A 132398-nucleotide genomic window follows, 5' to 3' on the forward strand; every position below is an offset into this window, starting at 1 on the left:
GATGACGGATTCCGACGCGACTTCCGACGTTGCGCCCTTCCCCTTCCGCCTCCCCTTCGCCTTCTTCACTCCCTCCGGGCGCTCGTGCGGACCATCCCCACTCAAGTCGATGTGGGCCGCGCTCCCCTCGCTCTCCGAAACGCTAAGTCGCGAGCGCACCGATTTCCCGTGCAGCGCGTCGTGCATTCCCGTCCGGAATTTGGGGAGATCCTTCAGCTTATCGTAGATGTTCCAATACTTGAAGCCCTTCGTCGACAAGTACTGGCTACTATACATCCGGATGGCCTCATCTCGGACCATGTGCTCGTTCTGGCCACTCGTCATGTGAGTCATCAAGTTAGAATAAATACCGTTGAAGTGCCCGCAGTCCCTCATGAGGCGCTCCCAATGCCGACGGATCGCCTCGCTGCCATGGTCCTTCATTGAGGCAGTCTTGTGGCTCCTGTACTTCGCGGCAATCCGCTCCCAGAATATGATCTCAGTCTGGTAGTTGCTGCGCTCCGCGTCCTGTGACGTGTCCGCCCAGCAGTCGGCTATCAGCTCGGACTCTTGCAGAGTGTAAGTAGTCCTTACCCGCTTCGGCCTCTCATCGGAACCCGTATCAGTCGCAGCCGACGACGCCGGCGCCTTCCCCCTCCCGCTCCTAGAAGGCGGCTCGGTGGGCGTTTCTTCCACCTCGAAGTCCTCCGCGCTCAGTGTCGCGGCCTGAGATTCTTGGTCGCCTGGGGTTGATCCGGGGGTGTCGAACTGGGGCCGATACACATCGTCGGCTGGAAAGGGCATTCTGCCGGCAGAGTTGAAGTACGGAGAAAGTCTCCGCGCCGGAGGAGTCTGCAAAGGAGACGGACCCCCGTATGGAAGTTGGCCGGGAGGAGAACCCATCGCCAACAACGACTGCATCCACTGCTCGTTTGCTTCATCCGTGTTGGGAATTTGTGAACTCGACTCTTTCCCCTTACCCTTATCCTTACCCGATCGGGAACTTTTCTTCCAAAAGCTCATAATTTTGATGAAAATTGAAGATTGGGAGAAGAGATTGAAAATGGAGAGAATGAAGATTGTGGGTGATGAATGGAGGAAGTGGAGGAAATATTTATAGGGGTGGAATGTAAAATAGCCGTTGGGTTCAAAAAAAAAAAAAAAAAATTTTAATTATCGCCGATTATCGCCGAGCGTCGCCACAGTGGCCGGCGATCGCTCGGCGATAATCCGGCGTTAGAACGCCACTCGGCGAAGCAACGGCAACATTATCGCCGAATTATCGCCGACTTCGCCACAATGGCCGGCGATAATTCGGCGATAACCGGCGATTTATCGCCGAGAATTCGCCACCTCCATTGGGAATGCTCTTAGGATTAAAGAAATCGACGGGCGTTCGTGGCGGAGGTGTACCTCGTGCTGAATTGGTTGTACTAGGCGGCTGCGTTGGGATAGGGTGGGGCACGGTGAATTCGCGTGGCGCCATGGATGGGGCGTGTGGCCAGCGAATGGATAGCACGCTCCCGTTGCTTTCAACTTCATCGAATCTGGACCCGCACCATTTCATATTCATTATTTCTTCCAGATTTTATTTGGGATCAAGACTAAAACTTTATGCTCTCGGCCGTCGCATGTTGCTGCTGCTGCTGCTGCTGCATTGAATCTTCGTGAATTTGGTGAATTTACAAGAAATTAGAGTAGTGAATGCAGGTGGAGGGAAAGGGAACGGTTGGTGCCACGTGGTGGATGGATTGAGGCTTCAAAATTGAGGAATAGTTTTGGCATTGAATAATTTTAAAATTTGAATATTAGTATTATTTCTAGAGAAAATAAATAATTCAGATTAATATCCATCCACAAAAATGTTGTTAATTAGTCTCGGTTTATTTTGTTACAAATTTTCTTCTAAATAAGATGTAACACTTGTTTATTAATGGAGTAATACTTTAGCCACTTGTTTGTTTCTAAAATTATCCATCCAATAAAATTCATATTTCATTTTTAAAACAAATGATGAGTATGCATATAGAACTCAATTTATTTATATTTCGTCCGTCCAAACTAAGTTTAATCGTAGGATGTCTCGACTAAGTTGAATCATTTTTCTTTTTTTATAAAAAATAAGATATATAATTACTCTTACTTATTTCATCACTTACTTTACTCCCTTTTATCTTTTCTTCTTTATTCATCTCATACTTTTTAATACAATTTCAATTTCCATGTCCAGACATTTTAAAATATTAATTGTAATAGAGATAAAAGCACTCCTATTAAAAAACTGAGATTTATATTTTATTAACTTTTTAACTCATCATTATTTTAAAATTTTTAATCGCAGTGTTAAAAAAATTGACCTTCTAGTTGTAAATAGAAAGAGTATTTTATACAATACTAATAATTATTTTATAATAATTCGACCCATCAATTAAAAATTCCAAACACTTGCCCATGTGAGTTGGGGTAGTTAAGAATATCTTTTGCATAATTAATTATGAAACAAAAGGTAGTAATTGGTTAAAGTTGTATAGGCAAAATTAATGGCCGCATGTGACGTGGGTTTTTGGCAAACTTAAATTGAGTAGAAAAAGACTGAATATATAATTTCACAATATAGTATGCCAATTTTACCCCTCCCTGCACTCAAAAATTTATTCAGATGACTATATACAATTTCAACTATTTTCAAGATTAATTTTGCAGGTTGGTTTCTGATGATAAAAAATATACAGTGTAACATATCATGAGATCAAGCACCAAAAATATTTAAGCAGAACCGAGCAAGTTCACTGTTCCTCAGCATCGATGCTTTAACGCGCTACTAGAAAGCTAAACGACCAAATGATCGCAACAAGTTAGCTACCGAAGAGCTACAAAGAACAAACGGAATGAGAAATGCTGGAGAGATAGCCAAACTAGTAGTAGTGAGTTTTTATTCCTCTTTTATGTGTATGTGTGGGGACTGTGCTGATAGAGTGTAAATTACTCGTGTGGCGCTCCAGTTAGCGTTGCATCTTCTTCTTCATCAAATTCCTGTTCCACACCTTTGACCTCAGGGACGTAATGCATTAGCATGTTCTCAATCCCAGATTTCAGAGTGACAGATGAGCTAGGGCATCCGCTGCAGGCTCCTTGCATTCGCAGCTTAACTACTCCGGTGTCCAGATCAAACCCTACATACTCAATGTCACCACCGTCGTCTTGCACTGCTGGCCGGATTCGAGTTTCTAAGAGCTCTTTGATCATGGCAACAGTTTCTGAATCATCTTCCTTGATGGCTGTGTCCATGGAGGCAGCAACAGCTGAATCTAATATCAACGGCTGTCCAGAAGAATAGAAATCCATGATTGCTGCAAAGACTTGAGGTTTGAGCAAATCCCATGAGATTTCATCTGACTTTGTTACGGTCACAAAATCTGATCCAAAGAAGACCCTGGTCACTCCTGCACAGTCAAGTATAAGTTATGAACTTATGATCGATTCCAATGAATCATTAACCTAAAAATTATACTCCATATCTGAAGATGAGATGCCCGAAACTCTAATATAGAAAATGACATGATGGTAGCTCGGATACATGATATCACAGACAACACACAAGATATTCTCATGATATTTAGAAGAGCCAAGCTTAATATATATCATGCACATGCTCTTACAACCATGAACCAACACAGAATTAAATATTTTCATTATAAGGTTCTTCAAACCACCTAATTTCTAGTGACTGCAATTTCAGTCTCATCTTAAACTTTTTCTAGACAATTCTCCAATGCAAAATCAACTGCAAGGTTCTGTTTTTGATCCCATAACTAAGAGGGTGCTTGCTGTATCTCCCACTGGAAACAATTTACATAATGCTCATGGAACTTACATAACTATACCAAATAAGAGCAATCTCCTTGAGTAGTCCCCATATGGAAAATCCAACACGAGAGTCAATCGCTTAATGCACTTATAGGAATGTTCTTAATAATTCATTCATTGTCCTTCTATGCCAAAACGGAATAATCATAAGCCAAACTGAAATGATATGGCAGAATCTGACTACAAGGCACAAGCAAAATGCAGAAACTGTGCCTTATATATGCGATTTGTATAACTCCAAGTTAGAAATAAATTTTAGCTTGTCCTATTCTCTAGATTCGACTACAAGCCTAGTCATTGGACGACACAGCACATATCAAAATCTTCAGTGTATCATGTGTTTGCAACTAATAAATTCTAATAAACACATAACTAACAGAAACTTGTGTACGTAAACCCTTTTTTCGAGAGTAGGAAGATAATGCCTACCATCAATTCCATAAAGACTCTTTGCCAGTGGCGAACTCATAGCAGAGCGTGCATTAGGAAAGTCGGCACTCCCTGTCTCCATAACTTGCTTCCCGGGATAGAACATCAGCGAGGCAGGATTAGGAGTTGACTGTGTCTGGATAAACATGCTCCTCCTCTGCTCTGTCATATCCCAAGTTTAGAACTGTTAGCTAAAACATTACCCTGCAGAAATCTATTTCTACATCAAGTAGTATTCATATGAAAAACCAACCACTTGTGCTCTCAAACAGTAGAAGGCCAACAAATAGTGCATACAAACCAATCTCAATATTCACACAAATTCAATTAAAGGAACAACAAATTTACCAAAACCAACTGTTATCAGCGCTAACAAACACAAATATCTATTCAAACCCTCAAACAATAGGGATTTTCGGAAGCCTTATTTTCACTAATTAATAAACATGAAATTAACCTAATCCGCCTACCAATTTATCAAAATCCTGCCTTCAGACACATAAAGATAAGTATTTAACAGGTGAACAGACCTTGGAACTGATTCCGCTGGGAGGAGCGTAATGAAGACTTCAGCACGTTCAAATCCGACAAATAAATCGAAGGAGACGAGGCAGACGAGAAGATGTTCCGGCGGAATGCGCCGGCCCCACAAGCCCCATTTCGAGGATTTAAGGGTTTCGATAGTATTCCGCCATTGCTACTGCTGAGAAGAATTGCTCGATTTATCAGTCTTCCCCAAATTTTCATTGTTGATCAAACGATTTCTGCTCCCTCTCTCCTCAGAATTTCCGAGTTGTGTCGGCGGAGGATGAGTTGATTCCCAGTTTTCCGGCGGCGGTGTTTGGCGCTCGGGCCGCTGTGTCGCTAATTCTTTTTGGGGGAAAATTCTTATGCTATATCAATTAATAGTAACTAATTAAATGTAAATATAAAAATACAAACAAAAATTAAAATAGCAGGAGTAGCTTTGAAGGACGTGATCAATTACTAACTTTTCCTAAATTGCTAATTATAACTAATTGGAGATAATATGATGTTTAAAGATCTAGTAGTCTATAGTTTGACATGTGTAAATTAATTTTTTAATATTTAAATATAAAAGGTATTAAATATATCAATACGGTGTTTTAAATACGTCAATACAATTTCGAATTGACATTTTATACATATTATGTTTACGTATATTGATAATTACATTGACATTAAACTACTTCATAAAAATCTAAAAATTGACATCGAAACCTATTCAAGTGAGATCTCGTTAGATTTCTTATAAAATTGTCTTTAATTTGATATACGTTGTGCGCAAAAATAATTTAAATTGTGATAATTATATATATTTAAAGTCAATTAGTCTCCGAATATCAATATAGTGTTATAACTAATTTGTTGTTAATCGACTTTAATACTCTTATTGATATTTTTTTTTACAATATATTGATATTCGGAGTTGAATGATTATAGCCTTTGATTTGAAGATCTAATGCATATCATTATCATTGTTTAGCAATTCAAAGAATAATTAGCAATATAACACACTCTTATCGTTATCGTGAAAGTCTATATATATATTCCCGAAGAAAGGCATCACGTGGCTTGCATGTGACAACCTCTATCTACTCTGTCGTCGACAAACCCTAATCAAAACTTCACCTTTTTAACCCAAAAATCAGCGCGCGGTTTATCGATGAAATTCCACGGCTCTTTCGAATCGGACGCTCATCATCCCTCGAATTCGAGCTGGATTTGATGATTTTCTGTTCAATAACCAAGCACTGAAGACTAATCAGACACGATTATTCGAAGAATCCATGGAAGGTTCCGGAGCGGCATCGTTGGCCTCTGTGGAGGACGGCCCGGAGTCGTGGGAGGTTGCTGACGTGGAGGAGAGCATGCGCCGCCTCATGCACTCCCCCAAAAAGGAGTCTTCTAGTATCAACTCCAACAAGCAGGAGGAGAGAGTTGAAGAATCCGGACCGGATTTGGGTGTTTCGGAGGATTTGATAAATACAGTAGATCAGTTTTTGCGGGAAGCTATACAAAATCCTCGTGAGCGGCTCTCCGGTGAGTTTTTATGTCCGACTGCTAATTAAAGAGCTGTGCATGTTATCAATCATGAAATTCTCAATTTGACCTCTGTAGTCATGACTGGAAAACCAAGCTGAAACGTGGAATTGATAAAAATAGATTAAGAAGCTTATCTGGAATTCAAACTTGATTTGTAAAAAATCAATCTATTGGTTTGATCAATGTTTACTATTGGTTCATAAAATAATTAACCGCCTCTAACACAAATTTTGAATTTTGATGGTTTTCAATCAAGCTAGAAAGTTTGTGCTGAACTACTGATTAATCTTTGAGCATATGTACACACAAAGATACTGTTATAGTAGCTGACTAGCGAGGCTATGCATTTAGGAAGGGCTTTATTTAGGAAAACCGAGCTTAAATACTTGAATTGTCTTCCGTTCAGGCCTGGATTGATAAAAAATAGATTAAGAAGCTTATCTAAAATTCAAGCTTGATCTGTAAAAAAACAATCTATTGTTTTGATCAATGTTTATTATTGGTTCCTAAAATAATTGACAATCTTTAACACAATTTTGAATTTTGATGGTTTTCAATCCAGCTAGAAAGTTTGTACCTGATGATTGTTATGTCACGGTCATCAACAGTATATTAGTACCTTGCTCGTCATCTTTTGTCTTGAATCTATGAAAAATCATGAGATGACATGTTTCTGCAGTGTTGAGAATGGAGCAGGATGTGGAGAAGTTCATTCGGGACCCTACAAGGGAGCAGATGGAATTCCAACAGTTGCCCACTTCTTATTTACGCTTGGCTGCTCACCGTGTTGCACAGCACTACTCACTGCAGTCCATGGTTTTGTTGGATAATAACCTTATAGATGGTTCTGGCTCCAAAATCATTGTTCGCAAGACTTCCAATATTCGACTTCCTTTGGTTCGTCTTGCTGACATCCCTGTAAATCTACCTAATGAAGACTCTGGTGCGGTTAAGGTTGCAATCAAGCAGCGGCCACAAAAAGGGCATCTAAATAACAGCAATTCGAATGCACATTCTGAAAAATCAAACAGTGCAAAAAGTGTTGAAGAAAGAAAGGAGGAATACAATAGGGCTAGGGCTCGGATATTTAGTTCGAACAGCTCTATGCGGAGTTATGCTGCAAAACAGGGAAGTGATGGCAGGATTCATGATAATTTCCAGCATGGTTCCTTAGGACTAACCAAGGCAGAAGAGAGAGGTGGTGGATCCGATGGGGTTATTGCCAGAAGCTTGTCCGAGTCTTCGACATCTAGCAGTAGGTTACCTAAGAGTAGGACAGAGAGAGAACCAATTGGAAGACCAAAGACAAATAGTCGGGTGGCGATCTTTAGGGACCGCGAAGTTGAACGGAAAGATCCTGACTATGACAGGAACTATGACAGGTATTCTGAATCGCCCGTTTCAAAAAATCATTCAGGCTTTTACCATCTCTTCATTTCCACATGATTTCCTTGTATATTATCTTAGTTGGGGAATGCATATTGTTAGTTTGTGTGGTGATATCTTACAATGTAGTATGTTGTCCTTGTGGAAATAGAAATATGTTCATGATCTTTAGAATAGTTTCAAAAGATTGCACATCATCTTGTTCATCAGTTGACAGGGATATATCATTTTTGTTTCCAGATACCTGCAGAGGTTTGATCCTGGCTTTGGATTTAGTGGAGGTCCGTACCCCATTCAGCCTATGTATGCTCCTGCAGTGAATTACAACACTGAATTCCCACAGCTTGGATCGGGTCACCGACCCCCAATTTCTTCAGAGCACCAACCCATGCCTCTTCCTCAACACATACCAGGGACGTGGATTGCTCCATCTCCTCCGGCTGGCATTGGATATGGTCATGTAGAAATGCCTTCTTTTAACTCTGGTCATGTAAATGCACAACCAAACTCTGGTCTTTATTTACATTCTCCTCAATACCCTTGTCAACGACCTGTGATGCCATATCTCCATCCTCTTGATCCAGTTCACCAGCCTTTTTCACAGGTATGATATGTGAAGTGCATCTTTTCAGTTCATGATGTGCTTTAAAGGCCACATGTTCACATCTCTTTAGTTTTGCACCTTTTACATCCTATGGATGGCTATGGTGAGGAATTCATTTTTGTTTTCATGGCTGGTTGCTCAATAACTTCAAGAATGACAAATTGTTCTAACAAGAGTAATGAGTTCCAACAAAGAAGATGTTACTCCTGAGTTGTAGGAGACTTTAGGAATATTTGTGTTTTCTTATATGGCTTTTCGTGACCATAAATTTTATCCCGTTCAACTTACTCGTCTATCAGCAGGGGCGGACACGCGTGAGAAGAGGCTTAAGCCCAATAGAATAAATTTTTTTTTTGTTTTTAGTGCATTTACTGTTTGTCAAATTAAAATATTCAGAATTGCATAGGTTTAGGAGAATTAGCTAGTAGGAGTACTATAATTTAGTAAAACTACGAATTCTTCTTTAATTAAAAATTTCCTACACTAGAACTAAGCAAATACTCAAAATTAGTTATTCAGTTGGCGGACTTTGCTTGGTAATTTTAGTTTTTTTCTTGTCTATTTTTTACTTTATTCATATTTACTTTATTAGGTGAAATTATAATACGAAAGTTTAATTTACAGGATTTTTTTATTTATTGAAAATTATTGATTTTTGTTTGAGTTGTTTAGATTGAAAGTTTTTCAGGTAATTGATACCTAACAAATTCAGAGTGTTTAGTTGTTGTAATTTAATAGAGGAAATATTTTTTTTAGTCCGCGTACTTTGTCAAACTATCATTTTGTATCCGTAAACTTTGAAAATATCTTTTGAGGCGTGTCAACTTTGACTTAATATCATTTAAGCTACTTTCACTATTATGAATTTTTTTGGGACAAAAATACCCTTAAAATCATGAAGGACAAAGCGACTATCGTTTACAATATATCCCCTACTAAACAAATTTTCTGCGTCCGCCCCTGTCTATCAGCTAGTTACATGTATGAAAACCATCCTTTCTACAAAATTATAGGTAGCTGGTTAGAGGAGTTGGCCTAAAAGAGTTTGTAACTTTCTGTCTTTGCTTTTTAGCATTTACACTAGTCGCAGCTCATGATAGCTTTGTCCTTAGGCATTAGATCTCCTTCTGTTGCTCAGTTTTCTAACTGTGCTTAGAAGTGCATATGTTGTTCGCCCTACGTGTTATTACTTGAATGCCTAATTGCCTATGGTGCCCTAGGTGTCTATTGCAACGATGGAGCAGAAATGCATTTCTTTATTGATCTGGGACTTTATGAGAGGGTACAATTGTACTTCCCTGGGCCTGGGCTTCATTACCTTGTAACTAATTAGATATATACCATAGTCACGCATGCTAAATTGGTACTACTATCTTCATTGATCTGGGGCATTATTATATACCGTGGTACTTGTGTATTTGTGCATTCATTAATATAATTGTTTCTAGGGATTAGTCTCATTTAATGAGTTGATTTAAAGGCCTGTCTGTCTACCTTGTTCAGTTTAATGGAAAAAGACATTTCTAGTTTATGTTCCTAAATTCAATTGATCTCTCTTTTCAGTCCCATCAGCAACAGCCTGATGCAAGTTTCGGATTAGCCCGGCCCCGGTGAGGGGCTTGGGCCATGCCTGCACCCTCTCAGGCTCGAGTTGGGCATGGTTGACCTGTTGCTGCTAGGGCAGCAAATTTGGCCCAACCGAGTAGGGTGCAGGCATAAGAAACTGAGATATGCTGGATGGTGCTCAATCATGTGCCCCTTCAGCTAGTCTCAGTTTATATGGCTTTCGTCGTGTAGACGGAGCATGTGAACAGTGGCAGTGTAAAAGATTGCATGAGTTCCCTAGACCTCTGCATTACCACTGCATGTGATGATGATGATGAAAATCCACCCATGAACTGCAACATATCAGAGCTTTGACATCAGTGTTCTGTGTTCGTCATGAGGTATATCGATTGCTTTGCTTTCATCTCTTCTTTCTTAAGAGAATAAAAACGAATTTTAATCTTATTACGATTCACTTTGTTGTCACAGCACCGGTACACATATGGCTGACTGCAACTCAGGACGAAGAATGTATCGAGTGAGGATATTCCCGTCTGTTAGAGCGATGTTTGTCTCGCTGAAAATATTTTGGTTAGACTTGTGGTCATGACTTTGCTTACTGATACTAGCAATTATAACGTCCTATTTTATGTTGCACTAGGATTATAATGTCCTATTTTGTGCTTAAGAGTTTTATTAATTAATGATCATTTGTTAACTAACTGCGTTAGCTGGAGGATTGCAAGAGAAGATGTCTCATTGCCACTTATACTCGCACATTGTCATATTTGTCTCATTGCCACTCACGCCCACCCATTGACAAATTATCTCATTACCACATTATACTCCCATATTGACATAATTATCTCATTGCCATTTACACTTACACATGACATAATTATCTCATTGCCACTTAATACTCACACATATTGACGTATTTGTCTCATTGCCACTCACACTCACTCATTGCATACCATGCCATTATTTAGCAATTACAGAACCTTTACAGCTGGTCTTAACCCAACTATTGTTGCCTTTTCTGCTCTTCTCTTGGTATAAATACAAGATCAATTGTCTTAACAAACAACACAACACAACACCTGAGTTGGTTGCACTTGAAGCACAGGTGAGGCATGGAGAAGGTGAAGTCGGAGCTTGACATGGAGAAGCAGAAGTCGGAGCTCGACATGGAGAAGCAGAACGCGGAGCTCTACTTGGAGAACTTTAAGCTGATGCGTGAGAACGAAAAGATGCGCAAGATGGCCGAGAGAATCAGCCAGGAGAATCAGGCCTGGTTGCAAATAAAGCAGAAGCTTCAAGAAATAGATGCCATGCAGCGCAACACCAGCTCTACTTCAGCAACACCTCACAAGAAGTAGAAACATGTTTCTAGACATTCAAAGTCCTTATCAGTGTTCTGCCATTGAAGCACAACTCTCTCTCTCTCAAAGCTGCTAATGTTTTTCTAGTTTATTCTGCTTATTGTTGTTCCCCATCTACATCTTGTAATATCCATTTCTATTATTTCACAAAAAACAGAATAAATTTACATATGAAAAACATCCCAATGCTGTGTGAGTCAAGTATAAGGAACAAACAGAAAACAGCAATCTCATGTATAAGTTCAAGAAGCTATACATCATCACATTTATAACAATTGGTTTCTCCTCCTCTTCTACCTCATGTCATATACCCATTGCTTATTTTTGCGTGTTCTTGGGATACTAATCGTTTTAACACTAATTTTATCATGTCATTCCCACGCCATTTAAAATGAATATACTATATTATTTTAACGAATTTTAAAGTTGAAGATGAATACCTAAATTGACCTATAAGGGAGTGTTATATTGCTAACTCAATACCTAATTGCTAACTACAACTAAATAATAGCCATTAGATATTCAAATTAAGAGCCTAGATCATCAATCATGAAATGTCAATACGATCAATACAAAACGTCAATAAAGTCATATGATTAATTCCATAAAATATCAATAAGGGTATTAATGTCAATTAACTACATGTTTAGTTATAACTAACTTTTAAAAGAAATCCCAAAACGTTAAATTCATATAACATATATCAAATTAAAGATAATTTTATAAGGATTCCAACGATATCATACATGCATATGTTCCGACGTCAAAATTTGAAAAAAAAATCGAAATTTTTTCAATTTTTTTGTAAAGCAGAAATGTCAACATACTATATAAAATATGTCAATATAATACATGTAGAATGTCAATATAAGCAATGGGTTAACATTCTTAAAGCATTGTGTTGACATTCTCAAAGTATTGTGTTGATATTTCCGAAACACTATATTGACATTTTCATCTAAAACCCTAATTTGGCATTTTTTTTTATCTTTTTTTATTTTATTAATAAAAATGAAAATTACACGCGGCAAATTGTAGACCACACGTTTTCTAAAATCCTATGGCCTTAAATTAGTTGTAGTTAGCAATTAAGTGATGAGTTAGCTATTGATCAGTTCCCTTGACCTATAATTATATTTTTCAACTGCCAAAGTATTGTACTCTGTTTTATCATAAAAGCTTGAGTTACTATATTCCTATTTTCTTTACATGATTTTATATTCCACATTAGTTTGCTTATGCTAATATTTTTAAATTGATATGCAAATTGCAATAACCGTAGATGAATAATAAAATTTGAATTTCAATGATGTCAAGTTCAGATTTACAAGTTCAAAAATTATAAGCTTCACATATGTGGGAGTACCTTGTGTGACACAAATTCCTATTCATGAAATAAATATTTTATGAATTTATTGAATTGAATCTTACAGTTGTACCATTCCTATAGAAAAGTGGTACATTTCCCACCGAGTAGAATCCATTCATATTCCCGAAGAAAGGCATCATGTGGCTTGCACGTGCCGACCTCTCTCTCCTCTATCGTCTCCCTCTCTCTCTACAAACCCTAATCAAAACTTCACCTTTTCCCCAAATCAGCGCGCGGTTTAGATGAAATTCGACGTCTCTTTCGAATCGGACACTCATATTCTCTCGAATTCGAGCTGGATTTGACGATTTTCTGCTCAATAACCAAGCACTGAAGACTAATCGGCTACGATTATTCGAAGAAACCATGGAAGGCTCCGGAGCGTCATCGATGGGCTCTGTGGAGGACGGCCCGGAGTCGTGGGAGGTTGCTGACGTGGAGGAGAGCATGCGCCGCCTCATGCACTCCTCCAGAAAGGAGTCTTCTAGTATCAACTCCAACAAGCAGGAGGAGAGAGTTGAGGAATCCGGACCGGCTTTGGGTGTTTCGGAGGATTTGATCAACACAGTAGATCAGTTTCTGCGGGAAGCTATACAAAATCCTCGTGAGCGGCTCTCTGGTGAGTTTTTCATCTCCGACTGCTAATTGAAGAGCTGTGCATGTTTTGAATCATGAAATTCTCAATTTTACCTCTGTATTCGTGACTGGAAAACCGAGCTTAAATACTTGAATTGTCTTCCCTTCAGGCCTGGATTGATGAAAATAGATTAAGAAGCTTATCTAGAATTCAAACTCGATCTGGTAAAAACAATCTATTGGTTTGATCAATGTTTATTATTGGCTCCTACAATAATTGAATTTTGATGGTTTTCAATCTAGCTAGAAAGTTTGTACCTGATGATTGTTATGTCATGGTCATCAACAGTATATTAGTACCTTGCTTGTCATGTTTTTCCTTGAATCTATTAAAAATCATGAGATGACATGTTTCTGCAGTGTTGAGAATGGAGCAGGATGTGGAGAAGTTCATTCGGGACCCTACAAGGGAGCAGATGGAATTCCAACAGTTGCCCACTTCTTATTTACGCTTGGCTGCTCACCGTGTTGCACAGCACTACTCACTGCAGTCCATGGTTTTGTTGGATAATAACCTTATAGATGGTTCTGGCTCCAAAATCATTGTTCGCAAGACTTCTAATATTCGACTTCCTTTGGTTCGTCTTGCTGACATCCCTGTAAATCTACCTAATGAAGACTCTGGTGCGGTTAAGGTTGCAATCAAGCAGCGGCCACAAAAAGGGCATCTAAATAACAGCAATTCGAATGCACATTCTGAAAAGTCAAACAGTGCAAAAAGTGTTGAAGAAAGAAAGGAGGAATACAATAGGGCTAGGGCTCGGATATTTAGTTCGAACAGCTCTATGCGGAGTTATGCTGCAAAACAGGGAAGTGATGGCAGGATTCATGATAATTTCCAGCATGGTTCCTTAGGACTAACCAAGGCAGAAGAGAGAGGTGGTGGATCCGATGGGGTTATTGCCAGAAGCTTGTCCGAGTCTTCGACATCTAGCAGTAGGTTACCTAAGAGTAGGACAGAGAGAGAACCAATTGGAAGACCAAAGACAAATAGTCGGGTGGCGATCTTTAGGGACCGCGAAGTTGAACGGAAAGATCCTGACTATGACAGGAACTATGACAGGTATATTTAATCTTCCGTTTCCAATACTTTTTACCTCTTTCCTATAGTCCTTTTTAGCTTTTACCATTTCAGATCTCTTTCTATCAAGATATGATTTCCTTGTATTTTATCTTTTTTGTGGAATGCATGTTACTATTACCTTTTCTGGTGATATCCTAGTACAATGCAGTGTCCTTGTGGAAATAGTAGTATGTTAATGACCTTTAGAACAGCTTCAAAAGATGCACATTATCTTTTTAATCAGTTCACATTAGTATATCATTTTTCTTTCCAGATACTTGCAGAGGTTTGATCCTGGCTTTGGATTTAGTGGAAGTCCGTACCCCATTCAGCCTATGTATGCACCTGCAGTGAATTACAACACTGAATTCCCACAGCTTGGATCTGGTCACCGACCCCCAATTTCTTCAGAGCACCAACCCATGCATCTTCCTCAACACATACCAGGGACGTGGATTGCTCCATCCCCTCCAGCTGGCATTGGATATGGTCATGCAGAAATGCCTCCTTTTAACTCTGGTCATGTAAATGCCCCACCAAACTCTGGTCTTTATTTACATTCTCCTCAATACGCTTGTCAACGACCTGGAATGCCATATCTCCATCCTCTTGATCCAGTTCACCAGCCTTTTTCACAGGTATGATATGTAAAATGCATCACTTCAGTTATCATGATGTGCTTAAAGGTCACACATCACAGGACTTGGAATCATTAATAATATTTGAGGCGAAACTGTTCCTAAGTGTATTTTCATGATATAAGTATCTGTTATTTCTGGTTTTAGCATATAATGGAGCTGCTGGTGTATTATGCATCACTTCCATGTGCAGTTTATGGATTAATACTGTCCTTTCATAATAAGTTGACAATATTACTCTAGATAAAAGTAGCACTGGGAATCAATAGACATTTGCTTATTGTTATGAATCATGTAGAAGTTTGTTTCCTTACATGTCTGAGACTCTGAAATGTTTTTTTTTTTTTCTTTCTGTAATAACCCATTCTTGTTTAAATAATAAAACTTTGATGTTGAAAGTTGCAAGATTGCTGTAAGTTTCCTGTAACTGATGAAGCAATTGACTGCATATAGTATCACCCTGTGGTTGGTTAGGGTAAGGAGTTCTTTGTTTTCATTGCTGGTTGCTCTATAACTTCAAGAATGACAAATTTTGCTAACATGAGTGACTAATAGGATATATATTGTAGTGACACATGCTAACTACTATCCTCCAATCCCAGGTGCATTATCACATACAGTGTTACTGATGTGTTTGTGCATTCTTTTTTATAATTGTTTTGAGGGACTAGTTTCATTTATTGAGTTTATTTAAGGGCCTGTCTACCTTGTTTAGTTTAATGGACATAGACATTTCTCGACAATCATTTATGATCCTAAGTTCAACCCATATCTCTTTTCAGTCTCATCAGCAACAACCTGATGCAAGTTTCGGATTAGCCCGGCCCCGGTGAGGGGCTTGGGCCATGCCTGCACCCTCTCAGGATCGAGTTGGGCATGGTTGACCTGTTGCTGCTAGGGCAGCAAATTTGGCCCAACCGAGTGGGGTGCAGGCATAAGAAACTGAGATATGCTGATGGTGCTCAAGCATGTGCTCTTTGCTTGTGCCCATTCAGCTACTCTCAGTTTATATGGCTTTCGTCGCGTAGACGGAGCATGTGAACAACAGTGGCAGTGCAAAAGATTGTATGAGGTCCCTAGACCTCTGCTTTGTTACTGCTTGTAATGATGATGATGATGAAAATCCACCCATGAACTGCAACATATCAGTGTTCTGCATTCGTCATGGGGTATATTACTAGCTTTCATCTCTTCTTTGTTGAAAAAATAAAATTGGATTTTTATCTTATTCCGATTTGCTTTGTTGTCACAGCACCGGTACATATATGGCTGACTGCGACGCAGGATGAAGAATGCATCGAGTGAGGATATTGCCGTCTGTTAGTCGGCTGAATATAATTTGTTTAGACTTGTGGTTGTTATGCTCGAGTTTGATTGAACATCTTAAATTCTATGATAGCAATTGTAATGTCCCATTTTACGCCTTCTGTTTGTTGGCATCGTTACTATTCTAACTGTGAATGGATTATCCTTTTAATCTAATTTTTACTTATACAATTAATTGAGATAGCATTTTAATTTCCTTAATAAGGTACGCCAAGTATAATAAAGAAAACTTCAATTATTCATATAATATCTGTTCGTGTCATACCTTTAAGATTAATTAAATTGTTTTAATTGTGAAAACTCCACAAGTTTGGTTGAATTGCTATCTCAGTATCTAATCTGGTATAATACGGTCCAACCATAATGGAAATATATTTCAATTCTATTTCAATTCACATCTATAGCCTTTTACACATTTCAAAATTTTTAGATGATAACCATACTAAAATTTACTACGAGATTAACTAGGACTATACATTCGTTTTCCTTTTCTTCTGCTTTCCTTCGTTCTGCATGTTCTTGAGATACTCACGCAGGTTCTCTGTGATCCCACCAAGTCCAATGGAAGTGAAGAAGTTGATAGCAAACCTAGTGTTCTTCGGATTGTCCTTGGGAAAAATAGACTCAAACGAGTCTTGACTAAGGCGTTGATTAAGCAACCAAATGCCCAGGTGGCCGGACAGCTCATGGAAGAAAATCTTGAGGAAGATCCGAGACGAAGAAGTTGTTTCCTCTTCTGTTAACTGAATGCAGTCCAAGATGCGCCAATGCAACGCGTCCGTGGCCAGCAAATGAGCGAATAGTTTTGCAACATTTCTCAGTTTAACAGTCTCCACCTCCTGATGAATCATGGAGTACTGGTCGGCAAAACATTTTTCGAAGCTCTCCTGGTGGATTCTGTTCATCAGACACAACTGCTGCCCGAGGAGTCCGTAGTAGCGGCTGTAAGTTGTCTCCTCACCGCAACACTCCAAAAGCATGACGCATAGCTCCTTCTCCATACCAGATATGTCGATCTTCAACAACTTATGTCCAGCTTCTTCAAAATCAAGACTTGACTTGATTGTCAAATAGATGGTTCTCCGGAGGTTAACCAAGTCCGTCCCGGTCTCGTCTTTTATCTGCTCCTCGTCCTCTTCCTCATTGCTATCCACTGAATCTGCAATTTGATCTTCATCATCTTCATCTTCAGGTAATATTTGCTTCTTTAGGTCCTCATACATCTTCTCATTCTCCACGAACTGGGGATCTGGCTGGAACACATCTAAACCACTTTCACCATCTATCTCATCCAAGAGAGAAACTTGATGAGTGAATTGGTCATCCTGCTCCACCAGGTCCAGTTCCGGACGCATAATCTGAAACTTTGCTGCCTTCCGCAACGCAAAGAGGCCTTCAATCAAGAACTGGACATGCTTATCTATATCTCCTTCGTAAAGAATCCCTCGCAACCTCTCAAGCACACCTGATAAGATCGAAGAAACAGTGTTTCAGAGAGATATATCCTGCAAATCAACAACTAAAATCTAGTTTTTTTGCCTAAACAATAACAAACCAGACTCTTAAGTCTTACCATTCATTCCTTTGGGGCAAAGGTCCTGCAGCAAGGATCCACATTCTGCAACAAAGCCAACAGCTACTTCAACACTATCATCGGTCGGCTTCTCCAGCAGCAACGTCAGCAGCTCAAGGCCGATAAGCTCATCAACTATCCGCTGATTCAACAGGTGAGCTATGAATTTCACCGCCGCAACTAGTTGTGTCTGCCACAAGATTTTAACGAATTGGGGAAAATATTAGGGTACGATCACCACAAGATTTTCACCATAACCCACAATTAAGCACAGATTTCACCATAACCCACAATTAAGCACAGATTTTCAAGGTTTTACCAAAATTAGGGAAAAAATTAGGGTTTTACCGCCAAAAGATTTTCAGCCTTATACGCAATTAAACACAGATATCACCATAACACACAATTAAGCAGAGATTTTCAAGGTTTTAACGAAATTAGGGTTTGACAGCCGACAAGATTTTCACCATAATGCACAATTAAGCACAGATTTCACCATAATACACAATTAATCAGAGATTTTCAAAATTTTAACGAAATTAGGGGGGGAAATTAGGATTCGACAGCCAAAAGACTTTCATCATAATGCACAATTAAGCACAGATTTCACCATAACACACAATTAAGCACAGATATTCAGCATAACACACAATCATATTCAAAGGAATTTAAGATACAAACCTTGTCGTTGCGTTTATACGCCCTCTGCAGTTGCAGTACGATCCTCCGCAGCAAAAGATAGCCTACTTGAGGGAACTTGGCGTTGACGACAGAAACCAAAGCTGCGAAAACGTCGGTGAATCCCGGCGACGCGAGTTGGGACTTGAGGCATGTTCGACAGAATAAACCCCGGCCTCGAATCAGATTTTCAGCAAACAGCTCCGGAACGATGTTCCTGATGTTCGCGGCGGTCACTTTGTTCACCAATCCATTGATGCTCTTCCTCAGAGCGTTCCATGATGCTCTTTGATATTCAAGGCTGTTATTCGAGATTTCCATTGAATTATTCATCAATGTCGATCCTAATTTCTGTGCACTGCTTATATAGATTTCTAAAGAAGATCGATATATATATAAGGATTAAAGATAAACACTCTTGATCGTTATTTCCTTAATTAATCACGATATTTCCATATCAAATATATCCGTTTGATATTATTTCCATAAAAACAATATTAACAAAAATATCTAATTAGATATTGTGTTTCTGTTTCGCAACAAATATTATTTAAATTAATTTTTTATAACGTTTCTTTACTTCTCAATTAATTAGTAGTAATTGACTACGGTTTGAAAATTTTCATGTATAAGTGTGGCAATCAAGCAATATAATTATTGAATATTTGAATACTTCATAGGATTTTATTTCCAATAGTAAAATTTAAAAACTTTTTTGCATTAAAGTGTAAAAAGGCCATATTATCTTTTTTTTTTTTGTAATATTCTTTGCTTAAGAGTTAACACAAAGTATAGTCTTACCAAACGAATTTCTCTCGTCACTTTCAAATATTGGCTTTTCACATTTCAACTTCCACTTTTCAAATACTCCTATCAACTTCACACACACACACAATGCATTAGCAGAAGCAATCTCTACAGAAAACTATCATAGAGGTGACAATTTTTTGTTGAATTCATACTGTTTGATCACTTTCACTTTAACATTATTCCAATTTTGGTTTGTTGATATATCTATATGTGTTGATTTTGTGGGATTGTTAGGAAATTTCTAATGATGTTGGTGTGTACATGAATGATCCACTGTTTCTTTGGAATTTGTAAGCTGTTTTATTGTTAGCAATACATAGTAAAAATGAAAAATTATCTGAATTCTGCTGCATTTTAAGCACTATGAATTTGGGTGCATGGTGAAACTAGGTTTTCAATTCCACATATTCCAATTTTTATTTTGTTTTGTGGATACTGGATACTAACACACAATGATGTCATACATTCACATAAATTGTGTTTAATTCATGACAATAGAGTGATCAATGCCTCTGGTTTTGTGAGAATTAGATCTGATCATAGAAATTGAGTGCCATGAATGTATGGTTGGAAATGAATTCTCAAATGATGTGTTTTTCCCCTATTCACAGCAATGTCTTGGAAAATTGGAGTGGTGTTGTTGTTTGGGTTCGTGGCATGGGCTTACCGGCCCTTGCGCCCACCACCACCACGCCTTTGTGGCACGAAGGGCGGGCCACCCCTCGTAGGACCTAGAATCAAACTAAGGGATGGAAGGAACTTATCATACAAAGAGCATGGAGTCCCTAAAGAGGCAGCCAAATACAAGGTCATCTTGGTCCACGGCTTCAGCTCTAGCAAACACGAAGCCTCCATCACTGTCACGGTACCAACGTTATCCCCTTTTGCCATGGAGGGAATAGGAACATCACAAATGATTATCTGTTTTTGCTTCCAACAGGATTTGGTGGAGAAACTGGGCATATACTTCGTCTCCTTTGATAGGCCGGGTTATGGAGAGAGCGATCCCGACCAAAAGAGGACCATAAAGAGCCTAGCATTAGACATAGAAGAGCTCGGACATCAGTTAGAACTCGGTGCAAAGTTTTATATCATTGGAATTTCCATGGGAGGACAGGCTGTCTGGGGATGCCTCAAATACATTCCTCACAGGTAATAATGCTTTGCCTTGATCACATATTTTGCTCTATAATTTGGCCTCATATCACACTATTTTTCTCTATAACTTTGCCTCAGATCACATATTTTGCTCTATAATTTTGCCTCAGATCAGATATTTTGCTCAATAATTTTGCCTCAGATCACATATTTTGCTCAATAGTTTTGCCTCAGATCACATGTTATGCTTAAAATTTTTGCCTAAGATCACATATTTTGCTTAATAGTTTTGCCTCAGATCACATATTTTGCTCATTATTGATATGTTTAGGTGTTTCTCTTTGATAAATTCTGTATAACTTTATAAACTGTGACAGGGTAAAAGGGGCTGCATTGTTAGCTCCAGTTGTGAACTACTGGTGGCCTAGTTTTCCCCCCGCTTTAGCCACAGAGGCATACAATCTCCAGCCTGTGCAGGACCAGTGGGCGTTGCGTGTTGCACGCCACGTCCCCTGGCTCGTCTACTGGTGGAACACTCAGAAATGGTTCCCGGGCTCCAGCGTTGCTGCTGGTACACAAAACTTCACAGCGCCCGACCTCCAAATCATCGCCAAAATGGCTGCCTCAGGAGTGTCTCACAAGGTACACTTTCCCTCACAGGGCAATGCCATTAGCATCTTCGCTTTCTTGCTGACATGATTGCTCGATCGTTGATGTGACCAGGCGTACGCGACGCAGCAGGGCGTGCACGAGTCCTACCACCGCGACATGATGGTGGGATTCGGGCACAGGGATCTTGATCCAATGCAGCTTGAGAATCCCTTCCCAAATGGAGAGGGCTCTGTTCATCTGTGGCATGGCACTGATGACGGGGTCGTGCCCGTGTCGCTTCAACGCTGCATTGCCAAGCAGTTGCCATGGGTGCAATACCATGAGCTGCCAAATGCTGGACATCTCTTCTCATGTGGTGAAACTGATGTCAAAGATGCTATATTGAGCAAGCTTTTGATGGCTGATAAAATGGTTCACTGATTTGTTTTTTTTGCCCATTTTTATGCATAGAGTGTGATTGTTACTAAATTTTATTTCAATTCTGGATGTATGTGAAGAACCTTTACAAGAACAAGTCTGAGCATCAAGAGTGTGCAAACATTTTTTTCATTGCATTTGATTGATGATTGCTGGCTTTGAGGGTCTTTCTTGATGAATAATGGTATTTCCAAAATTTAATTTTTATAAAATTTTCTTTTACTACGTTAATTATTTGTAGTGTAAATCTTATTATGCTGTGGCCTGTGATCATCATGGAGGGTTATGAGTTGTGACTTTTATTGTGAATTGTCAAGATTTAGTTATGACTTATTTATTGTAATTATGGATGACAAAGATACTACTCCTAGTAGCTCTATTTAACACGTGTTAAACTCACAAGCCACAACCTAAAAAAATTTAACAAATGTTTGAAATATCTATTTTTATGAATTAATTATCTGCCATAAAGTATACTAAAATTTTGATTTTCTTACCAAACATAAACTTTTACTACTTTTTTTAGAATTAGATAGAAGTTTAAATTTTATTGTCCTATATCAATTTTTAGGAGTATGATTTGAAAGCTCTCAATAATATCTTTCTAATTGTACATATATACATCCTACTATAAAAATGAAAACATAGAGTTTCGTAATAATGACTTTCAAATTATTTTAGATCATCTTTTTTCACTAAAATCCAAAATTATGAATACTACTGTGTTAGAAAGCTATCATATCAAACTCGGGATAACCAAGTTACTGGTTATATTAATAATAAAATTAGTTAAAACATAGTAAAAAATAAGAATAATTTATATACTTAGTACCAATTAAACTTAATTTTATCAAATAGCAATATAAATGTTAAATAAAACTAAAGAAACAATAGGAGTAATATTTTTAATAATATATTAAAATTATAAATTATTAAAATAATTCTAAAATATTCTCACCGCAATTAATTGCAACGTGATGGCTACAATGTAGAATAGATTATTTTAAAACTTTATACAAAAGGCTGAGAAAAGGCAAAACTACTACTACCACATTTTCATTATTTTGTTGATCTATCCCACCTACCAAATTTTAGGTGCGAAACTATATTCGATAAAATAGATTTTTCTCCATTCGCTTTTAATGACACTAATATATATTGTACGGATGCTATAGATATGAGGAATCTTAGACATGTTTGTTAATGCATTATTGATCCTTACATTTAAATATTCAATTAAACACAAAATAACGAAGTATTACTCCTATTTAATTTCTTTATCTTATCATTATAAATTTATAATTATCCTTATAATTCTTCATTTTATGATTCCACTCATTTTTTCACATGTAATAATATTATTATGAGTTACTGGTCTTATAATATAAAAGAAATAATAAATGATACTACGAATTATGGAAAAAAAATAGAAAATTCCAATTTATATGATTATAAAATAGATTAAGTCAAAAGTGTTAGTTGCTTCTGATATCACTATCGATGCAGTAGGCGTATCCACTTTGAAAAATATTTAACTTCAACCACCATTTCATAAACAAAACCGATTTTTTTTCCCTCTTTGTTTACTTTGCTCTTTGGTTATTGAAACTGGTGGATTAACTCATTAGCTGAAGCAATCCAAAGAGCAGACTGTCTCTCAAAGGTTGAAGCTTTGGTACTTCATTTCTGTTTGAGCTCATAATTCGATTTCAGATTCTTGTTATATGTGTGTTTTTGTTTGTTTTTTAATATGTGGGATTGTTGGAGAAGTTGTATTTGTTTCCATTTTCAGATTCATATTCATAACCATATTCATTTTATCCTGTTTCTTGAAAATTTTAGATGTGCTTTTGCTGTGAATTTGGATTCTTGTAGTAGATTATTTTGAATCTGGGATTGTATCTTATATTTTCAGTTGATTACAATGTAATAATCTGATGAAGCTACAACCGATTTCAAGAAAAATACATGAAGCTTTTGTTTTTATATTTTGTGACTGTTGGATTAAAAGACTGTGCTAACCAATTCTCTCTTTGTATTTTTATAAACCAATCCCTTGATTTTAATTTAGAGATTAAACTCTCACAAGGACTCATGTATAATACTAGTATTCTCTATGTCAGCTATGTTTTGGAAAGCTATAGCAGTGTTGTTGATCGCGTTACTAGCGTGGTCATACCAAGCCTTGTGTCCTCCAACCCCTCGGCTCTGTGGTTCCACCGGTGGCCCATCAGTCGAAGGGCCTAGAATCAAACTTAGGGATGGAAGGCACTTGGCCTACTTGGAGCATGGAGTCTCCAAAGAGACAGCTAATTATAAGATCATTCTGGTTCATGGATTTGGCTCTAATAAAAACGAGGCGCACTTTGCTAGATCGGTATGGTTCTGAGTTATAGAGCCCTTTTCTCTTTAGCTATCTCTGTTCTTGGTGAAGGTGACTTGTAAGTACTTTTCAGGCATTGGTTGAGAAACTGGGGATACACTTGGTTTCGTTTGATAGACCGGGTTATGGAGAGAGTGATCCCGACCCAAAAAGAACGGTGGAGAGCATTGCGTTGGACATAGAAGAGCTCGGAGATAAACTAGCACTCGGCCCCAAGTTTTACATTATTGGAACTTCCATGGGAGGGCAAGTGGTTTGGGGTTGCCTCAAGTACATTCCTCATAGGTAAAAAAATGATCTTTGATACTGTATGATCAACTGTTTGTGTTTGGTTATGTGAAATTGGTATATGATTGCAGGCTAGCAGGAGTGGCGATGATAGCACCCGTTATCAATTATTGGTGGCCGGGTTTTCCTGCGAAGCTAGCAACAGAAGCATACTATGAGCAGTTCCCACAAGACCAGTGGGCATTACGGGTGGCACACTACGCTCCTTCACTCGTTTATTGGTGGAACACTCAGAAATGGTTTCCTCCCTCCAGTGTTGCTGCTGGAAGACCTAATTTCACTGCACCGGATCTCCAAGTTCTAGCAAAGTTATCGGCTTCAATGGTTAACCGGGTACTTGTTTTCATCTCATTTTTAGAATGGCATGAAACTGAGGAAACTGCTTTTACTTCAAATAGCTTCTTATCTTGCTTGTCGACAGGATTATTCAACGCAACAGGGGCTGTTCGAGTCACTTCACCGTGATATGATGATTGGGTTTGGGAGTTGGGATTTTGATCCTATGGATCTTGATAATCCTTTCGTCGACAGAGAAGGGTCTGTGCACTTGTGGCAGGGAGATAATGATGGCTTGGTTCCCGTCACTCTGCAAAGCTACATTGCAAAGAAGCTCCGGTGGATACAATACCATGAAATGCCAAATGCTGGGCATCTGTTTCCACATGGTGACATCACCGCGACAGACGCTATCTTGAATGCCCTCCTGGTAGGCGACAAGTGATTTTAGAAATGTTCGATACCTGCACCGTGTTGTTATTCTTGTGTCTGTTGAGACTTCATGTTACATGAATTTAATCCCAACTATTGATAGAATGTAGCTTAGAATGAGTTTTGGAGTAAGGAGATTATGTACGAGGATTTTATATGGGAGTTATATGTTCAAGTATCATTTGTGTCTGAAGCAATAGTGTTTGCATTATAATGAGATGGAAAACAAACATATGGCAAACTGAATTTATTTGTCTATATTTCTGAAGAGATGTTTACACAATAATTTGGTAAAAAAGCAAGATAAAATGGCTTAACAAGAAAAACTCATTACTACAATTAATGTAAAGGTTCACAGCTTGAATTTTCTCAGTACGAACTCGACTTTTGAAACGTGGCGATTCACTTGGGCAGCCCAGTTTCAGGGTTAATAAGAGACTGGCTTTCGTCGGCCAGCACAACGGGTCCTCTCCCGGGTTTTGTGCAGATAAAGTAGCTAACATCTCCCCTACATCTCTGGGTTGACGCATTCTCAGGAGGCGGAGCCAAAGCTTCAATATCCTTCAAGTCCTCAATGCCAGCATCTTTAAGTATCGTCTTATCACCAATGACATAGCTGTGGAAATGGGGGTCGCATACAGAACCACATGAGTTATCGTGTGTCAAGATTATACATGCAAGAAACACCTATAATTTGGGAACTCGGAACTACCTGTTCAAGTCAGCATCTGATTGAGGAGGGAACTGAAAGAGCAGCCTCTGAAGCAAAAGGGCTGCAGTCTTCCTGTCTTTTGAGATTAGAACTGCATTTGGCCCAGCATCAAAGGTATAAGCCACCTGTAAATCATCTTTCTATTAGTAACCTTCTGGTTCTAGCTAAAGTCTATCTTAAAATAACTGGAACGTGTAGAGTGACAAGAGATTAATAGGAAGTGGGCATTCAAACAATCCATTTGTGGATAGGGAGTTGCGTTTCGACTATCTTGATTTCTTATCAGCTTGTGAAGATGAACGAAAAGGCTCACATCCAAAGAAAGTGGTAAAAATTGTCTGAATTGTTCCGACATGCAAGTTGAAAAAACTTCCCCTATTCATTCTAGATGTAAAGAGAAAGAGATTAACCTGAGGTGTTCCTTCATGACGATTCCATTTCTCAACACCGCTGATAATCCTGAAATATTAATGCCTCGATGAGCTTCAAAGTGATGATTTACAAAAAAAAATGCTCAATTATTTGAAAAGATAATATGGTGTTGATTAGAACTGAAGAAGGGTGCTTGCCTGTGGGATGTGTCATTCATGTAGAATATGGGGGGCAGGGTGTCCAGGCAAACTGCATGGAACTGATTACTGTCCGCACAAGCCAGACGAGCAAAAGAAGGAAAATCACGCTTAGCTATAGCTGCTTCCATTTCTTTTATACGCTTCGGTACTACTTCCTGTGAAATTTCAGCAAGACATTGGATTCTTCGTCAGTCTAAACACTGATGCCATAGTATCCAACATAAAGACAGAGACAGCAAAGAGACTCGAGAGGGATTTCAAAAATCAAGTGGGGCGTGAAATATTGACAAAGTTCATACAGTATTAGGGAATGTCACTGGCATACCTTTGCTCTATGTTTTATAAGCTCACTGGTTTCAACTGTGTCACGCATTCCAGATGTACTACTAGTTTCCTTCTGTTTTGAGCTTACCTGAAATTCAAACAAACACCACTTAAAAACAAGTAATATGCTATAATAACACAATTACACAATAAGCTAGCAAATAAATGTGATGTTAAGAGAAATACGGATACACACCACTGCAATGATAATAACGAGGTCATCCCAGTGCTTTTCATCGGCAAGTTGCACAGCAATACTGTCACTGCCATTATCCTCCTGCAGTCATCCAGGGAAATAATTAGAAAAGTAACAATAATCAAAGAACAAAAAGTATATAAAATAATCTATTTATGAAAATTACTTTTCCCATGATCCACTTGACAAATCCACCATACAAGCTGCGGCAAGCACTTCCTGACCCTTGCCTGATATGTATACAGAAAAAGACAGTAATTAAATTTGTGGTACTAAACTCTATAGGTTCTGGTCAGACGATAGTGAGGACATATCTGAGATCAATGAACTCGGGAAATCTATATTTACCTTGCAATAGCAGACAATTGGCTGTGATCTTCTTTCACATTCATGAGCTTTGCCAAGGAAAAAACTGAATAAAAATGATCACATTAGTTAAAATGAATGTAGAACTGAAATATTTCAGCCACTTTACTATACTAAACGACATTTGAATTTTGGGTGAACAACCAAACACAACCCTTCATAGTTTTTTTTTTTTTTGAGGGAACAGCAATTCATATTCAGGCAATCAGAAAGTTCATTTACACAACTCTAAGAATAGAAATGCTTCATTGTTTGAAGGAGTGCAAGATAATCATGTGATGTGGAACAGAAAAAAAAGGCAGGATCTTATAATTTTTCAAGCAAGTGATTGAGTGAATATCAAATTACCCAGGCATGCCAAACCAGCAGCTGATGATGCTAAACCAGCAGCAGTAGGGAAATTGTTATAAGAAACAATGTGCACACGCAGCTTCTCCCAGTCCTTTTTTGTGATCTTGATGCCCCTCTTCTCATCCTCATAATCAGTAGCACGTGAGCGAATTTCTCTCAACACGTTTTGGAATCTGCCTCCAGAAAGAGATACCTCCTATTCAAGCAAGAAACACATAAGATATATTGCACTGTTAAGAAATCCTAGTTAGCACAGGGCTAATCGAACGGATACAGCACTCCCAAATAGTCTATCAAGCTACAGCAACGGTGGACACTAGCCAAGCCTGGTTATTTTTCCTCAATATCTCCTGTGATTCTACTTATAACTCTACATTCCTTAGCAAACTCAACTCACTAATTGAACAAGCCCATCTTCAAATTCACATTCATTACGAAGACCAAAACAACCAAACCTTTAATCATATTCATAAATCTCTTCAAACCTTTAACTTAAAGTGGAAGAAATTTTTACTGCAGAAATCATCAGTTCAAGCCTGAATTAACACACACACACACACACATTTGTATACAAAATACAATTAGGTCAAACGGCATCAACTCAAGCAAAATCAAAGAAGCGAGCAAGAAAAAAAAAATCATAAAACTCGATGTAATTGTACCTTTCCGTTGAGCCAGATACGATCGTGAGTGAAGGCGGGGCTGACAGCGACAGAGGTGGTGGTGCAGAGGTGGCCGGGGTCGAGAGTCACACTGATGCTGTCGTTGATCGGAAGAATGAGCTCCTCGTCCCTCTTCCCCCAGTACTTAATCACCGCTATGTTCGTCGGCGTCTGCGCCGTCACACTCACAACCCATTTCTCCGCCGCCATGAAATTGTCTCGATTTCTGCCTTGGCTGTGGCTGGTGTGGATCGGATCTGACAGGTTGAGGCGAAGTAGTTACGCAAATGTGAGTGGATTGAGTTGGTTTATAGGTATAGGTTCATGCGCAGTGTGTGTGGAAGGGGTAGATTGGTCAGCTTAGAGGGACGCCATTGTTGAATTGAATGAGCTTAAAAAACAGTTAGGCTTCGTTACAAACTAGGCACACCACCAATGTGTAATTTAGTCAATTAAGTCATGTTAGTATCCCAAGTTTAGAAATTTACAAAAAATATAGTAATAGTAGTAGTAGTATATTAATATGCATAAAAATCATAGATTTAGCTTAGCCATACACAATTTTTCTCATATTTAAATCAAAAGAACAATTAAGAAAAATACTACTGTATTAAAATTATAGTAATATAATTTGCTATAGATAGAAGTTGTGAAATTAACAAGAGTTTAACAAAATTTTGGGATTTCTATAGCATGCTATCCTAACTTAAAATCTGTACTGACTTAGTAAAGTGCTACTTAATTGACTATTAAGTGGTGGAGTGGTAGGTGGAGTGGGAAGGCTGCTGAAATTTGTCAATAAATATCATACTATAGTATTAAAAATTGTGCTCCACTAAGGTCAAGTGTGAATAAATTAAAAAAGAGTCTAAATTAGACAGCCAAGCTTTGAATATAAAAAGTGCTGGTGTGCCCAAAAATATTTATTATTAGTACTCTTGTAATTGTATCCTAAATGAAAATAGGTTTATTTTGAGTGTAGCCTTCTTAATTTATTATTGGTACAATTGACAAAAGAATTTCTTATAGACTAGTAGTGTGACTTGAGCAATCTTATATTAGTACAAGGCTACTACCAATACAATTTGAATGATATTATTAATCACCAACTCTCTGTAAGCTGTTGTATTTAGAATTTTGAGATTTACAAATTTAAAAGTAAAGGCCAAAAACAGCCAAATAAGTCAGCACCAATTGATTGACCTGTTTAGTCAAACTACGAAAATAATTCAGTTTTATCTCCAATAACTAAGTAAGATATAGAAACATGTGATAATTTATCCATCTTAAGATATTTTATTAGCGAATCAAACACACAGTTATTCAGAGATCAATATCATTAAAATGGTAAATTTTCATGACATTAAAATGTAGTACACAAACTACAATAACTCAAAAATTTACTACTATCATCCATCAAAATTTGGTGTTGAACATTAATCAGAGCAAGCTCTTGAACTCCACCAGTTAACCATCAAGTCTCAATAATCTAGTCAGAATCTGGATCGCCATCCACGATGTCTGGAAATACATCTTCATCGTCTGATTCGAACATCACCTCATTACTTCTGTCGATATTAGATAATCTAGCAGATATTCTTTCAAGTATAGTCTCTGAAACAGAAACCGCACCACTCTCAGCTGTGACGCTGTTCTCTACTGGTGCAGCTTTCCCATTTGCAGGCTCCAGCTCAACGCTTTCCAACACGCCTCCACTTTGGTCAATTGCACTTTTGAAGCGTTTCGCTTCAATGCCATTGTTGTCAGGACCATTTTCTGAGGTTGTAACCTCATTTTTCTTGAGGACATCAACACCAGAAGTGACTTCGTCAGCAGGCTCCATGGGCTGTTGCCTCTCTGTGACTTGAATCTCCATTTCATCGTCTTTTCCACGCCAATTTTCAATGAGATCGTCTTCTTCTGATTCAGGCTCATCATGTTGATAATTAGGAATTTGTCTGTCTCCACTAGGGTATATAGGATCGCGCAAGTGGCCAAGAGCTTTATACCCATCGCCATCGGAATTGAAATTCAACAAAGGCAGGCTCCTCGGGTGTATGAGCACTTCTAAAGCCAGCAGTGCATGCCCACAATACTCAGCAAGCTTTGTGTCTGTTGCTTGCGTGCCTACAGAATAACAAGCATAAGCAACAGAGAGAAGCAGCAGAAAGAGCAACTCGTGTATATCTTCGTTATTGTGCAGCAGACGAATCTATGCATACTCTTAGGCAATTGTGCATTTGTAAGATTCAAGAAAGGAAGACCAATAGAGCATAATATATTACCTTTACGGAAAAGCTGTAGACCAAGCGCCAGATGAGATGGGCGTACTCTGCCAGGTGAAAGAAGAGATGCCAGAAGTGCACGTAATGCAGCTACTTGGAAGTCCGCCCACGTAGGCGTAGCATCACCTGATAGAAGAATCTTCCTTTCCTCCTTGGACCCACCTCTACAAGCATATGTGGCCACAGTTATAAGTAATTTATCAACGTCTCCTCGCCAGCTTTCAGATCTAACTGAACCACCCTGTTAACAATTATAGATTTGTTCAACTCAATGAATATAATATTACAAGCACTCGACCGTTGTCAAACTTAACGAGACAAAAACAGCTATTACTAAAGGGTTGGGTATGAGATAGCTTTTACTTGAACTAAACCGAAAACTATATTTCAGGTATTAATATGGACATCATGGTGGGCCACACACTTAAACATGAACTGTGGTAATTTTTAGAAAGAATGAATCTCAATGTTGAAACGCCCAAGAAAAAATATTGAAGTCTGGCACTTTGGATTTACCATCCATTAGAATGTAATGGAACATTTGAAAGGTGAAGGTGGTAGTCAATGTTATATCATCTATTTCTGAGGATACAATATGGAATGAAACATTTCAAAGAAAAACTTGAATCTTAACTCATGATTATCGTCAGAAGAACGTACCACAGTGAGGAGTGCTTCTAGTGCCTCCAACGCTGCAATCTTCACGGATATAGGAGTTGAATTAATTGACACTTCCCCTTCCAGATCACCATGAGTAGGCTGCTCTTGCAATGAAACTTTCCCACGCTTCCTTTTCTTATAGTGGAAGTCATTGGACAATTCTGCCTGGACCTTTGTGTTTGTACCTGAGCTTTTGACGTCCTTCTCAATCCCAAGGAAATCTAAGTCAACGAATACATTGCTGACAATATTCTGGCTAACATGAATTGCAAGCCCTGCCCAAAGAGCAAAAACAAAGGCTATGACTAAACGAAGACTTCATTGCATCTTCTCAACATAACACACGCACCGCTGTAAATGTCATGGTTACAGGAGTCTACCCATCAGCATTTAATTATTAAAATTGAAAACATGTTATCATACCAACGCCCATTGATATTAGGAGGACTTTCAGAATTGAGTATGCTTTTATCTTCAGCCCAGGGATTTTACATCTGCTCAAGTATTCTTTCAGCAACTCAAAAATTTCCGCAACATAAGGTAAGACTTGGCTGCGTGAAAGAAATTACAAAGTCTGAACATCAACAGAGCTTGAAGAACTTTTGTTAAAAAATTAAAGCTGAAGCACTTCGAAGAATTTTAACAGATACTCCGTAGTATTTACGTTCTAGAAGACATGGCAGCAATAGAAACAAGACAATGATCTGTGTAGGAACTACTTATTTGTGGCCTCAGTTATCCTACAATCTTCCATCTGTACTTTTATAATTTTAACTTCAAATCAGGAAGCTCATAAATGCTTGAGATTGTTACAAAAGTCGGTACAGTTTAGGGAACTCAATTGAAATATCTACAATATTCTCCTACGCTCATCTTTTGGGTAGAATGTAGCTTGGGACCATAATTCTCTTTTCAGTTATAATAGTTTCTTGGTGATTTACTTCTTTTTTCACCTTTACCTACATGGTGCAAAGTTGTCTCTTCTATTAACACTTATTGATACAGTACTGTGATATGAAATGGTATGCACTTAGACCTAAACCTGTAGCCAAAGATATAAACATGCTACCCTTCGAAGCACCACATCATATCAACATCATCAGTACAGTAATTCTTGTTTGGTATCAGTTGCTCTTTGACAATATATGATATACCTGCCCAGCCCCTTGACAATAGCTGTGAGGATTTCCAGACTTTGGAATTGCATATTTGGGATTTCCGAACAAACAAATTCTTGTTTCAGGGTGGTCATAAAAGAATACGAAGATAAAGGCAAGGAACCATCGACCAATAGCACCCTCCCAGCAAGGGCTATCAAACCACAAATAGGAACATGAACCTGATATTTCACACGTGTTATTCTTTATTCTGATTGACAGAAAATCAAACCGCAAAACATGAATTCATGCTTTCATTCGAAAGCAGATGCAAAATAAGAGAATACCATAACAGGGTAAGGAGTTGTTAGCATGTCAGAACAGCACTGCAGAAGAGAAGAAATTCTAGATGCCAACAGTCGCTCGGGGCTCCTGGTTGAAATATCTGAGCTTTGATCAGACACTTCTGAGCCTCCTAGTGGAGGTGGAGGTTCTTTGCCAGCTGGAAGCAAAGCCCTCATTGCTTTTGCATTTCTGGTCTCTGTAATAAAACGACTTAGACATGTAATTACTACTAATATCAGCAACTGCTAATGGAAACTTCTCTTAGTACCTTCTTCTAGACCCTGGAATGCATCATTCAACTGGCTGTTTACATAAAGTAAAATCTTATTCATCATCAGGGACCAGCTATCCTCATCTCCTCTGGATTTTGGAAGCAGTGATAACCCATGGCCTAGGTTCTGTAAGTGCCAGTAGTTTGGTAAGATTAATTTTAACTTAGTGACAAATCGAATAATTCACAAACTCTCACCTTTAAAACACTTGGAGAGCATTTTCCAGATATGAGCTTTGAAACAATAGCAGCTTCAACCTAAAATAATAAATTCATTTATCAAGAGGTCAAATCTCTTCAAATATCCCGTATGTTTGTAGATTATAAAGGGTAACCACTTACACTGTCATAATGTCGGTGAACTGCTGACGGAAAGAAATCAATCAAGGTACGTAAAAGACACATAGCTTCTTCCTGCAGTTAATTCATCCCAGAAAAAAAAAAAGATTAAACTTGCACAGCAGAAACTATCACTGTTCAATTAGTGTTATCAGAGTCAACATCTTCATAGACTTGATGGGCCATAAAATAATTTTTTCAAACATAGATGAAGTAAAACAAAAGGAAAAAAGGCAAGCTCAGTAGAAATTCATTATCCTTTGCTTATTTTTACTCTTTCCAATCTTAGATATCTTCCAAAACATGTCTGCAATCTGCATAAAGTTAAATAAAATGGAAGGATATTTTTAACTAATTAATTATAAATCTATAAATAAAGATCTGAACTGACATTCCACTGATAGGTGCAATACATCTGCATTCTAATTTCTAAATGCACTTGAATGAGTTTGCACTACAGATCCTTTTTGAACCAAACCGCAGATACCTCAGTTCAAGTGCATGTCTGTCATAAACATATACTAGTATTTTGATCACAAATCTTTCACTTACATCACACCATTGAAAACAATTCTAACTAACCTTCACATACATACTACATGTGCCGCCCATTTATCACAACTTTATCCAATACAAAAACAAAATCACACACCAAAACACATTAAAAAACAGTGCACGAGAATACTGTTATATACCAACCAATACAACAGATGAGCTCTCCTCATTTAACAGCTTCAGTGACTGTTGAGTAACTTTTGTTGCCAGCGAAGTTGCATCCTTTTTCACATTTGAAAAATCATCCAGCCTAATTCACAACACAAAATTAGAAAACTAAACAATTCAAGATAGTGTAATAAGTTCACTACAGCTAACTCTTACTCCCTTGTCCCAAAGAATATGCACTTTGGGTTCGGCACGGGTTTTAATGTAAAATTAGTAAAATAAGATAGAGGTAGAGAGAAAAAAGTAATTAAAGTATTGTTAGTGGAGAATGGGTCCCACCTCAATAGAGGGAAAAGAATTTCCAAAATTGGAAAATGCATATTCTTGTGGGATGGACTAAAAAGGAAAGAGTGCATATTCTTGTGAGACGGAGGGAGTATATGACATGAAGAAGCAGATAACACCTTAGTCCCTAACATAATTTTATGTAGGGCTCACTAGACTATATCTATCTCAGATTCTTTAATAGGTTGATACAAATGTCAACTACACTACACACTTTACAAGACCCAAGCTTTTGTATTAGGTTGAAGATTTCCATTGCCTATTATACTTGAGAAGAGTAACTAATATGTGCACAGATATCTTTGTATAGCAACACGAGCGATGAATTGCAATTAAATGTACATGTAATATTGAAGAATCTCTAATTTTAAATTGTTTCTAATACATAGAATCTAAAGAATTTCCATTAGTCCACTATGGCACATTTCATACAAAACAATAAAAAAAGTGATTGACTCTTGTATCATTTAACTAAATAGAAACAACATGGATAATGAACATAAATACAAAGACCAGTTCAAAACATACCTTGTAAACATATCTGATAGAGAGGCACAAGAAGATGCCTTCACAAAATGAGAAACTTCTGAAGGCTGGTAAGAAGATAAAAGAAACAATGTAAACAAAACAAATATATATTCAAGGTAGATGTCACAATTTACTTTTTAGTTTGACCCACCCACAAAAGATGTCCATTTCCTTTTTCAGAAAAAAGTTCACTCTCACATTAACATATAAAAATATATTTTCTCCCTCCACTTAACACACATAATAACATCTCCTCAAATCCCGTGCCATCACCCAAGTGTGACATATACCTTGGGACGGAGGGAGTATATTACATTTCTGAAATTCTTTTTATTTCAATCTCCCCAACAAGTTCTTTCTGCTCATTAATTTTAGTGCAAAGAGATTTCACCTCTAAAATGACATGAATACACTACATCTGCAAAGTAGTTTACACTCAATTCTAAAGAATATGAACCAACAAATTACTTATGGTTGCACGATTACATTCTTAGCTATTAAACAGCAAAACATACCTGTATATGCGCGAGAAGCTTGTTCAACCAAACATCATATGAAGTTAAAAAGCGCTCTGAACTGCACTGCTGACAGGTCAATCCAAGTAAACATATTCCAGCCCAGCACTTATCTGGCTAAAGAACATCCATGAACACCAAAAAAAAACATATAAGTACATGTCACCATAATTATTAACTTCATCAAATATCAATTACTCATAAAATACCCAGTGACCATAAACATGTCGAAAGGCACCAAAGAGTAAAATAAAACTGAATGAAAAAATATTTACAAAATAAACCTACATTACACCGGCAATTAAATACACATTGATGCCCAAAAACAAAATCTATTGAGCCAGGATAAAAACACCACAAGAAAAGTTCACTTTATTAAATTATACATTTGTGAGTAATTTAGGCACATATCTCATCCATTCCACATTTCAGTCAAACTACTAGAAACAGTAAAAATCTGAATTGGTACTATTTGCTTGTCTGATTGAGCAAACACAGCACATAAACCACAAGTACTACAACAAAACCTATACAACGAACTGACGAAGACCCAATGCAGACTAGCTACGAAAACAATGAAACAATTAAATGCAAATTAAATTTCTTATTACCAAATTGCTAGACGCCAAGGCGAGCAATCGATTGACCCATGAATCGACGGCCGATTTCCAGGCGTCCACCAAATCCTGTTGAGTCTCAGGGGGTGTCCGCTCCGATAACAATTTATGGGTTTTGACGGCGGATACAACGTAGGAGAGCTCCGAGGGGTTAGTGAAGGGGTGCTTCTCATCGGGAACGTACTCCCTCAGCAGCGAACGGAGCAACTTCGGTTTCATCGCGACATCGTACATGGCCTCCGGCGCCGACATCCTCCGCCGTTCTATTGGAGAAGGGTTTAGGGTTTTAGCAGAATACAGAGCTGAATTCACTTGTAAAATTTACGAGTTTTTTTTTGGGATATTAGAAATCGCGCCAATACAAACCATTTTAGTAATGCATTTTGCATATCGTAATAAAAAAAATAAAAACTTTAGGGCTTTGTTTTATTCTTTTACTCTTTGGTCTGTGTGTACATTTTAGCAGTATTCCATTAAGGCCCAACAATAATGAATGCGTAAGCCCACAACATACCGCTCCTCCTATTCACAAAAAATAATCTCATTTATTAAGGCGTGGATTTTAATGATAAATTTAGTAAAATAAGAAAGAATGAAAAAAAAATAAATAAAACCCAAAAAGTAAGAGAAATATAGAGAAAAAATAGATGAAGTATGAGAGACTTTCTATTTATAGAAATGAGATTATTTTTTGTAAACATCCCAAAATGATAAAATGGACTATTTTTTTATAGACGGAGTGAATTTTTAAATTAAAGTATAATTTTTCATTTTTCATACCTAACTAGCAAGTAGAATAAATTGGCACACTCAACTTTACGAATATACTACTCCCTTCGTCTGCGAATAGAACTCTTGTTTTTTCATTTTATCCGTCCACGAACAAGAGTCTTGATTCACTTTTACCATAAATAATAATAGGGTCACACATTTAACTAACTCATTCTACTCACGTTTCATTTAAAATTAATATATACAAGTGGAACTCCTATTCTATTAATTTTTTTCCACCTACTTTCTTAACATTTTTTAAAACTCGTGCCGCTAAAAAATGCGACTTCACGGAATTTAACTATAACTTGTATTGTTAATTACCATACATAATACTAGTAATATAAAAAGACATGAAATACACAAAATTTACAATGTTTTAAGAGCACTCCCAATGGCGACGGCGATAATCCGGCGATTTTTCGCCGGATATCGCCGACTTATCGCCGGCCATTGGGAGGAGGTCGGCGATTTTTCGGCGAATTTCCTACCGAATTTACGCCAAGCGGCGTTTTAACGCCGAAAAATCCCCGGATCATCGCCGGCCACTGTGGGGAGCTGTTCGGCGATAATCCGGCGATGATCAAAATTTTTTTTTTTTTTTTCCTTCAACGGTCATATTCTAAATTCCACCCCTATAAATATTTCATCCTCTTCCTCCATTCATCACCGACAAACTTCATTCACACAAATTTTCAATCTTTTTTCTCTCCATCTTTATTAAATGAGTTCTGATTCATCGTCTCGTGCTCAGTCCGACGAGGAAATATCACATTCTTCTTCCGAAGAAGAGGTACCTCCCGCTCCCACCGGATGGGATGTAGCGGGTTTCGCCAACAACCCAATCAACAACTATATCTCCCGCCGCATACAAAGCGAGATCGCTCGAATGCAGCAGCCACCCCCCCAACGGCCAATCCGCCGGCGGCGCCGATACATCCCTCGCGACCACACTGGTGCGCACGATCGGCTGTTCGCCGATTATTTCGCGGAGGAACCACGTTATCCGGCAGATGTATTTCGTCGCCGGTTCAGAATGCGCCGCTCCCTCTTCCTGCGCATTGTTAATGCGTTGTCCGCGCGTTACCCCGAGTTCCGGCTCCAGCGAGACGCAGCAGGGAAGCCCGAACTATCGCCCCTACAGAAATGCACTGTTGCCATCCGGCAGTTGGCATACGGAGGGTCCGCCGACATGTTCGATGAGTATCTGCACTGCGGCGAGACGACTGGCAATGAGTGCCTGAAGAATTTCTGTCAGGGCGTGCGAGAGATATTTGGGGAGCACTACCTTCGCTCGCCGGACGCAGCTGACTGCCAGTTCCTACTGGATTGGCACTGGAGGACCCACGGCTTTCCGGGGATGCTCGGCAGCATCGACTGTATGCACTGGCAGTGGAAGAACTGCCCAACCGCGTGGCGAGGCCAGTTCACTACCGGCTACAAAGGTACGCATCCCACCATCATTCTTGAAGCCGTTGCCGACCAACGGCTTTGGATTTGGCATGCTTATTTTGGTATAGCCGGGTCGAACAACGACCTAAATGTTCTCAATTCCTCGCCCCTTTTCAACGAGCGGATCAACGGGTTAGGCCCCTCCATCGAATTCACGGCCAATGGCAATGTGCATAACATGGGGTACTACCTGGCTGACGGCATCTATCCGCAATGGCCCGTGTTTCTGAAGACGATCAGATGCCCACTCGGAGATAGAAGAAGGTATTTTGCCCGAGCGCAAGAGTCTGCGCGCAAGGATGTGGAGAGGGCATTTGGGGTGCTCCAATCGCGATTTGCACTGGTAAAGGGCCCGACGCGCTTTTTCTACCAGGGGGATATTGCCGATATCATGTATGCGTGCATCATCATGCATAACATGATCATCGAAGATGAACACGAAGGCGTCCTCGACGTCACCAACGACCCAAGTGTTGCATCATCGAGTCACGGTGTCTCAACCGAGTCCGCCCGCCAGGGTGTACCGCACAACGAACATGAACGGTTCCAGGCGTTCATGGACATACACCAGAAGGAGGCCCATCAAGCACTACAACACGATATCATCGAAGAATTGTGGGCAAATAGAAACCGCGCCCACCGCCCTTGATTTTTTTTTCTTTGAATTTTTTTTTTGATTTTTTTTTCCATTCGTGTACTTTTTTTTTTTTTTAATTTTCTTCGTTGTAATGTGTACCCGTGTTTAATACAACGAACTTTATTACTATTATTTGTTTTGTACTTATAAATTAAATAAGCTAGTTTTATTATATATTAAAATAAAACAATTAAATTAGTGATGATGTAAAAATGAAATGTTGAGTTAGGGAGAAATAAGGGAGAAACCATTGCAGAAGTTGGCTAAAAGTTGGCTAAAAACTGGGGATAAATTTTGGTGCTGATGTGACGCTGATGTGGCAGGAGTTAGGGAGAAATAAGGGAGACCATTGGGAGTGCTATAAGAGAAATTAAACTAAACCAACACGTTTTTATTGCTTCATTAGCGCTTTCATAGTAACTAACACGGCGCCGCCAAGCCCAACTCTCGTCGCGTCCCTACATCGCCGGAGCGCAATGGCCGCCGCCAGGTAACTCCACCTCTATCACCCGCGCCGCCTATTTCCCAGTACAACAAACTATCACCTTTTAATCACCTATGAATTGCAGAAAGATGATAGCATTCAAACGGTGGATGAAGGAGCAAGGCGTAGAGTGGAGCGACGCCCTTCTCTTCGCAACCGAAAGCGGCTGCGCCGACGACTCGCCGCCGATCTCCGTGGAGGCCTTAAGCGACTTGAAGGAGGGCGACGTCGTGGCGAAGATCCCTAAGCAGAGCTGCCTCACCGTCGCCACTTCCGCCGCCAGCGAACTCATCGAGGAGGCGGAGCTCGGCGGCAATTTAGGGCTCTGCTTCGCCCTAATGTACGAGAAGATCCTCGACGCCGATTCGAAGTGGTTCGAGTACTTGCAGATACTGCCTAATTTCGAGCCCATTCCGCTGCTCTGGTCAATCTCCGAAATCGACTCTCTCCTCGCCGGAACTGAACTGCACAAGGTCAGACCATCACGCTTAAAGCTCACTCATGAATGATAAATGATAATTCAGATATTAAAGCAAACAATTGAGTTAATTACGATTAGAATTTCGAGGCTTAGAGCTTAATCATGACTAACTTATTATTGTAATTGAAACCTACTTAGTTCACCTCTATTTGATTAGTTTCATCTGTAAACCACATGATTGAAGCATCTACATATCAATAGTCTCTGTAGTTTATTGACAAACAGGCAATGGAATGTGTAGGCAGACAGTTAAAGAAGACAAGGCTCTGGTCTTTGAAGACTGGAAGGAATGCATAAAACCTGTTTTGGAGTTGGACTCTTTTGAGCTCAAGCCGGAATCTTTCACCGTTGATGAATATTTTGCTGCAAAGAGTCTAGTTGCTTCGAGGTCATTTCAGGTCGATGAGTATCATGGCTACGGCATGGTCCCTTTGGCTGATCTGTGAGTTCTTCTTAAATCTCATAATGTTTGCCACTATTGAAAATGTAGGACATGGATTTTTGTTGTTTGTGAAGGTTATTTCAGATGAAATATTCAAAGTTAGAGTACTAACACAAAAATCTCTGAAACATAGATCTCCGCATCATTGTTTTGGACCTTTTATGTTTTCCATGACCAGTTTCCAGAATGTCATATCCATATTTAACTTAAAGATGCTCGATTTAACATATTTATTTGCCTTGCTGCTTGCTGAAAAGCTCATTTGAATCTGAAAATTCTAAAGTCTGGTCTTTCGTGTTGATGAAAATTCGTCTGAGGTATCTGAATATTGAACAACGAAGATCTAAGTAAAGTTATTTTGTACTATTGATTAAGGTATTTTGGTACAAATACATTATCCCATCTTAAGCATATGCATTCTTGTTTTGTTCCATATAGTTCACCAGAGGCCAATTTTTTTTTCTAGTGATGCTTTTCAAAGGGGTCAATATGTTGTTTATCCTTCTCATCATAGCTCTTCCTCCCATATCTCAATGATTCCACTCTCGTGAATCTAGGTTTAATCACAAAACAGCTGCTGAGGATGTACATATTACAACTGAATCTGATAATGACACCGGCAGTGAAAAGGAGGGTACTGACCACGAAAGTGATGGAGATGATAGCACCTCCAGTGAAAAGGAGGGTAACGACCATGAAAGTGATGTAGATGATGAGCCGGTAACTCATGATTCTCATTCGGAAGGAGGAGATGGAAGTGGGAGTGACCTAGAACTTTCTTCGGGCTCAGGAAATGAGTCTCCCTTCCTGGAAATTATCATGATCAAAGATGTCAAAGCTGGAGCTGAGGTAAGGATTTTCACCCCTCGTGTGGCTAGATAACGATTCAGCATGATTTGTCGATGGATTCTGAAAAGACTAATATTGTTTCAGGTGTTCAATACATATGGACATTTAGGCAATGCAGCCCTTCTGCATAGATATGGATTTACAGAAGCTGATAATCCCTTTGATATTCTGAACATCGACTTGGATATTGTAGTCCAGTGGAGCTTATCTCTGTTTTCATGTCACCAAAGTAGAAGAAGGCTATCAATCTGGAGAAAGATGGGGTACTCAGGATGTGGCGATCAAGATTCCGAATACTTTGAAATCTCATGTGACGGGGAGCCTCAAGACGAGCTGTTGGTATTACTCTACATAATGCTGTTGCCCAAGGATGAATCCCGTGCACTTGATCAAGCCGTGTCGGGTACAGGAGAAACAAACGCAGCAGCAAAGTTCCAGTTGTTAAATAAGGAGATCGTTCTGTCTGCCAAAGGCTCGGATCCGAGCAAGAAACTGTTGCTGACGCCGGGCGTTGGGGTAGCTCTTTCTTCCCTTGCTGATGCTAGAGAGAGTCTGTACGGGCCGAGTTCTCTGGAGGAAGACGTGAAATCGCGAGACGGGTGCTGTCGTGCAACGGAGGGGAAGCTGTATCATTCGTTAATGCTGCGTATTAGTGAGAGGAGGATACTTGAGAAACTCAGACGCTATTCTGCAACTATTGTATCCGCTAATGGAGGAAGAAAGAGGAAAGGAACAGAGACGCGACTGTGATGGAACAGTGCAGTAAAACAGATTCATTGCTCCAGGTTTTATTTATGCCGGAAAAAAACTGGCCTTTTTTACATTTTACGAGAATAGGAGTTTCTTTCTCTTTAGATTATAACTTTTGGTTGACCTCAATCTATTCGATTCATACGAATCAAATCATAAATTATCTACAATTTAACTGAAAATTATGATAATTTACCCTCGGATGTAATCAATTGCTAACTAATTACCAATCCCAAATTGAGATCAATTTTCAACCATTAGATTAGAAAATCTCGTGGTTAATATAATGTCAAGGGTAATATATTTTAAATTTAAATAATTATTAATTAAATTATAAGGTTATTAATGTCAAATTTTATATATAGTAATTATAACTAATTACTTTCTCTCTCCTCAAAATCATCTCAAATCTTTAAATTTACGTAACTATCTCAATTTAAATTATTTTTTCGCAAAAAATATATCAAATTAAAGATAATTTAATAAGGATTCCAACGAGATCTCAATTGCATATGTTCCGACGATGTTCGGGTGATGAAATTTGATAAATTATATTTCAATTTTCGTATATGTTGATAAACAACTATTTTCAATAAATGCAATAAAAAATCTCAATATATTGTAGGCAAAATCTCAATATTATGCATGTCCAATCTCAATAAAAATGTGTTGATATTTTCTTGTCCTTGTGTTGATATTCTAATGTCATATTGTTGATATTTGTAATACACAATGTTGATATAAAAAAACACTCACGAAAATTATCATATGATAACATAATGACGATATTACCCTTTTGTTGATATTTTGTCTACTATTTATTGAGATTTTGTGAGCTTTAATCTCATCCACTCATTTTAAAATCCAAAGATGGAGATTTAGTCTTGATTTTGGATTAGGGTGCTATAAGCATTAGAATAAGACCCAATTTATCCTTAATAATAGATAGGTGTTGAATAGGAATTAATATGTTGGGCTTGCATAGTTAATTGGGCTTTTGGTAAAATATCACGAACATGTATAATTCAATTTATTAGAACAAATGATTGAACGTTCTTTTAAAATATTAAATATAAAATCTTATACGCGTATAATATTTATACTATTAGCATTTTTCAATAATTATTATGTTAATCAAATATAAAAAAAGAAAAGATAAAAAATGTTATTGTTAACGAAATAAAAGTAGTAGTAATAACCTAACTGATCCTTAATCCACCTAAATTCAGGAAGTTGTTTAGTTGATGTGGAATATAAATAACATTCGAAACTTTAAAAATGTTTTTTAAATAATCAATAATGTTTCAAAGTTTATTTTGTGACCATGATAATTTGATTTTTAGACCTATTAGTAGGAGGAAAAAAATGTGACGCTTGAAGGATAATATAAATAAGTGATAGCCTTAAAATGTAATGCAAATTTGGTGGTGGTATAAATAATAGAGGTAGTACGACAAATTTTGAATGATCGAAATCAAAGTGTGAATTAAAATTTGAAATAGATGAGATCATTAGTGACAGCACTTAACGGTTTTGTATATTGACTTGAAAATATATATGAAATTCAAGGAAGTCGTTAAATTTAATGATGGGAATATCAATTACGGTTCTTGAATTTAATGAGCTCAATAAATGTCATCTTAGAAAATTTTGAAGCATCCATTTTCAAACTTCTGCCATTGACAATCCTAATTTATTTTCTATGTTTACATTTACCTTCATATATTAAGGTTTTTCATCGGAAATAACGTAGACAGCGTACCATATAATTCCCTCATCTCCCAAATCTATATCTAATTAAAAAGCCTAGTCCTAAATTCATAATTACAACAATTTAAAAAGTTTAGTCCTAACTCCTAATTACAACAATTCAAAATTTAGATAAATATTGCAATTAATGCCAATTTTAATTTCTATCTATATAATTCGTAATTATCTCAAAATAAAATAGTAGTACAAAATTTATAACGAAATGAATTGATAATTCTCTTTTATATTCATGCTTTGTTCAATCTTCCCCACTTCCAAAATTTCCCTCCCAATTCTCTCTCTCTAGAGCGATTCTAATGGCGTTTGATCAATCGAAGTTAGATCTATCGGAAACCTCCTCCGATCTTCCACCGGAATCCTTCTGCGTCCCCACCGGCGACGAACACGAATGGTTCGATCGCAATGCTGTAATGCAGCGCAAATCATCCTTGAAGATAGGCTACCATCGCAACTTCAAATCCTTCTCTCAACGCGCCGCCGCCGCCTCCCATCAAAAATCGTCCGCGCCGCCGCCGCTTTCTGCGCTTCGGAAGGTCCAGAAAACAGGTAATCCGCCGGAGAAGAAGCCGCTGTTTAGAAGCCGGTCTGAACCGGGCGGAAAGGCGGTCGTACATGAAACCGAACCGGTTTCGCCACGAGTATCTTGCACGGGTAGGGTCAGGTTCAAGGGAGGTGACGGCAAGAAAACCGGGTTTTCGAGGATCGTCAGCTCTATATTTGGAAGTCGAACCGGTCGAAGCCGGTCCCAGAAAAGATGACCAGCGTGATTCGTTTAGGTCGGATCAGATCGGTTCCGTCCGGGCAAGTGGTCAAATGTAGGGGCGAAAAAAAAAATTATGTGTAAACTAATGAATATATTTAATTTTTTTTTTCTTCATGGTTATTTTTTAATTAATATACACTGTATTTGTTTAATCGATAATGTTAGTAATCTCGTTTGGTCGTCCTTTTTGACAATTCTTGGGATTATTTTTGTCGTAAGTTATATGTTAGGGAAATTGTAATGAATGGTGTGGGAAAATAACTTTAAAAATGGCATAATTCATAAATATTTAATTTTGACTTGGTTCGTTTTCTAGATAATGATCGACGGCTAATTTGATTTTTCATAAAAACCAAAAACGTTACATGAAAAGAAAATTATGCAGTACTAATTTAGGGGTGGCAAAATGGGTAGCGGATAATAGGTAATTCCCATCTCGACCCGCTATCCGTCGGGTATCGAGTACCCGCTACCCGACGATAATGGAAAACGGGGCGGGATCGAGTAGTATGTTTTAGAGTTTTACGGGTAGCAGGTATACCCATTATCCGCGCGGGTATACCTGTTAGTCCCGATAATACCCATTATTATTAGTATTTGCTATATACCATTTTTTAATACTCCCTCCGTTCCATGTTAATAGAAGCGTTTCAAATAGTTAAAGTGGAGAAAAAAAAAGTAAATAATTAAATAATAATAGTCATATACGCACTCATTTTGAAAAATTAAAAATAAATAGTTAGAATAGAGAATAAATAAAGTAAGAGAGATAATAATGTAGAGAAAAATATTTATATTATTATTTTCTCAAATGAGTGAAGAAAATGAAATGCAACAGTGGGAATACTTTATAATCTAAGAGGTCTTTTGAAACATTTTTATATTCCAACGAACATACAATAGAAAACTCACCGGAACTGTTGGTTTACAAACCTGTCCACATCGAATGAGAGAGAGAAGTTGGAAGGTGTATATAATTCCTGTCCAATCCCAATTAGTTTGAGGCCTTTTGGGAGTGACCCAAAAACAAATCCGTGCGGGCTTGACCCAAAGCGGACAATATCAAACTAATGTTGCAGTCGACGTTTCTAACAAGTGGTATCAGAGCCCAGATGTCTATGCCGCTATGGGTCAGGCCTGGATGAGCCCCGGTAAGGGTCGGGCCCTGAAAGACTCAGGTTAGAGTCGGGCCCTGGATGACCTAGGGGCCAGGGCTGGAACGATCCATGTTCGTGTCGACTTCGTTCCCGATGTGGTCTCGGTTTGAGGGGAGGTTTGTTGGTTTACAAACCTGTCCCACATCGGATAAGAAAGGGAAGTTGGAAGGTGTATATAATTCATGTTCAACCTCAATTAGTTTGACTCCCTTTTGGGAGTGACCCAAATACAAATCCGTGCGGGTTTAACCCAAAGCGGACAATGTCAAACTAATGCTGCAGTTGACGGTCTTAACAAGAACTAGCTATAGAGTGTCCCTTCACTTTTATTGTCAGTATATTCAAAGTTTACCATCGATATTAATAAAGTAAATTAGTGAACATTGACGGTTATTATGGTTTTCAAATTTTTAATTAGAATTTCGAGTCGGGTATGAGTATCTGCAATGTCGAGTACGGGATACCCGTCACGGGTATCGGGTAACCCCGGTATATCGCGAGGCGAATATTGGGACAACAAATTTGGCTAAATTCAGGTGCGGATACCCGCGGATAACCCGTTTCGCCACCCCTAATATTATTACTATAATAAACTTACAACCATGTTCAAATATTATTACTATAATAAACTTACAACCATGTTCAATTTATTTGGATAGTAAATTAATGCCACACATTATGCAAATAATTAAATAGGACTAAGTTTTAAATCATTTTTATTTAAAGAACATAATGTGATATCAATGGAGATCCTCTTCCTTGTGAGTATAAACAACACAATCCGATTTGGGATAGGAAACGCAGGTGAGGACATATCCCTCCTCCATCTGCTTGTCGTCGAGGAACGAGCCATCCGACTGGTCGACCGAGCCCGAGGCGAGCTTGCCAGCACAGGTCGAGCATGAGCCGGCCCTGCACGAGTAAGGCAGCTCGATGCCAGCTGCCTCAGCAGAATCGAGAAGGCATTCATCATCCGGGGCCTCGATCTCGTGCTCGCCTTCTGGTGTTATGAGCTTCACTTTGTACACGGTCGCCATTGCACGTGCCCTGAAGCAAGGGCGCGGTTTCAAGCCAAACACGCTCGAAACGCCCTTCCCCGGGCCTATTGAGGCCAAGTTTTGGCGTAGAGCCCCGGGATTTAGCGATGGTGGTGATTTCAGTAGGGATGGTGAAGGAATGGTGATGCTCCACATTTTGCACCTGAAACATATGTACAAACAAAGTTGTGATGTACTAAAATTTTGTTAATTCACATTGTACAATTACAATCTACCCCTAGTGAGCTTCAAACTATTTCAACCTAGTGGATCTGATCCCCAAAAATTATATTCCTAATTCATTACTGATTGAAATGACTTAATTAAAGCAAGCCAGAGAGATTCTTCAAAAAGGAAGTAATACAAAGTTGTGTTCAGGATTCAGAGTTATGATCTTACCATAATATGTACTATTAGGGGTGAGGTTATGCTATGGACAATGGTACTATAGCCTGATGTCTCCCTTAGCAAAACAGTTCAATATTCCTCTACTCCAGGCTGTAACTTAATTTGTAAAAAAATTTCCCTTTCTTTCTCCCATCATAATTTATCAAATCAAACCAGTCATACAAACAAGATTAGTACATATAATATCATGCAATAGAAAACAGTAATCATTTACTCATTCCCAAAAGAGAGAGAGAGAGAGAGAGAGACCTCAAGAAGGATGAAGCAGCTTCTAGAGAGAAAAGGAGAAATGTATTAAATTGGAATATAGAAAGTGAAGTATTTTAGTGTAAGCATAAGCCATAAGGTAACATGGTAGTGTATTTATGCTGTGGTGGCAAGAGCAAGATCATCAAAGACAGAGATGACCTCTGGGTCCCATCTAAAGTCAGCTTAGAAGCTGTCTCTTGGCAACCCTTTGATGCTAGTTTAGCTTAAAAAAAAATCATTAAATAATCCAAAATCATCTTGAATCATAAGATAAGGTGGTGGGAATTAGGTCATGAGTCTTCAAGAATGCTCTGGAATTTGTAATTATATGTTGAAGTCCAATGGGCTTTTCTACAGACTATATTGGCAACCCAATTCAAAGGCCCAATCCATTGGTATAATTATTGAAATACATTAATTAATAAACAATTAAATATCCATTTCCATAAAACGGTGGGGTTTGCGGAGAACTCGCCGGAGAGAAATTGATCGGAGTTCGCTATGCGGAAGCAAGTGCTGTCGTTGACGGAAGCCGCCGCCGCTAGAGTGCGCAATCTCTTGGATCAGCGTCAGCGCTCTTTTCTCAAGCTCGGCGTCAAGGCTCGCGGCTGCAACGGCCTATCCTACACCCTCAATTATGCCGGTAAATTTCATTGCGGCAGCTCCTTAAACTGAAGTTTAATCGGTTTATTTTCCTGAATGAGATCGTAATTATTGTACGTGCAAACTGAATTTCGAAAATATCTGCTCAATTCCGTGGTTTTGTTAAGAGTACGAGCTGGAGTAGGAGCGAATTTGTTAGAAACTTGTATAGTATTTTATTTGACTGCTTAAATCACTTGATTATCCTCTGTTAATTTGATGTGATCAGATTTTAGTTCAGTGGAGGAATTTTTTAGTGTTTGGTTAAGAGAAATAGTGCGTTATCAACATTTTGTCTCTGCAGCTATGGGTATGATGTTGATCTAGGTGAAAAAATCGTAGGATTGTCATTGCAACACTCAATTGGTTCCACCATGAGACTATTTGCAAACCTTTTAATGTCGTTGTTGTTGCAGAGTGGCGTTTGAATGTATCGTATGCTTGGTGATAACTTAGTTTTGAGTGATGAAATGTGATATGTTTGCAGATGAGAAGGGGAAGTTTGATGAGTTGGTTGAGGACAAAGGGGTGAAGATCTTGATCGATCCCAAGGCTCTCATGCATGTGATAGGAACCAAGATGGATTTTATTGATGACAAACTGAGGTACAAACATACCATTTTCCATTTCTTGTAGCTCATTGATCTCAATTATGTGTGTGGTCTTGATATCCATCTAATCTCTGTTTTGCTCCTGAGCAGATCTGAATTTGTGTTTATCAATCCAAATTCTGCGGGCCAATGTGGCTGTGGGGAGTCCTTCATGACGATCAGCAGCTCTGAAGCAGCAGCAGCTAAACGACCGGGGACTTGAGTTGTATTAGCTTCCTCAACACATCAAACAATGTTTTACATCAATTACACCTAGACTAGAACTACCAAACACTTTGCTCATTAGGATCGCACTAGAGACTATGTAACTTCCTCTGTATTGTGTCTTTTTAGGCTTTTAATGATGATGTAAATCCTTCCATCTTCTTGTGTTGTCATGAAAATGATTTTCACCTTTTATAAATGAAGATAACGTTTTTTTGGCAGTTTTGCCTCTATGCATACATATATGTACTTACATCTAATGTATGTTGGCAGTTTGACCTCTATGCATATATATATGTCCTTGCATCAATTGACATTAAACAGTTTCAGTTGAGAACTTCTTCTCTGTTTGCATGAGAGAGAGAGAGACACTGGCCTTTCATATGATTAACAGAAATTGGGAAATTACTTTTGTAGTATCAGAATACAATGATAAAATGAAGAATAGAAGTATCTGGTCCATGCTTCTCTGCCTTATCTTTTTGGAGTGGATAACCTGTCCTTAGACCATTCTTCCAAGGCCTTTCGGTGAAGAGCATTCATTCGGATGTAAGGGCGTTTCTCTTTGATAATCTTTTCCGCAGATTTCCAATCTTCTGCCAACCCAAGAGCAACCAGCAGCGCACACATTACAGCCACACTTCGCCCATGGCCTGAAACGATCACAGGGTAAGAAACTCGGGACGAGGCCATTGCTCAACCATACAACCCCAAAGGGGACAATCACAGTTCAGCTACAGAAGAAAAAACAAATAGAGGAAGTGGTATTCACTAAACCATCATTGTATTCATTCAATGCATTGAACATAAAGCAAGTATGCATTCACTAAGCAAGTAAGGATCTGTGAGAATTGAACATTGAGTTTTAACACAATCTTTTGATGCTACAATTGCATAAAACATGCTAAGTTTACTTGTTTTCAATGCCTATAAAGAATGTTCAAGATTTAATACATGAAATGAAAATGAACAAGATTTGTACCAAGTCTAAGCATTACAACATCAAAAACATTCAAACACACATACAAAATTAATTATTATTGATCCCAACTCCAACCATCAACATCACCTTCAATGGTAAAATGGACAAAAACAGAAGCATATGCAATCTAAGAAATCACACAATACACAAATCTAAGATACACATACAATCACAATCATGACATTTCAACCATCAAATACCAAAACCAGCAGGGATCATACCATAAGCACAATGCACGAAAACCGGGACACCCTGAGTCCGCTTCCCGCAAGCCCATTTCACAGCCCTCTCAATCTCCCCGGGGTCAGGGGAGCGCGTATCCCACGTGGGAATACAGAGGTACGCGCTCCCCGTGATCTCCCTCTTCCTCGGCAACTCACACGTGCAATCAACGATCGCGGGGTTGCCAGGAGGCAGCTTATCAGGGGCATAAGGCCAGCCCCCAACATACAACCCCTCATCAATCTTGCTATATGGAGGCTCCCCACTAGTGAACCTTCTGATGAAGGAAAAAGCCCTCACGAAATAGAGGTAAGGGCTGTATATGATCAGTGACCAGATTGGGAAATTCCCATCTGACCCTTTGCCCAAGAGGATTGGCAGATTGATTGATGGATGGGATGCGATGGAAACCAAGAATGACACGAGAGATGCATAAAGAAAGGGGATTGATAGCAGAGTGAACTCGAACATTCGGAGGGAGAGGAAGAAGATGAATAAAGTTGCACACTTTAAGCCTATGAGGACGGATAAACCAACACCCATATTTCCTTTCTGCTCAATCTGTATGTATTCAAGTATCTGAGAAGAAAAAATTGATCTTTAAAAAATTGCAGGCTGAAATATCTGAGTTTCAAGAATCAAGAAACATTCGATTAAACAGCAACTCGCGAGAGTAAGAGATATCGAATGAGAAATCAATCAGATTAAGGGGTTTTCATTGGTTTTGATTGTGGCGTGATGATTGGGGAAGTTTCAGGAAGAGTTAGATTTTACCTTTTAGGGTTTCTTGCTTAAAATGGGAAATTTACATTTATTTATTGAACGCATTACGCAGTATAATAATTTCGAGTTGTGAAGAATGCAATTTACAATAGAATCTAAGAAAAAATATAATGGTCTCGTTAAACAAATCTTTGTAAAAATGTAGTCAAACTCTTAACAAAATTAACTCTGAAGTATGCAAATTGATAAATTTTGGGGGGTTTTATCAACCAAGAAAATTAATATTTCATTTATTTTATTTTCTCATTTTTGTCATTCATTGTTATTTGTGTTAATTCACAAATAAACTCTTTGTATTCACATTTTATTATAAAAATATAGAGAAAAAATAAGATTCATATTCGACTACTTTTTTATCCATACTTCTTTATTTCTTAAAACTCGAATCACCAAAAAGTAGGACGTGTAATCACGAATGAAGGGAGTATGACTCACCAAAAAATGTTAATTTTGTTTTTTAGAAGATGAAAAGAAAGGACACTTAGATCATAAAAAAAAAAGGATCATAGTCATGAATTTGGATTAATCCCAAAGATTTGAAAATAGAATACTACACCATTAAATTACAAAATATAAAATGGTGGATATTGTAACTGATGCGTATGTAGAAGGCCATGTTAGAACAGAAACAAGGTTAAATCATCTGTTTTCTTTTTCTGCTCTGATTATTGATTAGTTCTTGATCTTCACAAAAGTTTGATGGTGTGCAGTTGAATCCATTAATACAAGAAATTCTTCAAAGAAATCCAGAATTCATCATTACACTCGGTGTAGAGTTGAAAGAGAGCAGCACACATTATTATACCACATTTGTAGAGCACTTCACAGTCTGTTGGTTTCACCGGTAGATCTCTTTGGCCCGAGGTGAGAACCAGATGGCGCAGCAGCTCCTGGAGACGGGTTCTTTCTTTTGCGATATGAAATGACTCGATGCATGGCTTCCAACAGGCTTTTCACCTTCTGGTTGTCGACTCCACGGTCATCATCATCGTTGCTCCCACCACGAGCCTCTGTGGCAGCGAAGCTCGTCTCACCTTGGGACTTATGAAGCCTGAGATACTTCATTATTTCAACTTGGCATAGGCAAGAATTGATCTGCATGTATTTATGTGCATAGAGATAATAAATGACAAAAGACTCAAGAAACCGGTGCAGTTTTAGGTTTGGTAGTTGTACCTTTCATTGACATCAAACTTGTATTTTTTGAATAAATAAATATAAAAAGAATTATAAAATTACACTCATAGCATTTCTTAATGGAGAAAAGAATTACTCTGAAATATAAATATATGATGACTATGAATATTTTCCTAAATTACAACAAAAATGTATACTTACAACAGCCATTAGGCCAAGACGATGAAATTTTAAAATTTTAAAAAATGAGCAGTCGATTCCTCTAAAGAAATCAGTATTCCGAGAAGCTGTACAGCGAGGGAGTAAGGGCTCAGAAGATGAGTAGGTCTGAGAGGTCATCCATGGGTATCTCGAGGCCGACGACGTCGTCGTGTTCTTCACCGTCCACTTCGAAATTGAACCAAGAATTGAGATCCTGCGGTGCGCCTGTGTCACCGTCCACGCCTAGCTCTTCTATCCCGTCGATGTTGTCGAGGGGCAGAGCTGAGAAGTCAGCCGCGTCTTTCGATGGCTCGGGAGGGGCATTACCGGAAGACATGAATCTAACATCTTTTCTCCTGTTGTTTGCTACTTCACTGCCTGTCTCGTTGATTTTATTGACTCCAGACATGGAAAGCTGAGCGGTTTTCTGCTTGGGTTTCGTTTTTGTTTTGCGCTCGCCCTTGGCGCCACCCATGGACAGCCTTCCGTTCTTGCTTGAATCCCTATCCCTTTCGCTTCTCTTTCCCTTTGCACCGCCAGACATGCCTAGACCAGACGAAGCTCGGAAGACAGAACCACCTACATCGTAGAGCGACAGTTCCTTTTTCTTTCCTCTATTTGATACTGGCCCATTTTTAGCAACACCATGATCAAAACGAGGTGAAATCCCAAGTGTATCTGCCGAATCATAAAAAGCATTTTGACTGTTAACCCGAAAAGAAGATACAATACAAAGAATAAAACTGAAATGCAAATATTGCTTCTAAGATGTACTGAAAATCGTTACCGAACTATTGACTTGTCCGAAGTTGGAACATATTTTGCATCGACTATTTGTAACTGCATTTAACAAGATTCAAATGCTTACCATTGGCAGCTGCTGGGTTCAGTAGATCCATCTCCGAGAACTTAGGAGGTGGTGCATATACGACCTCCCTGAGTGCAGGTTCAGAAAAACAACTGATACCCGAATCTTCAAATTTAAGGCATCTAATAAGCGTCCTCTTGCAAAAATTCAAAGCAACTTGTTTTGACACCTTAAGAATCCCAAGCTTAGTGGCTAAGGTTCCTTTAGTTGCCTGTAAATCATTCAAAACAAGAATCTAAATGAGAAGGTAGTCCTGATTAACATAATAAAAGAGGAAGTGGTGCAGTGCCTTGCTATATACTCATGATGGTTACTGAAAAAACTTTAGAAAACCAATCAATGAAAATTCAACAATTCAATATATAATAACTCTATCTCAAGTGATAAGTAGAGAGACAGAATCAAGAATTTAAACTGACCAGAAGTTTCTTGTAGCCCGACTCAACAAGCATGTCCATCGCAACCTGCTCAGGGTCCCTGGCATACAATAAAACACTTTATATATCATGAGTAGATGCTAACAATAATTCTGCTCCTTGATAACAAAGTCTTAACATAGGAAGGATTCAAGAAATATGTAACTTACCTTCTAATGTCATTTTCTTCTTTAATGGCCTTATCTATTTTATCCAAGCATGTCTTCTTCTTTCGAACCTAAATTTTAAGCACAAGAAAGAAAATCAATCACAGTGATGCAGACAGCTTTGCGATGTTGAGAGTATGTGTTCGAGAGGGGAAGGAAGCATGAGCAATAACAAAGAACTGCTCATTAACAAATTCACAGAAATGTACTATATCTTAATGATATCGAGCAAGAATAACTCTGAGAAAAATGATATCATGCAAGATGACCTGTTCAAGAAGTCCCTTCTCCAACCGAGCAATTTTATGGTTGATTCCCTCATCTTCTTTGTCATCCAATGCAGGCTGCGTTGTACGTATCAATTAGACCTCAAAAACAAAATGGATAAAAATAGACGATAATTAATCTCATATTTGCTCTTTAACTTATCAATAATGTCATTAAGAGGATTTAGCATGATGCAAAGAATGGCCGATATGAAAAAAACTTAATTTTCAGTATCAGTCTTTACAATCTAAAACTTACCACAGCTTCCAGGAACAGGCCAATGCTCCGCAGTTCTTCTACAAGCTTTTCTTCAACACCCATCTGCTCATATTGAAAATCTAAGGGAGAAATGCCACTATTATTCGGAAGCAGGCTTTGTGGAGCATGCTCAAATCCTGAAAGCCTAACCAAAACTTCAACCTCTGAGTGCATGAAACCATCTTTTTGTGTCAGATCACCATTACACATATAATCTTGAGCACTGGGGCTCCTATCCACATCCATATTCCCATTACAAGGAAAAATCTTATGCGCATTACCATTTTTCCTTGTGTGAGCACCAATTACTGGCTCGGAGAAGTCTAAGTTGCTCATATGCTGACTTTCAGTTTCAGAGAGGAAGTATGAATTATTAGCTGAATTCCTTGGTCTCCCAAATCCAGTTTCTTCAAACTCTTCAATTTCATCTTCCACGATGAGAGCAGATAGTACCCTCTGATAAAGTGGAGTACTTCTGCCAAATCTTTTCTCTGCATCTGAGGACCCACCTACAGAGGAGTTCTGATGCTGCTCAACAGAATCCATCCTATCCAAAGAATTCGAGCAATGGTTGCTTCTGAAAGAAACAGAGCCAGAAGCTGGCATATCCTTACGGCAATAATCTTCCTGGCAAAAGAAAAGCAAGCACTTTAAACACCAGAACCTCGGGTATGGTAAAAAAAAGAGAGTTGTGACAAATTCTCTTAAAAAAATATTAGAAGACAGATGCTCAAAAGATTCAGTTCAAGATATAAAACAAATAGCGGATTAGGAATATCTAATGAACCAACAAGTGTTGCAGAATGAGGTTCAAATGCAATACGGTAAAAGATAGTACTAGTTACAAAGCACATTCACCTGATCAAAGTTCCCATTACTCCGGTACTGAGACAAACTTGTACATGACTCTTCAGCCAATTTTAGCTGATTCAAAATAAAGAAACTTTTAGGAATTGACAACAAAAATTGGAGAATCAACGTAACCATCAATAGGCCTTCACCTCTCGTGATAAGTATGATTTTTCATCAGGACCAATAGAAGCAAACAATGCCTCAAATGTCTTCCAGAAGGCACTTGAACATGCTTTGACTGCAGTATGGATATGACATGAATTATCGGCAAAACATATATGATAAACTTTTTTACCAGAAAATAAAAATAACGGTGATGCTTACAGCTAAAGTTGCAGGCCAGATTGGCAGCTGCCATGAGTTCTTCTCGGTCATCATCTGATTCCCCTGATAAGGAATAGTGCCTCATTTTGTTATAATTAATTCAAAACTGAAGACTGTAAACTGGTTAAAGTGAAAGCAGTAAGACTGATTTATCAAAGAAGAACATGATTAAGTGATAAAGCAAGTTAAGCACAAGGCACAAGGCACAAGGCACAAGTTCTATTGACTATAACTAGGTAAGTACTATTTTTAGAAAATCCAAAAAATGGAGCTTTTATCTTAGTCTAGGATCTGCATGATTCAAGAAATCGACAAATACAGGGAGTAATTCATGGATCAAAACAAAAAGTTAAGTCAGACCCTCAAACAAATTAGAATCAACCTACAATGTACAGATTTCATCTACCACTAACCAGTAAAGCGCATAGTACAATCAAGGAAACTACAAGAACTAAATCTTTCATGGGCACTATGCCCATAACCTAAAATTTATTAAAAGGCTTACCACTGCAATCAGGAGATCCCCCATTTGTCATATGGCCAAGACGAGAAAAGTTTTTGCGGTCTGACAGCTTTTTCAAAGGACGACCGGACTTGCTGTGGCATATCCAAAGACATAATGAGAAATTGGAAAAAATTACAGAAAACTAGAGCTTATCAGAAAAGAAAATAAAGTACCTTCCACTCTTCTCAGAACCAGACCTTGGATTTCGAAGAGGCTTAGTTGCCACCACAGAATCCAATTTTTCTCTTGTTGGTGAAATGCTAGCCCTAGAAAATGGTGAAACTCGACCGCTGCGCCCTTGCCTTCTCACACCATCACTAATATCTTCTTTGGCAACAATTTTATTCTTTTTTATCGGGATTGTTGATGGCCCAACATTTGGCCCTGCATTTGCAGTCCTTTCTTCCTGATTCCAACTTCCCACACCTTTATCATTTAGTCTGCTCTCACCAGCACCAGATTCTTCACTTTCAGACAATCTGGCTGGAGATGAAATATTTTCAGATTTTACTTTAAAATTTTGGCTTCCATTAGCTGAACTCTTGGTAAGAAGGGAAGAGTTGATCCCACCAATGCTTATCCTCGGACCAAAGTCCGTAGGAGAACACCCTTCAGATTGCATCTGTACTTCATCACTGTTTGATACTGGGATAAGATTTGTTCTCCTTGTTCGTGACATCTTCTGTGGCCTCTGACCAACCCATTGAGTTATTGGGGGAGAGGATGATCCTGAAGGTAAGGGACGCTTGCGATTGTTAGGGCCACCAATGGAAGTGTTTTTAGTCGCAACTTGGCCCTGTTCCCAACTCTCCAGAGTTTCAGCCACACGAGGAGCATTGGCAGCAGCCATAGAGCCACTCCGTGGTGCCCTTGAAGCCTTTCCCTTTACAATTGGACTAGATGACATGGTATGGTTCTCCTCACGATTATTCAACCTAAAGGCGATCCAGCAGAATTGTCATTCCCATAAATTCCAATTCAGGTCAAACTAAATAATTAAATTGATTGGGGATGATTATTGCAGAAGGGCTAAGTTTGAAATAAAGGTCTTAGCCTAAGTACAGATGTATAAAAAGAGAGGCACGTACTTAACATTTACTTTTCCCAGAGGTCGCTCCTTTATTTGTCCCGTGGACACATCCCTTGAGAGCATTGATTTTTCTTGTTCACTTTTGAAAGTTAGCCGGGGAGTAGAACCAACAGGAGATGGCATAGGCTCTAGCTTATTACCGCTCGAAGATCCTGATCTGTCAAAATAGATCCAGGGCAAAGACATTATGATATTAAATCAATACCATCAACCGTTCCATAATTAATACTTCCCCACAAATAACTAATTTCCGGGTAAAAACAAGTAGGCTGCACAATTTCTGGATAGTTCAGTGAATAATGGCAACAAGATTACAAGAAACATGCTTACCTAAAACCATGGGCAGAATCAGCAGGGAGCATGCTAGAATCAATAGAAAGCTTATTATGCATGCTGCGTTTCGGTTCACCATCATTGTCAAGGGATCTTGAAGATACCGCACCAACAGACCGTTTCCTTTTCATTTTCTTATCCCATCCTTCTCCACCTGCAGGCAACCTTCTTATTTTTTCCTCAACCATATCAGAATCTGCAATATTATCTTTTAGAATGTCCCTTTCTTTTGTAACTATCATAGGCTGGCGCAGTACTGCGTTATTCCTGCATTCTGCCTGAAAATGGAAAGTACGCAATTAATTCTAAACACAATAAAGAAAATGGCCCAATGTGCAAATTGCAAAAACTATTAATGAAGTACAATTGATAACCACTAGAAATATGAAACGCAAGAATGCGAAGAAGATACCAGTGCATTTCAGGCATAACAATCATAAGATACTTATTTGATATGTACCATTTATAACTTTTACAGGTAAAAGGACAAAAAAAAAAAGAAATGTGAGTTCACAATGTACACAAGCTCTTCAGTGCATGATCAGCAATCTTTCCTGCTACTATTAGGTAATTCAATTTAGAGTGAATAGTGGTTATCTTGTACTTATAGTCTGACTCTTGATTTCCTATTGTAATTTCTAGTCATGACTCTTGTTTTCCTATTGTTACTGGGGTGGATATTCTTGGCAGCAGTGTGTTTGTTTTTATCAAAAATAAAGAGAGACTGGTATTATTGACACACTGGTAACAGAATGTAAGATGTGGGATGAGCAATTTCAATTAGAAATCTATTCGCTAAGTAGAAGTAGGATATTAGAACCCAACACAGCAGAGATAATTAATAGATTCTAGTTTTACAAACCCGGGGTTCAGTTGCTGAGGTACGCGATCGCTTACTGAGACCAACATTCTTAGACCGGTCATCAAACTTCTGACTTCCAAGTTCAGAAGAGTTCCGATGTATCTGAGATATCTTCAAGGTTGCACCACTAGATCTTTCATTCGTCAACAGCTCATTCCGCAGCTGCTGTGGCTTCTTAGAGGGCAAGGCCTCAACATATTTGCTCAACTTAGTTAAATGCACATCGAACTTTTTAGCTCGATCGCTGGTCAAAAAGAGATGTGTTTGTTCAGGATATACAAAGGATGATAAGAAAATGTAAAAAATCATACAAGTGCAAGGTTCTAGACAATCCTTTACATAATTTTTAGAATTTAGCACACATGTCAAATGATTGTGTATGGATGGATATGGCTCTGGAACATAAACAGAGAATGGAGTAAATGGCCAATTCATTTCAATCTTCATGAATGTTCAGCACATGCAAGGTTTACAAACAAGTATCTAATCTTACCTGGCTTTGAAACAAGTATCTGCAACACTTGCTCTTAATCGTTTTAGCTCCTCAACAGCTGCTGGAGGTGAATTCTTCAGATGAGCAGATCCGAAAGAGTTTTCTTCCAAATTGCTCCCAGCTGAATTAGTAAGAACCCTCCTCAACTCACCAGACCGAGCATGTCTTGGATCACCCATAACAATCGGCTCCAAGATTAGGCATTGAGATAATGAAGGCACATCTCCCGGTGAAATGGTACTACCTCGAGAATTGGCCTTCCCAGAACTAATATTCCTACTTTCTGAACCTTCTCTGAAACTTGAAGACCGACCGAAAGAGGGAGAAGCGTATCCCCTCTGGCTACTCTGGTAGTTACCAGCAAAATTAGTATCTGAACTGGCTGACATCAATTCATACCTTGAGTTTCCATCCATTATTAGGATGTATAACTCATGTCTCTAAGTCCTTCCTCCTTAAAGTTCACACGACCTATGCAGCAAAAACTGGAAAAGCCAGAAACGTAAAAGTCATCAGAGCTTTGAAGGACATTACATTGTTTATCATCTATGAACTTTGACACAAAATATCACAAAGGAACTCCCAGAAAAGAACTCCCAGAATGAGTCAGGGGTGTAGATAAGCAGTAATTAGTCAAAGGCACATAGATCATACAGTAATCTCATTTCAAAATGAAGCACTTCAGTACCAACAGAAATTGGGCAATTACAGTGTTGTAGACTTCCGTGATTGACACTGACATTTCTAAATATAGTTAAACTTCCAAATCATTCAAATACTTAAGTGTTCTCTTTACAAACAAGTGAAGCATCCCGTCAAATATGATCTAACTGTTCAAAGTCCAACAATTCAGTCTGCAGTTTTTAACCACGCGCTTCAAAAACAATTCTTTAGCGGCTCAAATCAAACTACAAACATACAATTCCCAAAAGACAACATTGAACAATACGAGAGCAATATGCCAATACACAACAGTTCATGTAACTGCCCATCATTTCGATGAATTCGCACCTAAAGTTCCGAAAACAAAATTGAACATGGAATCATCCAAATTAAGCGAAGAAAAGCAGCAGTGAATCACAAGCCAGCATATAACCTACATGCGAAAACACTCCAATTTCTCATTCAAACACTGAAAACCCCCAATTGACCAAGTCTAAATTAGGGTTTATCCATAAACTCCCGTTCCCTCCAAAATTCAATAAATTACACAGCTTCCAGCTCCAATCAATCGCGCTAAACACGAGAGGATCGAACAGGCTAACCTGCATTAATCGATCGACCGGGATCGGAGAGCTCTACCGCCGAGACAGAAGGGGGAAATCGAAGAGAGAGAGAATATACGTCAGTAGAGAGAGAAAGAGAGACGGCGACCGTAATAAATTAGATAGCTGGATTTTGGGGGCAAAATTAATTAGATTTTTTGCCCTAAAATTTAGAACATGTTTTTTATTGCTTACATTCTGATACTGAATTTGGGTAAAAAATTGTACTTAATCTTCACTTACATTTTGGTGTTTGTTTGTTTGTTTTTTTTTTTTTTTTTACTTTTTTTAGTGTATATCTGAATGAAAGTGTGATTATTGTCTGGGCAATCGAAGCAATTTTGACCATGGTTGACATTTTAAAACAAAAGACGAAAATGATGTCAGAAAACATTTTGTTTTGTCACAAACTAGTTTTGGTATAGTTTCTCTCAGTTGACTTAAAAAATAAAATACACATTATACATAAAAATTACGCTTAGTTGATAAAGATATTTTCTTTCAACTAACAATAAACTGAAGATTCAAAGTACTACATGAGATAAATCATTACTACTAGCATTAATCTTTTAAGAAAAACATAAGATATAATATTTCATTGCAATTCTATGATGACATAAAAGTTTCACGAAATTCGGCTTTGGAAACTGTTGTCGATCTCAAGATATGACAGTTTCGTCCAACTATGGAAAATTGGTCAAAGAAAATTAAATAGGTTGAATATTTAGTGTGGTATACATGGGTTACCAATCCCACCAACTAAACCCACTTACTTATAGTAATCTAATTATCTTATCCATAAGACTACAAAAGCATTGTGTCAATCATATATATAAACCCAAAACAAACACAAATAAATATCTGTATCAAACCAAGTAAGCAAAAAATGATTACGTCCTATACGTTGTAGTACTAAAAAAACATTACTAATTTATAGTAATTTTTTTCAAAAAAATATTAATGAATTAGTTGTACTTGAGAAAGTGAGAAATTGTCTCTTGCTCTTGCTGTAATAAAAAAAACTTTGATGGTTTTGCAAGCACATAAATTATCATCAAATCCTGGTGTTGAGTTTTGGACCTTGGTCATGAAACTCTATATTTTCGTTTTTATTTTTATTTGGCTTTATATGAGTACGATATACTATTAGAAATTTACTCCAGAATTTTTCAATGAATGTTAGAATTTTACACAGAAATATTGATACTGGACATGAAAATTTGAATGCAAAATTTCAAAACATTAAAAAGTTCATGACTATTTAAGAAAATGAAATGATAATCTCTCAATATGAGTATTACCTCTTCTTGTTCATCTCTTAAAGGAGAATGATTCTAATCCAAATATCCAATTTGTTCTGATTGATCAAGATTATATTCCATTTTAGGCTGTAGCAGTGCTTAGAGAATTGATGAGAATCATGAATGATATCGATGGAAACGTTGAATCAGCAGCGATAGAAAGTTTAGAGACTGAGGTAGTGTTTCTCTCGTTGCAGAGTCACATCTTTCTCACATACAACGTTGGACTCACATGGCGTATACGACCATTAAGGGGCTAATGGCCAAGGACTCGTTCCAAATCAGTTAACGGAGTAGCTGCATTGAACAGTTGCTTATCTCAGGTACTCAAACATGATGTGTTTAACTGCCTTGCTATATTAACGCAGAATTTCTCATGCTCCAGCCTATTTTCTTCGTTTTATCTTTCACACCTTACTGTATAAGTTGTTTCTGTATTCACTCTATTCAGTGGGAGCTTTTAGCTTCTCTCTCTCTGAGATTTGTGCTTCTTGCTAGCAAGTTCTTGTAATACTGTACATTATCTCCGGCTGCAACGTTGCGTGCAAGAAATTGCTCATCAAGAATGTATGCAAACCTCTTGCTCCTAAGGTTATTCTATTTGAACTGCTACTGTGATACTGGTGTGGGAGGAAGAGAGATGATTGCCCTTTGAAACACTAATTGTAACTTTATATTGTTATCGACCTTGTGGCATGTCTTTTAATTTAGTCTAGTTAAAATTATAATCAGAGTATATAGAGTTAAATAGTGATTAATTGGAAAAGCTTAAAGTAGGAAAGGAAAGGATCTAAAGTTAAGCTAAAGAGGATGTGGAGTCATTCCATACTTTAATTATTTACAGACAATTATCTAAATTTGGTGAAGCAAGTCAACAAAAAACCACTTTCACTTTTTCAACCAACACAGCTAATCCAATCTCCAAGAAAAAGCAAGAGTAATTTACATGATTATTAATCGGTCAAGATAATTACTAACTACTACAAAACTATCATATGTATTTCATATTTAATGTAAAAAAAATTCCAAATCAAATTGTTAAGTTCATGAATGTAAGGTCTTGTGTAGTAGTGTTGCTAAAATAGACCTGAGATGAGTTAGAAAGATTAAAAAAATAAGATTGTTTTATTATCTGTGTTGTATATACACTGTTATTTTTTTGATAGATAAGATTGAAACTCAAAATAAAAAAAGTAGATCTTTGATAGCCATTATTAAATTTGATCGAATTTACTGCTCAAGGACATGAATCTTTATTGTCACTAGAAGTGGTAACAATCATTGAAGAGTGCAATGCAAAAAAAGTTTGCCCTAATTATGGCAAAGCATCATGTAGTGTTTTCAGACACTATGATTTTACATTTGGTTTCGAGCTGTAAAGTCACAAAGAAGGATTAATGGCACAAATCAAAAAAGGTGAAGAAATGCAAACTATACAGTCAATTTTTACAAATGAACGAAAATTTGTCACCAAGGGTTTAGAACTATTGCTTTGGTTCCTATTGCATTGCCTTTCCCTCTATATCATTACATTGGGACTTTACAAAATCATTGTTTATGCCAAATGACATTAAATGTCATAGTATCACACTCAATATAAAATAATCCCGATTTAGAAATCTTATAAAATAATCCCAATTTGGTTTAGAAATTTTGAAATTTAGATAATATTGAGTCTCATTACATAATCTTTTTTACTACTAACATGTATAAAATGACATCATCGGTATACACATAACACATATAATCGAAATTGAAATAGAAACTCAACACCATCTTCCAAAAAGACAAAAAAAGACTCGAGAAATGTAAAAAGCAAATAAGAATAACATCTGACTAGAAAACATAACATTTTTACAATAGATCAAAAGCACAAACACTTGGCAACCTTAACTCATCATAAACTTCAACCACAACTATTCTTTTGTCCTAATTCAAAGCATTGCATACAAGATCTCATTCCAAGTATCAGGCACTCCAGGCAGACACCAATGGCTACAATCAGAGCTGTGCTCCTTCACCAGCTGGTCGTTCTTCCCCCCGGCTGCCCTGGCATAGACCGAGGGGTGACCGTCCCGTCTCAAATCCGACAACGTCATCACATCCTGAAACGACACCGGGAACTCCATGCTCCTCAGCACCTTCACCAGAACCACCATTGGCTCCGGGACATGAGGCCGGGTTAGATACTTCAACGGCTCCGTATCTTTACTACACTTCCCTCCATTCTCCCTGCATAAACAAGCCAAGATTTGAATTAGTTTAAGTAATCAGAATTTGTAATAAAATATTTAATCATAGATTCATAGTAGTACTTACTTGTTATGTCTAGGTGACATGGTTCTAAAGAACACTTTAGTCCTCCTAGGATCAAGATTTAGGTCAATCCACTTAGCCCAAGTTCTCATCCCTTTCTCATAAGCAAGTGATGGATTGATGCCTTTATACACATTGTTCCCCTCCATCACAAAATCCCATCTGCAAGAAAACAACATCACTCAATCATGTTCAGACAGTCACTAAAACCGCGTAAAACAGAGGTGAAACGGGTGATCATACGAGCTTCGTTTGTCTGAGTGAGTCCACCAATGAGCCGAATCAAACACGAGGGCATCCACACCTCTCCAATACTTAGCATTCTCCTCAATCAAATCTAGGTGCAGTATTCTCTTCCCATCAGCCTCTCTCTTCAACTCCACTAAGAAAGGAGCCCAACAGAACTCAATAGACATCTCAAAATCCTGCCCAAATTTGGCAGAGTCATGACTCATTCTTGAATCGTGCAAAAAGTTATGAAATGTGAACACTCACTAGAGCAAGAAAGGCCATCGTAGGGCCGTTGTAGATGACCGATTTTCGAGATGTCGGGACCACGGACTGGACCAAGCAAACTAGAGACTCCCACTGGTTCCTCATTATGGAATCACCCACCAGCATGATCCTCTTCCTCCTCATCCTTCCAAGAAAATCCAATGCATCAAACCTGCATTTTCACAATACATACATTACACACATATGCAACAATCTTGCATCCTAGTACACTCCAAAAAAATCCTAGGACACTCCAAAAAATCTCCAAAGAATCTTGAATCATAGTACTACACTCCAAAGAATCTTGAATTCTAGTACACTCCAAAAATCCTAGAAAACTCCAAAAAATCCTAGTACACTGCAAAGAATGTTGAAGACTAGCTAGTACATTAATGGGGTGATCACCTAGGAATAGAGCAGCCGCGGGGCTTCCACCTCCACTTCTCGTAGTCGGAGTCGGGGCGGCCGTTTTTGCGGCAGGTGACGGCGCTGCTGAGGTAGGGGCAGTTGGCGTCGTAGAGAGGGTAGGTTTGATCGTAGACCCATTTTCCTTTGCTGAAGTCGCAGCTTCTGAGGGAGGAATGGCGGCTTTGGAACATGGAGATCTCGTCATCTTTGTCGTCTAGCCACTGGAGCTCTTGTTGGTCGTAGTTGGAGGATTGGATGAGAGAGAAGGAGGAGAGGGAGAAGAGAAAGAAGAGGGAGAGAAGGAGAGGGTTATTGGTTTGGAAGTCTGCCATTTTCAGACAGGAAAGCCTTTGGTGTGAGTGAAAGTGAGTGAGGTGTGTTTTATAATGTGTGAAAGTTTTGACAAGATTTTGTGATTCTTCAATCTTGGCTTGAGTTGCGGTAAATTAAATGGGCCATCTCACAATCATTGCATTGACTTGTTTTAGTACTTTCATACGGTATGAAACTGTGACGAATACAGAAAACGAAACTCGTGTGTCTGACAGCATATCATAAGTGCAAAAGAATTGGTGTGAAATTATCGCGTCATAGATGCAGCTGAAGCTCCAAAGATTGAACTTAATGAAGTTTTCGAGCTCTTATGAGCGGGATGTGAGGTTACTCGACCATCCAACCCCAAGTGAATCTATCATTAATTATATGTTACGTGCTCATGTATATTTACACAAAAGTACGTGCATATTTTCATTTTTATTATTTTTTGTTATAGTCATTTTAACTATGTAGAAAATTCTTTTAGGTGCATGGTTTCAGATTATTATTATTATGAGTATTATTGTTATTACACTATTTTTTTAAAAAAACAAGATTTTCAAGACACCAATAAATAATTGGTTTACCGAGACTATGGGCCTACATGGTAAAGTGATTCACCGAGACTTTTGGCCCATCAAATAAAGTTCAAATGGCACAACTTTTTTTGAGCTTGCTCGATTTACTAAATCCATAACATAAAAACAAATTTGTGTAGTCTCTTGGTCAAATAATCGATTTTACATTATCATTTTCGCATTTTACAATGAAATATCTCATCCTCAATGTAATTATAAAAAAAACTACCTAACGTTCAACTTAGCTTAAAAATATTTTGTTAAAAATTGTCGAACCAAATTATCCATGGAGCAATTACTCAAGAAATGAAGACATTTTCAGTTAAATGCGTTGAATAAAATCAAATAGTAGTACTTAATAAATTATTTGTGAATCACTTAATTAAAACTCAGTTTTTAAATGAAGTTTGGATTAATTTTGGAGGTATAATTCCACATATTCAATAGTACTCAAATCTAATTTTCATCATGATTGAAAACAAATTGATTTTGCTTCTGAGGAGGAGCAAATCCCTAAACCCCAAATTTTCTGAATCGAAGTTTAGCAAATGGAAAGCATATTCCAGTCCTTCAACCGAATCACAGTCAAGCTTTTACTATTCGAGAATCATTCCTTCCGTCAAAACCTCAATCACAGGAAGCTTCATTGGCTGTGGTTTGAGGTCATTGCTTCAAAATAATGTTAAGGTATTCAAATTTTTGTCTCTTCTTTCGCTGCTGTGATTCATTTGTCTTCATTATTTTGTAGCGTCACAACACAAAACACGTTCATTATTAGTATTGACTCTAATTATATGTTTTGGACACTAGAATTTCGGAGAAGTGAGCTGAAATTTTATTTGTCTAATCAGTCCATATGAGCTAAAAAATGATTTGTTTGCGGCAGTTTTCAGTCTGTATGAGCTTGTTAAGGTGCTTGTTTTGCTTCTGAATGTTTCATTGATATTTTTGGAGTTGTGCATTTAGTGCAATTCTTGTCATGTTTATTGAGTGAACAACATGAATGTCTTTATGATGATTTGACTTTGCATATAATTATATTGGCTTTGATGCAATGTGCTATTTTAGGTTAGGATATTGCCTCTTTTCTGGATTCTAACACTTGTAACTTTTGCTGATTACAATGAGTTGCTACAAATTGTGTTGAACTTTATACGCATCCTTTTGTATCATTGGACATTTGTTCCTATATGAATAACTTCGTATTTCATGAGGTAGCTTTGATGTTGTTTTATTTCTTAAGATAATCAACCAGGGATGCTAGAAATTTGACTGCTACATGACTTTTTGTACAGCTAATTACTAAAAATGAATATCAGAAATTGCTACGACTAAATGAAAACTTTAAGATACATCATACAATCTCATTTTCTTATTGTTTTCTGCTCAAAAATGCGTAATAGTTATCTGCTCTCTTCAGACTATGCTATTCAATTCATTTTCTAACTAGATCATTATCCTTACATAGGACTCTTGTTATCTTTCCAGAACTTCCACATTCGCTCATTCCGGAATTTCTCAACCGCCAAATCCGCAAATGCAAAAGGAACAGAAGGATTGAAACTTCTGGTCACTGCTGGGTCCAATGCCCAGGAAGTAGTTGGTATTTGGCTTTTTGTATCTGCTGCTTGGGTGTACAGCATGGTGGTTCTCGGTGGCGTCACACGGCTGGTTAAGTCTGGCCTTCCAATGACAGACTGGAAATTCACTGGCCGTCTTCCTCTCTCTAATGACGATTGGTTGGCAGAATTTGAAAAATACAAGCAATCTCATGAATACAAACGGTAAATCAAGTCACTGAATCCAATTTGTTTTTGATTTATCTCTCACTCACTGCCCTTAGCATTGTTTGGATTGCTTACTTCAAGATCAGCATGTTTTGCTGAATAAGTATATATTGCAGATTGTTTCTCTGAAACCCTTTTCATGACAATTATGGTTTTTTGCATGGCTTTTGGTACATGTTGGTGGCACTTGAAATGCTATTGGACATGCATGTTCTTTTAATTTTATTAATCCCCTTTTCAGCTGTCCTTAGATAAGTTTTAACAGTTAACCAATCTTGTTTTTATTTTTTGCAGATTAAATAAAGAGATGACTATTGATGATTTTAGGTTAATGTATTATATGGAGTATGCTCATGTTTTGTGGGGAAGGTCATTGGCCGTTATGTTTGGAGTGCCTTTTTCGTATTTTCTTTTAAAAGGATATATTACTCTCCATCTCGGACTTAGGCTCTCTGGACTATTTGCTCTTTGTGCTGGGCAAGGACTAATAGGGCGGTGGACAGCCAAGTGTTCAGAGGTAAAATCTAAAGTTTCTACCGCATCCGCATTTACATTACTTGATTATGATAGCTTTTTGTTTCTAAAAGAAAATTATTTCCAGGAACCCAAGTCCGAGTTTGCTGGACCAAGAGTAAGTTTTTACCACCTAGCAGCTCATTCGATTTCAACCTTCGTTGTTTACTCCGGGCTCTTTTGGACGGCTCTTTCTGTCGCCATGCCTGAATCCCCTGCGGAATCAATAGCCTGGGTTCAACAGGCAGCAAAGATCAAGCGTTTTGTTCTCCCTGTAAGTTTTATTGTTGGGATCACTGCTATCTCTGGAGCATTTGTGGCTGAAAGTGTAAGTATACCTTTTCTTTTGTCAGTTTTCTAACTGAATCGTTTGAAGTGAAATTTATGTATGGTTACATAACCAAGTAGATTTGATATTTCCAGGGCAGTGCCTTTAGTGCTTCTTCACGTACGAGCGAGGGATGGGTTTCAGATGATGTATTTGTCTTGAAGACTCAGGTACAAAATCTGTTTGATGATACACCAACAGCGCCTGCAGTTTTTCTGTGTGGAATATAGCAATTTTGAGGCATTGAATCAAATGTCTTAACAAGTAATGAAACTTAGAACATTAACCATATATAATCATCAAAATTTTACATGGCAAAAGTTGATTTATCGGTTGTGATTATGTTCAAGTACTAAACAGTGTTCATTTGGCACGAGAAAAAAAATATTTGTGTGGTTGCTTCACGCTAGAAGCATGGCATAATCAAACTCAATGCCTTTCTTCTATATGCCAGCTCGTCCACCAAGTACTCGCTGCTGCGTCTTTACTTGCCATTGGTGGCCTGTGGTGGTCGACGAGAACACCTGATATACCTCCTGCATTACGGCCTTTAATGGGAACCACTATTGGCATTGCTGCAGTTCAGGTACTAAGATCAACTTCCTTGTATGTGTACAAACATTGTTGTGGGAAATGCTCTAAAAGGGCCATTATCCTGCAGGTTAGTTTGGGGACAGCTCCTCTCTTGTCGACTGCACCGCCCTCACTGGGCACTCTTCATCAGGCGGGCGTGTTGACCCTCTTAACCCTCGCAATATATCTGAACCACATCGTGAGACGACCTTCTCCTCAACTCCTCAATACTCTTTCTTCTGTAAGTAAAACAATAACCTGACCTGATGGTGCAGGATGCCAGGATCTGGTAGTTACACTTACTTCTGGTGTAATTCTTTGCTTTTTGTCTAAAGGTTAAATAATCATTTTAATGCATTTTAGTTCATTTATCTATCCATCTATATATAATGCACACTCATCAACAGATTGCATCAACTTTGGCGACTAGGATTTTTCGTTGTGCTATAACTGCGAGCAAATCCCAACTTCATGGTTATTCCGACTAATTTTGAGTTGTGGGAGAGGCAAGAATTTGACCTTCATAATTTTTCTTGCAATTTGCCTTAAAATGTGTTGGGTTGGGTCTCCTAAAATGGCATATCCTTTTTTTTTTAACGTAGAAAGTAATTTTCGATATTTATAGGGAAAGTTAGTACTACTCCATTTGCAGATTAATATTCATAAAAATAAGAAATTTTTTGTTTGCTATTTTTTTAGTTGGGTATTTAACTGTGTTTTTATTTTAAGAGAAACCTTACTGAGGATGTTGCAATACGTGTAAATGCGCAAGTTATCAAATGATTCACATTGTACTAATCCAATCCAAATTAAATATTTGAGTCATAATTAACCCCATGATCACAGCATACGACTTACACAGGTTTGTCGATTATTTTCAAACATGTTTATTTCCCTTCCATTTTATGAGCTATATCAAAAGCTTGCTCAATATAGCATCTTTGGCAGCAGTTTCACCAAATGAGAAGAGATGCCCAGCATTTGGCAGCTCATGGTATTGCACCCATGGCAGCTGCTCCGCAATGTAGCGTTGAAGCGACACGGGCACAACGCCGTCGTCAATGCCATGCCACAGATGCACAGATCCCTCCCCATGTGGGAAGGGATTCTCAATCTGCATCGGATCAAGATCCCTGTGCCCGAATCCCACCATCAACTCGCGATGGTAGGACTCATGCACGCCCTGCTGCGTCGCGTACGGCTTCCCACGACAATGAGCAATCATGTCAACAATAAAAAAAATATAACTCCCACGTCCCTCATTATGTGTCTCAGTTTTTCATTTTGGTCTGTCCATTATTAATTGTCCCACTTTACTTTTACTACTTTAGTTGTGGACTTCACATTCCACTAACTCATTTTACTTATATTTTATTACTCACATATCGGGTGAAATTGGGACACATATTGGGGGGACTAAAGGAGTACTAATGCCTGGATTAAATGGGAGGCTAAGGCTAAGTATGTATACCTTGTGAGACACTGCTGCTCCTGATCCGGCCAATTTGGCAATGACTTGGAGGTCGGGCCTGGTGAAGGTTGGTATCCCAGTTACAGCGCTGGAGCCCGTGAACAATTTCTGAGTGTTCCACCAGTAGACAAGCCAGGGGGTGTGGCGTGCAACACGCAACGCCCAGTGGTCCTGAACTGGTTGGAGATTGTATGCCTCTGTGGCTAAAGTTGGAGGAAAACTAGGCCACCAGTAGTTCACAACCGGAGCTATCAATGCAGCCCCTGCTAGCCTGTCACCGTTATAAATAACTAGTGTTACCCTCATGCTATACACATAGTTGAGTAGAGAGTACTTTTATTATAAAAATGATAATATTAATAAATATGCATATTTTTAAAAGAAAAAAATCCATTTGACAATTTTGATATAAATAAAATAATACTAGGACTATAAAATTTACTATAATAGTAATTATTTATTTCAAAAATTAGTAATAATTGCAAAAAAACTGCTAGTATATGAATAGTTGTCCATAACACTAACCTGTGAGGAATGTATTTTAGGCATCCCCAAACAGCAAGTCCTCCCATGGAATTTCCAATGATGTAAAACTTTGTACCAAGTTGTAACTGATGTCCGAGCTCTTCTATGTCTAGAGCTAAGCTCTTCATGGTCCTCTTCGGGTCGGGATCGCTCTCGCCATACCCTGGCCTATCAAAGGAGACAAAGTGTATCCCTAGTTTTCCCACCATTTCCTGTTTAGCAACATATAGCAAAAATAGATGATGATTTATAACATTTAAATTGGGATATAACATGAATTATTGGTACCGTGGCAGTGATGGAGGCTTCGTGTTTGCTAGAGCTGAAGCCATGGACCAAGATGACCTTGTATTTGGCTGCCTCTTTAGGGACTCCATGCTCTTTGTATGATAAGTTCCTTCCATCCCTTAGTTTGATTCTGGGTCCTACGAGGGGTGGCCCGCCCCTCGTCCCACATAGACGAGGGGCGGGAGGGTGCAAGGCCCGGTATGCCCATGCCACGAACCCAATTACCAACAATACCACACTGATTTCCCAAGCCATGGCCGAGGATAGGAAAAAAGATGAAATAAATTAAATACAGAAAATAGTTTTAAGTAAACTTTAAATAATCAGCTTACAAATTCCAGTAGCGTTAGAATTAATTTCCTAATAATTTCACAAAATCAATACACACAAGATCACACATAGATATAGCATGAAACCAAAATAGGAATAATGTGGAAAGTGAAAGTGATTAAATGTGCATTCACCAAAAAACTTTGGTATACTCTTCTGTAGATTGCTTCTGCTAATGTTGCACATATAAATAAATGGAAGTTGATATTTGAAACATGGAAGTTGAAATGTCAATTTCGAACTAATTGAATTAAAAGTTAAAATGGACTACGTACATAGAAATAATTTTCGCAGCAGATGACACGAGTTTTAATACTATAAAATTGATAGAGTGGAAAGAAAATATAAAAAGAAATGATTACTTTGGTGAAATGACAAAGACACTAGCTACGAAAGAAGCGATGAAATGGAGGCAGCAGAGTCGAAATACAACAATGATTTTTTCACCGTATCGGACCGACAAATGTCTTATTCTAGATCCATCAAGAACAGCTGTCCAGAGTCTTTGTCCTAGCGGCAAGGAGCTTAGACATCAATGTATGAGGTGCCGAGTTCGAGCCCGCCCTCTTGACCTCAATTGTAATTTCCTCATTTCTGAGGAGTTTATATATAATAATATCCTCCTTCGTATAGGAGATATTTTAAGAAAAAAAAAAAAAATCCATCAAGAACAGCTGCGCTTTTATGCACATTAAATGAAAGGCCGACGTTGTAATAAAACACATCAGCAGCTATAAATGGAGTACTGATTGAAGGCAGTTATGTGGGATTAAGATATTATGCCTCTTATACCCACCAATCTACTCTATGTTCATTGCATTAAATATGCTTTTGCTGTTCTCAGGGCAAGAACATGCATTATGCAGTAGTTTTCAACTTACTTAGGCATATTAAAGAACAAATTGCCAAAAAAATCACTAAATTTAATAAATTTATTTATAATTAATATTAAAAAGGTAAATTGTCAAAAAAAATGTAAAGTTTGATTAAATTTTGGTCAAACAGAGAGTTTTGTTTAGGATTATTGTATTACTTCTTGCTAGATTTTAATGTATCTCACAATAGGAAATTCCAAATCCGTACATGTCAAAGATCAAGATTTTGACATTGGATAAGGCATTTGCTTCTTGAAGAAGAAGTTTCATTTGAAATAAGGCCCGAATGTCTGACATTAGGGCCCAAAGTGATGTTAATAATTGTCTGTAACCAATAGGTATCGAACACGGGCCTTGAGAAGGCCCAAAGACTAGTACAATGTACCATAAGCACTTGCGCTATCAACCGTACTGTCTCGCTTTCGTTCATTTATAAGCTTATTTTGACTTGACACGGGATTTTAAAAATATTTGATTTGCAAAAAAAATGAGAAATGAAGTGGAGTGAGTGCTCCACTTTTATATATTAATTTTTATAATATTATGTGAGTGTAATAATTTGGTTGAATGGTAGGATCCACTCATCTAAAATATGAAAAAATAAATTAGACTTTAAATCTCTAAACATCCTGAATTGGCAAAATAGGATATTTCTTCACAAACGGATAGAGTATATAATGGTATAAAGTATTCACTTCGTCACAAGGCAGTTGGGTCGTATTCATATTTGGGTTATCCCAAGTTAGTTGAGTCATTTTCTTTTTTAATAAAATATTTTTCTTTCCTTATCCTCTACTCTCTCTTCATCTCTTTACTTTACTCTTCACTTTAACATTTACCACATCAATTACTTTGAGAAGAAGAGAGTGAAAATACCTGGGGCGCCCATTGCCCATTGGTCCCCCAACTCTCCAGGTAGCTTTGCCCTTGCTTGTATTATGAGTGGGGGGTTGATGTATCACATATTAGACTATCTATTTACAAGTCCGACAGATATAAGGGAGGCAGGAGGGGATGATTGTCCTTCTCGACCGTCCAGAGAGTCTAAATATCTCTTAGAGTCGAGCCGGAAATAGCAAAATCGTTCCTTTTGTGCGTAGAAAAATATGGATTTTCAATAAATATCATATTGAAGTTAGTAACCTAGTGATTGTGTTGTCGGTCTTTTAACTAAGAAGTCCATGGATCAAGTCTCATCATTGAGAGCATTTTTTCTTCTTTTAACCATTATTTCTTTATTTTATTAATTCATATTACTTTTTATTACCAAATAAACCTATTAAATACTTTATGAATCTATATTTTTATTAATTTACACATATTATTTTGTTATACTTTAGTTAAATAATTTTTAAAATATTTAATACTCCCTCTGTCCTCCGTCCTGCATTAGGAGTCTCATTTCTTGGCAGCACAAGTTTTAAGAAATATTAAGAAAAGTGGATAGAAAAAAGTTAGTGGAATATGAGTCTCACTTGCACATATTAGTTTTAAATGAAATGTGATGAGTTAGTGGAATGTGAAACCCTATCAGCATTTATAGTAAAAATGAATAAGGACTCCTATTCAGTGACGAACTAAAATGGAAAAACGGGACTCCTATTCGCCGACCGAGGGAGTACATTTTACTACTCCACTTATTACTATAAAATACTGCTGTGATCTTTATTTCAACTTATTACTTGTATATCACAATAAACATTTGAAATATTCATGGAGTCTAAATGTTTACTATTTAATCCATAGTAGTATTGCTTTGGTATTTTTATATTTTAATTAATATATTATTTAACCACTTTTATAACAAACCAAGAAGGATTCATTCGGTAAGAAATCAATATCTAACAAAACAAAGCAAACAATCGAATAACAAAACAATGCCGTGGCCATTCTTCTTTCTTATGCAACTTTCTAAGTGATCTCATGAGAATATCCTACTAGCTCACTATATCTTGATGGCATTCCACGTTTGTTACATCCATTACTTTGTTCTTGACAAATTTGATCTCTTTATCACGTTGATACTCATGCATGTAGGTGAACATGCATGGCTTCTAAGTGTAACAGTCTTCTTTTTCTTCTTAATAGTATTAACACCTGTGCTATGCACGGGACATAAGATTTTTAAAAAATGAATACAAATTCTAATGAAATATAGAAAATAAGAATTAAAAACAAACAAAACATTAATGTGATTATCTTGTACCACTATAAATGAAGAATTTACTCCTCCCTAATAAATGAAACATTTTAAATTCGGCAATCGATTTTATACAATTTTAATTTATGATATAAGTAGAGTAAAATAAATGACAAATAAATGATGTGTGACTAATGATCAAAGAATGTGAGTTAGTTAGAATAAGATACACAAATAAAGAAACATTGTGTGAGTAGAGATTAAAGAGAAAAACATAGAAAAACAACAACAAACCAACCAGTAGTTCATAAGTTTTTGAAAAACTTCTTTGTTAACAACATTAGCAGTAGCATCACTTCTATTATCATCTTCATCTCCACTAACTAAAATCTTCAAACCTCCACGACTCGTAACTCTAGATATAGCAACGTACACTTGTTTATGACTGAAGACTGGTTTTCTTAAAAATAATCCAACAGGAGACAAAGATTGACCTTGACATTTGTTAATGGTAATTGCATACGACACAGCCAAAGGAAATTGTCGCCGTTGGAATTTGAATGGTAACCTTGGATCAGATGATATTAAAAAATAAAGTTTTAATGGAGTGGGTTGGGTTGTGCCTTTGTGGGAGGCTTGATATGAGATATGCGAAAAATAGAGGGTTTGTGGATTACTCTCGCCTCTAAGGTTTAGATCGGTTGTGGGTTCACCACATGCACATAAAATGACATTATGACTATGTCTATCATAATGACATTAGGGTGTCAACAATAAGGGATCCGGGGCGGGGAGGCACGGACATGGGCGCGCCGACTACTCGGCGCGGACACGGCTAAGAGAGAAGGGGCCGCAGCGCCCTACTGTGTGGAAACGGCGAGCCGTGGCTCTGACATGGCTATGGGAGAAGGGGGGCGGCGGTAGGAGGCGGCTTGTCCTCCCACTGTGGACACTCTTAGGTTGATTGTTGTCCGCCTTTTTTACAAAAAATGGATTTGTAATTTTGTTAGCACGTGGAAAATTAATAATGTATTCAAAGAAATAAGAAGAAAAAGAAGACCGTCACACTTAGAAGTCATGCATGTTCACCTCCATGCATGAGTATCAAGTTTGTCAAGAACAAGGTAATGGATATAACAAACGTGGAATGCCCGTGGTATGCACATAATGATATTAGGTTTTATTTGTGTTGAATGATTTAGAATTTGTATTCATTAAGTGAAAATCATTTGTTTCGTGCATAGCACGGGTGTTAATACTAGTTTTGAGACAAATATGGCTGCAGTTTCATATCTCACATCTGCTAGGCCATAATTTCCATGTATATGAATATATATTTTTTTGTTATACCCATATACAGTTCAATCCAAATTTTGTGATCAACAGATGTGAGTGCATGAGTGTTTCCTTACCAAGCATATACAGTTCATTCATAATGTGTCTAATAACTGCGTTGGTTGTCAATGACTTTTGCAGGTTAAAATATTACCTCAAGTGAAATGTTCGAAGCTGCGTAGGAAGGTTATGAACCATCTTGTTACTAATTTTAAGGACTCGCATCTAGGGATGGAGATGTTGACATACAATGGAAGTGAAAGTTGCTACGCTGCTGGAAAAGTGCCTTTGGAATCAAAGGATTTTGTGATTGACCTTACAATGGTGATAGTCAATAGACATAGTTCATGTTCAAAGTGTCACTCAAATTTGCTTCCAACATAGATCCGTATCACCTACAACAATTCATGCAGGACAGGCAAGATCTGTCACATACAATTATGCAATTATATAATGTGGTTCTGAAGGAGGATCATTTTAAAAGGTGTCATTTTAATGCTCAAAACAGTGGCATGCTCTCATATGGAGTATGTATTTAGTTACTCATATGTTTAAATAATATTGGTTGATCTTACTTATAATTTTTCATCTGATTTCAATTGCAAATTGATTAAGGGTTCATTTTTATCACATAAGCGGGAAAATACAGAGAAGCTAGGAAATGGTCATAATTATGGTAAAAGATGGGGTTTTTCATTGCTAAATTCTATTTTTCACAGTGATACACATCTCAATTGCCATCCACCCCTATGCTTACCCGTCAGACTTATTCTCAATTTCTGACTCCCCGAATTTTGAAAATTATATGTCTCAATTCTGAATTCTCTCTGTGTAGGTTTTACATCTATATTCAAATTTTTGAAATTTTTACTTTGAGAGAACATAAACCTTTTTTGGAATTTGAGTTCGGAAAAAAAGTTGTGGATATTTTGGAGTAAAATGCGATGACGAAGGAGTTGAGCAAGAAATTGCAATTCATCGATGGAAAGAAATTGCAATGTACTTGTAGAATTTGAGTTCGAAGAAAAAATGTCTCAATTTGAAGGATAAAAACGATGGGAGCAGATTGATAAATTAAAAGCTGAGCAGGTTAATAATGTAACAAAAAATAAAAAGTAAAAAGGGAAAAGGAAGAAGGAAAAAGAAAAAATGAGATAAAGAGGCGCTCACATATACCTATTGGTTGGAAATTTGGAATAAAAAACCGGTTCGTCATCATCTTCATCAAAACCCCCTAAACCCTAGTCAAAAGCAGGGGAAAAGTAAAGAGAAGATTTTCCCAATCTATACAATGATCGGAAATGGATTGCTTCTGCTGCTACGAAAATCCAAATCCGTAGCCCTAAATTTTTCCTCATCAAATTCCACAAAATGTAATACAGTTTCCCGCATTTGGGACTCTCAATTGAACCACAATCCAGATTTTATTCGTCGTTTCAAAGAATTATCCCTGGGGCACCGGCCACTCGAAGCTTAGTCGGCCGCGGTTTAAGATCGTTACTTCAGAAAGATAACAAGGTACTATTATTTTCATTTGTACTTCTCCACAGTTCGTTCATCTTATTTTTGTCATCGAAAAAGTCCTATCAATTTCGTAGAATGCTAAGCTTGAGAGTACATAGGTGCAAATTGGAGTCAAAATTCCTCTGTTGCATCGTTTTAATTTTCATTAATTCACCCCAAATGCAGTCTGCAATAATTTGGGCATTTTTATTTTATCATCGACAAAATCCCAGCTTATCCTATCAATTTCGTAGAATGCTAAATAGGAGTCAAAGTTCCTCTGTTGCGTCGTTTTAATTTACTAGTACATTATTTTACCCCAGTCTACAATAATTTGGTCATTTTGATTTTATGGATTTTTTAATGCATCTGTTTTCTGATACAAATGGATGAGATTGACAAATAAATCTCTTTTTTTTTTCCGTAGAACTTCTGCAAACTCTCATTCAGAAATTTATCTAGTTCTGCATTAATTTCTTCAAAAAATACCGGAGGAGTGAAGTTTTTGGTCACTGCTGCGCCTAAAGCTCGGAAAGCAGTTGGTATTTGGCTCTTTGCATCTGCAACTTGGGTCTTCAGTATGGTGGTTCTCGGCGGTGTCACTCGATCCGGCCTTTCTATGACTGACTGGAAATTCACTGGTGGTCTTCCTCCCATGTCGGATGATGAATGGCTAGTTGAATTTGAAAAATACAAGCAATCATCTGAATACAAACGGTAATCCACATTTCCTCGCTCCACCTGAGTAGTATGCTAATTGCTAAGAGATACACTTACCTTTCTTAGTAAGATATGCTGCTTTTTCTAGCCATGGATGAATTTTGAATGATGATTGCATGGGGAAGCTGTTGAACATGTGCGAATCAATTCTATGTAGTTCCGGGTGGTTAGGCATTGGCATGATGATCCAATTTTGGCCGTTGCAGAATAGATACAGGGATGAGTCTTGATGATTTTAAGTTCATATATTGGATGGAGTACGCACACCGTATGTGGGGAAGAGCATTGGGCGTAATGTTTGCACTGCCTTTCTCGTACTTCATCCGGGACTTAGGCTCTCTGGGCTATTTGCTCTTGGTGCTGGACAGGGACTAATTGGTTGGTGGATGGTCAAGAGTGGTTTAAAGGTGACTTCCAATTCCAATACCTTGACATAGATACAGCTTTTCAGAAATGTGTTAACCTTTATCCTCTTAGGAACTCGTATCTGAGTATAGTGAACCACGAGTGAGCCCTTACCGCCTTGCAGCTCATTGACATCAGCATTTGCTATTTACACTGGGTTGTTTTGGACTGCTCTTTCTGTTGTTATGCCTGAATCCCTTGCAGCAGAATCACGGGTGTGGGTACAAGGGGCAGCGAAACTCAAGCGTATTGCACTCCTTGTCAGTATTCTTTTTGGGGCCACCGCTGTCTCGGGTGCATTTGTTGCTGGCAATGATGCGGTATGTCCTTTTGGATTTCTCTTTTTCTCCTACTGTTTAACTTTGCCTGTTTGGGATGACCTTATAACGACGTATCAGTCCAGGGCCGTGCCTATAATACTTTCCCAAAGATGGGTGACGCATGGATTCCAGATGATGTATTGATCCTGAAGCCGCTGATACGCAATTTCTTTGAGAATACAGCAACAGTGCAAGTAAGTGTCTTGTTGAAAATTACATGTAACTAGAGATATTGTTGTGGTTAGACCCTTAGTTGTGCATTGTATTTTCTTGCTGATGCTTATTTTCTAATGTATGGCAGCTCGACCATTGAATACTTGCTACTGCATCATTATGATGCGCTATTGGTGGCTTCTGGTTGTATACAAGGAAACTCGACCTACATCCTGCAATACGATCTCTGATAGGAAGCACAATGGGTATGGCTGCCCTTGAGGTACTACTCCAGACCATCCTACAACTGCTTGGATAAATATACAGAAAAAGCCACCTTGAGATTATATTAAGATCATTGATACACACTATGAACTACATGCTATCGCGTCATAAAATCTTCTCTGAATAAGTCCTTCTGCTACATTGAATGTTAGATAAATTCTCTTGTTTATTCCCCCTGCGCAGGTTACCTTAGGGGTAACGACTCTTCTATCATATGTCCCGGTTTCACTAGGCTCTGCCCATCAAGCTGGAGCTCTAACCCTTCTAACATTTATGATTCTTCTCAACCTTCACTGCAACTTCTCAAGACTCTCACTTCTGTTGTGAAAGCACCATAGAATTTCAGTCTCTTACTAAGAGGTTAGCATATTTTTGACACTGGTAGTCATTTTTTCTGCCGCCGAGGTGTTGTCAGCATGAATAATTCTTCTTCTACCGAAATGAATGTGTTTTTGGGTGTTGTGAGCAATGAATTATGATTTGTTCATATAATCTTTATACCCTTCTAAACTGACCTGATTAATATGAATAATGGCTTTCACCTGTAAATCAAGAAAAGTATGGCAAATCAAGAAATTACAATTGGCCTTTGGTGAGAATAAAGAGGAGTATCAAATTAGCCCAAGTTGATCAAAAGTAAAAGGGCATCAATCACAATGTTACATCAAGTTATACCTAAAACATGCACCATTAGAATAAAGGAGAAAATTCAGTATGTATGGATCGTCTAAAATTTTTACTCCTACAAGTTACTCCATTATTTATAAAATAAAGACATCAATCAAATCAATTTATACCTAAAACATGCACTATTAGAATAAAGGAGGAAGTTGGTATTCAAGGAACTCAACTAAGACTTGATTTATACTATAAATGAATATGAACTATTCTTTGATTCTAAATTTCTTATCGAGATGGCAACCTCAGTTTAGACTATTCACAAGTAAGATTTTCAAGGTTAACTTAAAATAATAATAATAAATTAAAATAGGGGTTCTTAAAAAGTTAACACAAATTCTTTTGGAGTTTGCCAATTCCATTTTTAACTCTTGGAAAAGTTCCTTATTTTACTCGAATACTACCTACATAAGATTCGACTGTACGATATTATCACAAACTAGATAAACTTTTTTTTGCAACAGATAAGATAACTTTAAAGTGATTATTGCATTCAAGAATATTAGCCTTTTTGTGACTTTTAGTAAGAAGAGTGGAATAAGATTATATAGAAAGAGTGGAGCAATATATATAAAGACATGAATCACAATTTTTCTTTGTTGTTTTTATATGTGAACTCAGAGACAAAAATGAGAAGCAAACAAAGGCTGCTTCTACTTGTGCTCATGCCTCTCCTTTTCCTTTGCATTCATCAACTAGGTATATTATTTTCAATCTTGAATTTCTTATTTGTAAAGAAATGAAATCATGTTTATTAATCAAGAACTCACTGTGCAGGAGGAGTTGAAAATGATGAAGAGAGAGGAAGAACGGTGGCCCGCGTCGGCAGTGTTGGTGGAGGCGGGGGAAATGGAGGCAGTCCGGTGGTTTCCGGGGGAGATGGTGGCTCACACGTCCCTGGTGGTGGTGGCGTGACCCCGGTGTATGCAGCAGCCGGTGCAGGAAACAACCACCACCCTCACCACGGCGGAGGAAACTGCGACAGAGGCAGAGCGGCGCCGGAGGCCTTGGCCGTAATTATATTTGCATGCCTTCTATTTTGTAGGAGTATTATTTAAACAATGTTTTTAGAGATTAAGATTGTACAAACAATAAAAATGGTGTGTGTGTTTATTGTACATCATTTTGTGTATAATATACCATGATGTATTTTACTATGGTTTCTTCATTCTGCCAATTTGTGTACAAATACATCAATGTTGATGTGAATCCTAGTGAATTTTTATTTGTATTGTATTGCTATTATTTGAGTAATCCTTGTAGTGTTGAATGATTGAGATGATGGGCATGATACAATCAACATGGTGGTTTGTGGGCCTAGAACACCTACTACTTTCTATTGTTTCTTTATATTTTAATGGAGTACTAGTAAAATTCATAATTATGGTAAAATAAATTAATTTTTTGTTTTCATAAATAATGGTCTATTTGGTAACACACACTAAAATTTTGCTATGATATTATATACTAGTATTTACTTAAGAACTTATTTATTTGTTTGTTTGTCTGATTTGAGAAATTTTCTGACGAAGTGCATATACTCAATATAACAATTGGCCGTTGGATTAAAATTAGTGAAAAAAGAAAATTTATTTCTCCCTTCCAATAATGAAACATTGAAAACCAAATTATGAATTCTTGATAGAATTGTTGTTGTAGCCATTATGATTAATTAGGAACCACACAATAGATCTCCATTGAAAATCGAAAAGCATATACACTCTTTTTGTCCCCCATATAATATCCCATTTTATCATTTGATACATCTACTTAAAATCTCTTTTTACTTTTTCAAATTTTGGCTCATACTTCACTAAATCATTAGACACATGGCATTGCACAATGATGGAATATTTACTGTATAATTAATCATTTCAATTCTGTGAAATAAATAAGAAAAACAACATAATTGATTGAACCATTATAGACATTGGATTTCGATCGAAAAATGGATAAACATTCAAGACATGACACCTCAAAACTTGCAACATTGCTTCAAGAAAAAAGCAGAGGCTGTAAAGAAAAAGACCAAAAGTTAAAGGAAATATCTAAAGAATAGCTGGATGGACCTCTGATGTGTGTGTTTGTGTGAGGGAATCTGATGCTCAAACTGTCTAATAGTATTGAAATACATATATACATACACTTGTAGTTGTATCAAACAAAGATTAGAAACTCTAATTCAAGAAAAATATGAATCCTCATAACTTTCTACAATGAAACAGTTTTGGTGATGGATATACAAACCAGGTTTGGTGGGATGTGGAAATCATGCTTTTCAACAAACCAAAGCAAAAAAATCACTAATGGCACAATCACAACTTCTGATGGCAATGCAAGGAAACCAACCACCCTCTGTTGAGAAACAGATAAAAAAAAATAGCAGCAAAGCTACCTTTTTAATTACCTTGTAAGAATATTGGCAATTTCACTGCTCAACCGTCATGTGCAGCATAAGCGATGCTCGAACGTTGTCGCAGTATCTCTTGATCAACCCAAAGTAGTGCATCCCGTCTTGAGGGCACAGCCCTTCCATGAAGAAACGGAACAGGTGGGAGTGCGTCTCGCGCATCGCGTCCAAGGACTGCTGCAGCACTTTCTCGTGCTGCACCTTGTTCAAGTCCGTTGCCTCCATCAGTGGCAGCAGCTCGCGCTCCTCCTCTTCAAAGTGTTGCTTGCAGTTTTCCTGGTGTTAAGAACAGGCAGGTTCAGACTTTTGTGTTATATCCTAAAAGTTAGCCACAGAAGGAGGATCCGACCCACCTTTAGTTTCTTGAGACGGGACAAGAGGCGACCGAGGGCCTCTTGGTAGTCTGGGCTCCCGGCATTCATGACTCCTATTATCTTAATCTCCTCTTTTATACCATTCATTATAGGTAGGTCTCTTGCGTGATCCTCGTTCGCAGATTTGCACAACCCTAAATCACGCGTTGGAACCATCAATAACTGACATGTAAATCATTTATAAATCAACCATCACAAAGCTTGTAGCAATCATTAGAAATTCTTTCAGTCACTATACAATTTCTGAGTTTAACCTCAGTTTCCTGCAAACATTTAGACACCATTTATAAGAAAACTTGCAGTGCTCCAATTCAAACACCTTCCAATTCACATGCCCCTCTCAACTTATTCTAGATTCTCCTCAAGAAATTAGTGTTCGATATCGATTTTCCACTCCCTTCTAATCAATCAACTTCTTCTTTCGCACTTCAATATAACTAGTGAACCAAGCACACAACTTTGGCCTATTCTTCTAATCAGTAAAACAATTTATCAAATTTTGCAACTTTCAAGTTCCCATCTAGAAGAAAATAGTCATCAAGAACTTAAAGATAAAACTTGAGCTTTACATCCCTTCAAAGTCTCCTCTTTTAACTTGATGAACAACACATCATGCCCTAATTACTCCCATCAAAAGTAACCAATTTACACACTTCCTTCAAAGACAATACAACTATAAAATATAAACAAACACACAAAACATCGACAAATAGTGTAGCTTAGATCTCACATTCACATCAAATTCTGTTTCCCCCAAAAAAACGGAGACTGCAAAAAAAAACGTTGTACATACGCAATAGACACTTGTACCCTAGGTCAAAATCGAAGACATTATCCATAGAAGCAGTGAAAATCCAATCCAATTACCTCGATCGGCGGATTCGAGGATCTGAAACATGACCTTCTCCTCCATCTGCGCGTGCTCGAGCAACACCTGCTGCAGCTGCGAGTAGCTCTTTGCGAACTTCTTCACCTCCATCCTCGGGCTCCCCATCGACGGATCCCCCCTCGCGTTCCCCCCACGCGCCACCATGTCCTCCGCCCACTTCTCCATCCTCTCCAGATGCCAGCCCATGCTCCGATGCTGCAGCATCACCACCCACACCACCGCCGGCGTCTTCTCCCCGCACCACCCCCACACGCTCCCCGCCGCCGACACCGGCGGGTCGGGGAACTTCGCGTCCAGATACCTGAGAATCTCCTCCACCGAGCCCGTGACGACGTCGTTCCGGTACATAATCGTAGGGTTTTCTTGCGCGTCGGAGGGCACGAATTGGAGCGTCACCGGCTTGTACGAGAGGGCTAATCTCACGTGCGACGTCGCGAAGCTGTCCGGATGCCCGTACAGCTTTATCACCGGCGCCGGCTTCATCAGCTCCGACGGCGCGATCTCCGCCGCCGATTTCTTCGTTGTCCCCAAACAATTCCCCATTTTTTTTTGAGAAATCCAAGAAGGATGCAGCCGAATTGAAATGTGAGATGAGTAATTGAGTGAGAAAGCTGGATTTTCTTGCGAGATTTATGGCTGCTTTGGTTGGGGAGAAAACGGCGCGTAAACAGAAATGAGGGCGACGAAGCGGTTGTATGTATAGTGTATGTATAAATGCAATGTGGATTTTGCTTGATTCAGAAGGGAAGAAGAGAGAATGGAAAAAGCAGATTATTTTTTTTTCTTGTGATTTATTACTACTGAGTTATGAATTTCAGTAATGGAGGAAAATGGCGATGATCAGTCAAAGGTGGTCACGTGACCGTTGGTGGGGTCACGTGCTCGTCCACGTGTCAGGTTAATTAATGATACTTATTCAAATTCAAGTACTATTAGAAAACAATTTTATTTGATATTGTGGAATTGGATGTTAACTTTTTAATTAGAGAATCTCATTTACTAGTTTATTAATGAGTAGTGTTTTTTTGAAATTTTGAAAAATAAATATACGTGAGATTTTGACGGAATTGGTATTTTATCCTCTAAAAATCACTCAACCGAATCTTCATTTATTGGTAATATGTTTTTAGTGTGACCTAAAACAATGTGTTTATTCAAATCAATGAATCAAATAATGAAAGAAATTATAATCATGTCCCCTCATGGCAGACACGTGGAAATGTTTGTTTATTAATTAAATTGTGTACTAAGATAAATAATGTGCTTTTAATAGTAGTTTAAATGGCGTTAAATTTCGTGTTTACGTCGTTCAACTCTAAGCATATTTAGAGCTGCGAGTGTGGAATTAATTATTAAATTTAATATAACGGATCGTATCCTAATTCAATTCAGTTGGGTAAAAGTAATTGTAAGTAATAAAAAAAAGGAATTATAACAATACTAGTATTACTATTTACCTATTAATATGAATAATTGTATTTAAGAAAATAAATTATTCATAACCGTTGTGATGTGAATGGAGGAGCGGCGGCTTGTTGGGCCCAAGCCCAATTATGAGCTATGTGGGCCACGTGGAGCGTATTGATGCAACAAACAAAACAACCAATTCTTAAACATCATCATTTACTTGTTTTAATTATTTGTATTTATAGTATCTCTCTACGAAATAATGGTTTCTTACATATTTTTAAAAGTTGTTGTTGAATGTATAATAATTATGATAAGTCTAATTATGGCAATCTTGGTGAATAAAAATGAATTTAAAAATTATAGTAATTAAATGGATTAGTATACTTACTAAAAAAATACTAGGTCGTGGAACCCAAAAATGATAAATTAGGTCAATAAGTTGAGTAATATGGTGTGAAATTATATTTTTTAATGTATTTAATTATTTGTGCAAATGAGATTGCTTCAAAAAGAAAACAAGATTTATAAGTGGATTATTGAAATGATTTTGATCATACACAGTTTCCAACGTTAAAACAAACTCGCTTGTACACAAAATGATTTCATTTTTAAAAACAATAAACCTATGCAACCAAATTTTGTACAACCAAAAATTGGTTTATTTGAGAGAAAAAGCAATTTATATATACATTTAATTAAAAAGTATAGACATACATATAGTATAGGAAACGTGCATAATATTACAGTACTTGTGTATAATTTTTAAAAATTTTTTGAACCATAAAATATAATTAATGCATACTTTAATTCAAATTTGAAAAATAATAGAGAAATAATTCAAATATAAAAATAAAAAATTGAAAATGAGACCAAAGACTAATAAATTATTTTTAATTTGTTAACTAACTATATTTATTATTTTAATATTTAATTAACACATCAAAATAGCTAATATAATCTTTTTTTTGGTTGTACAAAATTTGGTTGTTTATCATTACTCAATTATAATTTATTTTACTAAGAATAAAACCAGCTCAAACCACTTGAGATCATCATGTACTTACTAATATGAATTTAAGACTATGGAATTAATTATAATTTATTTTACTAAAATCCATCATTTTGCATCTATCAATACCAATTGATCATGTCACCTTTTCATGACATGTCATTTTTGGTGACAGTGTCATGTGTTCAATAGATCAGGTCTAGTGTCTAGTATAAATATAAGTAAGTTACCGTTCACAAAATGTGACCCACTTTGAATTTTTCATTTGCATCACTAAACGCCGAATAATTTGACATTTTCTTCCTCATAATTATAATGGGAAAAAAAGAAAAAAAAATGAAAGAAAAAGAACACTCTTTGAGCACTATGGCCAAAATTAGGGACCATACAAATTAAAATTAGGAAATGCTAAGGAGATGAAGCATGATTTGTTCTACACTTTTTTCATGATTAATTTCAAGCTAAATATATATATATATATACATATATATATTTTAGATCATTTTTTTTTATATAATAGTACCAATATAGATGAGTTATCTATCCTATCAAACATGCGTGATGGATAATATTGCATATTCATTACATTTAGCATGTGTAAAGATGCTAAAATAATGTCTATCTGTGACAAATCTTTGCTAGCAAAATTAATACAGAATATGAGTTATGACTGACATTACTAGTGGATCGGGTGATATACCATATATATCGTACAAAATTGTCATATTGTATACCATACTGAAAATTCGGTATAAGTAATATCCATATATGTAGCTCGTATATTAGCCAATTTCAATACCGGTACGTACCCTGCCGCCTTACCATTATGTCAGTACCGAAATCTAATTGATCACTTCTCTTCTTCTGATTCAGAAAATAATGCTGACTTAACAATCCTTTCCTTCCAAGAAAAGTTCTTCATTTCTTGAGAGAGTATTTCCAACTCATCGTCATCTTCATCATCTTCTTCTTCGCAGATCAATAGATCATCACTCCTAGAATGTTTCAAGCAAGAAAGTCTATCTCCCAAACCCTTCTCCTCCTTCATAGCCTCACTGCAAGCATCAAGAAGGAAGCACGATGGTGAAAAAGGTAATTTTGAGTTTCTTGAATTCTTGGAAAGAAGAGCTTCCTCCTGAGATTCGACAACATTTGGCTCTGTTGATTCTAGTTTTGGGACTGAATCATCTCTCAACACTTCTTCGAGACTAACATACTCGTGTTGTTGTGGAGCTGCCATGTTGAGTATAAATGCCAATGAAAAGAGAAATTTTGAATTGAGGTATTTTTAGTATGACCGAATGCGACAAATAATTACATTATATCATCGGCAGCATACAATGGCGAACTCGAACCCACAAGAGGAATTGGATATACTCCATATGTCTAGAATTGAGAAAATTAATGTTTGAGTCGTACTTCATAAATGAACTCATCTGTTTAATTAGTGAGTTGTACCACGAATTTAATGACATGTTTGGTTGCTACTTGCCATCATCCGAAGCAATGAATCATGAACGTTGGTTTGATTTTGCGTACACTAGCACTGTAGTTTTGGTGGTAATTAATTAATTAGGTGTTAGGCCATGGACATCAAATGATTTCGTGGTTAGGCGATGTTACTCCACATGGCATCTTTGTATATGTATGATTCAACTTTTTATTACTCTACACTTACTACATTTTATAGATATATAGTGCCTATTACTACCATTGGATTTTTGTACCGTAAATTAGACGGGGTAATTAATAAATAAGTTATGCATAGATATAAATATATCTGTGAAATGTATTACGATCAACGTCGAACTGATTTCTAGCGACTGAACTATTAAACCTTTTATTTTTTGTTCGTTTTAGAACATTTTAGATTACACACAGTTCATTATTTAGGTCATTTTATATGGACCAAAACGATTTTAAAATAAACTTAGTATAGGTTCAACAGCTCGACACTAGAAACTAGTTTGGCATATTTCCCAACCCAAAATTTGTGAAAAAATTGAGGAATATTTGTCCCTTGTGGCTATACTCTCTAGCACTAGCTCCACTCCTTCCAACCCGATAAATCTTTTTTCTTGGGTTAGTTGTTCACATATGTACTTGTAAAAACGGAAAATGTATAAATGTAAGCCTCACTTTTAACACAAATTTGCCAAAATAACAATGATAGACTCCACCGTAAATTACAATTGACCAAACGGGAGTGTGTAGCAAACAGAAGATATACATAGTGATAAACTGATGGTTTTTGTACATTAAGATGAGAAAAACCCAGAAACAAAAGTGACGTGTTTCAGTACCAAGTTTTTCATATCTCAACGAAACATAAGCCAGAGAAGGCAGAGAAGAACAAGAACCACCCCTGCAATCATCAGCTTCATGCGGAGATTTTGCATCCACATTTGCCTACGCAACTGCCTGCCTTGCCTTTGGAAACTGTCAGCCTGAATAAGATTTCAGTAAGCACATCAAACATGAACCATAATTTTCTACACGAAGGGATTTGAGAGAGTTTTCACCTGGAACTGGAGGTTATCTGTCTTGTCCACCAGTAATTCAATTTTCTCACCACGATCCAAAACCTGAGTGAAAACAAAAGGTGCGAACATTGGTGAGGTCTCAATTGGTTTTAAAGTTTTCAAGCAGCTTGTGTAGAGAGATAATCTACAGCATATGAAAGGAAAATAGGAGAAATATGTTGAAGGAAACAGTCTTAACATCTTCCATTCCATATACAATCAAAACATTAATAAACCTTTTTTTCTAAACTAAAGGTCTCTGACCAGCAATGAAAACAATACACTCGGAGATGTTAGCTGCCAGAAAATTTTCAAATATGAACTTATTAAGCACATTTAACACTTTTGATAAGATCAGAGGTGCCCAATAACAGGTTGAAACCAGCCGCATAGCTTATCTCCTCATGCCTTGCCCACAGTTTCAGGCTACAAATACAATTCTCACCTTGTCCTTCCAAACCACTAGATTCTCCTACCATTAGGCTCTTTACCCATCACGGAAATTGTTGGCATGATTCAGAATTTACATTGCAAGTCATGTTGCTATATATATAAACACCCAGGTCAGGCCCATCACAAGAAAAGAATCCCGACAAATGCACTCACAAGAAAAGAATCCCAACAAAATACCAAAAGATTTTGGAAAGATGGTTACAGTCTATTCTACCATCAATGGACCCAAATCAAAGAAATAAGGCAGAGAATATAGAAGAGTGACTAGGTGTCAAAACAGTAAACTAATTCCCATAAATTCTGAGTAATCAAGTGCACTCAAGCATGAATTTCCTACCGAAGAGAGGATGTAGGATCTTTACTAAGGATGGCTAAGCAGATCTAGGCTTCTACTTATCAGGAAGAAAGTACAAAGAAGCCTGACTATTTCTCCTAGACAAATAGTAATATGTAATCCAAATTAAATAACTAAGTATCATGATATCATCATATTCTGACTGAGATTAAATGCCCCGTGACATGTGAATTTCTCATATGCATGTTTTCTTTAAATTAAGGTGTCTCCATGTGTGTATCAGGGGGATGGGGGGATAAAAGCAATGCTTTTTAGAGTTTTAGGCAATGGGCATATAAACAAAATTTGTAATATGGACTTCAATGAATCACAAGAAGAAGCAGATATAGCATGACTACAATTCAATGAACAAAAGCATCCACTACCTGAATCATACACATCTCAGTAACTTCCTCAAAACCAGATACAATTGCAATGAATATTACTTTAGAACATTAGCATATTTTTCGCTCAAGCTGTAAAAATCAGAATTTCAAATTTTCCTCATGAGTAGAACAGACTGAAAATGTACCTTCTCAATGTTGTCCATCATTATCCCTTTAACCTCTGTTATTTGAGCCTTCAGTTTGGACAGCTTGTTCATTTCCTCTGGATGATTCATACAATATTGCATGTGTTCCTTGAGCTTTGGTCTGCCAAGGAAACAAGTACAGAATTATGATAGGAAAATAGAACATTGAAGTTGTCAACCTGTCATACATGATACATATCCCCAAAATACAACAAAAGACATATACACACCCAAATTCTCGATCAAGATTGTATGCAATGCTAAACCGATCCTCAAACAACAGGTCATCTTCATCTTCATCATCCGCTAAAGGGTGTGGATCATCACTCTTGAAGCTAGAACCATAGCGCTGCTTGAAATCATCCTTCACTCTCTCCAAAAATACAAAAGGTATGCTTCTTCCCATTGATTCATCTGCAACAACTAGGAACACTGCATGGCAAGCAAAACATAGCGGAATGTAATTAGAGCAGTAATGTTCATAGGGTAGATAAGCATACAAACAAAAAAACACATACCAAATCCACTATCGAGAAGGAAATTGAAAGTGTGGCCATCACATGAGTACGTGTACTTGCTGCTATTAGAAGGAAGCTTTTGCAAGCACTGAACTGCAATTGTGCTGAAGTTTCCAGAGTAAGGAGTGTGCTCTGCTAGCACGACAGTCCCTTTGGCAACGAAGCTATAAATCAAACCCTTCGGAACCATTATAGAATCGCTAAGAGGTCCACAACGAAACGCCCGCTATCAACCTAAAAATGTTCAACTGAAACAATTAGAAACTCAAACAAATCCAAACCCCCAACACCCAAAATCCGACATACTTGCAACGGTTGCACTGTTCAAGAAGCAAATCAGCTCTCGCAAACGGAAATGATAAATCCAACAATAACCAACCAATGCGAATAAATCACAACCGAACAAAGTTTAATTGAAAACTGTATTGAATGAAGATTATCCAATCATGCTACACCAGATCATGATCAACCAAAATATGAAAATTAAATTAAAAAAACCCTAACACACTAAGTGAAAACAATACAATATATTCGACAAAATTGGATGACTACCACCTAATCGAGCAAGCAGGCACTGAATTAGACAAAATTAAGAAAGAAACATGAACAAATTCGCACATCTCGTCAACGGAAACAATGGGCCTATCGATGAGATCAAAAGTCCAATAGAAGAATCAGTGAGTATGGAATCATAACCTCGGAAATGGCGCAGTGAGTAGGAATTCGAATGGATTGATGGATCGATCGGATTTGATTTTGCAGAAGTAGTTTCTTAATTACGTTGGCGTGAAGAAAATTGTGGAAAGCTCGCTACAGTTGAAAGAAGAGTAGTAAAAGTAATTAAATTTATACCCCTTCTGTCCCCTAATATTGTTTTCCAGATCGGTCCCTCTACTTACTGATATTCAATTTTTGCTCCTTCTTCTTTTGATAAAATCCCTCAAATAGTCAAATGTCATTACCGGTTTTGAACTCATTGTTTCCAAATTTTATTTCATAAAAAAAATATGGGATTTAATGTTGGGGTAATATATTTGGTGTTGTTTTTTTCTAAAAAATAAATCTTAATACATGCAACATAATTAATAACATGTCCAACTTATATTCAACTTATGGAAAAACCTCTTGGAATAAAGGTGGGTCCAAGATACAATATTGGAGGGAACAAAAATACAATATTTATAAGCGAGTAGTTTATGGAAATCAAATTTGACAATAAGTCTTTTATGATTATTTTTTAAAGATATTATATGTAGTAGTACTATATAGTTCATAATTGTCAAACTTTCAATTTTTTTACTAATTAATTTAATAAGAATGTAATTATTAAGATATTGTTGAAAAATATAAATAAATTCCATACCATATAAATATAATTAGTAATGTAAATAACTATAGTATTTTCAAGATAAATAAAATATAATTATAAATTTTAAGAAAATGGTTTAAATTATTAAGTAAAAATACAAAAATTGTATAAATAAATATTAAAACTTTAGATCTCATAAAGTATTTTATAAATTTGTTTAGATATCCACAATAATAAGATATAATATGAATTAACAAAAAAAAGAATTAAGAAATTGATCACAAATCCTTTTATTGGCGGAGTAATAAACAATACTCCATCTATCTACGAATAGAGTATCGTTTTGGCCTCACATTCCACTAACTCATTTCATTCATATTTTATTTAAAATTAATGTATATAAGTGAGACTCGTATTCTTCTACTAATTACTTTTCTTAACATTTCTTAAAATCCGTGTCAGAAAAATGGGATTCCTATTCACGGATGGAAGAAGTGTGTAATATTGGTTGACAATTATCATACGACATTGTTTGGCTGGAAAACTTCAACACTAGTCATATTCATAAACAATTAATTAGTTTCACCGTTACATTAGCAAATAAATTCAATTTTCATGATATTTTCGATCTGATTTTTAAAGTTGCGAGATATCCAAAATTTGACTAAATTCGCAATTTTTCTAACTATTCACGTGTGTTAATATTAATTAATGTCCTCTAGTTTTCTTGAATCCTCATGTATTAGTATATTTTTATTTATATCTAGAAAATTTATCGCTGTCTTGATCATGTGTAAATAACATGTTTTACTTGTTTTTATTATTGCTGCTAGTACCAGTATTATTGTACAACAAACATGTACAACCCATAACTAGACTCAATTTAATTAGTTAGCCGTCAGATGCGATCGAGGTAGTTTTTGACTACTAGTACTACTGAAAACCTAATCAAATATTCGTATACCGACACATAATATTGCTCCATCCATTTGCCGTATCAAATAATTGGAGTATAGGTTTTGCAGCTTCCATTCATAAATGCAATCACAATCACTTTACAAAAAGAGCAAGGTAATCATGTTTCATGCAACATAAAATTGGCAAAATCATATATATTTGCAACTATTCTACGACGAAAAATTATGTTTGACTATATAAATTGTTAATATTTTTCATCCAAAAGATAGAATTCAATATTTTTCAGTTTACAGTTTTGATTTTGATTCTTCACTTTCTAATATTTTTATTTTTTTAAATACTTAATTTTTAGAACATTACATTCAACCTTGATTAAAAAATTAATCATATATTTTAAACTCGTCTATTTTGAACATAAAGTTATAAAGTTAATATGTTCTCTTATTCTTTCTAATATATTAGAGTTTCTATCTCAATTCATAACATGCAACAAATTAAAATCGAGTATATTATGGAGTAAAATAGAAATTAAAATTATTTGAGTTTATGGTTTTGATTTTCATAATTTCATAATTTTTGTTTTCTTATTATTAGTGAGTTTATTTTTTTTATTAATAATTACTAAGATATAAACTTGGCATTCCTAATCAAAACTAAAATTTCGTATTACAATTTTTGAACATAACTCGTAAATTTAAGGAGACGTTTTACTTTTAAAAAAAAAGCTGATCCAAACGTAGCTGTAGATAATGGACATGGATGGAGTAAGATGATAGATAGATGTGGAGATTAGATGAGATGAATATAAAGTTTAATTTTCTGTTGAGATTTAAAACAAATAATGGGTAATTTAGTACTAAAACAATATAATTAATACTAAAACCGGTTTAAATAAAATCGGTTTGGTTAGATTAAAAAATTAAGGGCATTATATACGTAGAAATTATTTACGAAAATCTACGAAAATCTTTTCCCATAATGCCTCACCTGCGATAAATACAATTTTAATCAGCGTGTAATAGTTACTTCACGATTTATGAATAAAATCCAAATTTTATGATTTTTTTTCGCCAATTCTGTAGTATTGACTGAGAATTTGACTTCATGCTAATTTACTTTGAAAATGATTCTTTTCCATGTTTGAACAACTAGTTGAACCTCATGTGCCTCATGTGCCATCCTACTAATATTCAATAATTAAATCTCAAAAATATTCACACAAAAAAGCATATATAAACAATTGAAAAACGAGTAGTTGGGAACCCCAACTACTACAAAATCCACCACACTTCTTCCCTCAAAACCAAACCAGAACAAACCAAATTTCATCCCAAACTACACACACAAAAAAAAAATGGGTCAAGAAATCAACCCCCAAACCAACGGCTTCCACCAGCACCTCAACGGCGGCGGCGCCCCGCCCCTCCCCGACCTCCTCGTCCTCCGCCCCGGCCTCCTCTTCAAAGTGTTCGAGCACGAATTTCTAGCCAAATTCAACGTCCTCAAAGCCTTCGAATCCCCTCTCCCCCTCGACAAGTACCTCCTCGCCCACGCCCAGTCGGCCCGCGCCATCCTCTGCGAGGCCATCGTCACCCGCATCACCGCCGACCTCCTCCTCCAGCTCCCCGCCCTCGAGCTCGTCGTCGCCGACGGCACCGGCGTCAACCACATCGACCTCGCCGCCTGCCGCCGCCGCGGCATCGCCGTCGCCAACACCGGCGACGTCTTCTCCGAGGACACCGCCGACTACGGCGTCGGCCTCCTCATCGCCGTCCTGCGCCGCCTCAGCCGCGCTGACGCCTTCGTCCGCCGCGGCTCCTGGCCGGCCACCGGCGAGTTCCCCCTCGGCCTCAAGGTAGTTTAATGTTTAAATGCATATTCAACGTGTTTTTTATTTGTCACGAGATTTTATAAATTTTTATTTAATGCGTTGAGTGGAGAAAAAATAAAGTAACGAAGATCAGAATTTTAGTTTTTAGAAATATGTTATTCTGAATTTGACATTCGTAAAATGTTCCAATTTAAATGGAACGTACACAACTAGCAATCATAAATGTTCATAATTGAATGTTTTTTTTTATAAGTGAATTATTAATTATTTAAGCCAATTATTATTTCAGCTACGAGGCAAGAGGGTTGGAATAGTAGGTTTGGGCAACATTGGCACCAAGCTAGCCAAAAGGCTCGAGGCATTCGGATGCAAAGTCTCGTACAATTCGAGGACCAAGAAACAATCGGCGCGATACGACTTCCACCCCACGGTCGTGGACCTCGCATCACACTCGGACGTCTTAATAGTATGTTGCTCGTTGACCGAAAAGACGCGGCATCTGATAAACGACGACGTTCTGAATGCCCTAGGAAAGAGCGGTATATTAGTCAACATAGGCCGGGGGCCGATTGTCCACGAGAAGACACTGGTGAGCTACTTGGTCGAGGGGAAGATTGCAGGCGCTGCGATGGATGTGTATGAGAACGAGCCAAATGTCCCGTCCAAGTTATTCGGACTGGACAACGTAGTGTTGTCGCCTCATCGCGGCGCCTTCACCGAGGAAGCCTTCGGTGACGCATTGAAGATTGTGATGGGAAATTTAGACGCATTTTTCTCGAATAGCCCTTTGCTCACTCCCGTGAGTACTAATAATGAATGATTCGTTTTTTTAAAAAAAATAAATTATGAAGCTTGTATTTAATTTTTGGCAAACAAGAAATATTAATTCAAGAGGGTAACACATGGTGTTTGCATAGGTTTTGGGAAAATAATTGGGGTGGGAGTTTTATTGGACTTGGAAAGAAAGTGTAATGAATATTGTAATTGACGAAATGTCTCTAGTTTTTGTATGAAATTTATTTTTTTTATCAATGTCATTTCGTTGTAATTAAAATGGACAAGCTCCATTCACAAGTTTGACCTACAAATTGATAAATGATCCCTCCATTTTTAAATAGCTATCATATTTAGCTTTATTTTGTCCTTAATTATTGTCGCATTTCAAATTTTTAAGAGTGTAATTGACTATATTCTTCTCATAAACCCTATTTACTTATATAAAATTATTTTTAAGAGGTGGAGTATTAGATTTGATTCTCCCATTTGATTTTTGTAGCTTAAAATCTTCCATTTAAATATTGTAATCAGTTATAGAGATGAAGAGCTAGCAACAATAATTTAGACATGCAAGTTGAGTCATGAAAATAGGAGATTGGTTAGTTGGAGGCACGTGTTTAGAGGTAGTAGGTGGAGTATGGCTGCTGGAGGTGAATGCGTGTGATCCCACATCTTTGGTTGTTTTATTTTCAGATTTGATCCGTTAAAAGCTTGATGGAATTTTTTTTTTTTAATTCTTAAAGATTTAATGTTGGTACGAACTACAATTAAATTATTAGTATTTCATAATTCTCGTAAAAGTATATGTATTTTTCATTTTCGTTTGTCCTATAAAAATATCACATTTTATTTATGAAAAATTGTCTCAACCCATACAACTAATATAACACACCATTACTCATTTAAACAATAATAATAATATGTGTTCCATTATCCACTATCACTCCTTGAACTACCTTTCTCACTATCGCTCTTATTTTATTACTTATGTATTAATTCTCATATCATTTCAAGCCACATTTTTCTATGAGACAAAGGAAGTAGTAATTATTTTCCTTACAATTTACTCCTACCTACTACATAGTACTCTCTCATCCACCACAAGTGAGGCGTATGTTTTGTAGTTTGTCCTATTATAAGTAAAGCATTTTCTTTTATAACAAAATATCAACATTCTATCTCTCTCTTGCTATATCATTTTCTTTCACTAATCATATTTTTATTCGCATTACCGTATATAAAATGGATCATATAATCACAAAAACAATAATTATTGATTGCGGAAAGGAATATTATTTTCAGCATATGATTTAAAACATTTTTTATGTTGTACTAGCTATATAAATTAAACAGAAAACAATTATTATTATTATTATTATTATTATTATTATTGTTGTTGTTGTTGTTGTTGTTATTATTTTTTGGTTTGATCATAAGGTGTTCTGGATCCTCAGTTGGCGAAATTCGACTAATCCTATTCGATTAAATTTGTGGATTTAAGCCGAAAGTCTTTCAGTGGATGACGAGATTTGACCGGTGACCTCAATATTACCATAGCTCTGCGCTAATGTATTGAAAGGGTTAACCAAGCATCATCCTAGTCAATCTTTTACTCAAGCCCAACCCAATACTCATATGTGGTGTTCGGTTGCCAAGATAAAATAATATCAAGATATAATTTAGGATTGAGTTGTGAGATTATTTTAGTCATAGAGGATTAGCTAAGACTAATTATCCCATGATTATCCATTTAGGATTGAATTGTGAAATTGAATCTCATGAACCAAACACACTACAAATTTAATCCCGGATACAATTTTGCAAACCGAACACCCCCATAATATACTAAGATAACCAGACATAAATTGTACTCCTACTACACTCCATTATTTTCATTTGAAGTCAAAGATGATTATATATATATATATCCAATGAAAAAAGTTAATTTTATCTAAAACTACACGTACTTAATTTTAAAAGCTTTATTTTTTTCTATAATTAATTATAGATGCATAAATATGTAGATTGATTCATTTTAAATTAATTAATAGGAGTATTCATCAAGTGGATTTTAAATTAAAATACCTAAATTTTTTTAATTATATATAATACTTCCTCTGTCCTAAGAAAATTGAGTTACTTCTTTATTGCATTCATTTTAAAAGAATCATAAACCCAAGAAAATTGAGTTACTTCTTTATTGCATTCATTTTAAAAGAATCATAAAAAATAGTCAGAGTGAGTAAATATTCAAATAAAAATGAGAATATTAAATATAAGAGTTTTTTCTACATTTTATCGATTTTACTTTACTACTCCATATTTTACTCAAATATTTGTGGCACGCTCGTATTGAAACAAAAAAAAGTAGATGATCCAAACTTTATTTTTATTTTTATTTATTTTTTCCAAGTTTAGAAAGACATTAACAAATCACAATCACATGATTTAAAATTTAAAATTTAAAACATAACCCATCCCAAAAATAGTAAAGTGATTGAGTGGTGGATAGCTTCATGATCACTCAGCCAATGGAGCAAAAACACCTCCGCCGCCGCCGCGACGAGCCACCAGTCTCCGGTGAAGAACCTCCCCATCACCAGCTCCTAATCATACGGCCTTCCGCCCTCTTCATAGCGCACGAGGACGGATTCTCGGCCAAATTCAGCCTCCTCAAAGCCTACGAATCTCCGCTCCCAACCGAAACGTTTCTGCAAGAGCACGCTCAGTCCTCTGCTTCGCCGGAAGGCCGATCTGCTCCGCCACCTGCCGTCGCTGGGGCCGGCAGCGGGGGATTCTCGTGGCTAACACGGCCGACTACGCGGTGGGGCTGTTGATTGATGTGATGAGGAAGATCACCGCCGCCGATGGCTTCGTGCGGCGGGGCCTTTGGACCCTAGCTGCAGAGTACCCTCTTGGTTTTAAGGTAAATACTCTCTTCTTCTCTCGTTGAATTATTTTTTCATTTTAAAACTATGTTATTAAGACAAAAAAAATTGACGTGAGACAATTCAAAATGTTTGAAACTTATGATTTCCTATTTAAAATTTAAAAGGTAAAAGACATACTCCCAAATTTCGTGATTTATACGCGATTAACTTACTAGGAAATATATTATAAATATAGATGGATCCAATAAAAAATATTGAGTGTTGGATAAGTATTGAGTGGTGAATTATATTGAGTTGAATGATGAAAAATATATGAGGAGTTAAATCAGAAACACAAAATATAAACGGTTTCTATTCAAAATATAGATGATTTCGATTTAACCATGCAACGGTATAATAAATTACTTATGTCATTCTTTGATATTGATTTTAGCTAGGAGGGAAAAGAGTTGGAATAGTGGGGCCGGGCAATATCGGATCGAAGGTAGCAAAGAGGCTTGCTGCGTTCGGCTGCAACATCTCGTACACCTCAAGATCCGTCAAACCATCACTTCCCTATGAACTCGCCTCTCACTCCGACATCCTAGTCATTTGTTGCCCTCTAACTGAGGACACGCGTCACATGATCAACGGCGAGGTGATGGCCGCCCTCGGTAAGAAGGGCGTCATCATTAACATTGGGAGGGGAGCGATCATTGATGAGAAAGCCATGGTGGAACATTTGGTGGCACGTACAATAGCGGGTGATGCATTGGATGTGTTCGAGAACGAGCCATGCGTCCCCACGGAGCTCTTCGGACCGGATAATGTAGTATTGTCGCCGCATCGAGGTGCCTTCACAAAGGAAGCATTCTTTGATGCTTTCGAAATTGTGACAATGAATATTGAGGCTTTCTTTTCTAACAAGCCCTTGATTTCTCTAGTTGATACCAAGCAAGTATTTGCCTTAGTAATTCCACTCAAATTTTAACTTATTCTTATTACTTATTATACTGATATTATATATAGGGTTATAAAATTGGAAATTAATAAGTAACGTTGGTTATTTTTTTGTAACAAGACGTTACAATGTGTAAGATGATCAAGAATATGAATTGCATTACCCAAAATTAAATTTTGATTATGGATACTTTTACAATAATAATGTAGGCCCAACAAACAGGACAAGAATAAAATTGACATTTGAATCAAGCAAGCCCATTATCATGATTAAAATAAGCCAAGTCCTACATAAATCTTGAGATTTTATTCTTTCTTTAGTTTTTGGCGGATGATTTGGTTAATTACATACATTGATCTCGATAAAAAAAAATGAATTAAAAAGATAAGAGTCGTTAGTGCAACTAATTTTATGAAATGTAACTATCTAAACCACCCCAAAATTGGCTTTAGTGGGGCTGAGTTATTTATGAATTATGGAGGCAACCTCATGGATAAATGTCACTTTCATAATTTCTTTCAATTAAGTATTCTCACTTTTGTATTTTGATTCCATCACACGATACTTTTTTGGTTTTTTATTTCAAATTTATAAAATAAAATTTAAAATTTTATACTGTTGATAATTTTTTAAAAAAATATTATTTAAATTGAAAAATAAAACAATATTTTAACATTAATTACGAAAATATGATGATGTACTCCACCTCAATATGAAGATGTTAGTTGTGGCAAATCATGCGGGTTAAGTCCGTTATCGGGTAACGTAATAACGAACCAACCTAATAAGTTTTGAGCGGATTCCGATACGCTCCTTCAAATCCAAACATGAGTTGTATATGACATAATATAAACTTGATTTTAACGATTATAGCTTGATATTATTCGATAAGATTTAATTTAATACAATTATACGATTAAACATGATTTATATAATAAAAACTTAATTTACACATGAATTACACAACCTGAAGAATTAAATAGAGTTTTTTAATGGATTATTCAAACTCAACCCAATTTGAAATTATCAAATTGTGAAACATGAATTACACAACCTGAAGAATTAAATAGAATTTTTTAATGGGTTATTCAAACTCAACCCAATTTGAAATTATCAAATTGTGAAACGGTTCAACTCGATAAGATATAGATCTTATAGTAAAACTTTGGATCAAAATTATCGTGACAAAAATTATCGACCTAGGTGATATAGTTTTAATTGAAATACTAATATTCAGAACATAGTTTTATTTGAAATACTCATATTCAGATTTCTAGAAATTACGTCTTTGAACTTTGTCCATTTTCCTTATTTATCACATTCCCTGCCAAGTGGGCTAGTGATAGTAGTATCAAATTTTTCTTCAATGTTTTAATCATTCAATAGATTGATAATGTTGACTAATGTCAATAAAGACATAAGTAAGGTATATTTCCAACCTTTCTTTTGAAGAGCCTTTATAATTTATTTCAACTTGATTTAATCTAGCATTAATTTTTTCTTTCACAAAATACAAGAAAATAACAAAAATTCATAAATCTGATCTGTTCGGAATTCAAAATATTAAAAACTCAATTGTCGGTACCAAAAACCATTAATAAAATTTAAAACTCAATTTTAAAAATACATTCGAATAATATTAGCTACTCATATAATAATATAATACTCCATATAATAAGATAAATACGACAGAATATGCTTTTTCTCTAAATAAAAGCTCTTTTCCTAATATATATCTGTATGTATGGAATAAATTATATATTTTGATATCTAGAGAGAATGCTGTGATTGATATACACAACTCACTCTGCACTACATGTTTCTAGCTTTTTCTTCAAATCCCAGCAACAAATTCGATTCTTTTTTGCGCGTTTCCCACCCAAATTCCGTTTCAATTTCTCAATCTTTAAGGATCAGAAACCCTAATCAATCTGGAATGTCTGCCCCCTTTTGAATCCCAAAACATTGAATCCTTTATCTCTTCCAATTGGGCCTTTAATTGCGTGATTCATCGATTCCCTTTTCCTTTTCGGTTTCTGGGATTAGTGATATCAAGCTTAATTAGCGCTGTCTAGCTTTAGGATTGTGGATTTCTACCGACAATTTTTTCCTGTTGTCGCCCTCAATTTCCAGCAATTGAATCTCAGCTTTGGGTTTCTGGAGCTTCGATTTCTGTGAGTGTGGAGCAAGGTTGATTTTTCCGTGATTGTGGTGGCTGATTTGGGAAATTTGTGCATAATTTAGCGGGGCGAGAAGAGAATCAGAAATGGAGAAATACGAGCTTGTGAAGGATTTAGGGTCTGGAAATTTTGGTGTGGCGAGGCTTATGAGAAACAAGGAGACGAAAGAGCTCGTGGCGATGAAATACATTGAAAGGGGACATAAGGTTTGCATTCTACATTTTGTTATGCTTATCATTAGTACTTTCTGTTTAATGCCATTGTTTGAAATCGTCCTTTTAATTTGATTGGTGGCCTGATCTTCGACCGATCTTTGTTTTCTGGGTTTTTCTCTGTAATTTGTTTATTGATGATTGTATGCATAATGTTTTTGTGCTCATCTCTGATTTTGGCTGTAGATTGATGAGAATGTGGCGCGTGAGATTATAAATCATAGATCACTTCGGCACCCTAACATCATCAGGTTTAAGGAGGTGAGGGAACTATTGTTTTGTGGAGTTTAAGTTTGTTTTATAATGAAGCTTTATGTAGCTAAATTGCAATTTTGTGTGGACAGGTGGTTTTGACTCCCACTCATCTGGCCATTCTCATGGAGTATGCTGCGGGTGGAGAGCTCTTTGAGAGAATCTGCAATGCTGGTCGGTTCAGTGAAGACGAGGTATTTTAGCTTAAGTTTTCCACAGCTTCTTTTGGTTTTGTCTATCCCTCACGTGATCCTTTCTTAGATGGAGCTTTGTTTCTGTGAGCAGATGATGATTGTTTTCTACATCTTGAACATATTGATCTTCTTGTTGTATTTTAGGCCAGGTACTTCTTTCAGCAGCTCATCTCTGGAGTTAACTACTGTCATGCCATGGTAAGACAAGGGCATACGAGATCTCTAATAGGAGTATATTTTTTGTGATAGTACAATATATAGCTCTTTGCCGTTTGGTAATTATGCTAAGGTGATTTCACTCTTTGATTGTAGCAAATTTGCCATCGGGATTTGAAGTTGGAGAACACCCTCCTTGATGGAAGCCCTGCTCCAAGGCTAAAAATCTGTGATTTTGGTTACTCAAAGGTAGTGATAACATTGAGTTACCTTAGGACCTTAGGTATACTTCGTATTGCAAGATTTGTATGCCGTCAAGCTTTATTTAATGCAGCTGACCGTGCTGTTTTTTGTGTTGATAGTCATCTCTGCTTCATTCAAGGCCCAAATCAACTGTTGGAACTCCTGCCTACATAGCTCCAGAAGTTCTATCTAGAAGAGAATATGATGGGAAGGTTAGGCATGTCACATGTATCTGTATTATCCAGTTGTTGCTAATTCTTGTGTTCATCATTATCTGATTTCACATGTTGGTTTCTGGCTACTTTGGTTTGATAACTTGCCTGGAGAACTATCCACTATTTAAATTATCTTGCTTCATTGTATCATGGTCATGTTATCGTACAATGGTGGCTTTAGTTATTTATGTGAAAATAGGCCAACTGGCTCTGATTTATGCCTGGCTACCTTTTGTAACATGTCATTGCATTGCAGTGTTCATCTCTCTCAGCCCTCATGTACACGCATCAAGAATACAAATTTTGCTCTTAATTTGCGTTTTTGGTTGACAATTGACATTGTTCGTTTTCATTGCAGTTGGCTGATGTGTGGTCATGTGGTGTGACACTTTATGTTATGCTGGTTGGAGCATACCCATTTGAAGACCAAGAAGATCCGAAGAACTTCAGGAAAACCATTCAAGTACGTTCACTTTGGAATTTTCAAGGCCTCTTTTTCTTATATATCCCTACAACTATATACATCATTTGATTATTCTAATATATCAATACTCTTGTCCAGAGGATAATGGCTGTTCAGTACAAGATCCCTGACTACGTCCATGTATCTCAAGACTGTAGGCATCTCCTGTCTCGTATTTTTGTTGCCAACTCATCTAGGGTAAGTGCTTTTGTTTTTGTGATGAAGCTTACTTGGTAAATCAAGTTATTCGCTTGTTGAAGCATGATACCTCCAGCACATGATAGATTCATATAGTTCTACAACAGTAATGAAAACTCAGCTCGAATATGTGTTTGATCAAACAATCATTATATCTGGTGCAGAGAATCACAATCAAAGATATCAAGTCACACCCGTGGTTCCTGAAGAATCTGCCGAGGGAATTAACAGATGCTGCACAAACAGTGTATTACCGCAAAGAGAACCCTACCTACTCTCCTCAGTCTGTGGAGGACATTATGAAGATTGTGGAAGAGGCTAAAACCCCTCCTCCAGCATCCCGTTCGATTGGAGGCTTTGGCTGGGGAGGAGGTGACGAGGATGAGGAGAAGGTGGAAGATTTGGACGAGGAAGTAGAAGAGGAGGACGAAGATGAATATGATAAACAAGTTAAGGCAGCTCATGCAAGCGGAGAAGTGCGTCTCACTTAGACAAGCAGTATATTTAGTCGAGGCTTCTTTCGTGGTTGTAAATGCTTCAGCTGCCTGAGATGTTGGTACTCAATAAGTCTGTATATGTTTAGTATTTGTGCACTTTGGGGAGTTATATGCGTTTTATCATTACTGTGGGTATTGTAGATTGAAGGGAGACAGTCAGTGTGTGTTTCAGTTTGTTTCAGTTTGCACAAAACATTCTGCATTTTGGTTTGGCTATTTTATTGATGGTAACTTCTGTATATTTTCTTGTATTGTGTAGTGTTTACTTTTTTGCTATTTTGGGTTGATTATTGCAACATTTCATATTGAACAACACCAAATAGATACACTATTTTCTTGATGCATAATCGAGTTGATTGCAGCATTACAACAAATAGACCAACTATTTCCTCAAATACCATATATTGAAAATTACATCAAATAGAGTATTTGTTATTCATTCATGATCAACCAACATACTATACAAATACTATACACATTTTCCACCGACTCCAGTCCATAAATTTTTCTACAAATAGCACTAACCTGTACATAGCAACTAAACCATCAAGAGATACAATACTAATATACACAACACACATGTAGAGGGTTCATTCTTGTGCCAAATTCGCATAATAAGGGCCATGAACAATAACAGACACCTTGGCTGCCACCAGTAGCACAGAAGCGGCTTGCACGACGTCATCCACAAGCAAGGATGCCCCCACTTTCTGCAGTGCCATTTCTGCTAGTTCTGCACCCGGTTTCCCAGTTCCGCCAAGGACGACTCCTCTTGCAGCTAAATATACAGCTCGAGAAACCTTGGTGAAGATAGCATCGCCCTCTTGCAGGCTCTTGCTCAACATCCTTGCCATTATCTGCTTCATGTCCGCAGATTTGGCATCTTCCTCCACAGCAGAGCCGAGTATTTCAACTATTTCTTGGATACCAGCGTCTGCGACGTCCAGACATTGAGAGAGGCGTTTAACACAGCCCGAGAGTAGGGTGTCCATGTGTGTCTGGCTGCTGACTATTTGCTTAGTCAAAAGAGTCTGTCGCAGGACAAGAAGGCTGCAGAAGTACATGAGATGGAAATCAAATAAGGCACAGTATTCAAAGTTGGTAGAATCAAGTCTTGACTAAAGCATTCAAGGTTATGAACAAGGCGTGGAAAAACCTACCTCGTAGACATCACAATGATTTTTTGAATTTGGGACTGCACACTTCTCAGTCTGGAGAAGTTAAGAGACATAGTTTCTGGTAGCTCTCCTTCGGCCAAACCAGTAATCCTGCTTACCAGTTTCAGCAAGCCTAGCCTCACCGTCAAATCAATATCCTCTCCTTTGCATTCTAAACAGGGATCAATGGTCTCTGGAGCAGAGCAACATATGTTAAAATGTTGAACTGCAATAGGACAAGTTGAAGAATGGTGGTTCTAATGTAAACACTAACCTATAAAACCGGTAGTTTTTGAGGTTGAAGATTTATCAGTCTGTTCTCCTGCTTTGATTAAAGCACTGCCACCTGTTCGAAGAGTGGTTGAAGGAAGATAACTTGGCAAAACCTCATGTCGCCTTCTCAACTCTGAGACCAGACTCTCGTGCTCATCCCACTCCTCATCTTTACCTTGTCTTGTAGATGAAAGCCATCTAGCAGTCAAGGGCAAAGCAGACCGGGCATTGGTAGGCTGACCATAACGACTGGTGAAAGCTCTTCCAATATAATATAAAGCTTCAGGTCCCTTCAAGACTGGCTCCAACAGTTGAATGCGTGCTATGCTGATTTCATGCTTGAGATCCTGAGGCAGAACATAGTATTTTATTATCTCATCATAAAAGCATTGTGAATCAAGAATGAAGATCTAAATCCCGCAGAATCAAGACCTTTATCTGTTCCAGGGCAAACCGTAAGCCCTTAATTAAGGCCATGATATGCGAGTTCTCTGAGTTCTTTCCAGCCCAGAAAGTCTCTGCTAGATCTTTCATAAACTTCTGATGTTTTTTATTCAGTTCATCTTCATAAGCTGGAGCAGATAGCTTTCGCAGAGTGATCAGAGCATAGTCCAGGATCTTCCCAAAATAAGTGATGTCTAATTTTCCTGAATTCAGCACCTGAAAATTAAATTAACCAAGATACAGTTAGTTCCATTGAATATTTATTGCATAAAAATCAACCTCATGGATACTATGAAGAGAAAAACAAACTCCAAAATTTATCAATTGAGTACTTGCCTGAGTAAGAATTTCCAGGTCAATAACCTCGATTATTTCTTGTCTCCAGGTATGAGGGGCCATTGCACAAATCTCGTCCCTCACCTCTCCCATCAATTCCACTATGCGGCTATAGTTAGGCTCATCCTGTCTCACTGATTCCATGATGCCATCCCAGAAGGCCTTCTCCATTGTCTCTTTTATATTTGACTGATCATTATGAGTTGTATCAGAAACAATTCAGAAAAATGATACCAAGTAAATATCACACAAGACAATTCACAAACCACAATATGATCTTCACCAGCATCACTGAAGCTATCAGTGAAAGCAAGATGTGCCCCATGAACATATTCATTGACAATCCTAGCATTCTCCATGTCTAAGCTCCCTCTAGAACTTGATGAAGTTCTATGTTTTAACAAAGAGGAACCGGCCTCCACGGCATCAACATCATCCTTGAACAATGACCGCACCACAGAGCTTTCCTTACGTGGGGCCACAACAAAATTACCAGCTTTGTCACGAGAAGAAGAGGAAACTGGACCTGGGTATAACATAATTGGAGTAGGTGGAGAAATTGGGCTCTGGTTCTCCCTTGCTTCAAAAAACTTGGTTCGGGTATCAGAAATTGCAGTTTCCATGCGTTCAATACCAGCATCTCCACTCAGGTGTTGCACTTTCTCTCTCAATAGTTTCTGATCTTCAGATACCTGTACAGAAAATGGAGAAGTTCTGCTAATTAGTTTTTATGTCTAAATAACCACTCATAGCTAAGGAACAACGAAGCTGACAGCTTTTCAGATCTTTGAAATAGTGAGAAACAGGAACAATACCTGTTTCTGGATAGCTCTCATGTCATGAGAGAGAGGAGCACTACTCCCTTCAGGGGTCATCTTGCAAGTCTGGATCATAGAAACTTCAAGACGACAAGCAGCCCTCACTAAATCCTCCTCTAGAGATCTAGCATCCTTGGCCTTCCATACCACAAAGCTATTCAGAAAGGAGCACCATGCAGAATCGAAGGCTGCAAGCTGCAATCTGAAAGTCCTGCGAGACAATGCTGTGCAGTCAGATTCCTGAGGAATCTGCATTGGCCCATTTAGCAGTATCTTCATCAGCAAGTCAAACTCCTCCACAAATTTCTTAGCAGAATTGACCAAAGCTGTCTCACGCTCTCCTCGGCCACTAATGACAGCGTCAGGATGCCCTAAAATCATGTAGGCACAGAGAACAACTCTCACTTGGTACCTTGACATGTGAGGAGTACTTTTTGCAGTCTCTTTTTGCATTCTGCTCGAGCCAAATTTTCTGGACACTTGTTTCTTCTGAGGGGAAGCCACCCGCTTGAGAAGGTGATCAATGTCATCGAAACTAGATCGGTTAGCAGAGCATTGGGATAATCTATGGCGAATCTCAAGACGGTCTAGCAAAGCTTTAGCTGTCTGAAGAGTGTCATGTGACTGAATAAGAAGCGCAAACTGCTCAAATGGCATAGACTTCACTGATCTCTCATTAATATTCAAGTCACCATAAGCTTTTGAAAGATATGCAGTCGTCTTTCTCAGATTTTTGAAATTCCTCCAGCACCTGCCACAGGGCAATAGTAGATAAGTTGATTGGGATCTAACGAATATTAAAGACAGCCAGAGTTTCTCTAAATTAAGAAAAATATGACTAGGCAGGAAATCTGGCAAAAAGAAACTAGCAATAGTTGAATTAAGTTCATATGAAAATAAAGTAACACAAGTACCTTGGTAATTTTTTGGCAAGGATGTCAGCCTGCTCATTAATGGTTTCCCAACTACAGAGATAAGCATTATACTGTCTTCCTCTCTGCTTTAAATACTCTGCTCTCAACCGCCTTGCCTATTCAAAGGATAGTCCAAATACCTTAGTAAGAAGTCTGATGATCGACACTATATTAAACAACATGTAAAACAAAGTCATCAAGATAATATTTGTAGTACGGTAGTACCTTTTGCAATTTGTCTTCCAGCTTATTCTTCAATTCGCTTCTCTCGATCTCTCGCTGGTGAGAAACAGAACTAGCCACAGTTTGCACCTTTAAGCCTCTAGCATGAGCTCGCCTCTTCTCGGCTTCTAGTAAACTCAAACGCTTTTTCTCAGCCTCTGCACGCTTTTGGCACATTGCAGCACGAACCCGCTCTTTATACTTGCTCTCACGAGATACTCGCCTCATTAGAGACTGAGATGTCCTCTCCCTCAGAGTGGCCCTCCTTTGCCGATTAGCCCGAAGGATAAGCAGTCTATTAGCCTCTGCTTGTTGAACACGCATTTCAACCTTTGAACCCAACTCAGCACGTTCCTTCTTGAAGCGCATTTCGACCTGATTTTTAGCAGCTTGCCTCAATTCATCAAGTTTTGCTAAGCGCATCTGAGCATTTGCGAGGATGCTCAACCTATGAATGCAGAGTAAAACAATCAACATGCAGATATTGAAAGCATTAAAACTAAGAGGCTCAGCAATAACCCAAGGAAGGTGGGGCTTGATTGGATGTGCATTTACACCAAGCCAACAAAAATTTTACCTTTTTTCTTCAGCAGCTAAAAGCTTAGCCTCAAGACGCTGCCCAAGATCATCTTCAGTAGATGAAGATCGTGAAGGGCTTCGGACCTTTGGCCTAGCTTTACTTGCTAAATTCTCGTAGAACTTCTGCAGATCAATAGATATAATTGAATAAGGCTATGAAGCTAAAGCAAAACAAGTAAAAAAATTGGCACAATCAAAACACAAAAACAGGTCAGGAATTAAATTAATCAAGGTCACCCAACAATATACTAGTACAAAAAAAGAGACACTGATAACATATTTAGAGCATGTTACAGCTTGCAACAAAAAAAAAGTCTGAAAAAATGGCAACACCTACGAAAATGACACACAGTTAAACCAAACATCAACACACCAATCTTCACATGGCGAGACCAAACGAGGAGTATGAGAAACACACTGCGTACTTTTTCTTTCTTTTCTTATTTCCTTTAGATATTTTCTCATTGGTAGGTGGGTGTAGTTTCATAATATTTTTTAATTTTAAAATCGAAAGATGGAGGGCTGAAGAACTGAATTTTAAACGTACTCGTCACCCAACTTTCACCAAACACGATGAAAATAACCAACCTTCACGGGGAAGGAAAAGGATAGAGGCTGCCGAATTTTCCCCAAATATACAAGGGTAACTATTAAAAAAATTACTTCCAATTACAGTCAGCTTGAAGCGCAAAAACATACTACTTCAAAAAGAATAACATAAAAGGCCCTCTGCTGCTTTCCACAATTATCATATTAATAAGAATTCATATAATTTTATATTGAAAAGAAACGGCATAATATCGATCAGAATCAAGAAAAAAAAAAGAAAGCGAAAACAAAAGAAAGACCTGTCGCCTAAGATCAGCATCGCGAAGTTTGGCCTCAATTTCCTCAACTGTAGAAGGCGTCGGTGTCTTCGGCTCTGATAGACGCCTACGGAGCCACGACGGAATAGTCGGCGGCGAGCACGACAAAACACCGTCGCTCACCGGAAATTCCAGTGCGATTCCGATCACCGGCCTCCCCCTCTCCGGCGACTCCATCACTCGACGATCAAAACAAAGGATTCAATAAACCCCCAAAAAATAGCTATTAAACCACAGCAATTCACAAACAAAAACCACTGACACTCCGAAATCCCTCGCCCCAACCGATGACACAACAATTCAACAATACTACACAAATTGAATACGAATTAATCGGGCGCGAGGTGTGAGTGTACAGAGAGAGAGAGAGAGAGGATTCGGGAAACGCAACGACGATTGAGAAATGAGAAATGTCTTCTTTATTGCTTTTCCTTTCCGCTTTTGTACTGAAATCGTGCTAATATAAAAGAGAAGGTGTTGCATTTGTAAAAGAAGCGTGTTTAGGCTTCTCAGAGAAACGCGTGTAGTGTGAAGGCTAATTTCTATCGCTGTTTGGATGGATGATCGCCACGTCATCATCGCAATTTACAACGGCAAGCTGTTGTCTTTTTCTGATTTTTTTTTTGGTTTAGTAAATGTTGTTTCAAAATTTTAATTGATTGGAATTTAATCAAAGTGGCATGTTTTTATTTGACTTTATAATATAGGTATATTTTTTCTTATTCATACGATTTCGTGAACAATAATCAATATAATGATAATTATCTTAAATTATTGCTCACTTTGATAGCGGCTCTAATTCATTGCTAATTGATTAATGTAAAAATTGTATTTTATAAATTAACATCATTTATGATTATTGTAATAGGAGTAGTATAAGATACAAGTGATATATTTTTATAAAATAGAATACCGTATAATGTTTTGATTTGATACTTCTTGAATTTTGTGAATTTTTATGTTGAATGCTTAAATTAAAAATAACATTGTTATTGAAAATGTTGTTATCACTGAATAATACGCCAAGATGACACAATTAATTAATACCGTTAATATTTCAATAAACATTTTATTAATTAGTAGTAGTAGATTAGGATTGAAGGCTACATACCAATAGAATTTATACATTTATAGATCAAGATTGCCAGTACAAGAGGATGGAATCTTGATTTAAGAATTCAATATTTTCCGATTGTTATTTTTCTTGAAAAGGGTGATTACTTTAAATTCGGATAATTACATGGTATCTGAATTTATTTAAATTTGATAGCTCGGTATGTTGAAAGTATTCAATGATAATTAATGTGATAAGAAAAAAGAGGTTGACTCATTCACGTACACATCATCTACTAGCGTGGTGGGGTGGAAATAAACAAATATTAGTAGTAATAAATTTTGATGTATAATTAGTGGTTAAAATTTTGAAATACACAAATAAATATGATAATTGGAATATAGACTGAAGCATATTTTTCTGAAGTACTATAATTTTTCATTTCTTGAAAGTGACTTATTAGTATATATTTACTATAGCATTTTTTAATTTTATGTATTTTTAATTCAACAAGTATAGTTGTTAATCACAATTTGTTTCTTTGTACTTTTTTAACCACGGTAGTACATACTAGGACTTGGATACAACATGATATCACCTCTACATCAACAAAATTATACTTTCTATGTCCATTGTCAACTCTATAAAGAATTGAATGTATCAATAGCTATTAAATAGCGTGGTGTTATTTTTACTATAGTTAATAACCATTAATTATGATTTATAATATTTTTAAGATGATTGAAAACCATCTCAACTAAGTATGACGCTTAGCAAAGTACGTAATTTATTAAACATAAAAATGTAAAACGTATGCTCCCTTTATTCCATAAAAGATGATTCTTTATTGGACGGTATAAGATTTTATACAAATTAATTTTGTGTTGAATGAAAAATAAGAAAGAACGAATAAAGTAAATATAAAGATGATTATATTTTAAATAATAAGGTATCTTAATTGAGCCAACCCAAAATGAAAAATGAATTCATCTTCGTGAGACCGGAGGAAGTGGATATATCAATATCTAATTTGTGAGATTAGTTTTACCTAACCTACCCCACATTGCATTTATAAATGGCACAATAACTTGTGAGTAGGGGACTGGTAATATACAGCACCACTACTAGTGAAAGTGGTTTATTGTATCTTTATGATTGACATAACTATAATTACAATGATGACAAAAAGGGGGAAGTTTCATCATATTCATGTGGGAAATCATGATATTGTTGTCCTATTTCTTTTAAGTGATACAAATATGATCGAAATAGAGATTATATATATTTGTGGGAGCTATATTACAATGACACACAAGTAGAGTCCACACTCTAATCATGCTCATATAGAAATATGAACTTGTATTCATAGCAAGAAAACGCATGGAGATATCACTAATTGTTAAAATTAACATGACTTAAATAATTTTATGCATAAAAAACAAAATCACTATTTGGAGATGAATACTAGTATTATATATTTCTACCATCTTCTCCCCAATGTCATTTTTGAGAAAATCTTTTAATAAGACAACGGTTGTGTAGTAAGGCATGTTGAATCCAAGATCTCAAAAAAAAGAATCTTGTATTCCTCAATTTTTTGAATTGAGTTAGACTTTGTTGGCAATTCACATGGTAATAGTAATAACATTTTTATAGAAAAAGGGCAAAATAAAGACAAAGGCAACTAATAATAGAAAAAAAAAGCCAAATAAGACATGACCCAAAAAATCAAATAAAGGGGGCTTGGATATCCAATATGAAGACCTAACAACAAAGGAGGATTAGCTTAACTATTACAAAGTCTAAAACGAATTATTAAGATTAAACAAAGTCAAAAAACGTCCCTTTTGTCCATTAATTATTACTCCGTACTTAAACTCCATAATTAATTTTTTAATTAAAAAATAGAGGGCATATCCGTAAATTCAACCCAAATTTGCAAACCCACTCTAAACCTCACAGAAGCGACGCGCCATTATCTAATAACTCCCACCGCCGAGAATAGAGAATCTGAACTGTACTCGCTTCAAACCAATAACCACGTGTGGAGGATTTCAACCAAGTGAGGAATTTTCGTGTGCAGTGGAGGCCCATGATTGAAAATAAAGTGAACGGAATGGATAATTGGATATGGCCATCCATTCATGGACCTCCCATGTGCTAAATTTTATTTTTCAACTAATTCATTGGTTTTAAAATTGTTAAAAAGTGAATAAAGAAAAATTAATAAAACATGAGTCATATTTTTACAATGAATTAGTTTTAATTGAAATGTCAAATTCTATTACTGTTTAGAGTAAAAATGAACCAAAAAATCTATTCGCAGACAGATTAAAATGGACAAATGAGACTTCTATTTGCCAAACGGAGAGAGTAGTAATGATAGTACTAATTTATTATTACATAATGAAATATTTAATACCATTCCATTAATTTCATAATAGATGTTATACTTGGATGATGACGGGAGATTTTATTAGATATTGTTTTGTATGTTAAGTGAATAAAAAAAATAGATTTTTTATATTCTATTCATCCCACCGTAAGTGGATGATTTCTTTGGGGTACGAGATTTAAGAAAATTATACGAGTAGTATATACTAAGTTAAGTAAAAAAATAAAGTAAGAGAAATATAAAAAAAACTGTTTTTTTTTTGCTAAAAATAAAATCAAAGGTGTAGTACATACTGTAATATATTAATTCGAAAACTGTTCTTGTTTGATTTACTGAAAATTTTGTTGAGTAAGAGTGTTGATTTGCTTTATTACGTGATGCCACAAAGCAATAACTTTAAAATAAAGTATGATCAATTTTATATAGACGAATGTTGTGACTCGGCATCATAATTATTGCTTTCCTTAGTTTTCATAAAGAATCATTTAACAATGTTGATTTTAAATTATGAGATTGGTCGAGGTATATATTTTGTCGTACTAATCAATATATTATACCCAAGAAAGTTACAAGTAAAATATTAGTGGAGTTAGCTGAATATTGGAGGCTGTCAATTGTGACTAGGATGAGTATGGACCATAATATAATAAATTAAATGACAAAAACTATTGATTGCATATGAAAATGAGATGGTTGGGAGAGAAGCAAGTGATAAGAACGCTGAAGTATACAAGAACAAGAATATGTCACACATACCATATATAAATATGTGAATATATTGCATGTTTATTGCTCATATATAACGTGTGGTGGAAATGGAATATGATTCTAGACGCCTCTATTCTTATCATTTAATTTATTTAATTTGTCATTGACTATGATGGTGGAATCCATAGTTAGTGCCAAAATTTGGGGGTCTTTGTCACACACCTAGCACTTTAATTGGATTGATTTTGTTGTCATACTATTTAAATTATTTCAATAATGGACAATGATAAAAAAAATATGTAAATTCTACATTTTATATTACAAATTGGTTGGTGAATAGTTACTTAACTTAACTTAGAGTGATTTTTTTTTTAATTTCTCACAATGAAATTTCGAAGAGTCGTGTTATTCACTTGGGTTTAATGAACATGCAAAAGTTTGAAAAGATTGAAATCTGGCATAAATAAACGACATTTTCCATAATTTATAGATCGTGTAGATGAAAAATGTAAGCAATTTTTTCAATGTTTTTTGTTTTAAAATATAGGAGCTAGGAAATTTAGTAAATGGAATTATTTTGGCTTAATTAAAAATTTAGGGACATTATAATACATGACGTTCAAAAATCAAAACGCAATCTCCATATGCGTAACGTGTTTTTTGAAGCAAACAAAACTTCTACACCTTTTCTTTTTAAAATGCTTTATTTTGAAGTTTGAGATGGATTCTTGCCAAAGAAAGTAATAAATGTGAGAATATTTGACTAAATTTTACAACTCAAGGCTCGAATTAAGATTATTCTCGAATCAGTGTCGATGGAATTTCGAAATTAATTAGTGTTGAAAGTTGAATTTACACGAATAAACAGCTATTCATATTCAAGATATCCTGGAATTTTCTTTTAACCTTTTCAATTAATTTATAACATGTCCCGAATAAGTTCAAACTCTATGTAAATCATTACTCTTAAAAAGATAAAAGTTGATCCTTCGAGCTCCATCTTTATATTCAAATTGTAGAAAATAAAATATTGTTACTTTGTTGACAAAAATGCACCAAGTCTCGGGAGTCCAAACATCGTTCTCCTTTCGTTCCACTTTAGGAGTCACAGTTAAATTTGACACGAGTTTTAATAAATAGTATTCTTTTATAAAAAAAAGTTAGTGAAAAAAATAATGGAATGTGAATCATATTTTTATAGTATATTAGTAGTTTAATAATAAAATTAAATTAACATAAAGTTAGTGGAATGTGAGGCTTACTATTTATGGAATATTCTAATTGTGACTCCTAAAGTGTGACGGATTAAAATGGAAAGCCGAGATTCTAAAGTGGGACGAAGGGAGTTGTATTTAATAGGGGAAAAACGTCGAGTTTTAGCTTTGTGAATTCGACACGATTTAGTGTCTACGTTCATTGATGACAATATTCAATTTGGTTTGATTTATTGTCTATGTACATCAACGATTATGAGATATTTGGGAATGTATTTTACCAAAGAGTCAACGACCATTTAATCAATTTCAAAACTCAAATAATATAATGTCAGGTCATGAAATATATGCTCAATAAGATACCAAATTGAATTTAAAATTCCTTTTTAGGGTGAGAAAAAAAAATTTAGTATCTCAAAATGGAAAGAATTATACATGGGCCTTGCAGAAGCCCAAGTAATATGTATGCAGTGAGAAAACAGAACACTCCAACAAGATTAGGAATTAATATTGGGTTTGTTCAAGGCTCAAGTAGATTTATTTGACCCAATAATGATTTCTCTGTATTTTTAGAAAAAAGTAGAGTATGATAAAATCATAAAACACACTCTTTGAAAATTCCAATTATGATGTTTTTCCCTTTTTGAGGTAAGGTGTTTTTCATTCTTTTTGACCCAATAACTCTTTGGTAAAGATCTCATAATCGTGGATGAATATAGACGATAAATCAAGCTAAATTGTAGTTTTACCGTAATCACAAATAAGTGAATGAACTTAGACAATAAATCGGGATAAATTCACAAAGCTAAAACTCGACGTTTTTTCCTTAATTAAATATGCTTGGTCCCGAGACTTTGGGCCTTTTTTCAACAAAGTATATATATTTTGGTATTCTACTCTTTTTAAAGTCAACACCTCCAATAAATTACAGAAAACAGAATAAAATTGACGCATAACAAAGTTAGTAGATGAATAGTAGACTACATTAGAAATCAACCATGCATGTTTACATTCAATAATTTACATATTTGTACATAATAGGAGTAACAATATTTATAAATAAGTTATTCAACATTATGCATCATTTTATGAACATTAAAAACTTTAAAATGGAGAAATCTAAAATCATAATATTATTTAAATTGATATCCACTTTATTTCATTTAAATTGATATTCACTTGAAATGTAATGGGCTAATGGGCCACAATCAAAGCCCACTAAAGGGAATTGTGCACCACCGGCCCTCCGCCGCAACTACTAAAATCACCACCAGTTATCGGAATCTCATCCTCTCATCAAAACCGTCTACATTCATCCCCCCTCTCTCCTCTCCTCGTCAAATCCACGTTTTTCTCCTCATAAATCAAACTATAATCACCCCCTTCTCATCATCACCTACCTTTTCACTATTCACATCTCGATTTCTCCAATTTTTTCTCGATTTTATCATTTTTCTTCCTATGGAACTTTCCCCCTTCACACTTCACGCCGCCTCTTGCTGTCGCCGCTTTTCCTTTCACTGTCTCTGTTGTCTTCTGTGTTGATTCTTCTTCGCTCTCCGCTTCCGATTCGAATCGATTGTTGATATTGGGTTATTTTAATTTTTGTGCTTCTGGTTATGGATTTCACTCAACAGCCGGCAAATCAAGGGCTTTCTCTAGGGTTTCTGTCGCACGTATCTGATACGGTGAAGAGCAACCGGATCCCTAGCCCTAAAATCGCCGAAGATTCGTTGTCGTTTCAGATCGAGTCGCGGAGCAGGGACCCTTCGCACCCGCTGCCTTCTGTTCCACTTCAATTGATGGACCAGCAGAAGGAGAATCACCACAATTATGTCCACGGCGTCAACGATTTGAATGAAATTAGGGATGTTGAGGAGGAGGAGGACGATGAGGGGAAGATGGAGGAGTTTCGCATTTTAGGGCACTCGCTGACTCTGAAGCGGAAGCGTGACTGCGAATCAGGGTGGTCATCGGCGTCGCCGCCTTCCTCCTCGAAGGTGGTTAGGGTTTCGTCGAACAGCGACCTGGAATCGAGAAAGAGCGCTGTCCGGTCATGGGGGAATCAGAGCTTGCGGGATGCTGACCCAGATATCTTTGAGATAATGGAGAAGGAGAAAGGGAGGCAGTTCAAAGGGATTGAACTGATTGCCTCTGAGAATTTCGTGTGCAAAGCTGTGATGGAGGCACTGGGAAGCTCCCTTACCAATAAGTACTCTGAAGGAATGCCTGGTGCAAGGTATTACGGAGGGAATCAGTACATTGACGAGATTGAAACACTGTGTTGTGAGCGTGCCTTGGCTGCTTTCAGCCTCGATTCGGAGAATTGGGGTGTAAATGTACAGCCGTATTCATGTACATCTGCAAATTTTGCAGTTTATACTGGGCTTTTGCTACCTGGTGATCGGATAATGGGGTTGGACACACCTTCGGGAGGGAACACGAGTCATGGGTGCTATTTGCCCAATGGGCGGAAAATGTCTGGGGCCTCGATCTTTTTTGAGAGTCTGCCTTATAAGATTAACCCACAGACAGGGTATGTAGACTATGATAAACTAGAGGAGAAGGCTCTGGATTTTCGCCCCAAGATATTGATATGTGGTGGAAGTTCGTACCCTCGGGAGTGGGAGTATGTAAGGTTGAGGAAGATAGCAGATAAATGTGGTGCGGTGTTGTTGTGTGACATGGCTCAAATTAGCGGCCTTATAGCTGCTAAGGTGATTTTTTTAATTCCCTATTATAAGTTCGAACTTTTTCTCATGTTCCGTACGTTTTCTTTGCCTCTGGAGCACTTTCTTGTGAATTTGTAGTCTGTAGTGTCAAATAAGTTACTTTTGTTTTACATATTCCGAAGTATTGATTGTCAAGTATTTCAGATAAAAACTTTTGGATTATATGTACATGTACTTGAGTTTTTAATCTCTTGTTTTCCTCGGAAGTTGGACTTATCCAGCCTCCACATAATTAGCATGGCATGGCTTTCTCAAAATGATGGCTTGGATCAAATTGAATTTCGTCCAGTGGAACATGCTATATACATTGTTTTTGTAACATGCTCTATGGTTGGTTTGGATGCATTTTATTATAGGATTCTGCCATTTTAGTAGAAGCCAATGGTTCAATTCTCAGCTTTGAAAATTAATTTTTACATGTGATGTGCACATTCTTTAGTTAAATTGTCACTACTGGTCTTGCAATATTTTGTCCGGACTGTCTTTAAAGGCAAGAGCTTTGTTTCTATTTTGATTAGACACCTTTTCCTTATATGGATGTCTTGATTACATTATTTAGCATTTAATGTAATCATTTTATTGCAGGAATGTGCAAGTCCTTTTGAATATTGTGATATTGTTACCTCTACCACTCACAAAAGTCTCCGAGGGCCCAGGGGAGGAATTATTTTCTACAGAAGGGGCCCAAAACTTAGAAAGCGAGGGGTGCATTTGAATCAAGGAGATGGTGGTGATAGATATGATTTTGAGGAAAAGATCAATTTTGCTGTTTTCCCTGCAATGCAAGGTGGGCCTCACAACAATCACATTGCAGCCCTTGCTATAGCTTTGAAACAAGTGGCTACTCCCGAGTACAAGGCATACATGCAACAAGTGAAGAAAAATGCTCATGCCTTGGCATCAGCTTTGATAAAAAGGCACTGCAAACTTGTAACCGGGGGCACTGATAATCATATGCTGATATGGGATCTAAGGAATTTTGGAGTGACAGGTATGTTTCCGCATTCCCCTTTTGACTTTACTGAATTCTTTTTGTTGGATTATAGATGTTGCAAAACTGTATATTTTTAATTTCTTAAGAGATGACTGTAGACTGTAGGAGTTGAGAGAAGTAAAATTTAGACTGCTTGTTGATGGGTAATTGTTTCATGTGATCATTTTGTAGTTGGTGTTTAGTTTGTTTGTACACGTTATTGTGGAAACTTATCAGAAGGAATAAATTGATCTGGCTTCCTTTTTTGTGAAATTGTGCATACCCTGTTTCTGCATTTTGCTTGTTTTTGTGGTCTTGATTGTGTCTGGTGCTTGGTTGTCTCTACATTTATGTGATGATGTTACTATTTGAATCGTAGTTGAATCATTTGGTGCTTCCTGCATAATTGAGTTTTTCAATTACTATCTTGTGATATAACTAATGAGCATGATGGTCTTTTCTTGGTGATATGTAGGTTATATTCTAGAGAAGATCTGCGAGTTGTGTCACATTACGCTCAATAAAGTCACAATCTTCGATGACAATGGTAATATCATCCCAGGAGGCGTAAGAATCGGTACGTCCGTGTATATATCAGTTATATATGGATTGGTTTATGCAGTGATTTTGTGCTCATGGCTGATAATGTTGACATGATATTCCCACAGGCACTCCTGCCATGACATCAAGAGGCTGTGTTGAGTCTGATTTTGAGGTCATGGCCGACTTTCTCCTTAGAGCTGTACATATCGCAAGCTCGGTGCAGAGAGATCATGGAAAACTGCCAAAATCACTGCTGAAGGGGCTCGAGAACAACAAAGAAATCGCTGAGCTCCGAGCACGAGCAGAAAGTTTTGCTTCTCAATTCGCTATGCCTGGATTTGATTGATGATTTGGTCCACCCCCACCATACATGGTAACAATTCTTTGATACTTGATTTCATTACTGTGACCATATCGTGCGCATACTGCATCACGGATGGCCCATCATACTCGTCATCATGCCTGTGGAGTACGAGACATGTTTTGGAGGTCGGTTTAGAATCGTTGCGTGGAGGCTGGATAGGGACCTCATCATCTACTATTGTTTTGTCCTGGTGACTCAGGGTTTATTTTCGTGTAAAGCCTCATTTAGTTGCTAAATACTGCCTATAATAAATATTACTACTACTATAAATAGTTCACTTGATTATTGAAAATACTTTGTTTCTTGTTGTATGTATGTGACTTGTAGCAATTATCAGAAGATTTTATTTACTCCATTGTAAGAGGAGATTTTGTTTGGACCTTCAAAATTACGTTCATTCTCTCAATCAGTCAATGTTGTTGCATTATGATCACCCATTTCAAAGATGGGGTAAAGCACCGATTTCAGATTGCAAAAACAATTTTTTGTGCCACTTTGATTATGTAAAACTTTCACAAAAAAAGTTGTTTTTATCTCGTTGTCAAGGCAAGTTAAGATCGTACTAATTTTTCAGGCGCCGAAACTTTTTTAAAGTATACAAAATTTTCCATAGTTTGAATATTTCATATTTCAAAATTGAATAATTTCACATGTTATAAATGAGAAAATGACTTAATTTAGATATATGTGAGATTTAAACTTTTTTCTTGATAAAAGTCCCCTAGAATCTCCCTCTTTCTCTCTACCAAATAGTGGTTATTCCACTTCATATTCTTGGTTTCATAAGTGGAATGATTAGTCATTTTACTATCACAACTTAGGAGAATCTTTCATGAAAATGCACGTAAGATTTTGAACAGTATTTTCTTATCATGATTTTCAAATATTCAATGTTGAGCTAACAATAATACTACTTTCTTTCTCACTACAATAATAGTGTTACATTAATTACTCCTCCCTTCTCACTTTAGGTAAATTCATCACTTATTTTGGGGTATTTTAGTTAAAAAAAAGTTCTGTCTTCAACCAAACCGACACAGAATCAAAGATCGATATCTGCTTATTAATCTTTTATTTAATCTTTTTTACTATTATGAAAAAAAAAATACCCACGAATTTTCTTCCAACCTTTTCGATTCTCGAAAAAGACCGATGCTCTCTTTTGATCTTATGAAGAGACAATTTGATATTGAAAGAATCTTTTAAAGATAACATTGGTCTTAATTCACATACTGTTACTTCCCCCAATTTGGCAATGCTTTATATATTTTATTGAAACACAGAATCACATTCTTTCCCTTGAAGATTTTCTTTCCTTTTGATCTATTAAGCATAATAGCTTCCATCAAAAGATTTAATTTATAAAAAAAAAAAAGTTTTCATAAAATAGTAAAAAACTTCTTTCTCTAACTATCTATGTGAACACATGTTCAAAAGTGTCTTCCTCCCTTCAACAATCTCATCAAAGAAATCATCAAGCTGTCCAATTATCCCCTCAGCCCCACACTGCAAGGCTTCAACAGAGCTCTTCAAACTCTCCACCTTCTCACCAACCTCGGCCTCCGCGCCCTCGATCTCCGCCCTGAGCTCTTCCATCACGAAAGCCGACCTCCTCAGCTCGTAGAGCATGATCCCGGGCTCGTGGTGATGGTGCCCCACCGCGCTCGCCACCCTCTGATGCAGGTTTGCAGCCGAGGCCGCGAGAGCATAGGACTCGTCGCACTCGCCTTGGTAGAAACTCGTATCCGGCCAGCAGTAGACTAAACCGCTCACGAGGATCAACAGAAGCAACGTGCTCACGTGCCTCATCGCGTGTAACGCCTCTCTGAAGCCGTTGTATCGTTTGGACGCAACGCTGTCCTTGAATTTTAACGATAATGTGTGGATTTTGATCTCTGCCATGCTTCTGTTCTCGTGCTGTATTGCGGTCAACTCCCTCTCACATCCTCTGATTGCCCTAATAACCTATATAATAATAATAATTTATTTATTGTTAACTAATGTTAAGTTACTATATAAACGTTTGAACTGAAATTACTATAGAAGTCTCATATTACTTTATTAAAAAAAAAACCTGGGTGCAGAGGTGGGGGGTGGGGGGGTGGGGGCCGCGGAGCAAGGAGGCGGCGGTGGAGGCGGGGGAATAGTAGTTTTCCAAGGCGGAGACGGCGGATTTGATGAGGTGGCAGGCGTCCCAAAGGCGGGAGGTTTCGTCCATGTATTCGTCGAGCCATTTGTCACCGAGGGGGAGGTGGAGCTTGTGGAGCAATGAGATGAGGTGGGAGTGGAAGGATCGGAGCGTGGAGAGGACGTGGTGGAGGAAGGCAGCGGACATGAAGTTGTGGGAGAGAAAGAGGTGATCGAGATTGTCGAGTTGCTCCGACAAGAAGCTGAGGAATCCGGCGACGGAGGTGGAGGGAGAGCGGGAATGGCTCATCATGAGAGAGAGAGATTGTGTGAAGGAAGGTTTGATGAAGAAGGGAGAGGGAAGGTGGAGAAGAATACAAGGATGATATACTTTCTCTATTTATAGTGAGAGTTCTTTTTTTAAGAATTTGTTTGTTGGGAGCAATTGTGCAACAGTGGTGTGAAGTGAAGGGATGATTGAGAATCTAACATTTTTTTTTCTTTTCTTTAAAGTGGTGTTCGGTTTGATAGATTTGACAAGATTTTATTTTATGAATGTAGTTTGATGAGTAGACATGATGAGATGCTTGGTTAGTTGTAATTGGATCGAAAGTGGTGATTATGATTTTCGAACCGGAACCGTCAATGTATTTAGGTCCAATATTTAGGAACCAAGAACTGATGATTGACTGCTGGTTTTGATAAAATGGAAACAATCATGAAAAATCGGGTACGAAATGTTAAAAAAAAAAGCTGTTGGGGTTTTAACCGAAACTTGAACCGCTAGTCAAAATCGAAACCATCAAATTTGTTGTTGGGCCATTTATGACCTGCAACCGTTACCGACAGTTGCGACACCCTAATATATGGCTGGATACTTAACTAAATAACATATAATTAATCTTAACTTGTGATAGGTCTTGACATTTGTATTGTAACAATATTAATTTCGAGTAGTTCAAAAAACGAAACATCTAGTAACAACAAAGACAAAAAAATATACTGGAGTATTATTCTATCTATCCGCAATTGAAGTCTCATTTAAGTATATCATCACACTAACATTTCATATTAAATTAGTACTACTATATAAATGTTAGAATCTAACTCCATTAAGTTTTTTCCATCTTTTTCTTCATATTTATTAAAATTTGAACCAGGTTAAAGTAGAACTTTAAATTGTGAACTGATGCAGTTCAACACGACAATTCTCGTAGACAATTTTGCTCATCCATTTCTCCTTCCCGTTACTAGTGCAATTTTTCATTAGTGGGCTTTCTGTGATCACAATTTATGTATAATCTTGAAGATAATTTTTATGCATGGAAGCTAAGTATTGGTTGGAAAAGTTGGATCACTTTAAATAAGATCCCAATCTTGCTTATCTTCTTCCACCCTTTTTTGGTGTGTAATCCTTTCAAGGTATTTGATTTCAGTCTGGTTATTTATGGAAAGGGAATGGTGAGGTTCTCTGCATCAACACTGTTTCATCAATTTTGCTTTCTCTCTTTATGCATAAATATATATTTTTCTTTTTCATTAAAGAATGTCAATCCTTTATAACGAAAACGATAAAGGAGATGAGTATAAATACTTAAACATGGGATCCCAACAGATTTTCTGATCTCAAATTCAGGTATCCTTTTTTTCTTGCTGAGTAGAAAAGATTCTCTTACCATTTTTCTGCTTATTTTCTTTTTCAAGAAGTTGGCATTCAAAACTGAATTTCTTTACTTGTGAAAGGATAATTGGTGTGCTTCCCCTTATATAGAGCTCTCCACTTCTTCAGTAAATATTCTGTTCAATTTCGGAATGAGAAATAAATCGAAGAGATATAAGTTGAAAAAGATAGTGAAATGTCAATCCCGCTTATATATCTTAGTTTTGTAATGAAATGTCAGTAAAATGAGTCAACGATTATGAGTTTTACTTAGTACTAGTATTTATAATAAATATGAAATGACACCGCTATTGATGTACGTACAAACAAAATGCCAAAAAGAGACTCATATTACTTGACAAAGTAATTAATAATTATCTTTGGTGCTATCAAAAGCTGGTATATTAGTTTGGATCCCATGTTGACAAAAGAAACAAATAAGGTGGCACCAAATAAAATCATGGTGTTATTTCATATCAAGACTCCCAAAAGAAAAGGCCATACAAATTCTAGTAGTTGACAACATAGGAGAGATTGGACACCACACAAAATCACATTCTAAACCAACCAAAGTGATACTTCAATGGCCACCATTACCATTACCAATCTCGGTACGACATCGTACGAGAAGAACCGTTGATTTCCACGATTGGTCGCCACCAACAGTGGTGCGAAGCTAGTAGGAAACGTTAGTATCATAATCCCACAACCAATGGTTTACCACTCAAGCAAAAGATTAGATTCAGAAAAAGTAGATAAAATTAATATATCTATTTACATGAAAATAGCTTATAAATATATGTATATAAGCTCTGTACATCTTGTTTAGGATTCTTCACCTAAGCATGTCCCCGGAATTGAGCTGCAACGCACTCAAAGCCGGGGAAATGCTGAAGCTCCTTTGGAACGAGTGGTGGCCGAGAGGGGTCGGCCTATCCGGAATCATGGGAACCTCGATATCACCTTCCAACATCTTCAACGCCTCTACAATGGTCGGCCTTAGGGCGACCATGACATGAGCACACAGAATGCCAACGAGGACGAATCTCTCCATCACCCCTCTTGGATTCGTACTCTGTGAATCTCCAGTGTTGACCAGGCAAGGATCCAACACCTTCTCGAGCTTCCCGCCTTTCACGAGCTCCCAAGCCCAGTCTGTGATCAGAGGCGACCCCGCGGACAGATCAAGAGCCCTCCTCCCACACATGATCTCCAAAACAACAACTCCAAAGCTGTACACGTCGCTTTTCTCAGTCAACTGCCCGTACAACGCGTACTCAGGTGCTAAATACCCGTGCGTCCCAGCCACACGAGTCGTGAGATGAGACTGCCCTTCCCTGCTCTGCTTCGCCAGCCCAAAATCCGCCACCCTCGCCCTCATCTCACCATCCAGCAATATATTAGTCCCCTTGATATCCCGATGAAAGATAGCTGGCTTAACGCCATAATGCAGATAAGCAAGCCCTTTCGCCACATCCATGATCACACTCTTCCTCATAGGCCACGACAACGGGGAAACCCCACTGCCACTCACCGGAAACAGATGGTCATCAAGATTCCCATTCGGCATGTAGTCATACACAAGATAACGCTCACTCTCGTGCGGACCACCATTCTCATCAACCACACAACACCCTCTAAGAGGCAACAGATTCCTATGCTTCAAGTTACTAATGATCTCAACTTCATTACAAAATTCCGCATTCCCTTCTATATCCGACTCTATTATCTTTTTCACTGCAACAACCGTTCCATCACTCAACGTCCCTCGATACACCATCCCAAAACCCCCTCTCCCGAGAAAGTTCTTAGGCGAAAACCCATCCGTTGCCTTCTCGAGTTCTTGAATCTTAAACCATATCGACACAACGGCCGGCCTCCTCGGCCTAGACCCCAACTCCTCCTCTCCCTCATCACCCCTCTCTTTAAACCTCCTAGCCCACCAAATGTACAACCCCAACAAACAAGACACTAAAACAAGAGCCACACCAGCTCCAGCAACGCCGTAAATCAAACCCGACCGCCTCCTACCCGATGAGCTCTTGTGAGAAACAACCGATAAACCGAAAATACAAGAAACAGCACCAATGCTCTCAGGTCCAAACTGATTCACAATCCCAGCAGCATACAACACAGCAAAGTAGAAACAATCAGTGGAATGAGACATATTACCATCAATTGCAGTCAAACTCGATTGAACCCTGAATCCCGCAGCAACACAAGCATCACAAGCGGTGAGATCAGTGAGGTCTGGCTTGCAAGCAGAGTCCAACACCGTCGAATTCCCAAGCTTCCTCACCCAATCAGAAGTCGATTGAATCGAAGCACAAATGTTCGGAGACGTCACGAATTGCGGAGGATCAAAACACACCGAAGTCAAATTCGACGGCAAAGAGAGAGAGTTCAATTTCGCCTGAAAATCATCAAGGCATGAAATCGAGGTGGGCAAATCAGGGAGCTGGAACAAAGATGTCTTTTTTAGATTCTCCGCGAATGCGACGCCGTATAGAGAGAGGAGGGCTTGGCAGCACCGTGTGCTGTTGGGAGAGAGATGCTCTTTGCACTCGGATACATCCCATGGAACTGAGCTCACATAATCCAAATTCATGGGGCATTTTGCGGTTGTGTTTGTCGGATTTTGAGCGGAGACGGAAAGAGGAGATAGAAACAGAGTGACGATCGAGAAAAGTAAAATCAGCTTCATTTTGAAATCACCCAAAGCTGGAATAAGTTAGTTTGGTGTGGGAATTGAGGTGTGGTGATAATCATTGGGGAGAAGGGAATTAGGGATTGGGGTCTAGGAAAGGAGGAGGAAAAAGGGGGTTTGTGTTTGTGTGTGTAGCGATATGCATGAATGTGAGGAAAATTCGAGGAAATGTGAGGCGGTTTAGGTTTGAAGGGGAGGTGGCGAGGAAGAAGAATAAAGAAATTGGGGGAACTTTAGTCAAAGGGCATTGGATTGTAAAGTAATTGTGATGGAATCTCTGCGACGGCTGTGGAGGATGAAGATTGGAGTTGCAGCTCTGCATTGTCAAATTGGGTTTGCTGGATTTGACTCACATGTGAGTGACGTCACTGTGACGTATTTAAAAACAATTTGATATTGCTTGGGTTTTTTCATTCCTGGAGAAAGTTATTTTATGGTAAAAATAAAATCAAAATTTTGCTAATAGTCTAGTTTGTGGTGATTACTAACTTTCGATGTAAGAGCATCCACAATGGCGGCTAGCGCATTGGTTAGTCGATTCGCGTCGCTAGCCGGTCGGCTAGCCGAACCATTGTAATCGGCCAGCGGCTTTTTGGCGAAAAAATCGGCGAGCCCTAGCCGATTTCTAGGCGCTGACCGATGCGCTGGCCGCCATTGCAGGCTGGCGATCGGCGAGCGATCGGCCAGCGCAATTTTTTACTTTTTATTTTTTGAAATTTTTTGAAACAATATATATACGCAATTTTAGTTTCATTTTCATTTGCACCACTTGTTTTAACGAGTTTTCTCTCTCTCTTAACTTTCTAAGTTTCTGTACAAGAGCAACATCAAGCGGTAGACAACAACAACGAGTCCAGTCCGGCGACGAGCGGGTCTCAGACTCCCACGGTACCCGTGGGGTTTAGATGGGGGCAGATGGGCGGCGGGCCGGTGGGCGGCGGGCCGGTGAGCGGTGACCAGATGGGCGGGGGGTCCAACATGTACCCTTGGCAACAGTTGATGGGATTGTTGGCGGGCGGGAAGGCGAGGTCAGGCCAGCAGCGGGCAGGCAATGCCGGGGTGGGGAGGTATGACTCAGATGACGCCGCAGATGATACAACAAATGATGGGGATGATGCCGGTATGGCAGGGGGGATACAGCCCGAGGTGCAGGGGTCACCGGTGGGGGACACGGTCTATCGTCCCACTCTTGACTTTTTGACGACTTCGTCTCACACATCGACCCCAGTGGAGACGCAGCTAACTGGGGATGACCGTTTCTCATTACATGAGCTGGGGATCGATATCGGGGAGGCAGGCACTGCCGTTCCAGAGGGGGGAATAGGGGTCGGGCCGCGCCGAAGAAGGGGAAGAGCAAGGTGGTCGGAGAGTCGTCGCAGCCGGCTGTTGACGACACCACCACACGGAGGAAGTGGACGGAAGAGGAGAACGTCGCCCTGGCCAAGGCGTGGGTATCGGTTTGCGACGATCCGCTGGTTGCAAACAACCAGCGGATCGTCAACATTTGGGCTAAGATTAGAGCAGCCTACAAGAGGAACTGCCCACACGGAAAGGACTACACCGGGGAGGAGTGCTGAAAGGGGTGGAAGTGGGAATGCATCAGGGCCGCGGTCGGCCGATTTTCGGGGTTGTACGCCAACGCCCTCCGCATGCAGACTAGTGGGCAGACTGAGGAGGACTGCCGGAGGATAGCGGAGAGTCTGTTCCGCGTGCCGAGGAAATATAAGGAGTTCACCTACTGGAACTGCTATCTGGTGCTGAAGGACTCCGAGAAGTTCCGGGCGGGGGTCGAAGCTGAACTATTCCAGCGATTACAACGGCAGCAGCGACGTTTCCCACGACCTCCCCTCGGATGCTGAGGAATTTCCGTCCCCTCCATCGTTTGCTCGCCGCACTCGCCCGGTTGGCCAAAAGCGGGCGCAACGGGCAGCGAGGGGATCCTCCCCCCTATCGCCCCAGGAGATCCAGTCGGCACCCACCCCACCCGCGTACACCTTATTCTCGCGTAAAAAAACGCGGGAACAGATGTACAAGGTCTTCCAAGATTGGAGGACCGCAACTGACCCCACGGAGAAGAGGTTTCTTCACTCGATACTCGAGAGCATGCGGGTCGATTTGGATGCCGCGAGGGCTCAGGCGCGGGCTCAGATGCCACGATGTGGAGGTCCTGGGTGGCAGGGGCAACGGCGGCGAGGACGGTGGCGACGGCGGCGACGGCGATGAGGAGTAGAGAGAGGCAGGGCTCGCATGTGGAAGCCGTTTTTTTTTATTATGTACTTTTTTTTATCTATGTACCTTTTTTTTATTTAAATGAAATGAATGAATTTTCTCGTATATGTCTCGTAAATTTAATTTCGTAATTTATCGTAAATTTAATTCCGTAAATGTGGTTGTTTTTGAATTATTTTTATTGCGGCTAGCTGTGGCTAGCCTATTTGCTTAAAATGATGATGTGGCAGGTGGAATTTTAGTGCTGATGACGTAGTAAGGAAAGAGAGTGGCTAGCTTGTGGGTGGCCTAAAGCCATTGTGGATGCTCTAACGGTGGACTCGTGAAGTAAAACTCGTGATAATAGATATAGTGAAGAGAGTTGCTGCTGATATCAAAAGGTGAAGACAGTGTGACTATTAAATGAATAACAAGTGAAACAAAAAGGGATCCTAATTCCGAAGGAACGAGATGAAGTTGTCGTACTATGGGTCCCGGTGGGATGACATAATGCCATGTTTTTCATACAATAAACGATCACTTAGTAATTAATTAATTAATACTCCTAGTAGTAAAAAACCACACAGTAAGATCCACAAGTTGTGTGTGAGATCTTGGTCAAAAGATGGGCTAAACCTTTGTATTTTGTGGACCATGCTTTCTAGAACTAGTTCATATTTTAAATTTTGGCGTTACAGTACAATTTGAAACAAGAAAATAAATTCGTTCATGATTTATGAAAACGTGACCATTTTTTTCTCTTAAATAGGATATTTGAGTGAATTTTTCAAATGATGTTATAATAAAGATTTATTTTGAAATGATATATAGTAAATTAGTGTGTTAAATTGTTCTTGTATTATGGGATAGTTTGTTTTTTAAAATTGTAGCTATTAAATAAGTCAGACAAATAAATAGTCGTGGGAAATAGTTTGATGTTGGAAATAAAAAGGAAGGTTCAGCCCAATCTTTAACTAACTAAATTACATAATTTAACTTCCTAAATTACATAATCAAAATTTCTAAATTATGAATTAATTAAAATCAGACCAGTAGCAAAAAAAATTACATTGAAATTAACAATAGCGTAATAAGTAAAAAAAAAAAAATAATTCATCCCGGCCACCGCAGCGCTCACAGTAGTGCGGCAAAACAACCGAGCAGCTCGCCGAAATCGAGACCGCCTCTATCCGGGCTGTCCTGCAGTAAGGCCCAACTCAGCCCCCGCCGGGGCCTTACTGTGTATGCTCTTAGAGCATAGTGTACTTTATAATGAATAACAATAATAATTTACTGTATAATTTATATAATTTGATTTTGTTTGTACTCATTTAAGAGGCTGAACTGATACACAGTATTTGGGGTCTGCATGCATGCCTGCTGTTATTAAATAATGTGTCTGTGAATTTGTTCTCAGATACATATGCATCCTCATATAGACACACACACCCACACACTTATTTAAATACTATTTGTACATTTCATCTTTTATTTAGAATTATGTACGTTTATACTAGTAGTTGATTTAAGTAAAGTGAGTAAATATATAATTGAAAAATTAATGTAAGTACTTTCCCAGTTACTAAAAAACTATTCATTAGTCCTATAAACTTTTATCCCACCACTCAAATTAAATTATTAGCACTTAGTTTATATAAAACAAATTTGAATCTTCTCCATTAAAACTTTTGATGGATTCTGCAACTAACTAATGATTGATTCATAATTAAGAAATTCGTTTCAAACCAAACACATAGGCAAACTAGAGTCTAGCTTTGTCTTTGTTTTTTTTTTTTTTTTGACTAGCAATCGTCCAACGTGACAGTTTTGAAGATGCAATTCAAATTAAATTAAGGCCAATTAACCGAACCATCAATTGTGAGTCTTGATTAGGTTTTTCATGACATTATATGTGATACTATATTCTATTTCATCAACTGATATTTTGGATAGTTTTCCATTAAACTTGCCTGCAAACTTAATTTAACCTTCCATGTATTATATGGGTTAATGGTAGTAGCAGCCAGAAAAATTCCTCTTCCTGCATGTTACAAAAAAAGACAAGAGAGAGAGACAAAACCAAAACAAAACAGTTTATTTCAACAGTGAAAACCATTTTCAACATTGTACACATATATAATTAGGGTTTGAATATGAAAGAATATTGGGTTCTTTGATCTTGGAGGTGGAACTAAAATAGTAGATAATTAAGCAAAAGAAAACCCATAAATGAAAAAACATATTCAATGTAGTACAACAATATCTGAAATAGAATTAACATATAAAAAATTAGAATAAAAGAAACCAAAAAAGCTTATTGATATTGTAATGGTGATGAGTGATGTAGAGTGGTTTGGGAGGAATGAAGCCTGGTCCGAAGCCTTCACTGCACACACACATATACACATATATGTAGTGTAGTAGTGTTGTGACTGCGTCGAGCCAGCCAACATCCCCCACAAACGCTCCATACATCTCACCTCTCTATTTTCTCACTGGAAGAATAGTGGAGGAGGAGGAGGAGAAGGAGGGAATCAAATGCTATACATTCTATGTGTAGTGCAAAACCTAGGGCAGAAGTAGCTAATTTATAGGAGGGCAACTGGTTTTGGTGAGGGGGGCAACAACCATCCATTGACTTTTTCCATTTTTTATTTATTTATTGGGATGATATCATTTTTCTTATCTAATTTACAACTACTTTAAACATAAAATTGTTGAGAAAAAACTAATTCCACATGTAGTATATGTTGGGCAAATTAGGGAAACTAGTTTGAAATTTCAGAAGTTTGGTTATATTTTGATTAGTCCCACATGTATTATATTATTGATCTTTTCAATTTAACGATGACATTTTCTTAATGCATAAATGACATTGTTAAACTCATCGACGTTGACATCCACGTATGATTTTCCGGCAACTAAATCAGATACAATTTCATCAAAATTTTTGTTATGAGATGGTTATGAATAAATTTGAATTTCATAGTTTTTCATTTGATTATTAGAGTTGCATAACATACCAAAATTAGACCAAAGTTCATAATTTTCAAACTAGATGCGTTTTGTTGTGTATAGGTATTGGTTAAATACAAATTTTAATAATAAAAAAATGATTTAAAGGGTAATGTACAGTATACTCATGTGGGAGCTAATGCTAAACACATAGTACTACTTTTGTTTTATTTTTTAAATTATCTTGAAATTAGAAATGATATAATGAGCTTAAGCATGGTCAAATGTTTAGCAACTTTCATGTCATTAATATGGTCAAACAAACCAAAAAAATTACTGAAATTTTCTTGAAACAAACTAACAGGACATCTTTTTGTTAATTCCCAATGTAATTTCTAATTAATAGTCAATTGTGAATGTGGAATCATGCATACACCACGAATATATTAGTACATAAAAACTAAACATCTTTTGTTTTATTAGTTTCAACTTGTAAGATTCCTCTTAAAAAAATGTTCACACTTAATTATGAGACCAAAATACCTGCAACTCTTATAGATCTAATTAAGAGCCCAGACATTTGAAATCTCATAAATTTAATTAATACCCACGTGTACTTTCTGACTATGTGACAATCTGTAATCATGTCGGGAGTCATGATACTAATTTTCACTAGTAATTTCTCATCGATGAGATTTATGAATAATAAAAGTTAAAATAAAATATTTTATGGTTTAATTGCTCTTTAGTTATTTTTTAGTTAAGCTTCTGTTTATATAAACATATAGCTAGAGCATTAAAATTTCAAATACTATACATTTATTTTTGAATCTTGAAAATTATTGCATATTTCATCTTCAATAACTATAAGTACTAGTATATGTGACTATTAAACCATTTATTTCAATTTTTGTCTCTATTTCGAAGATGGCTGTATATATTTTCAACACTTTATTGCAGATTCAAATCTAAATAAATAGTGTACATTTTAGTGATATTTATAGTATTTCTCGTATATTTAAATAAAATAATTTTTATTACTAATTCGGTAAGACCCGCGGCAACGGAGGATCCGGGAAACAATCCATTTAACCCGAATAACGAGAACATGCAGAGATTCACCGCCCCCACATTGCTTCCGTTTCTCACGCTCTTACCCGCACGTCGTTACCAGACGCTTCAGGAGAGACCGGGAGGTAGCAGACACGTGCTGCTGAGCGCGTGGGAAGAGAGGGAGAGGACCAACAATTACTACTTGTCAGCGAAGAAAGTGGTCAAAGCCAACTGGGATTGGTGGTGAGGCTGATGAAATCAACGCATCAGAATGGTCGAGGCGCATCGGACGGCGGATATGAAGGGATGAGTAAATGCGATATTTGTACACACCAACAAACTCACCTGCCAGGTGGGTCCCGCTCTTCTTAAGGCGAATCAGACAAGACACTGATGCGTGGGTCCCGCATATTGTAATCATGTCTTAATGATAGGAGGAGTGGGTGTGTCACATTCTTTGTCACTTTTTTTTTTTTGTTGTTGTTATTTTCAACTGTACAAATATATTGTAGGGTGTATATATACGAAATATTTCAAAATTTGAAATTTTTAATCATTGTGAAGACAAAAAATATTTTAAATTTTATGAATGAGAAGATGATTCAGTATAGTATTTTTATGTTATTGCGGAAAATATAGTTTATCAAAAACTATAATGCAATATACAGTATTGATTTGGTGGGATGGGATGCCATATCTTCGTTTTTCTTACTATTTCTTTATGTTTATAATAATATTTTTAAAATAAAGAACTTCATATATACTAGGAGTACTTTTTTACAACAATCATAATTCAAACAAAAATCACCAATTCAGCATTAATAGTTTCTATGATAAAAACAATTCTCTATTTACATCCTGAGTTTTGGACCGTTGTAAATATTCAAACCGTTTTTTTTTTAACAATTCAAAATCGCTTTTCCAAAATCTTGTTTTTCTTTGCATAGTAGGAACAATCGTGTTTGTTATCTTTTGTAGTTAGAATATGTTTGAGTGTTTGAGAAGATGACTTGTGACACATTAAATAAATAAATAGTCTATAGCTATGACGAGGATTAGGATTGATTTCAATAAAATAACGAATTTAAATTCAGATGCAAGTATATTATTTTCGACAACGACTTCGTGTAATGAGATTATTTTAATAAAGAAAGCAATTTGTTCAATGTTTTTAAATCTGCATTTGTATTATTGATCTCGTGTGTGTGTGTGTGTGTTTGTGTGTGTGTGTGAGAGAGAGAGAGAGAGATGAATACGACGGAAGCAATGGACACAATTATGATTCATTG

General features: G+C 37.4%; 23 protein-coding genes and 3 pseudogenes across 37 annotated transcripts; 12 read left to right on the forward strand and 14 right to left on the reverse strand.

The window, feature by feature from the left end:
• Window positions 1-2723: 2723 nt before the first annotated feature.
• Window positions 2724-5168, reverse strand: LOC125210910 (nifU-like protein 4, mitochondrial). Its single transcript, XM_048110543.2, has 3 exons — window positions 4806-5168; window positions 4276-4437; window positions 2724-3422 (listed from the first exon to the last, which is right to left on the reverse strand). The coding sequence occupies exons 1-3, from the start codon at window positions 5020-5022 to the stop codon at window positions 2962-2964; spliced, it is 840 nt and encodes a 279-aa protein (XP_047966500.2). The 5' UTR covers window positions 5023-5168; the 3' UTR covers window positions 2724-2961.
• A 700-nt stretch (window positions 5169-5868) lies between these two features.
• On the forward strand, window positions 5869-11445 carry LOC125213471 (uncharacterized). 4 transcript variants are annotated; one of them, XM_089068394.1, is made up of 6 exons: window positions 5869-6339; window positions 7022-7724; window positions 7969-8332; window positions 9896-10278; window positions 10367-10468; window positions 10999-11445. In XM_089068394.1, exons 1-4 carry the CDS (start codon window positions 6087-6089, stop codon window positions 9944-9946), a joined length of 1371 nt encoding a protein of 456 aa, XP_088924520.1. In that variant the 5' UTR covers window positions 5869-6086; the 3' UTR covers window positions 9947-10278; window positions 10367-10468; window positions 10999-11445. The 4 variants fall into 4 exon arrangements, with proteins under 4 accessions (XP_088924520.1, XP_047969995.2, XP_088924521.1 ...); XM_048114038.2 differs by having other exon boundaries at window positions 11004-11445; XM_089068395.1 differs by having other exon boundaries at window positions 10367-10415.
• Window positions 11446-12734: 1289 nt separating this feature from the next.
• LOC125214178 (uncharacterized) lies at window positions 12735-16466 on the forward strand. Of its 2 annotated transcripts, XM_048115082.2 has the most exons (5): window positions 12736-13247; window positions 13625-14327; window positions 14602-14965; window positions 15748-16134; window positions 16218-16466. In XM_048115082.2, the coding sequence occupies exons 1-4, from the start codon at window positions 12995-12997 to the stop codon at window positions 15796-15798; spliced, it is 1371 nt and encodes a 456-aa protein (XP_047971039.2). In that variant the 5' UTR covers window positions 12736-12994; the 3' UTR covers window positions 15799-16134; window positions 16218-16466. The 2 variants fall into 2 exon arrangements, with proteins under 2 accessions (XP_047971040.2, XP_047971039.2); XM_048115083.2 differs by lacking the exon at window positions 15748-16134 and having other exon boundaries at window positions 12735-13247.
• Window positions 16467-16636: 170 nt separating this feature from the next.
• LOC125211770 (uncharacterized) lies at window positions 16637-18924 on the reverse strand. The gene is made up of 3 exons (XM_048111690.2): window positions 18546-18924; window positions 17865-18054; window positions 16637-17756 (listed from the first exon to the last, which is right to left on the reverse strand). Exons 1-3 carry the CDS (start codon window positions 18873-18875, stop codon window positions 16762-16764), a joined length of 1515 nt encoding a protein of 504 aa, XP_047967647.2. The 5' UTR covers window positions 18876-18924; the 3' UTR covers window positions 16637-16761.
• A 453-nt stretch (window positions 18925-19377) lies between these two features.
• On the forward strand, window positions 19378-21611 carry LOC125214525 (uncharacterized). 3 transcript variants are annotated; one of them, XM_048115589.2, is made up of 5 exons: window positions 19501-19642; window positions 19964-20217; window positions 20293-20504; window positions 20828-21092; window positions 21174-21611. In XM_048115589.2, the coding sequence occupies exons 1-5, from the start codon at window positions 19618-19620 to the stop codon at window positions 21480-21482; spliced, it is 1065 nt and encodes a 354-aa protein (XP_047971546.2). In that variant the 5' UTR covers window positions 19501-19617; the 3' UTR covers window positions 21483-21611. The 3 variants fall into 3 exon arrangements, with proteins under 3 accessions (XP_047971544.2, XP_047971546.2, XP_047971543.2); XM_048115587.2 differs by lacking the exon at window positions 19501-19642 and adding an exon at window positions 19378-19478 and having other exon boundaries at window positions 19964-20504; XM_048115586.2 differs by having other exon boundaries at window positions 19964-20504.
• Window positions 21612-22989: 1378 nt separating this feature from the next.
• Window positions 22990-25051, forward strand: LOC125214526 (uncharacterized). 2 transcript variants are annotated; one of them, XM_048115592.2, is made up of 5 exons: window positions 22990-23142; window positions 23603-23856; window positions 23936-24147; window positions 24222-24483; window positions 24572-25051. In XM_048115592.2, exons 2-5 carry the CDS (start codon window positions 23605-23607, stop codon window positions 24869-24871), a joined length of 1026 nt encoding a protein of 341 aa, XP_047971549.1. In that variant the 5' UTR covers window positions 22990-23142; window positions 23603-23604; the 3' UTR covers window positions 24872-25051. The 2 variants fall into 2 exon arrangements, with proteins under 2 accessions (XP_047971549.1, XP_088925489.1); XM_089069363.1 differs by having other exon boundaries at window positions 22996-23154.
• Window positions 25052-25090: 39 nt separating this feature from the next.
• Window positions 25091-28467, reverse strand: LOC125214522 (diphosphomevalonate decarboxylase 2). The gene is made up of 10 exons (XM_048115581.2): window positions 28042-28467; window positions 27377-27575; window positions 27011-27074; window positions 26829-26892; window positions 26663-26743; window positions 26468-26554; window positions 26140-26297; window positions 25981-26029; window positions 25571-25695; window positions 25091-25474 (listed from the first exon to the last, which is right to left on the reverse strand). The coding sequence occupies exons 1-10, from the start codon at window positions 28249-28251 to the stop codon at window positions 25261-25263; spliced, it is 1251 nt and encodes a 416-aa protein (XP_047971538.2). The 5' UTR covers window positions 28252-28467; the 3' UTR covers window positions 25091-25260.
• An 893-nt stretch (window positions 28468-29360) lies between these two features.
• LOC125215692 (proline-, glutamic acid/leucine-rich protein) lies at window positions 29361-36049 on the reverse strand. The gene is made up of 13 exons (XM_048117194.2): window positions 35701-36049; window positions 35090-35206; window positions 34575-34639; window positions 33738-33843; window positions 33042-33113; window positions 32898-32957; window positions 32697-32826; window positions 32431-32624; window positions 32141-32325; window positions 31410-31537; window positions 30987-31261; window positions 30327-30567; window positions 29361-30168 (listed from the first exon to the last, which is right to left on the reverse strand). The coding sequence occupies exons 1-13, from the start codon at window positions 35956-35958 to the stop codon at window positions 29531-29533; spliced, it is 2469 nt and encodes an 822-aa protein (XP_047973151.2). The 5' UTR covers window positions 35959-36049; the 3' UTR covers window positions 29361-29530.
• Window positions 36050-38974: 2925 nt separating this feature from the next.
• LOC125219064 (SET domain-containing protein) lies at window positions 38975-41754 on the forward strand. The gene is made up of 5 exons (XM_048120927.2): window positions 38975-39056; window positions 39136-39523; window positions 39777-39973; window positions 40531-40822; window positions 40907-41754. Exons 1-5 carry the CDS (start codon window positions 39043-39045, stop codon window positions 41570-41572), a joined length of 1557 nt encoding a protein of 518 aa, XP_047976884.2. The 5' UTR covers window positions 38975-39042; the 3' UTR covers window positions 41573-41754.
• Window positions 41755-45961: 4207 nt separating this feature from the next.
• Window positions 45962-47141, reverse strand: LOC125215250 (ferredoxin pseudogene; annotated as a pseudogene). Of its 2 annotated transcripts, XR_016137132.1 has the most exons (3): window positions 46957-47141; window positions 46699-46829; window positions 45962-46462 (listed from the first exon to the last, which is right to left on the reverse strand). The product of XR_016137132.1 is annotated as a ferredoxin pseudogene, transcript variant X2 (transcript). The 2 variants fall into 2 exon arrangements; XR_016137131.1 differs by lacking the exon at window positions 46699-46829 and having other exon boundaries at window positions 46957-47138.
• Window positions 47142-47382: 241 nt separating this feature from the next.
• On the forward strand, window positions 47383-48634 carry LOC125216015 (iron-sulfur assembly protein IscA-like 1, mitochondrial). Its single transcript, XM_048117616.2, has 3 exons — window positions 47383-47599; window positions 48086-48203; window positions 48300-48634. Exons 1-3 carry the CDS (start codon window positions 47458-47460, stop codon window positions 48409-48411), a joined length of 372 nt encoding a protein of 123 aa, XP_047973573.1. The 5' UTR covers window positions 47383-47457; the 3' UTR covers window positions 48412-48634.
• Window positions 48635-48790: 156 nt separating this feature from the next.
• On the reverse strand, window positions 48791-50405 carry LOC125185186 (uncharacterized). The gene is made up of 2 exons (XM_048081687.2): window positions 49617-50405; window positions 48791-49066 (listed from the first exon to the last, which is right to left on the reverse strand). Exons 1-2 carry the CDS (start codon window positions 50158-50160, stop codon window positions 48888-48890), a joined length of 723 nt encoding a protein of 240 aa, XP_047937644.2. The 5' UTR covers window positions 50161-50405; the 3' UTR covers window positions 48791-48887.
• A 1244-nt stretch (window positions 50406-51649) lies between these two features.
• On the reverse strand, window positions 51650-59598 carry LOC125213724 (uncharacterized). 3 transcript variants are annotated; one of them, XM_089067363.1, is made up of 17 exons: window positions 59439-59598; window positions 58174-58658; window positions 57681-57924; window positions 56816-57096; window positions 56484-56642; window positions 55966-56330; window positions 55569-55878; window positions 55396-55487; window positions 54891-54953; window positions 54716-54804; window positions 54573-54638; window positions 53715-54341; window positions 53459-53533; window positions 53193-53260; window positions 53026-53083; window positions 52607-52817; window positions 51650-52416 (listed from the first exon to the last, which is right to left on the reverse strand). In XM_089067363.1, exons 2-17 carry the CDS (start codon window positions 58587-58589, stop codon window positions 51848-51850), a joined length of 3693 nt encoding a protein of 1230 aa, XP_088923489.1. In that variant the 5' UTR covers window positions 58590-58658; window positions 59439-59598; the 3' UTR covers window positions 51650-51847. The 3 variants fall into 3 exon arrangements, with proteins under 3 accessions (XP_088923489.1, XP_088923490.1, XP_088923488.1); XM_089067364.1 differs by having other exon boundaries at window positions 53715-53878; window positions 53996-54341; window positions 55569-56330; XM_089067362.1 differs by having other exon boundaries at window positions 55569-56330.
• A 2948-nt stretch (window positions 59599-62546) lies between these two features.
• TBL36 (TRICHOME BIREFRINGENCE-LIKE 36) lies at window positions 62547-64319 on the reverse strand. The gene is made up of 5 exons (XM_048114421.2): window positions 63956-64319; window positions 63551-63722; window positions 63299-63480; window positions 63059-63217; window positions 62547-62971 (listed from the first exon to the last, which is right to left on the reverse strand). The coding sequence occupies exons 1-5, from the start codon at window positions 64288-64290 to the stop codon at window positions 62674-62676; spliced, it is 1146 nt and encodes a 381-aa protein (XP_047970378.1). The 5' UTR covers window positions 64291-64319; the 3' UTR covers window positions 62547-62673.
• Window positions 64320-65255: 936 nt separating this feature from the next.
• LOC125211248 (heme A synthase COX15-like) lies at window positions 65256-69419 on the forward strand. 2 transcript variants are annotated; one of them, XR_016137361.1, is made up of 8 exons: window positions 65256-65538; window positions 66340-66635; window positions 66933-67155; window positions 67240-67479; window positions 67575-67649; window positions 67934-68065; window positions 68141-68387; window positions 68460-69419. XR_016137361.1 is itself a non-coding variant. In XM_048110974.2 (7 exons), exons 1-7 carry the CDS (start codon window positions 65320-65322, stop codon window positions 68312-68314), a joined length of 1359 nt encoding a protein of 452 aa, XP_047966931.2. In that variant the 5' UTR covers window positions 65256-65319; the 3' UTR covers window positions 68315-68425. The 2 variants fall into 2 exon arrangements, 1 of the variants encoding a protein (XP_047966931.2); XM_048110974.2 differs by lacking the exon at window positions 68460-69419 and having other exon boundaries at window positions 68141-68425.
• On the reverse strand, window positions 68825-70814 carry LOC125211249 (uncharacterized). The gene is made up of 4 exons (XM_048110976.2): window positions 70337-70814; window positions 70049-70260; window positions 69524-69794; window positions 68825-69253 (listed from the first exon to the last, which is right to left on the reverse strand). Exons 1-4 carry the CDS (start codon window positions 70589-70591, stop codon window positions 68963-68965), a joined length of 1029 nt encoding a protein of 342 aa, XP_047966933.2. The 5' UTR covers window positions 70592-70814; the 3' UTR covers window positions 68825-68962.
• Window positions 70815-76197: 5383 nt separating this feature from the next.
• LOC125212226 (heme A synthase COX15-like) lies at window positions 76198-80322 on the forward strand (annotated as a pseudogene). The gene is made up of 8 exons (XR_016136251.1): window positions 76198-76534; window positions 76947-77236; window positions 77446-77646; window positions 77717-77964; window positions 78048-78158; window positions 78266-78400; window positions 78586-79779; window positions 79858-80322. The product of XR_016136251.1 is annotated as a heme A synthase COX15-like (transcript).
• Window positions 80323-80989: 667 nt separating this feature from the next.
• On the reverse strand, window positions 80990-83552 carry LOC125217080 (uncharacterized). Its single transcript, XM_048118903.2, has 3 exons — window positions 82732-83552; window positions 81844-81998; window positions 80990-81766 (listed from the first exon to the last, which is right to left on the reverse strand). Exons 1-3 carry the CDS (start codon window positions 83294-83296, stop codon window positions 81509-81511), a joined length of 978 nt encoding a protein of 325 aa, XP_047974860.1. The 5' UTR covers window positions 83297-83552; the 3' UTR covers window positions 80990-81508.
• Window positions 83553-87323: 3771 nt separating this feature from the next.
• On the reverse strand, window positions 87324-90376 carry LOC125217076 (vesicle-associated membrane protein 727-like). Its single transcript, XM_048118899.2, has 6 exons — window positions 90228-90376; window positions 89532-89765; window positions 89244-89445; window positions 89014-89134; window positions 87695-87757; window positions 87324-87619 (listed from the first exon to the last, which is right to left on the reverse strand). The coding sequence occupies exons 2-6, from the start codon at window positions 89719-89721 to the stop codon at window positions 87491-87493; spliced, it is 705 nt and encodes a 234-aa protein (XP_047974856.1). The 5' UTR covers window positions 89722-89765; window positions 90228-90376; the 3' UTR covers window positions 87324-87490.
• Window positions 90377-93022: 2646 nt separating this feature from the next.
• Window positions 93023-94621, forward strand: LOC125211672 (glyoxylate/hydroxypyruvate reductase HPR3-like). The gene is made up of 2 exons (XM_048111565.2): window positions 93023-93613; window positions 93879-94621. Exons 1-2 carry the CDS (start codon window positions 93113-93115, stop codon window positions 94407-94409), a joined length of 1032 nt encoding a protein of 343 aa, XP_047967522.1. The 5' UTR covers window positions 93023-93112; the 3' UTR covers window positions 94410-94621.
• A 2204-nt stretch (window positions 94622-96825) lies between these two features.
• Window positions 96826-98231, forward strand: LOC125212336 (phenylpyruvate reductase-like; annotated as a pseudogene). Its single transcript, XR_016136674.1, has 2 exons — window positions 96826-97292; window positions 97691-98231. The product of XR_016136674.1 is annotated as a phenylpyruvate reductase-like (transcript).
• A 1719-nt stretch (window positions 98232-99950) lies between these two features.
• Window positions 99951-103046, forward strand: LOC125213410 (serine/threonine-protein kinase SRK2A). Its single transcript, XM_048113938.2, has 9 exons — window positions 99951-100583; window positions 100776-100850; window positions 100934-101035; window positions 101180-101233; window positions 101348-101440; window positions 101554-101646; window positions 102008-102112; window positions 102212-102310; window positions 102475-103046. The coding sequence occupies exons 1-9, from the start codon at window positions 100464-100466 to the stop codon at window positions 102799-102801; spliced, it is 1068 nt and encodes a 355-aa protein (XP_047969895.1). The 5' UTR covers window positions 99951-100463; the 3' UTR covers window positions 102802-103046.
• A 135-nt stretch (window positions 103047-103181) lies between these two features.
• On the reverse strand, window positions 103182-108848 carry LOC125213409 (T-complex protein 11). The gene is made up of 11 exons (XM_048113937.2): window positions 108399-108848; window positions 107549-107673; window positions 106975-107419; window positions 106750-106865; window positions 105833-106586; window positions 105284-105709; window positions 105018-105206; window positions 104670-104897; window positions 104239-104584; window positions 103968-104157; window positions 103182-103857 (listed from the first exon to the last, which is right to left on the reverse strand). Exons 1-11 carry the CDS (start codon window positions 108591-108593, stop codon window positions 103398-103400), a joined length of 3474 nt encoding a protein of 1157 aa, XP_047969894.1. The 5' UTR covers window positions 108594-108848; the 3' UTR covers window positions 103182-103397.
• A 6225-nt stretch (window positions 108849-115073) lies between these two features.
• On the forward strand, window positions 115074-118754 carry LOC125213438 (serine hydroxymethyltransferase 7-like). The gene is made up of 4 exons (XM_048113989.2): window positions 115074-116504; window positions 117105-117510; window positions 117968-118069; window positions 118161-118754. Exons 1-4 carry the CDS (start codon window positions 115407-115409, stop codon window positions 118379-118381), a joined length of 1827 nt encoding a protein of 608 aa, XP_047969946.1. The 5' UTR covers window positions 115074-115406; the 3' UTR covers window positions 118382-118754.
• A 985-nt stretch (window positions 118755-119739) lies between these two features.
• LOC125213070 (uncharacterized) lies at window positions 119740-121040 on the reverse strand. Its single transcript, XM_048113426.2, has 2 exons — window positions 120474-121040; window positions 119740-120364 (listed from the first exon to the last, which is right to left on the reverse strand). The coding sequence occupies exons 1-2, from the start codon at window positions 120837-120839 to the stop codon at window positions 119810-119812; spliced, it is 921 nt and encodes a 306-aa protein (XP_047969383.1). The 5' UTR covers window positions 120840-121040; the 3' UTR covers window positions 119740-119809.
• Window positions 121041-122629: 1589 nt separating this feature from the next.
• On the reverse strand, window positions 122630-125221 carry LOC125214987 (putative receptor-like protein kinase At1g11050). Its single transcript, XM_048116252.2, has one exon. The coding sequence runs from the start codon at window positions 124888-124890 to the stop codon at window positions 123022-123024; it is 1869 nt and encodes a 622-aa protein (XP_047972209.1). The 5' UTR covers window positions 124891-125221; the 3' UTR covers window positions 122630-123021.
• Between the last annotated feature and the right edge of the window lie 7177 nt (window positions 125222-132398).

The sequence above is a fragment of the Salvia hispanica genome, chromosome 3 (assembly GCF_029641045.1).
Source record: "Salvia hispanica isolate PSC_SH4W2 chromosome 3, Shi_PSC_v1, whole genome shotgun sequence".
Classification (NCBI taxonomy): domain Eukaryota; kingdom Viridiplantae; phylum Streptophyta; class Magnoliopsida; order Lamiales; family Lamiaceae; genus Salvia; species Salvia hispanica.

Bases quoted from the DNA above. Each gene is read 5' to 3' on its own strand.
- LOC125210910 (XM_048110543.2), bottom strand. From the start codon at position 5,022: ATGAAAATTTGGGGAAGACTGATAAATCGAGCAATTCTTCTCAGCAGT. The intron at 4,438-4,805 runs GTCTGTTCACCT...GGGATATGACAG, and splicing joins CCAGCGGAATCAGTTCCAAG to AGCAGAGGAGGAGCATGTTT. The intron at 3,423-4,275 runs GTAGGCATTATC...TTGACTGTGCAG, and splicing joins GAGTCTTTATGGAATTGATG to GAGTGACCAGGGTCTTCTTT.
- LOC125213471 (XM_089068394.1), top strand. From the start codon at position 6,087: ATGGAAGGTTCCGGAGCGGCATCGTTGGCCTCTGTGGAGGACGGCCCG. The intron at 6,340-7,021 runs GTGAGTTTTTAT...ATGTTTCTGCAG, and splicing joins TCCTCGTGAGCGGCTCTCCG to TGTTGAGAATGGAGCAGGAT. The intron at 7,725-7,968 runs GTATTCTGAATC...TTTTGTTTCCAG, and splicing joins TATGACAGGAACTATGACAG to ATACCTGCAGAGGTTTGATC.
- LOC125214178 (XM_048115082.2), top strand. From the start codon at position 12,995: ATGGAAGGCTCCGGAGCGTCATCGATGGGCTCTGTGGAGGACGGCCCG. The intron at 13,248-13,624 runs GTGAGTTTTTCA...ATGTTTCTGCAG, and splicing joins TCCTCGTGAGCGGCTCTCTG to TGTTGAGAATGGAGCAGGAT. The intron at 14,328-14,601 runs GTATATTTAATC...TTTTCTTTCCAG, and splicing joins TATGACAGGAACTATGACAG to ATACTTGCAGAGGTTTGATC.
- LOC125211770 (XM_048111690.2), bottom strand. From the start codon at position 18,875: ATGAATAATTCAATGGAAATCTCGAATAACAGCCTTGAATATCAAAGA. The intron at 18,055-18,545 runs GTTTGTATCTTA...ATCTTGTGGCAG, and splicing joins CGTATAAACGCAACGACAAG to ACACAACTAGTTGCGGCGGT. The intron at 17,757-17,864 runs GTAAGACTTAAG...CGATCTTATCAG, and splicing joins TTGCCCCAAAGGAATGAATG to GTGTGCTTGAGAGGTTGCGA.
- LOC125214525 (XM_048115586.2), top strand. From the start codon at position 19,618: ATGATCCACTGTTTCTTTGGAATTT. The intron at 20,505-20,827 runs GTAATAATGCTT...AAACTGTGACAG, and splicing joins CTCAAATACATTCCTCACAG to GGTAAAAGGGGCTGCATTGT. The intron at 21,093-21,173 runs GTACACTTTCCC...TGATGTGACCAG, and splicing joins CCTCAGGAGTGTCTCACAAG to GCGTACGCGACGCAGCAGGG.
- LOC125214526 (XM_048115592.2), top strand. From the start codon at position 23,605: ATGTTTTGGAAAGCTATAGCAGTGTTGTTGATCGCGTTACTAGCGTGG. The intron at 23,857-23,935 runs GTATGGTTCTGA...AGTACTTTTCAG, and splicing joins AGGCGCACTTTGCTAGATCG to GCATTGGTTGAGAAACTGGG. The intron at 24,484-24,571 runs GTACTTGTTTTC...GCTTGTCGACAG, and splicing joins CGGCTTCAATGGTTAACCGG to GATTATTCAACGCAACAGGG.
- LOC125214522 (XM_048115581.2), bottom strand. From the start codon at position 28,251: ATGGCGGCGGAGAAATGGGTTGTGAGTGTGACGGCGCAGACGCCGACG. The intron at 26,030-26,139 runs GCAAGCACCCTT...TTAATATTTCAG, and splicing joins ATGAATGACACATCCCACAG to GATTATCAGCGGTGTTGAGA. The intron at 25,696-25,980 runs GTTAATCTCTTT...GATGATTTACAG, and splicing joins GTCATGAAGGAACACCTCAG to GTGGCTTATACCTTTGATGC.
- LOC125215692 (XM_048117194.2), bottom strand. From the start codon at position 35,958: ATGTCGGCGCCGGAGGCCATGTACGATGTCGCGATGAAACCGAAGTTG. The intron at 33,114-33,737 runs GTTGGTATATAA...AATTAACTGCAG, and splicing joins AGAGCTCATCTGTTGTATTG to GAAGAAGCTATGTGTCTTTT. The intron at 31,262-31,409 runs GTATGATAACAT...CTCTTTGGGCAG, and splicing joins CCTAATATCAATGGGCGTTG to GGCTTGCAATTCATGTTAGC.
- LOC125219064 (XM_048120927.2), top strand. The intron at 39,524-39,776 runs GTCAGACCATCA...ATGTGTAGGCAG, and splicing joins CCGGAACTGAACTGCACAAG to ACAGTTAAAGAAGACAAGGC. The intron at 39,974-40,530 runs GTGAGTTCTTCT...TCGTGAATCTAG, and splicing joins ATGGTCCCTTTGGCTGATCT to GTTTAATCACAAAACAGCTG.
- LOC125216015 (XM_048117616.2), top strand. From the start codon at position 47,458: ATGCGGAAGCAAGTGCTGTCGTTGACGGAAGCCGCCGCCGCTAGAGTG. The intron at 47,600-48,085 runs GTAAATTTCATT...ATATGTTTGCAG, and splicing joins CTACACCCTCAATTATGCCG to ATGAGAAGGGGAAGTTTGAT. The intron at 48,204-48,299 runs GTACAAACATAC...GCTCCTGAGCAG, and splicing joins TTTATTGATGACAAACTGAG to ATCTGAATTTGTGTTTATCA.
- LOC125185186 (XM_048081687.2), bottom strand. From the start codon at position 50,160: ATGGGTGTTGGTTTATCCGTCCTCATAGGCTTAAAGTGTGCAACTTTA. The intron at 49,067-49,616 runs GTATGATCCCTG...TGATCGTTTCAG, and splicing joins TTTCGTGCATTGTGCTTATG to GCCATGGGCGAAGTGTGGCT.
- LOC125213724 (XM_089067362.1), bottom strand. From the start codon at position 58,589: ATGGATGGAAACTCAAGGTATGAATTGATGTCAGCCAGTTCAGATACT. The intron at 56,331-56,483 runs GTACGTGCCTCT...GATCGCCTTTAG, and splicing joins CTGGGAAAAGTAAATGTTAA to GTTGAATAATCGTGAGGAGA. The intron at 52,818-53,025 runs GTCAGTTTAAAT...AATGATTTACAG, and splicing joins CGGGCTACAAGAAACTTCTG to GCAACTAAAGGAACCTTAGC.
- TBL36 (XM_048114421.2), bottom strand. From the start codon at position 64,290: ATGGCAGACTTCCAAACCAATAACCCTCTCCTTCTCTCCCTCTTCTTT. The intron at 63,481-63,550 runs GTGAGTGTTCAC...AAATTTGGGCAG, and splicing joins CGATGGCCTTTCTTGCTCTA to GATTTTGAGATGTCTATTGA. The intron at 62,972-63,058 runs GTAAGTACTACT...TTGTTTATGCAG, and splicing joins ATGTCACCTAGACATAACAA to GGAGAATGGAGGGAAGTGTA.
- LOC125211248 (XM_048110974.2), top strand. From the start codon at position 65,320: ATGATTGAAAACAAATTGATTTTGCTTCTGAGGAGGAGCAAATCCCTA. The intron at 65,539-66,339 runs GTATTCAAATTT...TTATCTTTCCAG, and splicing joins TGCTTCAAAATAATGTTAAG to AACTTCCACATTCGCTCATT. The intron at 67,156-67,239 runs GTAAAATCTAAA...AATTATTTCCAG, and splicing joins GGACAGCCAAGTGTTCAGAG to GAACCCAAGTCCGAGTTTGC.
- LOC125211249 (XM_048110976.2), bottom strand. From the start codon at position 70,591: ATGGCTTGGGAAATCAGTGTGGTATTGTTGGTAATTGGGTTCGTGGCA. The intron at 70,261-70,336 runs GTACCAATAATT...GTTGCTAAACAG, and splicing joins AAGCCTCCATCACTGCCACG to GAAATGGTGGGAAAACTAGG. The intron at 69,254-69,523 runs GTATACATACTT...TGTCGTGGGAAG, and splicing joins GAGCAGCAGTGTCTCACAAG to CCGTACGCGACGCAGCAGGG.
- LOC125217080 (XM_048118903.2), bottom strand. From the start codon at position 83,296: ATGGGGAATTGTTTGGGGACAACGAAGAAATCGGCGGCGGAGATCGCG. The intron at 81,999-82,731 runs GTAATTGGATTG...CGCGTGATTTAG, and splicing joins CCTCGAATCCGCCGATCGAG to GGTTGTGCAAATCTGCGAAC. The intron at 81,767-81,843 runs GTGGGTCGGATC...TCTTAACACCAG, and splicing joins CCCGTCTCAAGAAACTAAAG to GAAAACTGCAAGCAACACTT.
- LOC125217076 (XM_048118899.2), bottom strand. From the start codon at position 89,721: ATGGTTCCGAAGGGTTTGATTTATAGCTTCGTTGCCAAAGGGACTGTC. The intron at 89,446-89,531 runs GTATGTGTTTTT...CTTGCCATGCAG, and splicing joins CCTTCTCGATAGTGGATTTG to TGTTCCTAGTTGTTGCAGAT. The intron at 87,758-89,013 runs GTACATTTTCAG...GTTTTCACTCAG, and splicing joins TGATGGACAACATTGAGAAG to GTTTTGGATCGTGGTGAGAA.
- LOC125211672 (XM_048111565.2), top strand. From the start codon at position 93,113: ATGGGTCAAGAAATCAACCCCCAAACCAACGGCTTCCACCAGCACCTC. The intron at 93,614-93,878 runs GTAGTTTAATGT...TTATTATTTCAG, and splicing joins AGTTCCCCCTCGGCCTCAAG to CTACGAGGCAAGAGGGTTGG.
- LOC125213410 (XM_048113938.2), top strand. From the start codon at position 100,464: ATGGAGAAATACGAGCTTGTGAAGGATTTAGGGTCTGGAAATTTTGGT. The intron at 101,036-101,179 runs GTATTTTAGCTT...GTTGTATTTTAG, and splicing joins GTCGGTTCAGTGAAGACGAG to GCCAGGTACTTCTTTCAGCA. The intron at 102,311-102,474 runs GTAAGTGCTTTT...TATCTGGTGCAG, and splicing joins TTGTTGCCAACTCATCTAGG to AGAATCACAATCAAAGATAT.
- LOC125213409 (XM_048113937.2), bottom strand. From the start codon at position 108,593: ATGGAGTCGCCGGAGAGGGGGAGGCCGGTGATCGGAATCGCACTGGAA. The intron at 107,420-107,548 runs GTAAAATTTTTG...CTGCATTCATAG, and splicing joins TTAGCTGCTGAAGAAAAAAG to GTTGAGCATCCTCGCAAATG. The intron at 106,587-106,749 runs GTACTTGTGTTA...GCCCTGTGGCAG, and splicing joins CTTGCCAAAAAATTACCAAG to GTGCTGGAGGAATTTCAAAA.
- LOC125213438 (XM_048113989.2), top strand. From the start codon at position 115,407: ATGGATTTCACTCAACAGCCGGCAAATCAAGGGCTTTCTCTAGGGTTT. The intron at 116,505-117,104 runs GTGATTTTTTTA...ATTTTATTGCAG, and splicing joins GCGGCCTTATAGCTGCTAAG to GAATGTGCAAGTCCTTTTGA. The intron at 118,070-118,160 runs GTACGTCCGTGT...ATATTCCCACAG, and splicing joins CCCAGGAGGCGTAAGAATCG to GCACTCCTGCCATGACATCA.
- LOC125213070 (XM_048113426.2), bottom strand. From the start codon at position 120,839: ATGATGAGCCATTCCCGCTCTCCCTCCACCTCCGTCGCCGGATTCCTC. The intron at 120,365-120,473 runs GTTTTTTTTTTA...ATTATTATATAG, and splicing joins CCCCCCACCTCTGCACCCAG to GTTATTAGGGCAATCAGAGG.
- LOC125214987 (XM_048116252.2), bottom strand. From the start codon at position 124,890: ATGAAGCTGATTTTACTTTTCTCGATCGTCACTCTGTTTCTATCTCCT.